This window comes from Plectropomus leopardus, chromosome 19 (genome assembly GCF_026936395.1).
Source record: "Plectropomus leopardus strain MGB_pleo_1.0 chromosome 19, ASM2693639v1, whole genome shotgun sequence".
Classification (NCBI taxonomy): Eukaryota; Metazoa; Chordata; class Actinopteri; order Perciformes; family Serranidae; genus Plectropomus; species Plectropomus leopardus.
Window position 1 is genome coordinate 22,641,450 of NC_142194.1, and position 121,896 is coordinate 22,763,345.

General features: G+C 39.7%; 5 protein-coding genes and 1 long non-coding RNA gene across 6 annotated transcripts; all 6 read left to right on the forward strand.

The window, feature by feature from the left end:
- Nucleotides 1-23,956: 23,956 nt before the first annotated feature.
- Nucleotides 23,957-29,493, forward strand: gdf10b (growth differentiation factor 10b). The gene is made up of 3 exons (XM_042508107.2): nucleotides 23,957-24,644; nucleotides 26,901-27,784; nucleotides 27,970-29,493. The coding sequence occupies exons 1-3, from the start codon at nucleotides 24,356-24,358 to the stop codon at nucleotides 28,159-28,161; spliced, it is 1,365 nt and encodes a 454-aa protein (XP_042364041.2). The 5' UTR covers nucleotides 23,957-24,355; the 3' UTR covers nucleotides 28,162-29,493.
- Nucleotides 29,494-33,126: 3,633 nt separating this feature from the next.
- gdf2 (growth differentiation factor 2) lies at nucleotides 33,127-37,823 on the forward strand. The gene is made up of 2 exons (XM_042508461.2): nucleotides 33,127-33,628; nucleotides 34,307-37,823. Exons 1-2 carry the CDS (start codon nucleotides 33,277-33,279, stop codon nucleotides 35,203-35,205), a joined length of 1,251 nt encoding a protein of 416 aa, XP_042364395.2. The 5' UTR covers nucleotides 33,127-33,276; the 3' UTR covers nucleotides 35,206-37,823.
- Nucleotides 37,824-39,252: 1,429 nt separating this feature from the next.
- On the forward strand, nucleotides 39,253-43,111 carry LOC148186361 (uncharacterized). Its single transcript, XR_015775074.1, has 3 exons — nucleotides 39,253-39,421; nucleotides 39,872-39,922; nucleotides 42,278-43,111. It is a non-coding gene; the product is annotated as an uncharacterized LOC148186361 (long non-coding RNA).
- A 941-nt stretch (nucleotides 43,112-44,052) lies between these two features.
- On the forward strand, nucleotides 44,053-48,814 carry irbpl (interphotoreceptor retinoid-binding protein like). Its single transcript, XM_042508289.2, has one exon. It carries the CDS (start codon nucleotides 44,085-44,087, stop codon nucleotides 46,866-46,868), a length of 2,784 nt encoding a protein of 927 aa, XP_042364223.2. The 5' UTR covers nucleotides 44,053-44,084; the 3' UTR covers nucleotides 46,869-48,814.
- Nucleotides 48,815-48,967: 153 nt separating this feature from the next.
- On the forward strand, nucleotides 48,968-53,831 carry rbp3 (retinol binding protein 3). The gene is made up of 4 exons (XM_042508566.2): nucleotides 48,968-50,250; nucleotides 50,707-50,897; nucleotides 51,169-51,311; nucleotides 52,917-53,831. Exons 1-4 carry the CDS (start codon nucleotides 49,057-49,059, stop codon nucleotides 53,240-53,242), a joined length of 1,854 nt encoding a protein of 617 aa, XP_042364500.2. The 5' UTR covers nucleotides 48,968-49,056; the 3' UTR covers nucleotides 53,243-53,831.
- A 3,309-nt stretch (nucleotides 53,832-57,140) lies between these two features.
- Nucleotides 57,141-108,284, forward strand: antxr1c (ANTXR cell adhesion molecule 1c). Its single transcript, XM_042507652.2, has 18 exons — nucleotides 57,141-57,771; nucleotides 73,416-73,487; nucleotides 76,519-76,590; nucleotides 78,193-78,274; nucleotides 78,398-78,428; nucleotides 78,522-78,595; nucleotides 78,693-78,761; nucleotides 79,742-79,822; nucleotides 80,391-80,451; nucleotides 81,978-82,076; nucleotides 82,420-82,489; nucleotides 88,692-88,770; nucleotides 92,798-92,893; nucleotides 93,081-93,119; nucleotides 93,261-93,362; nucleotides 93,459-93,626; nucleotides 96,283-96,363; nucleotides 104,649-108,284. The coding sequence occupies exons 1-18, from the start codon at nucleotides 57,614-57,616 to the stop codon at nucleotides 104,904-104,906; spliced, it is 1,692 nt and encodes a 563-aa protein (XP_042363586.2). The 5' UTR covers nucleotides 57,141-57,613; the 3' UTR covers nucleotides 104,907-108,284.
- The last annotated feature ends 13,612 nt before the right edge of the window (nucleotides 108,285-121,896 follow it).

Here is a 121,896-nt window from a genome sequence, read left to right on the forward strand (position 1 = left end):
TATACTACATGGTTACCAGCAGCATTTCAGCCTGTTTCAAGATCGTCCTGCTGCATTCAATGCGCATGTGAAGGGGCCTATTGGTATTGTGCACTTACGCCAAAAGCACTGACTAAGCGGTGCTATTTTACTTCATAATGAGAACGGGCTGCAGAGACAGCCGATAACCACCTTAGTGGTACCAGTTATCTCTGCCTGAGGCTTTAGGGTTTGTCAAGCCAGCTCAGGCAAACAGAGCCTGGCTCTGTTAAAGCTGCTTCATGGTACCTCAACTCGTCACATAGTGTCACTATGCAAGCAGCTGTTTGGGGTTAATGTTATACTTTCTGTATCTAGATATTGCTGTGTAACATCACAGAGTCAGCTTGTGGCCTTTCTTTTGATAATGTTACACCACCTTTTAGCATTTACCCTGATCCTATAATTTTTTACCTTAATACCCTCCTAAAAAGGTTGCTGAAACGGCTGCTGCTGCAACAGCATCAAAAAAGCTGACCAAAGATCTGTTGTTTCCTGCAAAAGAGAACAATTTTACAGTGTTAGCTCAGGTTTGTAACTTTATTGGCCCTGATTGGTTTGTGGTGAGGCACAAAGAACAACATGGAAAGCAAAGAGATAAACGCGTGTTTCTTGGTTCTGGCATGCACAGTTTTACAGTACATTCCACAAGTCCCGAGTCTCGTTTCTTTATTTCAAAGGCTTTTCTCCAGACATCGTTGACAATTTACAACCTTAAGGCTCGCTTCAAGTCCTGTATGTCCCATCTTACACATTCACACACACACGCACATACCTTTTTGGAGTACCTCTCCACTGAAGTATTTTGCCAGGGAACCTTAGATGCTTTCATGTGCTTGAGTCACGTCTATCACATTAACCTTAATTGACGTGTGCAAACGCAAGAAACAACAAACATGTCCTGGGTGCTGCAGAGACAGCTCAGGCCCGAGGGGGAAGCAAATATAAGTGTGACAGGAGGAGAAGAGAGCGGACGCTTCGGGACAGACGAAACCTGTCTCAGTTCTTCAGGTAATGTGTTGACGGTAAAACTTTGCAGAGCTGCTACTGTGTGGAGGGGGAGAGTCACACAGACAGTGAGTTGCATCAGGGATTAAAGGGGACATCATTTGTGTATGCATGTTTTCTTGCACAAATATTTTTTCTGGACTTCTTGGGCCACCATCTGCTGTCACCAGAAACTCTCAAAGATTTTGGAACCGCAGCATCCCTTTCCTGTTTTCTGATTATCGGAAAAAATCTGACACAGCGGACTGGAGAATGGAGGCTCCTCAACACTGACAAGCTTTCATCTAAATTTCCTTTAGTGTTTAGATTACAATGAATGTTTAATTATGTGCTAATGTTCAAACTTTGAAATAATAGCGTCACGTCACCACAGTGTATACCAAACGGTTAAACACCAATCAAGACCAACGATGGTGTTAAAAGGCTGCAAACAAACAAAAAAGAGACAAATGAGCAGGTTTTTTAACTGTTTTTTCTTTTCTGCTCTTGCAGTAAAAACAACTCTTCTTGTCCCTGGAGAAGGAACAGTAGCTTTTCACATCAGTGTTTTAGCTGATATTTTTTTGAAAATTTCCCTTGCTCCTGCTGTTTCATTGCAGAAAAAAAGAAGACAAAAAAACCCCTCTGGCTATGAACACTTTTTAGAAAAACTGCCATGAAACCAATCACCTCAGGCTGCAACAATTCCCAAAAAAGGCCCGCAAAATCCTTGGATTAGAAATTGAAAAAAAAGTGAGTGACGTTACCTTTTTTTTGTTTAAGTTAGTCAACATGACCCTGGCATGTGGACAGAGTAGAAGTCCCAATTGTTATTTGCTAAACTGCTTCACTTCAAAGCACAGAGTGAAAGTTTACACAGATTACACAAAATGGACTGGAGACAAGTTAGCTGAGTATATTTTTTTGGTTCTATCATGTACATCAGTTGCAGCATGCAGTCAGTATATGTGCAGGATTATGACAGGCAGCTTAATGTGTTTGTATAAGTCTTGGGAAATGACTGAAGCTCAGTGGAGCAGCTTAGTTAAGTGTTTGATTCACACCTTCAAACACCGCCACCATTCTATGCGCACGCATGCACACACACACACACGCACACACACACACACACACACACACACACACACACACACACACACACACCTTTCCCTCTCGCACCATTCCTGGCGTCAGTTGAAGCTCTACATGTGAGACACCCCTCATTAAGTTTGTGTATGTGTGTGTGAGTTTTGACTGGCCCCTCTCCGCGCTTATTAAACATTCAGAGGAGGGCGACAACTCTGATGTATAAGTTCCTTTAGGTTGTGTGTGTATGTGTGTGTGTTTTCTATGAGGCCTGCATCCTGTGGTGATCGCACAGGGAGAGCGTTTCGGTCTGCTAACAAAGAACCACTGTTCAACACGTTCATGCACCAAACTGAGGAGGGAAGCAGTTGTCTCTGCATCCTGCTGCAGAATATGCACGTATTATTCTGTATTTATTTTGCAGTACATATCACAGTTATTTACTGTGTTGAGTGTTTATCAGAATATCTGTAATGCAGTAATGCAGTAAAACCATTTGAGTAAAACGACTAAAACAATAAAAAAGTTACTGTCTTTGGAAGGTACATTGAACCTTTTTTTTCCTGAAGTTGAGCACCAATCTCCTTTTTTATGTAAATAATGTTGGTAAAGAAGTATAATTATATAACGTTATATACTATTAAGCACAACAAAAAACAGCAGCACAACACTTAGGGCTATTTTTCCCACAGCAAATAGATTTTGGGTTTTAATTTCACATTAAATGTTGATGCAGTCAGTGATCTATACCTTCATGATTATTTCCACATTCAATTTCTGTCTAACTTGTCAGTTAACTGGGTACTGCCATGTTATACCTCCACTCTTACAAAAGTAAAGAAAGAAATATGATGTCATGGTTTCCATGTCATGTTTCCTTTTACCTGTAGTGCTATTTAATTAGTATTTTATTTAGTCAATATTGTTTTGATGTGAGTTACTGAGTGCTGGAGATATTGGCTGTAGAGATGTCTGCCTTCTCCAATATAATCCAATATATATATCCAATATAATGGAACTAGGTGGCACTGGCTTGTGGTGCTCAAAATGCAAAAAAAAAAGATATATATACAAATGAATTAATAAAAGATTTAAAAACTCAACAGCTGTTACTCAAAATCCTTTTGTGAGAAGTTCCATGTTGGAACAATTTTCTTTCTGCCAAAGTATAGCCACCAACCGTATCACAGTGTTTCTCCTCAGCACCAGTTTGTGGAGTTTGAGTCATGGGGTGGATAACTGATCGGTCTATCTGATCACAGCTGATCAAATCAGATCAATGGATGAGAGGAGATGCTGCTGCAGAGGCGAGGGAATGCAAACTTTTAGAATTAATGCAATCAAGAGTTAAGTATCACTTTTGCTTGGTGTACTGCTCCGCCTGTGCCAATAGTACACTCTGCTCTTTGAGAGTGTGCTGCAAAGAATACCCAAAAGGTGTATATTTTCCAATAGTGTTCCTAATAAAAAAGAGAAAAAAGAAAGCAAGAAAATAGGTCCCACCTGAAACTGCTCACAATAAGCTCAGCTGTTTATCTCGAGTAACTGGTTCATGATTTCTGGAAAGAGACATTGCTTTTGAGTTTTTTATATGAGTAGTCTTAGCACTTCACACTGAGTGCCATCTAACTCAATTATATCGGAGAGAAGGCAGACTTTTCTACGGCTGATATCATCAACATTTGGTAACTCACACTGAAACTATTTAGATTGAAAAATAGCACTACAGGTAAGAGGAAAAATATGTATTCTTTAATTTGGGGTGAACTGTCCCATGAATACATAAACATGGAGCAGAGTGCTTGCAAATTCTAAATGGTATGCTAGAGTGACGCTGCAGTTTGCAGTGTGAATAAACAGAGTAATGGAACCTTTCATTTATAATTACATGCATAAGCATTGTGACCTCCAAAACCTCAGAAATACTGAGGACATGACCTCAGCGTCGAAGTCTTCACAAGGCCAAAGTTTTGAACCAGATCTAAAACAGACCATTTCAAAACCTACCTAAAACCAAACTCCAGAAATCTGATTTATAAAAAAAGAAAAAAGGCCCGATCGGAAAGGGACCCCAACACGGTCAGGCCAGATGTGAAAAGATCTTAGCATCATGAGACCTCATTTAAAAGCCAGTGGCTCCTGAACAGGCCAAAATAGAGGGAGGAGAGAAACATTATGTTTTATGCCGAGATAGTGCCACAAATAGCGGTTGTTTTTTTTATGGAGACAGTGATGTGTTTTCTGCCCAGAAACTGCCATGCAAATCAGTTGTTTTTTACAGAGATCATTGCATTTACTGCTGAGATAGTGCCACAAAAATGGTTAGTTTTTGCATCTCCTGCAGCAATATCATCACAACGTTCAGTGCTTGCCTTCTACCAAATTATCACTATATTTCCTGCCAGAATAGTCGCCAGACATAGATATAAATAGACTTTGCTGCGTTTTCCTGGAATAGTTGGAATAGTGCCACAAAACTTGCCTGATTTCTAACAAATTATCGCTGCATTTCTTGCCAGAATAGTGGCATGAAAAGCTGTTGTTTTTACAGAGACATCAGTGCTTTTGCTGCCAGGATAATCTCATTAGAGCGGGCATTTTAGGCCAAAACATTTCCTTTTCCTGAACATAGCCAAGTGGTTTTAGTGCCTAAACCTAACCACACATCAACCACAGCAGCGTAGAAACATAAAGTTGAACCAAATCACCTGCATAATAACATACAAATGTAATGTATCATTAGTTTGCAGAAATTTACAAACTAACATTTATTCTGGCCATTTAGTTGTATTGTTTGTCTTTATTCCTGCACTTTCACACCTCAGAAAACTTTTTTTGTTTCCAGCAATGATAATGACACACCATGCTGGTACTTAGTCTCTTGGGTATTACAAATATTGGCAGACAGACCTGAGACCTGCAGCAGTGCTACAGGGTCCTATCTGACAGAATTAGACTCAATTTAATTTGGAACTGGGCCATCAAGGGGCCCTAGTTGGGTCGCAGTTATACGAGCTGGGTGGACCTCCATTTGTTTGCATTGTTTTCTGAAATTTACACCAAAATAGTTCCTGGTTCTTTGCCTCCCTCTCTCTTTTGCCCATTCCTGCTGGCCTGCGAGACCAGCTAAAGACCTGTGAAGCAACTTAAAGAGGTGGGAAACTCTTAAAACTGTTGGCGCACATACCTGCCGCTTGTTTACTGTTTCACTTTGATTTATTCATCCAAATAACAAAAATGCTTCCAATCCAGAGAAAGAGCCTTTTCTTACATATTGTCAACCTCAGCAGTCGCCCTCCAGCCAACCTGTTGGGGAGGTTGGATCTTTTAAATCCTCTCTCGGGGGAGCTAATCTTCCATTCCATGCTTTATGCCAAAAAAACATTTTAGGCGATGTAATTATTCAGCTTTCACAATGCCTGCAGCCTCGCCTGCCTGCGTACCTGGCTGGCTCTCCGTGCAGGGTTATTTGCTCGGCTACCAATAGCTTGTAAAATAAAAAGTAAAAACAGCAGCTTCTGAAACAGAACAACTCATTACTTCTTGTAATCAAGTTCAGATTTGGTTTATTCACCAGCTGCAGTTTTTCTAAACGTTATGAAAACCAGGCTGTTTAATTTTCCACTAATTTAAATGCTGATGGTGCTGACTGTTTGAAATATTAAACAGACAGGACAAATTCATCAGCTTTTCTAATGAGAAACACTAAGATGTTGATGCATATTCAGGAATCTGAGATGCAAACATCCTATACATAAACTATGAAGGTCTAAACATACACAGACATCCGATTAATATCTACGCACCTGTGTATTTGGTTCCCTGTGAATTTGTAGGCAAACACACTGACTGGTTTCTCTGTGTAACATCTCTGATGCGGTTAAAGCGACACAGCCAATTATTTCATTACCGTGTCTACAAAGTTGTGTGTCAGTGTTTCTGTGAACTTGTAAAACAGAGCTGAGACCACAAACTGATGCACACTGGAGCTGACAGCATTCATTTCTAATCAAAACAGTGTTTTAATAGAATAATAATGTAGTTTCCTGGAGAAAAAAAATACAAGGCTGAAGGTTAAACTTTAATCATCTTTGAGTAAAAAACTGTGGTGTGATGATGGTGGTCAGATTCTTTTTTCACTTTATCTCAAATATATATGGTTCAGTTTAACTCTTTGAAACCTCAGCAAATTGGTTTAATTTCTTTCAAAACATGGGGAGAAGGCAATGAGCAACTTAACAACACATGGCTCAAAAATAGCATGAAATTTGTGAAAAGTTACAAAACAATAAGTTAAAAATAAGCACAAAAAAGTTTTTAAAAAATCCAACAACAAGCAAACAAGAAAATGACACAAAAAGGGCAGAAAATTAAAGATATATAGTATATTCTTTTGTGAAATATAACTTTCAATATAGAATTACAATAAATATAAATATATTTGTATGGACGTTATCCCTAGTTTTTTGTTAATTTTCTAATACATAATACAATACAATACACAAGAATGCAGCAATTCAGATGAAATGTCACAATTCACTAAAGCAAAGCCATTCAACATATGTTGAGAGTGAATTTAGTGCCATATAATGGTCATGAGTGGAATTAATGCAGAGGGGGCACCTTACAATATTTTACTCTATTATAAGAATACTGATGGGTGCAGCTCTTAGTTTTTGGCTCTTGAGATTTCTCATGAAGGTCAAATCAGTCTGGATGGCATATCAACACACATCTTTTTTGAATACCAAAATCTCCCAATGAAAACACCACATGACGGTCTGGAAAAGTTTTGAATTCTACCATTTAACCTAGAAACCCTGCTTTACTCTTTAATGTCCCCCCGGTCCCTCATCGCTGTCATTTTTCTCTCCCACACATACAGTTTTGTTATCAGTTCAAAGCACACAGAGAGGTCAGCGAGGGAGCATGTCAGTCACACAAGTTGTCACCTAAATGATGACAAATTGTCCGCCTCTCCGCTCGCCTCCCAATCAAGTCCAGACCTGGCTTTGGTGCTCGCGCAATTCCTTAAAAATGGAGATGGATGGCACCTAGGTGAAGCTCACAGTCAGCGCTCTGTCGCAGAGCTGCATCAAATCATTGAATTTATCTGGTTTTCAGTGGAGTTTTAGCGTCTTATGATGACTTAAATGTTATTGTGAATGTTTTTTTCACACAGAGCGCACAGTGAGCCCTTCTGCTTTTGACAGGAAAATTGTCCTGTTTGACCATATTGAACACAATTGCTGTTGGCATAAGGCGTCCTCTCACCTCACGCAGTAAAGAGACAGCATGACGAAGAGGGAGCGCCTTCACCTGTTTCTGATCTCGGCCTCTCCAGTGGGCTTGTTTCCAGGGAGACAAACATCGTGTAACCCAACACTGTAAGTCTTGCAATAACATTGTCTTTATCGTCGGCGATGGATGGAATTTTCTCATTTCGCGTGTTGAAGCTGTGAGAATATGCAGGAATGCTTTTCCTCCCGCTGAATGTAGAGCGGAACACATGTTTGCTTTCTTTCATGTAATTTTCTGAGCCTTTATTGTCTCTCTATCTTCTTTTTTATCTTCATTCATACACGCTATGTTTGGTTTGCTTCACATGGAGCTCGAGCTGCTTATGTTTCATTTTCAGAACATATTGATGCTCATTTCGGAACTTAGCAGTGAGTCTAGTCATATTTTTTGTGGAGATAAAAATGTGGGATCATTAAGCAAGTAACATATTAGCTCAAATATAAGATTCTTCATGCGGATATTACTAAAAGTGGGGGTCGTGTTATATTTGGCGACTAGACATTTATGTATGAATAACAGCAGGTGTTCTCTCTGAGTGAGGGAGTCCCACGCTCAGAGTGCTATGCCATTTTTTTCAATGAACCCAAATCTCGAAGCCACGTTAGTCCGAAAATTGTCCCACTGGACTGAGAGGTCATTTCTTTGATAGCCCATTATCCCCAAAAAAGAACCCATTGCTTCCAAGCCCTGTTTCTCCGAAAATCCACACTTTAGCCTTTGAAATCTGAACTTATTGGCTTGATTTCTTTCTAAATGTGAGACAAACAGCAAAAAGAAGTAAAAGAAAATTACCTGGAAATTTGTATAAATAAACAAATAAATCAATAATGGGGGGGGGCATAGTTTTCCCTAGCTTTTTAAAAAATATTTTCTACATCTAACAGTTTCTTGCAGTTTGTGAAATATGTCTTTCCAAGTTGCTAATTGCCTATTTTCCCATGTTTCTTTTTTTTGAGGAAATGGCACCAATTTATCAGATTAAAAGGTCTCAATACATACAAAGGCGTATCATACTGCCGCGTAAGCTGAAATTGGAGATGAAGAGAGGCATATAGAACATATCAGGGAAATGTACATCTTTTCATTTCATTTCATTACATTTCTCTTTGTCATTGTTGCTCGTGTGAAATCTTCAGGGATGCATAGAGTTTCATGTTCTGTCACTGCATAAATTTTACCTCTTGCTTTACATTTGTCCTTTTGCTCTGCTTTGATCAAAGGGATGAACTGAGAGATGCAGGAGTTTGGAGTTAAAACACACTGACTTAATTCTATTTTGTGGCATCACAGAACAAATTATTTCAAGGACAAAAGCAGGACAAAGGCTTCTACGAGGACTTCTGCTGTGATGTGGACAAATCCCAGGACAATGCTTTTGCTCTGTTCATTCCCATTTGGTCAGAGAGTCATTTTGGGGAGGGAGGGGTGCGGGTGTTAGGGGTGAAATCCAAACTTTAAGGCTAAACCACAAGGTTTGCATGAAAAAAAAACCCCAAATAACCTGACTCATTTTCTTTACCGCAAGCTTCCTCCAGGCGGGGGTCCGCCAAGTCGCAAATTAACGTTGATTTAGAAACAACAGAAGCCTTTTGTCTCAGAGGGCTTGGATTTTTTCTTTCGACCGTCGAGCCACTTGGCTCCACGTCTTGTTATTTTTCCACGCATAAAACTTTCATGATGAAATAAAGCAGAGGGTGTGCGGCTGCGAGGACGGCCCGCTCGCTAGGCCTTTGGCTGCTATCACTCATGAACCTGTCTGATAGATGAGATGAGGCCGAGTTGGCTGTCCCGCCTCTTCTGTCTCAGTCTGTCTTTTTTACTCTTTTCCCTTTGTTTCAGTTACTCTTTTTCTTTGTTTTCTGCCTCTTTTCTTCTTTCTTTGTCTTTTTTGTCTTTTAGTTGCACCCCCCCTTCTCTCTGTCTCTTTACCAATTCACTTAAACTCAATTACCAAACCTTTTTATTGGCCTACGAGCCTGAAAATTAATCTTGCTGACAAATCAGAAACACTCCTGTTGTCTGTATCATTTTCTTTCCAATCTTCCTCCACACACACACACACACACACACACACACACACACACACACACACACACACACACACAGGCTCAGGTTCTCTTACATGTCGGGTTTTGTGATTCATTCTGGACGTCTGATGAAGAAGTGCGTCTGGGTCATTTCCATGCGGATGTTGGTTTTGCCCGCAGAGCGTCGCTTTAACGCTGATATCTGATCTTGATATTCTGTCATCTCTGATGTTTTGCTAAGCCTCCTTCTACCTGTCCTCATAAATAAAGATAAGCTGTGGATTTAACAGTGCAGCAGCAGACACTGATGGCTAAAAACACATTTCTCTCACATATTGTGATTCAGTTTCATGTTTTATTGGCGGGGGGACTGAACCTGGGTCCCCTGGATTTAAAACATGCTTTTTTTAAAAAAAAAAACAGAGCCTCTCAAAGAGCCAGGAGCTGATTTATGCACCTCCACTGTGTGAAAATCGAGCACACCTGTCATGCAAACACACCCCCCAAAAAGTCTTTCTTAATCCTTAAAAAAATGGACCACCTAGGAGCAGAGGGAGGTCGATGTTGATTCTAATGATTCTTCTAAATCATTGTCGAGTATGAACCATAATAGCTAGAGTATTCATTCCTTTTTCAGCAAGAAAAAAAAGGCTTCTGTCTTCCCCATCATCAAGTCATCTCATATTATTAATTTACCTTACGTGCAGTGCAAAACTGGTATTTCAATGTTATGACCACAGGAGATTGGTTTTCGCATAATAAATGAATCTAACCAACTTAAAATTAAAAACATAAAAGTTAGATGGTTCATTCTGTTTTTTCTGTAGAGAGCTAAACCTTCTGTCTTCAATTTCATCACCTGGTATGCTCATAATGACATCATTTTGCACATTAACTGTGATGCAAAAATGCACTGTGGTGAAAGAGTAAAAGATGATGACTATCGCAACTTTTTTTGTACGCTCCGCTCATAAAACTCAAAAACTAAATAATGTACATTTTTTTAAACAACTTATGTAGTGTTAAGAAATATTTTGTTTGTCTCTACATTTAAAAAATCTTTTGGATTGATAAGTTTTTCTTTTAATTATTATTATTATTGTCAATTTTTTTTTCAAAATGACACAATTTCCATGCTTTTATTCATGCAATTATTTTGTTTTATTGAGTTACATAACCTTTTAGCTGGGATTGTACAGATGTTAGGAATATGAAGATATTTGAAGAAATGACATCACGATAAAAAAACATACTACTGTAGGCAGTATTCAAAAGATGAAACAGCCCAAAGTTGTCAGTGGTGTATAACTGAAATGAGAAGCATCTGCAAATGATGAATAAAGACTTTAGTTGAAATTGAGTGGTTCATTTTTTTATTTGAAAGTTTACAAGTTTACTGATTTTGTTTTTTCAGACAGAAGTTGTGGCTTTTCCCATTCACTTCAATATAGTTTGAGTTTATATTCAAGCTCCATCTAATGGCCATTAGAGGAACTGCACTTCAACCAACCAACCAACACAAAATGACCCGTCAAAATGTAGAAAAATCAGTTCTTTAAGTGGTAAGATGTTCTAATTTCTTACTTTGTCATGTTTTGGAACAGTTAGCAAGGCTGAACTATTGAGTTGTTTTTTTTAAACACCACATGGGATAATGTGTCATACATGTCTCCACTTTTGATAGTTGTATTTATCATATTTTACCTCTATAAACCAAACATTTCAGTCTTCATAATTTCTCTGAAACAGCTGACTTTCCTCTGAGCATGTGACAGGACTGACATTAAGGTTGATGGTGAAATGACACATAAAGTCCCTCTTGCCTCTCCCGCCGAACTATGAAGTAGCAGTATCAAATATCTCACTGAGAGGTGTTTGGCAGAAAGTAGCAGCCTGACTTCACTTCTAAACACACGGACTGACTGACAGCAAGCGTGAAAGAAAAGAAAGCGAGCTGTGAGCTGGGAGTTCCTCTGTATTATTTGATGAAGGGGGAAAACAGAAAGGAAACAGACACTGTGGTTTGATAAATGCTGCAGTAAAACCTTTACAATCACATCACACTACAAGTGGAGTATTTGATGTCAAAAGGTTCAGATCTGGGTCATGTGATCATTAACAGCAACCTGAGAGCCTGCAGCAGCGCGGTGTGTGGTGGAAGAGCACGATTACAGAAATAATTCAGTTGGAACCAGAAATTAGCTCGATTCAAGTCACTGCTGGCTCACTGACAGGTTTATGTGTGTGTGTGTGTGTGTACACGTCGTTTAGTCAGTTTCAGATGAAGCACGGGTTAATTAGTGTCAGTGAAAGTGGAGACTACACAATTATAACTTACAATCAAAAGATACTGCAGAGGCTGACATCACAGCACTACAGCAGTAATACGTCAGAGGCTGATACTGTCTGGGTTTTGTCAGATATGACTGCGGTGCAGTGGATACAAAAAACAGCTGCACACTATAATGTCGGTCAAAGTATCGCAGATGGTATTTTAGGAATAAAAATGTTTATAAAAGCACGTGTACTAAAATACTACAATTTATGGATCAATAGCTAGTTTGTAGAATTCAGAGTTTTCTTTCTGCTGACAGCAACACAGATATTGAGTCAGAATCCAGTTGGCCCACCACATTTGCACTGCTATCAAATATTGCCGCGCTGCAATGGTGCAAGAAGTATTAAGATCCTTTAGCTTAGTAAAAGTACTAATACCACCCTGTGAAAATACAAGTGAAGGTCCTGCACTGAAAATGGTACTTGAGTTAAAAATGTAAGTATAATCAGGAAAATATAATTAAAGTATGAAAATTAAAGTATTAAATGCACTAAAAATCATCTACATCAAAACTGGAAAAATACCAAAAAATATCAATATAATGAACAAAGAAAGAACACAAACTCAGAATTGTTTTGTTTTTTTTTTAAAAAAAGGAGAAGAAGTAGAAGAAAAGCATAAAAAATCAAAATGATGATGTCAGGACAACATTTAACCAACAATCAATGGACAAAGAGTTGGGATGCACAATATATATTTGTCAGATAAATGATCAGTCAGTAATGGGACATTTTTATCATTATTCATTAATCTGATAATTAAAATTTTAGCAGATAAATAGCACTGTTAAACTAGACTGCTTTCAATGACTTAACAAATGCAGTATCTACACACAGTGGTTGGGAAAAATATTAATCCCTATTGGAGTGGCATTGCAGGTTCACAGGAGCAACACATTTTGGTCATTTTGATTTTTTAAAAAAAAGCACGGTCAGACTGCTGTAAAAGTTAAATGCAAGAAAACATTTACTTGAAACATAAATGGTGAATACTCATGCGCATAATGAATGACTTAAATGATTTAAAACAATTTAACTGGTGATTGAAGCATGAGCAACTTTTTGCACTGACATGCTTTAAAGTGACTCTACAGTTCAATTCAAGGCTAACAGTGGTGCAGGAGATCACTGTGCCTTCATTTTGCTTCATAAAAACTGTCAGTCTGACTGTGTGCAGATGCCATCAGATTTTTTTGAGCTCACTGATTTTGTTTGCATTGCATTTTGTTTTCTGTGCTCTCCTCTTCTCTCCTGGCATCGACACACCTGCTCTGAATAAGCCTTGTTACTCCTACCCTGCTCCCCCTCAGCCTGTTCTCCTCCTAATCGCCTCATTCCCCTCACCTGAGCCTCTCTGCCCTTCTCTCCACCTGCACCTCATCCCCTCGTCAGGCCTGCTCCACTCTTCATGACAATTACACATTTAAAAAAAAGTCTGGAAAAAGCATAATTTTGCAAACATTTCTGAGTGCAGACATGATGTGACTGGTGGAGTTAAACGCCAGTGGGTCGAGGTGAAGACAGAAATGCTGAGTAACTTAATACAACCTCAGACTCTTGGAGAGCAAGAAACCTCAAAAACCGACCAAACTCAAAAAGCTGCTCAATTTACCATTAAACAACCTTAATACAACATCATTTTAGTCAAAGTTTGTATTGAGAGCTTCAGTTTCATGAGAACGGACGTTTTCAATTCGAGCACTCCCAGCAGGACTACGTTTCCCAGGAGAAAAGCTGCAGCTAACAGTGGTGGATGAAGTACCTGGAAGCCATACTTTAGTAAAAGAACAGATATCTCACCAGAAAATGACTTTTGTTGAAATTAACGTCACCTATTAGAATATTACTTAAAAGTCTTAATGTATCTGACATTTAACATATTTAAGTATCAAAAGCAGTTGTGTCATATTACATGTAATGAAGTATTGAATGTTTGGTGAACATTTCTTAGCAAGTTGTTCATTGCCTTTTACCCCATGTATTCAAAATAAATCTCACCATAGCTCAGGGTTTAAAGGATTAATCATTGTAAAAAGCAAAAGTGAAAGTTGAGAGAAATATAAAAACTCATGTAAAGTACAGATACTCCAAAAAGTTACTTATACAAAAGCATCTTTGGTCAAAATCACTGTCTGTACAGCAGCTACACACTACCTACTGCATACCTGCTGACATTGCGCATTTAAGTTGTAGCACTCTAGTTTTTGAATTTGGGAGAGAGTTGTTCGTGTTGTTTTTAATGGCGTTTATTGCATCTGCAGCTGCCATTTCAAGTCAAGTCAATTTTATTCATAAAGCACATTATTACAAAACACAGTTTGCCTCAGAGGGTATTACGACATACAACATCCCTCTGCCCTTAGACCCTCACATTGTCTAAGGAAAAACTCCTGTAACGGGAAAAAATGGTAGAAACCTCCAGAAGAGCGACTGAGGAAGGAACCTTCTTCCAGAATGGACAGACGTACAATAGATGTCATAAATAACAATTAAATTACAGTAATGACAAAGAGGAAAGAGATACTAAAGTGCAGAATGATGTCTTTTTAGTGTTAAACAGGTTTTTCCTTTGTTTTCTCCCATCACTCCACTGGTTTTGTTAGTTTTCTGGCTATCTGCTCTCTGCCGCCTCCCTCTCCGTCTCACTCATCAGCCCTCAGACACAGGAAGCAATTCACTAACTCCTCTCATCACCACTCCAGTTGTTCCCGTGTTTCAGCGGGCCACTTTGATAAATACCATGACAATTCATATCCAGCGAACCCAGCCATGGCATATTAGCCTCAATATGATAGAGTGTGTGAATGTGGAGCACAAATCTAGGGGCCCCTGACTGAGTATAGTGCAGTATCCTCTTAAATCCCTTCAAACAGCGAGCATTCCCTCATGGATTCATGAAAAGAGCCCATTTATAGACATGAAAAAAAGGCCGGTTTCAACAGACCTTAAGTGCGGCAGCCAAGGAAAACAATGTGCCTGGCCAGAAAAACTGAAGTCTGTAATGCACCGACTTAATTCCATTCTCTCGCATGAAAAGAGAATAAAAAGTTCACTGCTGGCTGGAAAACTCGCTGTGTCCGAATTGTGTGCGACTGACAGAGGCACTGACATACAAAGTATCACTCTGCACGAAAATCAACTCGAGACTAAATCACACCGCAGGCTGCCACAGCAGGGCCGGAGTACGTCACAGTGATATGACAAGTGATTTATAGACAGCCGGGCCAAAATGCTGAAAACGTGAGAGGGAAGTGAAAAGAGAGAGAGGGAGAGAAATAAGCAGACTGGGAAAGGGAGAGAAAGTATACAAAAAGTAATAAAATGAGGGGGAGATGGAGAGCGCTTGGTGCCAGTCGTCGGTCCATTTGGTCCATTAATGTGGAGAGTAACGGCCTCGCTGACTGAGGGATGATGGGAAAATGGCCCTTCTTGTAGGGTAGCTCTTGAAGTGATGTATAGTAGCGAGGACAGAGCGCAGCTCTCGATGGCCGTTTCCTCCTTTCGCAGCTCATCACAGGCATAAACAACAGGGGGCCTTACTGTAAAGAGAGGGCACTTTCACAACACACAGCCAAACCAAACAGCAGCGTGTGAACGCTGTTGTTTTCGTCAGATAACTTTAAATCTACTCACTTTCAACTTAAAATGTTGTTACTTCTTTTTTTTTCCAACTAAAATAAGAAAATGACACTGTGCTATTACACTAAGTTGAAAACTGTAAAATGCAAAAGTAAATTAAAATTGAAAAAAAAAACTGTTCACTATGCCATGGACACCCCAAAAATGTAGTTCATTCAACTATTGTAATCAGTGCTCTAATAACCATAGTTGTGGCACCAACAGGTTCTCATCCCAAGTCGTCACATGTTGCCACTTTGCAGTGAAATTTGGCCTCTATCTATTATGTTTTAGGTGTCCTTCTGCGTCTGATGTCAACAGACGCACATGGTGGGATGACACAGCCCGAGATTATGTTCCCACAACAAAAGCACATAGCAACCAATGCCAAAACGTGAATAAACGCACATGCTGTTTAAGTTATAGGAAAAAAAACGCCATCACATTTAGACGGAAGGCAAACACCAGACTGCTAAATGAAAGTCCATGGTTTGTTGGGCCCATCCGCCACCCCTCACTACCGCAGTATATAGGTGCCCTTGCATTCCTTACATTACGTCATTTCTGGCAGCGCCTCAACCTGACACCATTATGCCATATCATGCACATGCAACAGGTTAAGTATAGCCGTGCTCTCAAGTTCCACCGCCTTGCGCATATCAGGCTAACACAGCAGGTGCAGTCCGGCCAAAGGCCCACAGATATAGACCGGTTATGTCCGGCCTCATTCTCAATTGATGCCATCCAGTGGCGTTTCATGCAAAAGGTGCTTTTTGGCGTTGCACACTTACGGCAAAAGCACCGACAAAGCGATACTTTTTTACAAGTTTGGAATAAGAACTGGCTAGCTTGTGTTGACATCACAATAGCAGCATCCTAGAATGTTCAGAGCAGGCATAGACAGGATATGTAGACCGTAATCTGTAGATGCAGAAGTCCACTACAAAGTGGCAATATGTGATGACTTTGATCACTGCAACAAAATCTTGAAATTGTAAGGCACTCTTCTTATGATAAAAAGCTTTATTATTAAGGCTATTTTATGGTGAATCAGAAAAAAATAAGCCAACATATTTCAGCCACACACAGCCTTCATCGGGGCATGACAAAGAAAGAGGTGCAACATCACTATCTTCTTTCATCTATAACCACCTTCTCAACCTAGGTTTGATAGTGATGTTGCACCTCTTTCTTTGTCATGCCCCGATGAAGGCTGTGCATGGCCAAAACATGTTGGCCTAATTTCTTCTGTTCCACCACAAACGATGGTATTGTTGTACAAATGAACAGAATCTAAGGCTGTAGTTTATGCACATTATTTCAGAGTAGTGGTTTTAAGCTTGCCCGGTTCTCAATTTGGACAAAACAACAGCACAGTCTGGAGGTAGTTAACAAGGAGAGAGCTGACAAGGTGAAGCCAAGTACGAGCCCAGGTCTGCTGGCGGAGTGTGAAATCGACTGGAGCGCCTGGTGCTGCGAACCGTTCGTTCCTATTGGCAGAGAAAGACGTGCAATCATGGCTGGCTTTTTAAAAACGCAGCTGTTCCAGAAGCCTGAGATGTGAATAATAGGTGCAATTTGAGATCGTTGTCAATTTTTCAAATAACTGACAAACACGTCGCGGATGATTGTTCTCAGACGGGGGGCCTCTGAGGAGGAATTGCCAAAACAACTCGCTTAGAGAAAATTGCAGTCTTGAAAACAGTGGAGGAGAGTGATCACCATTTACTAATGAAAGCTCTTCTCATGGGAGACATTCATCCGTCACACAGTCACACACTGACGTTTGGTTTAAAGAGAGAGATTGTAGGGTTTGGGCCTCTGCTGTGGAGGCTCCCTGTGACATGTTTTCTTATGATTAGTGAGAGTCCCTCAAAGTTCTCAGTGGAAATCTGCTGCTGGATGGCACAGCGAAGTCGTTTTTCAAAAGCGGTCTGTCTGCAAGTTTTCAAGCCTCTTTGCGCCTGTCTGTCTTTGGTTTTTGAGTTCAGCACCTAGCTTAAGATCTGGTTTCTCACTTTCCTTTTGTGCAAAGGGATTTCCCCATCTCTTTATTCCTAACTATAATGAAACTAAATTTACTCTTTAAAGTCAATCCATCTTCTGGCCAACACTGGATCAGACGGTAAGACACAATGAGAACTTTAGCTTTGTTAAAGAAAAAAAAACAACCCACAAAAGTATTTTCCTAATTGGGCCACTTGAGGAAAAGCGTGTCAGGGCTGAAATCCATCACGCTGATTGCTGGCCTTGTCTGCGTGGAGCCACATGGGGGTGGTGCTGTGTGGGGTTTTGTTGGGGTTCTTGTGGTTTTGGATTCTGCACATGCTAGTTGGATCTCCGGAGGGAAGCCCTTTGCGCAGCCGAGAGCAGCTCATTACCTCGGTTAGTCATCAGCTCCACTGTCTGCAGTGGGATGATAAATGAGCAGGTCCTCATGTGTGGCTCTGACAGCCCTGTGGCACAGGGTCAGGCTGACATATATGTAGGGGGCGCAGACAGCATGGAGGCCGTGCGAGAAGGAACCACACTTCAGAGAATCTGGAGGGCTTTCTGGGAATTAAAACACAGCCTCTGGTGACTGTGGTGGGGGTCTTCTCTGGCAGCAGACAGTGTGTGAACAGTTGATATTGTTTCTAAAAGGACAACAGTCTATCCATCTCAGCACCAATTGCTCTGTCAGTGATGTTAGGGATGGCCAACGCACACTGCAATACTATAAAACTTCAGTCAACTTTGTTCAGAGAAATGAACTGTGTACATAATCTGTTAAATCTAAAAAGCATGCACCCGTAGTTGTCGGTGATGATGTGCTTCTATGACTAAAGCAGGGTGAGTATTTTTTTCACTACTGCTAGAGATAATGCTTGGCACAATGCAGCAGTGCAATCTGCTTTTTTTCCTTTTTTTTCTCACTTAACGTAAAAACACACACACCACCTTCTGTTTTCACAAAAAAAGAAGCTAGAATTGGCAATTAGTAATATGAAAAGAAAATGTTACCACTTGATCATTATATCCTTGTAGATATTTATTTTGTCATAATTAGAATATGAAATCTTGAGTTATGGACAAAAAATGATTTTGGGACCTCCAACCACCAAATTCTTATCAGTTCATCTTTGAGTCCAAGCTGAAGTTTGTGCCAAATTTAAAGGAATTTTCCAAAGTTGTGTAAGATATCTAATGAGATGGAGGCAAGGTCACAGTGGTCTTTGGCCACCAAAATCAAATTAGTTCATTGTTGAGTCCAAGTGGACGTTTGTGCCTGTTGTGGACATTGTGTCCTGTCGTGTGAGCATAAAACATGGCAAGATGGCATCAGGTTAAAACACAGACAGTTGCAACATATTATAAGGAGCAGTAGGTCGTCTATAGCAGGCGGGCAGGTGGAAGCCCAGCTAGCAGAAAACTTTTCCACAACAATGGCTTACATTATCTACAAGTTGCAATAACATTTTAAAGAAAACATTTTACTCTAATGTTTAAAGAACATTTTAAGGATGTTTCAAATAATAAATGATCATTTCTGTAAGGTTATGTGCTGCAATGACATCATGGTCGTGGCATCCTAGAGCCTAAAGGGCAGACGCAAGGATACCTAAAACATAATATTTAGACATGGCAGTCCACTGTCAAAGCTGCAATATGTGACAACTTGGGATGAGTGTTGCCTTTACTAGGAAGATTTGCAAAAATTGGTGAAATAGGAAATTCTTTAAATATTCCAGTGTCTGCTTGGGGATCTCTCATTCATCACCTGACACATACAAGCTCTCTGTCTCCATGTCACACATATCACAGCGATGCCTCCCCTGTCAGTGTGTTGCCCAGGTGATGCAGGAATTAATAAATGTGGTCTAATTCTCCTCACATGTTGTTCTTTTACTGTAAAGACTGGCTAATTGCGGTGATTTGCAGCCATAAATTTGTCATGCGCAAGTTTCCCCGGCATGCCTCTCTCATCTGGCACTGCTGCAGCTATTTGCAAAACTAATGCATGAGACAACCGGATGTCTCCTGGAGAGCGCGAGAGGGCTGTGTGTGTGCATGTGTGTGTGTGTGTGTGTGTGTGTGTGTGTGTGTGTGTGTGTGTGTGTGTGTGTGCGTGCAGACCTGTCACTCTAGGTTGAGTGATGCTGATATGAGCTCAAGACTGTGGTGCTCTATGAGGGAGGTATGGCACAGAATCCAGACTGGACCAAGAAGTGGTGAGTGTGTATGTGTGTGTGGATGGTTTGGCAGACATCAGACGAGGGGATGTCATGCCCCTCCGACTCTCTCACACACAAACACAAATATCCATATCCAACAGCAGCGAGCATGAATGGTCATTCAGCTCCAGCCAGCAGTATGAAAACAAGTCAAAGGGAGGAAGAGGAGGAGGAAAAAGGGGGAGGATGAAGGATGAGGTCCCGGGCCAAAAGAAACATGGTGGGCTCGTCTGTCCTCCTCCCTGTCCTGATGAGCACCCCAGGCAAATATTCTGTGAATGAGAGCATATTTTGGGGGGCTACACTTCCCATTTCACCCTGCGGAGGAGGAGGAGGAGGAGGTGAAGGAGGAGAGGTGACTCATCCATGATGTCATGCATAGATGAAAAATTTTAAATGAGTCTCAATGTGTAATAGAGGACGTGAATTTTGGCTAGCGTCTCGGTCTGGTACTTCTATTACTGTACAGCTTTGGTCCTCAACCTTTTTAGCGTCAGTGATCCCAAAAATATAGTAGTGACCTTTTAAATTGCCCACTCAACATTTCTTGCTTGTTTGTGTGGTCCAGAAAACACTCTCACAATGTGAAAAAAACATCTGTAATGAGGCATGAATGAACGGAGCACTTTAAAAAAATGCACTTTTTCATGCCTAGACACCAATTTCATGTCTGTACATGAAATATGAAGCCACAACCAGCAGCTGGTTAGCTTAGCTTAGCATTAAGACTGGAACAGGGGGCAACAGTTAGCCTGGCTTTGTCTGAAAAATGTCCCATTCAACTGAAAAACCTATTTGTACAAGAGTCCATTATCCTGAAAACAAATGTCACTTGCTACAAAGGGCCATTCCTCTAAAAGGACTCTTCCAAACTGAAAAGCATGGTCGATTATTATGCAGAATGATGTTATTTGACAATAGACCATATATAAAGCAGGACAACATGACGGTTCCCCCAAAGTGTAACTTTTCAACCTTGATTGTCTCCTGGTGTCTGTCTGCAGCATAGATCTTAAAGCCCACCCCTCCATGTTAGTTAATGGGACATGGGGCAAAAAAACTCAAAGTACACGCTGAATAAATCTTTCCCAAAGTAAAGATGTTTTGTTGTAAAGATCATTTCTGTCACCAAAGATAGTTCTCATCACACTGATGTTTGTTCAGGTGATCATTTTTATAAGTTTGTTTTTTATGAGTTATTCAGTTTTACAAAAAAGCAGATTTTCCACCATGATTGACAGCTTTGACAGCCAATCCATATGCTGACATTCAATAGGGCTGCTTGCGATTGGTTGAACAGGTGTTTTGGCAGGAACTCCCCCACTACAGATATCGCTACGGCACAGACTCCGGCTCTCCCGTGTCTGGGATATTTTAGCTTCACTTAAGCATAGCTGGGTAAGTAGGGACACATCGTCCATACCTATACACAGTCTATGTGCTTAGCTAACTGATTACTAGGATCAGCTCCTATTTAATGGACAAATATGAGAGTGGTATCAATGTTATATCAATGTTATAACTCTTGGCAATTAGCAAAAATGAGTATCTTCCAAATGTGTTGAACCTTTTCTTTAAATTTCCTGACTGGCCAAACACAAAACATGATGAGCTGAGATTTTTCCAGCACTGCTACAAAGAAGAAAAAAAAAACAACCTTTCTTCCACAATTTTATTCATAAAGCAAGTCAAAAACTGGTCATGGAACATAAAGGCTCAAGCTTGTTTTAATATTTGAGCTTTAACACCTAATAATGACTATTTTCTGCGTTCACTTTCTCTACACTCTCCACTTTGTTTAGCGGCTCTGTTGGTTACCAGGCTGACGTGTGTGGGACGCCAGAGCCTGAACACGTTCCTTTGATCTCTGGCTGCAAACTCACGATAATGAGGTGACTTTATGATCATTGAGAATTTATGCTCATTGGATATAACAGTTTTCAATTCAACAAATTATGAGCCTCGTCCGTCTGACATTTTCTCTCCAGTTGCAGGAAAGCCGTTAAGTGAGAGGTCTTATGAAGTTTTCTGTGGGTGTGACAAGGTCTCGTAAGGGTTTAAATTACCTTTGAAGTGGCGGCTAATCACTGTGGTGGAGCAGTAATGGGTCATTGGCTACAGCTGCTGAAATAGAGCAGTCGATATGGAGCAGTGGCCTTTTGGCTGACGTATTTCCACAAGTCAGGGTGGCACAAAGGAAATTCCTCCAATATTAACGTTAAAAGTCAAGTTTGTCCCTAAAACCAACGGATACAATGACTATCTTATGCACAAAGCTGGAACACAACACTTTATGACCTCAGTGATTCAATAAAGAGGATAAAACTCATTTCTGTATCCAAATGCCAGATGCTGAGTGTAGCTTTCTCTATTATTATTTTTATTTTACATGATGAATTCTTGGAAGGGCTAAGGAGGTGACAAATTTAATTCAGAGACACTTACGTCAAGGAATTGTTCAGTCACAGCAAATGGTTACAGTTAGATTTGGGTGGGAGAGACTTTGCTTTTAGAGGGAGCTCTAAAGGAATTTGAGTAGAAGCAAAGAGCTAATTCCTTCTTTAACCCTTTTAAACCTGAATTGTCATCGCTTTATTGAGCTGCATTCACACACCTTTCACAAGTTTTTAAACATCTGAACCCTGAGCCAATTGGTTTGATTTCTTTTAAGAAACGTGGGGGAAAAGGCAACAAGCAACTTGGAAAGAAATGTCAAGATATTTAGACTTATCATGATTAAATATTTAATTTATTTTATTATTTTACAGAATTTATATGATATTTTTAAGCACTTTTTCGGTGATTTCCTTGCTTTTTTGTTGTTTTTGTTTTTTTTGTGTTGTTTCGTTCTGTTTTGTTTAACTTTTCTGTGTTTTTTGTTTGTATGTTTGGGTTTTTTAGGTAATTTTCTTGTACTTCCTTATAATTTCTTGCTTATTTATGGGTCATTCTTTCTTAAGTTGCTCAATTCCTTCCACCCAGGTTTTTTAAGGAAATCAAGCCAATCAGCCTAGATTCTAAAAGGTTAATAAACACATAAATGGTAAGAAAACAGAAATGGTTCATAAATCCAAAATACCAAAAGCTTTGCTTTTAAAAGAGGAAGAGAGGAGGTTGGGGTTGTAGAGGGAGCATAACCTTAAACATAATGTGTAGATGCGAAAGTTCACTGCAATGCAACATGTGATGACTTGGAATGAGAACTTGTTGGATGAAACTATGGCTTGTTTGACTGATTGTAGTGGCAATCTATTATATAAAAAGTACTTTCAGTAGTTGTCACTGCAGAATGAAGTGCTTGACAATAAGTAGTTTGTCAATGCTGCCCAAAATGTGAGTATTTTCTGATTTGTCACCAGGTTAACTTTAGGCAACTAAAACTACTTGTCTGTGGGTAGGAAAAGAGTGAGCTCGTGGTTTAAAGAAACCAAAAATATAACAGTGCTCTTTAGCATCAAAGTGATGCCCTTTGAGCCCCTCAGCCATGTTCCCTGACCTCCCTCTTAAAAGATTTTTTGGCATTATAACATCAGGTTACTTTCAGGGCACCAGATCCCATGGGGAAGTCTTGTCACCTTTGCTTCTGAGAGAGGGAAGCCAGTATTTAACTGACCACAAGACGCTGCTTGTCACAAAAACATAAGCATTGGTCATTTTACTGATTAATATTGTTTTTACTCTTGAGGACAGCCTAAAATCAAAAGATGACAAGAGAAACATTAGTTTTTCCAACCCCATTAGAACCAATTAGCCCAGCCCACGCTGAGTGATAAGAGTTTGATCGCTCCTTGGGTGGAGACAGATGTTATCTGGCTGCACAAACTTTAAACACACTAGTGTTTTACTGAAGGGGATCCCAGTCCCAGCAGAGTCCTTTATCTGCGATGTAAGACACGGTGGTGTCAAAGAGTCCCTTGTGACCCCCCTCAGGACCAGTTAGAGGTATTTTAATAGCTGAATGACCCACGGGGGCTCCAGCCTCTCACAGGGAAACTATTGTGCTGCATCAGAAAGCAGAGAAACGCCCAAAGAGACATCTGACAGTTCTTCAAGCTGTTTGTCACTCATCTTGAGGAGTTATCAGCTGTCTGAGGCTGAGATAAACATCTTCAGTAAAGTCCCCACATACACCAAATTTACTATGGTTTTATCCTTTTTTTTTACCACTCAAAGATGAGTGCTTTGCAAAACTGCATTGGCCCACACATATCTTGAGCTTCAACTTCGACATGCAAATTTACTTTATGGACACTGTATCTAAATAGAGGTATTTCTGGTTTTACATTTTTAAAAGCAATATTTCAATACCATGAACACAACATATATATCTCCTTTAATCTATTTTGTATTGTGGTGAACATTAGCCTAGAGGTAAACTATAGCTTAAGTGGTGATTAATTATAACAATAATACTAATACTAATACTAATACTAATAATAATAACCTCGGTGGATGTTGCATATCTACAGTATAGTGAAAATGCCCGTGGAAAGCTGCTCTGTTCTTCACCTTGCTGCAAAACTTCAACTCTAGTAAAATGCTGCATGTCTCTCGTTGGCTGTGCGCGCCGAGGCGTCACCATCTGTCATCCAGCAGCAGAGCTTCATGCATGCGTCCTCCCCCGGTCTCCTCCCAGTGTAGAAACAGCTGTAGATCGTGAACCGTGGAGCGCGGGTCTGACACGGATTACCTGGATACTGGAAGTCTGGGTGGGCATCAGAAAGGCAGCGCTTCTCTTCATTTATTTATTAAGTTCTCTTCTTTTTAATGGAATCACTTCCCACAACATCCACTATGGCAAGCCGGCTTCTTTACACTCTGTATTTATTTCTGATCCTGGAGTTTTGCTGCTGTAAAATCGTATTTGAGGATTTTGGTGAAGCCGTGCGTCAAAGTGTAGATGTCCCGCCGGCTGTGGAGCCGCGCGTCTTTGCGCACGAAAGCGCAAACCGGGACATGGTCTCCATCAACATGTTCAAAGTGTACGAGAAGTACAGTAAAGAGCCGCAGAGCCAGAGGGATGGAAACACCGTGAGGAGCTTTAAAGCTGTCCCGAGTGAGTCACCTCAGCGTTTATTCGTTACCTTACAGGAGATAATGAAATAATAATCACTGTTGGTGCTTTGCATGTCAGTAAGGAAGTGTCATAATGGTTGCATTTTTGCATTTTTGATTTTGCATTAAAAATCAAGCAGGTTTTTGTAGGTTAATGACGTTATTACAAACTCAATAATATGGATTTTCCATTTTGTTAAAAAAATAAAGATTTTTGAAAATTTGTTAATTTATATTTTTAAGGCATGCTTTTGTGTCAGTCAAGTCATAATAACTGAGCTGAAACTCACTTGGCGGTCATTATAATACATCAAAGCTTCTAGAAAATAGACAAACTGCTTATTTCCCACAACAATTTGAAAATGAAAGGTGGATCAGCATTATAGCCCATTCTCATTTATCTCAAAAAATGAATTTTTAATTAAATATTCTCACAGTCAAGGTGTGTACGGTGAACACTGGGGTGGAAAGTGACAATATTCATGTTGAAATTTAAAAAAGATTTAAAGATTAAAAAAAAAAAAAAAACGAGTGGGATTCAATTAGTATTCACTTCCTCCTATTCCTTTTTTGATATGAGATATAGTGTTGTCAACTGATGTGTCTGCAGGGTATTCTGATGTTGTGTTCTTAACTTATATTTTTATTTAATTCAGCACATCGGAAACAAATCTAACCATTTTATGCTACTTATTGTTGAATGACAGCCAAGATTTGTAATCTACACTTTATTTTTATTTATTTTTGTTGCACATTTTGTTACATATTAAGCTTTTGCAGACTGGAAATACACAAAAAGGCTGAAAGTCTGCATTAAACTTGAAAGGTTCAATCTTGTGTACAAAACAGTACCTTGAAACTTCCCGCTCTTAGTTATTTAATCAGTGCAACATCCTAAATGCAGGTGTTTTGTCAATCCCCCAGCAGCTCTTGCTCCCCTTTGTACTTAACATCTTCACCTTTATGCTCCGTTTGCGTTTTGATTTAGTGATCTGCGGGACTTTAAGTCTCAAGCACCCGGTAGCTACAACAGCCTAGGTGTTAGACAAGAGCCTATTATCACACCCAGACACCGGCTGCACAGCGAAAAGCCTCAGAGGAGCTCTTTCTGCTATAAGCATTTCCATATGGCTGCGACAGAGAGACCTACTGGACCGATCCAATGTTTGTCTTTCAGGCTGCGGTGGAAGTGTGGGAGACGAGGTTGGACTTCAAGAGTATAGCCATCTAGGATGAGGCTGTTGGTGATGCGTGAGGCGGCCACTTAAGCGTGCCGTGCTTAATATTTTCCATGCTGCTGCTTATGTCAGTCAGATGTGCTGAGCGACATTTCGCAGAAGATGTAGTGAATGTTGTTGTTCGTGTCAGTCAAACGAGCCAGGATGAGATGATAAAAGAGGGGGGGACAAGGTTCAAGGCAGAAACTTGATCGCTTTAGTCATTTTTATTATTCATTTCAAAGAGAGCCTCCTTCATGGCTTTAGCACATGTTTGACAAAACATATGTACAGTTGAACCAGGACGCAAATCACTGTTTGAGTCCTTACGAAAGCTAATAGATAAATTGGACAAAGCATGAAAAAAAGGTTTTTAGGCTTTCACAGTGGCAATAGACGTGGCCAGAGGCATAATGTTTTTGGGTTGTCTGTTCATTTGTCTCTCCCATTCTTGTAAACGTGATATCTCTAGAATACGTTGAGAGATATTTTTCAAATTTGGCTCAAATGTCCACTTGGACTCAAGAGTGAACTTATTAGAATTTGGTCGTCAAATATCATGTCATTTATCTGGCATGCGTCTTATTCTGGTGAACACAACATCTCAAAAAGGCCTTGAGATAATTTCCTCATATTTGGCACCAGCGTCCACCTGGACTCAATGAATAGCTGTTTAGAATTTAGCAATTAAACTTCATAGGTCAAGGTCACTGTCACCTCATCTGTCCATTTTTGTGAACATGATATCTGAAGAAGGAATTTTTTCACATTTGGCACAAACATCCACCTGGACCCAAAAATAAACTGAAAAGATTTTGGTCGTCACTGTGACCTTATCTACCTCACTCTATCCCAAGAAGGGCTTGAGGGAGTTTCTTCAAATATGACACAAACATCCACTTGATCTGAAGAATGAGCTGTTATGACATGGATGTAAACTGTAAATGTAACTTGACTGGTCCGTGGAGGCACTGGTTTAACTCAAAGACTCTGTTTTTACTGTCAACCATCTCATTCGTTTTAAAATTTCTCTTCCTCAGGAGTCTTGCACGGCAAAGATGTGTTCCAGTTCAACCTGTCCTCCATCCAAGAATCAGAACTCATCCTCTCTGCCTCTTTTCATTTCCTCCACAAGCGTCCCCGCCAGCACCAGCGACCATGGCGTTTTCGAAGGCCTCGCCACTCTTCTGGTGTCCACCAGCATCCTTATCCTCCCTCCCCGCTGCTCCTCTTCCACGGCTCATCCTCAAACTCTTTTCCAACACCACTGGGGAACATAACTCTTGCTCCTTTCAAGAAAGGTTCCTGGCAAACAAGGGATATAACAGCGGTGGTGAAACACACCAGGGATGTCAAAGAGCTTGTGGTTACAGTTGAGTTTGATATGGGATCCGGGGTGGCTCGGGGGCACAGCCAAGACCGCCTTTCCCCAGCCAACCTGCCGTACATCTTGGTCTACGCTGATGATCGAGCCATAGATGAGCCAAACAGCGTGGCAATGTCACTCCAGCGGTACGGGCCCTTCCCTGTAGCAGAGGACCCTTCAGCTTCAGCCTCAAGGATCCGGAGGGAGCTTCATCTCCAGATTCAAACCAACGACATCCCAGAGGTCCAGTACAACACCCTGAAGAACCATGAACTGTGGCAGAACACGTATTTTCCAGCAAAGGCCAAAGCAGTAGTGAAACCGGGAAGGAAGCAGGGTCAGGAGAGCAGTGAGGGCTTAGGGAAGCCTCAGGTACTGAGCTTCGATGAGAGGACGATGAAAAAGGCACGGAGGAGACAGTGGAGCGAGCCCAGGGTTTGTTCCAGGCGCTACCTCAAGGTTGACTTCGCTGATATCGGTTGGAGTGAGTGGGTTCTGGCGCCTAAGTCTTTTGATGCATACTACTGCGCCGGGGCCTGTGGATTCCCCATCCCTAAAGTGAGCCAAAAAAACTTTAACTTAATGGGTTCATTTGCATTTTGACTAAGATAACAGAATTGCAAAAATCATGTAATCTAAATCCAGCATCAGTTGTCTAATGTAAGGACATTGGCGTTCATTGTTATAAATATAAAGTAAGTTCTATAGGCATTAATCTCCTGTGTTCCCACTCATTGCTTTAGGTGGTGCATCCGTCCAATCATGCCACCATCCAGAGCATCGTCAGAGCGGTGGGAATTGTGCCCGGTGTCCCCGAGCCATGCTGCGTCCCAGAGAAGATGAGTCCCCTCAGCGTTCTTTTCCTGGATACAAACAGGAATATGGTGCTGAAGGTTTACCCCGGCATGTCTGTGGATACATGTGCATGTCGGTAGGGCCGGAGCAGCTGGACATGCGATCAATGAAGATCATGAGGGGACATAGATGTAGACCAAGAATTTCCACTTGGAGGAGGACAGCAGTGATGAGGACGGCTGAGGATATGACAGGCAGGCTCTTGAGTCTTGAGTCTCAGTTTGAGAACTCTTTTTCTAAATGTCATGGTCAGACGTTCACGCAATTTTTTCCTCGAATCTAACAATTTCCATAGATAAGTCTTAATTATTTTTCTCTTCGAAAGCAGTTTTAAGAAGTGCACTTAATAAAAGCCTGTGTGTGTAATGTATTGACCTGATGGATGCTGCAGTCAAGACAAAACTCCTGCAGGTAGATATTCATCTCTGTTGATCCTTCTGAAACCTTTATAGTACTTTTTCACTTTTATAAAGTGATCTTGCCTGTTTTGATATTAGACAAGTGTTGATTTTCTCTGGACTTGTTTTGGAATCTTTTCAAACTTGACAAAGTCTCCAAAACCTTCTGACATCAGTGTCTTCTGCTGCCTGGCGATCCTTGGGATTCAATGAACTGCACACAGACTCTGGAGTGTCTGAGGGACACAGCATGGCAGAACATTTACCTCCTACCAAATTAATCAACCCTTGTCATGTAAATACTGTAGTAACTAATGCAAACTACTTATTCTTAAGTGATGTGTCTCACAGAGTGACACATTGTTGCCACTGAACACCTCCCATATATTAGCAAGCAGTGTTTATCATGCATGAGAGTTCATATCTTACTATTTAAGTCAGCGTTTAACAAACCTCTCCTCGAATGCCACTTGTGTTGCATGTTTTGGATCTCTGTTGCTTCAAACACAGCTGAATCAAATGACCAACTCGTTATGAACTCCCGAAGCTGCTTGATAACAAGCTGATCATGTAATTCAGCTGTGTTGCGGCAGGGAGACATCTAAAACATGCAGGATATGTGATACTTGAGGAGAGGCTTGGGAAACACTAGTTTAAGCTATACTTTAATAGTTGTTTGTTTATATCTTGTATATAACAAGTGTATTTTGACACCTACTGAGGAGCATTGTGTAGATTCTATTATGTTACAGCACAGAGGAAAAACAGTGCGTTGCTGCCACCTGCTGTGCATTTTGGGGAAGTTGAGAGGACTAAAACGGTTCTGTTAATCAAAGATACAATATGTACAGTGTGTAATAGCAGTAGATTTCCATGGTACGTGAACGGGATAAATGTATCCAACCTTATAACTGTATGGATAAAAGTGTATTTGAATAGTCATGTAAAATGTGCTTTAACAAGTCATAAACATAATGTACGCCCGGTAAGGAAATAAACTGAATTGTACATACAGTCAGAGATACTTTTTTGACTTTCTTAGGTTTTACAAAAATATATATAAATAATAGACCTTGCGTAAATTTTACATATACATAGCATTACATTATAATACAATTTATATTTTAATATAAAGTTAAGCTGATATCTATCTTTAACCCTTTGAATCCTGGACCAACATTAGTTTTATTGTGCTGCATTCAGGGGTCCTCCACAAGCATTTAAATGTTTCAAACAGGGGGAAATTTTTGTATTGCTTATTGCCTTCTTCTCATGTTTTTGAAAGAAATCAAGAATTTGCTCAGGTTTCAAAGGGTTAATAAAGTATCATCTAACATAATGTCCAAAATAACAAGTATTGGCCAATGTATTATGTCAAATGTATTCCGTTGCACAATGGTGCTTCTCCCTTTTCCAAACAAAACTACATTAAGGAGCACGTAAAAGCAGCAGTGAAATGATTAAGTTAAAACTCCTTCATGTTCTAATTGGTTTAGTCCTTCATATAACAGCAATAATGTCATGTCCATTTTCTCTTATTGAATTATTGATGACGGTGAGTTCACCTTAAAGTTGCGCTAATCCGTATTTTTCACACTGATAAATGGATCAGACATCTCTCAGCGCATTCTCATTCCCAGAATGTCAAATACTGCTGCTTTGTAACACCCCCTGCATGTGATATCAACACTGAAGGCAATCTCCAGCATTTTTATGAGAAACCCATCAGTGACAATACTTGACGCTGAGAGGAAAAGACGTGGTTTAACCCATTCAGATCCTTCATCCACTTACATGGGTATAACCTTTCTAGGATGTCCAGATCTATGATTACTGTCTCCTGACTCCACTCAAATGCACAGACCTATTTGATGGGATGTCTGTAAGCCAGTCACAGTCTTCCATGTCATCTAAAGTGAATCGCAGTAGAGTCACACCCCTTTTTTAAAGAAGCGAACCAACAGTGAGGAAATGAGATAGCGCACAGCATGTTTTAATCTATTAATCACATTGTTAAAGGGCATTTTGTCCATCTGACCAATAAGTCCAATATTCTGTTGTGTCAAAGGTGCTTACAGGCAGTGAGCAAATGCCACAACAGCTACTCTCAATTAACGTCAATGTTCTGTATTTGTTCCACAGGATGAAAATGCTCCTACCAGCCTGCACTTCACCACTACGCTAACATCAGCTAACATGCTCACAATGATAATGCTGTGTTTAGCAGGAGTTAAGTTTAAGGTCAAAGGTGCATCTCTCTTAGTGTCAGCTCATGCATGGTGGCAATCACTAACAACCCTGTTCTTCTGTTTATATTAAGCACTTCCTCTGCACTTCAGGATTCTTTAAAGCAACAAACAACCAAACTTCAAGAACAACACACAGAAAACTGTTAAGAAACCTATATAGCTCTATAGTGGGAATCTATAAAATTGATAGGCATGAGAGCATATATTATTTGAACACATGAGGATCGTGGCCTCATATCCCAAATGGATGATGGGATCTGCTCCTTGTTCCTGTGGGGGGTTTGAGCCCGAACCCCAAGCCAATGTGTCCGGGGACGTTGGCCTGAGTCCGGCCTATCTTGGAATTTCTGTCTTTCACCCATGCAGTCACTCAGTGCTTGGTTCATGCCGGGTTTCATAAAAATGCTTTCATTGTGGCCCTTTCAAGCTCTTAAGAGTCCCTTTCTATGGAGTCAATCAGTGATGAAAGGCAGTGATAAAATCTACTGCCACTGACACAGCAAATAATGTCAGCATACAGGAGGGAAACAAACGCAGCAGGGGAAGTGGACTGAGAAAGATCACATTACTTTAGGTCAAATTACTGGGTTGAAAAATATGTCATAAAAAATCCCATTTAAGTAAATTAGTTTCTCAATAGATTTTTTTTTCATGGTTAATATTGAGGCATGTATTGGTCAGTGTTTGGTCCAAAGGTGTACTGTTTTCAACTCAGAATTCGTGTCTTATCAGGATTGAAACAATATTTAGACCATCATGTAACATTTAAATGCTTCAATTAACATTTTTTTTGTTCACAGATCTTTAAAGCAGCAATTTTTAGCTACTTTACTCATAGATACAACCAAGTCGAACCCGAAGCCTTTGCAAATGGGAGAATGATTGATCCATTTTACTGAGGTGTCTGCAGTAGGCCTTGGGTCAAAATAAACAAGAAATATATTTATTATTTTAAAAGATCCTTAATAAAAGACCATAAACAAATGCCCAAACAAAATGAGGGAGAGTACCAAGGCACACTGCTTTGCAGGAGTTAAAATGCCTTAAATAAATGAGCTTAACACCTACACATTCTGACACACAAACTTTACCAGGGCATATAAAAACAAGTGGCAGCTCACAGATATACTAAGGCTGATGTGAGGTGCCGGGCAATCAGAGGAGCATTGGATAATTGTCACAGGTGCAATCAGTAAAGTGAGTTTGCACACACTCAGGTCAAACCCAGCAAAGCACCAATGTTTTCAAGACTGGCAAATTCATCACAAACAATCAATAACATCTGAAGTTCATATTATTTCATACAAACACATATTAAGTAAATATATGCATGAATAATTCATGGTACAGTGTACATTAATTCTCAATATAAGCATAGGAACCTGTACATTTATTAGAGGCTTTTTAACCTTTGCAATGCAGTATAGTATTTTTGGGTTATGACTTATTGACAAAGCAAATTAAAAGTCTGACCTCTCCCTCCTTTTATGGTCCCATATATCCTTGGATTCAAAGAACACCTGTATTTGATACCTAAATATGTGAAATAGCGCTCCTCATCCAATCTACTTTATAGATCATTCTATTTAAAAGGTTGCGAAAAACCAAAAGCATACAAACTTCTAAGGGCAAAGAAGAAGGGCTGTTTACATGAAGACCGTTATAAAAACATCTAACTTGATACTTGATGAGATTTTGGATCTTCTGTCAGTAAGGGCTTATGTCGAAATTGTCAGACAACTTAAAGGAACAGCAAGAGACTCTGTTGTTTATGATCAAATTACGAACTGCCTACAGGACCATGGAGTAATCTGCACACTCTACCCAGGTGCCACCTCGCCTACAGCATACAGAGTATTTCCAGTATGTCTGGCATGGACAGTCTCTTGTTGTGTGCCACATGTCTGAAAGGGCAACTCCGAACCATGTCGAGACCGGATTCTTTGGACACTGTCTTGAGTGATATGAGAAAACAGCTTACAGCAGTTAGCTTCCTTATCAGTACCTTTGAAATGATCAGTCATCAAAGTTTGATCACATTTTGGTATCTAGAACATGAGCGTGATCTGGAATTTGGGCTACAGTGGTTGGAAACAAATTAAGCAACACTAATTCGTAAGAAAAAATGTAGCAATGATGGCGGTAAAGAATGCAATGTGCTGTTGTGTTTCTTTTAAGTGTTTTGTTTTCACTGGCCACAACACTTTAGCCCTTGAGCTGGGAAAATGGAAATGTCTGCTTTTCAGTAACCTCATAGTTTCCAGTGCCTCCCTCATTATCGCTGTCAAGTGTTTACAGTGTCTTCATTAGCAGCCAGCCCTCTAAAGATAACAAAGCTTAAAAGAAGGCATCAATGGCAGTGATAAGCTTGGACAAGCTACTATTTTGGTGACACAAGTCCCCCTGTTTACTCTGGGAGCATGAGAGCGGACATCACCACTGTGGTCCTTGCATTGGGGATCTCCATTTTCAAACCTTGTCGTCGCAAAGCCGGGAAGAAGGTAAAGTTTGTGCCAGCTCTGTGTCTTGCAAAGGATCTAATTTCAAAATGCGGAGCTCCAGATCATTCCTGTTCCAGGTGTGTTTGTGTCTGGTGGTTTCTGTTGGCTCCTGCACCTGTAAACCTCTTAATAATGACATCCAGAGTGAGGACCCTGAGGGACTCTACTCTCAGCTGTCAGAGGAGGACCTTCTGGAGGAGGAAGACACCGACTCTAGGATGGAGAACCTCCTGGGAACCATGAAGGAGGGCTTTCTGAGGAAACTTAACCTGTCAGATGTTCCTCAGGAGAGTGGCAAAATCTACCCTCCTCAGTTCATGATGGAACTCTACAACAAGTACGCCTCAGACAGCTCAGCAAACCCTCAGTCTGATGTCATACGAAGCTTCACTGTCCAAGGTACAGGGACATAAAGTTTATTTTAATTAATTTTACATTATATAAAGCTCTAAACCAGTGGTTACCAAACTCTTTTGCATCTGACTCCACTTGTGATCACTCATGCCATGATAAAAAGTTATCTTTTTCTTTCTTTTTTTTGAATAGGCCAATTACAGCTTAAATTGTAATTCAAAAATAGTTGCTCTGAACATCTAATAATGATGCATAATGCGTTTACATTGGAGTTGGTTGAAAGCCCAGTGTGTCTTTTATAGCTGCTGAAAGGTACCATTATAATTATGCCAGAAGGAACTACTCAAACAGCGTATTTTATTGCCCTTGGAGTGAGACCAGGCTGCGTTAACTAACATGCAGAGTCCAAACAAAATCAAGTGGCAACATATAGATTGCTCAAACCACAGATGGGGCAAACAGCACAAAACAACAGGTAACTGTTGGAACTATAGTGATAAACATTGTCTTTCTGAACCAAAAAGTTGCAGCTAGTGGAGAATAAAGGGGCACTATCAGAATAAAAATAATTAATTTTATTATTAATTTTATTTTATAATTACATTTTTACCAAATAGGTCAACACAAACGCTGATTCTTTAAGTCAGACAGCACTAATCTCAGCTGCTGTTTAATACGCTCAGAGAGTTTATTTGACTTCTGACTTCTTCTTATCTCCAACAGATATCCCTCTCTCTGTGACGAATGGCACAAAGACAAAGAACAGGCTGCAGTTCAACATCAGCATCCCCACCCACGAAAAGATCACTTCTGCTGAACTACAGCTCTTCTTCTTCCCAGATCTCAGGTCAGGGGTCACCTCCCACAGCTTCAAGACCACCGTAAAAGTCTATGAAGTGGATTACAACGATTTCACATCCACCACCCAACTGCTGGTTGGCAAAGAGGTGACCAGCTTGGAAAGCATGTGGGAGACTTTTGAAGTGACCACGGCAATTCAGAACTGGATCGAGTTAGGCCATGGAGCAACGGTTTTTGATGTTGTGGTGGATAGGAAGGACTGTGGAGAAGAAGGAACAGGCTGTTTGAATATGAGTGTGTCTGTTGGCGATAACACTTCTGTGGCTTTAATAGTCTTCTCAGATGACCTGGGTAGCAGGAGGAGGGAGAAAAAGAAAGAACTAAGAGAGATGATCCTCCACGAAGAAGAAACCATCTTACACTCGGGTGCCGATTGGAACAGAGGAGATCAGCTTCCAAACGAGATCCCTAATGCTCCACGGAGAACGAAAAGAAAGGCAGAGAGGGAATATTGCCAGCGGACGTCTCTCAAGGTCAACTTTAGAGACATTGGCTGGGACAGCTGGATCGTGGCACCTCCGGAATATGACGCCTTCGAATGTCGAGGACTGTGTTACCACCCATTGACGGATGAAATGACTCCATCAAAGCATGCCCTTATCCAGACGCTGATCAACATCAGGAACCCCAAGAAGGCCAACATGGCGTGCTGCGTCCCCATCAAACTGGACCCCATCACAGTCATGTATCAGGAGAATGGACGGCTAACTATTAGATACCTGTACGAGGAGATGAAGGTGGCAGAGTGTGGCTGCAGGTAGTCAGAGGTTTACTTTGGTGGTAGCACAGGTGATTATAATGGCATTCAAGACAGTCTGATGTTAATGCCCTCCATCAGTCCAGAAGAAATAGTACAGCACCGCAGGTCCTAGAAAAAGATAAGATAGAACTTAATTTATTTCAAGGGAAATTGTTGTGGAACATTTGCAGTACAAAGTAGGTGCAAGAAACATGGATGCCGCCTATTACCCATATACACTGAACAAACATTTTAATGCAACACTTTTATTAGAGTTTTTTTATGCATTCAATAGATATATTTCTGTTAACCTTTGGTCACATATTTGTTAAATTCCATGTTAGTGAGCACTCCTCCTTTCCAAGATAATCCATCCACCTGACAGGTGTGGCCAATTAAACAGAATCATTACTACACAGGTGTGCCTTGGGATGGTCACAAAAAGGTCACTCTAAAATGTGATGTTTGATCAAACAACACAATGCCACTGACTGCAGGAATGTATGCAGAGCGCCTTCTATGTTGCTTACCTGAATTTGACAGTACATCCAACCATAAAAGTTGGTTACAATGACAGCTGTCAAGTCAAGACCCTGTTGAGGACAATGAGCAATCTGACAAGCTTACCTGAGACGGTTTGCACCATAATTCTTTCGTTGTGAAAATCAGTTATGGCATCAGGTGTTCAGGTGGGTGCTCTCAGACAGTCTTGCAGGTAAAGACACTGGATGTGGAGGTGATGGGCTGATCAGGTTATAGTTGACCTGTGGTTGGGAGGCTGGTTGGATGTACTGCCAAATTAACAGAAACAACATACGAGGCGGTTTATAGTTGTGAAATAAACATTAAGTTCACAAGCAACAGTTCTGTTGGACATGTTTTTGGTAAATATATATTTTTTAATAGGTAGGTAGTAGATTAAAAATTCCAAATATTCATCCCTGCAGCAACAGCTGTTAGCCTACTGAACTCACTAACTAACTGCTAACATACCCATGTTTCCCAGGTATGATACTTATTCAGTTCATGATGTTATTTTAGCCTGTCATTTGTGATAATGTTGTATTTGCCAGTAACTTAACATAAATCAAAGGGTTGGACAAAATTACTTGATGACTGGGCTAGATGAAAAGTAAAGGGATCACTTAAGTCAGTGTGAATTAGTTTCTGGGATAAAAAAATTAAACATTTTGTCTATTGTTGAGATGTTTTTTTTTTTATCTGGACCAGTCTTAAAATCAACATAACACCTTGTTGCTTGTGCTGCTATTATTTTGAGTGGAGTCTGTGGCTAGAGATTATGCTTTTTAGCATTTCACATGTTAACATCAACAATCAGAAAAAGAAGGGAGGCAGATATCTTTGTATTGTGTATTTAATACTGGTTATATGTACATAAAAAAGCTTACCCACACACTGTCTTGTCTAATGTTTTATAACAAATAATAAAATTGTGGTTTGTAGTAAATAATGTAAAACTGAACAAAAAGTATGTAAAAAGTAATATAGAAATTAAGTGTAAAAATATTGTTGGTTAAAAGAAATCTTTGCAAAATGATCTCACAGAAATAAAAAATGACCACGACCTCTTACATGGCACCATATTACATGGTGGTTGCAAATTATGTGTTAAATTATGTCTTGGTTATACAGTTGGGTTTAGGCACCAACTACTTTGTTCGGTTGAGAGAAAGATTGTTTTATCAGTTAGAATAACTTCGCTATTCTAATTTTAAAAAACAACAACTTAAGTATGTTGTTAAGTGACGTAAGTATGTCAGGTAACTTGGTGTAACTTGGTGTAACTTGGTTAAGGATGTAAGTATACAAGGCAAAATTGAAAGAAGAAAATGTTGACTTTTTGTTTGACAAACACCTGGGTGAAAGTCCTGTGTTTGTTTGACCCATACACTACCTTACACTGACTTTCTTACTCTTTATACTAACTATGGATTCATAATATTAACCAATACCCATTATGTGACATTATTAAAACAATAACATAATTGGTCCTGCACAACAAAGGATCCCACTTGACTTTCCATCTGCATTTTTTCTGTGGTGCTGGCACGTGACTTTAATATATGATGTGCCACCACTACATAATGCGGTGTTTAGAGGTCATGCTTAATTCATGTATCTCCATGAGACCAGGCTGCATCTTTGATTACTACTACAACTATGACAAAGCAACATATTTTTAAGATAAAATCTTCACCCGTTGATATTAGTAGGGTGACACTTATTCACAGCTGTTCATCTGTTTATTATGTGCTTAGTGTAAATCTGTACATTATTACTGTAAGTGTAATTTGTTTATATTATTATATATATGCAGCAGTAGTCTGTTTACAGACTTGTACAGGGTGTATATACAGTACATGCATGCTACATAATGTTACATTTACCATAACAAAGAATAATAAATTCAATGCAAAACAGCTGCAAGAAACTCCTGAATCCATGAATCTGCCAAATCTTCTTTCTGTGTGGGGGAGCTGCTCATCCTAAAACAGAATACATACTGTGTAGCTTCCAGTGGTCAGTTTTTATTATATTGTTTTTCTCATGATGTCTACAATTTGTTTTTGAAACGTTTCTACGCTGAAATGAATAAAAAAATCTTGTCATAAATTAAAATGTAATTGTAGTTAATCATCTCCGACATTCAGCTCAAGGGCAAAGAATTTCATTTATCTGCAGCTTTAAACTTATAACAATCAGCATTGCTTTTCACAAACTTATCTTCCAAAAAATGTTCAACATAACTGGTTGTTTACTTTTATTCTGATTTGAATATGAATAAATGTGGTCATTAAGCAAATGGATCTAACAAAAAAAGAAAGTCTTTCTAAAATGTATTATAACTTTTTATACAACCATGCGTGTCACTTGTGACCCTGCATGGTCATGCAAAAACACATTTTTTGTTTTGAAATATTTAAATATTTAAATTAGATTCTGACAAAAAAAATTGCTCATGTTCTCGTTCTTAAACGATATTTTATAAATAGATGCCAAATTAACACGTTTTACATTATTTTTTCTTGTTAAACTTCTTAACTTCTCTTTTAAACTTTCTTGTTATTTCTTTCTTTTTATTTTGCGAAACCAGTGTAGTTAAGCAGATATGCTAAAACTTAATGTAGTTGAATCTGTGCTATTTAAAATATATAATGATTGATGAAGTAAATAATACACAATAAAAAATAGAGTAATAGTATGTTTTGAAGTGGGTGGAAATTATTACTGGCAAAGATTAGTCACATACACACACACACACACACACACACAAGCTTAAAAGGTTGTAAATTGGGAACACAGAAGGTGCAAAATAACCACACAAATGCAATAATGTTGCAGTGATTTGCAGATGAGGGCACTCACTCAAACACAGAAAACCCTGACAAATACTGTTTGCCATATCAAATTAAAAAGGAAAGATTTAAAATTTAAAATAACATACAACAAGTGAATGCTACACTAAAGCTCAACCAAAATGCACACAAAACTAAATAAATCATAAATGGCAAAGAGTGTTGAAGCTCCACAATGCAACTAGGAGGAGAAAAGAAAAAAGAACATATGACAAAGAAATGAATTGGAAACATATGCTATATATTGTTACAGCCCGAGCTCGGGGAAGGCAACATGCAGTAAGAAAGAAAGTTGGTTGAACCAAGATTTAAATTTAAAAGAAAAGAAAGTGTTAACAGAGTGGGGTGGAGAGTGGGGGAGGTGGAGGAAGCCTTCTGTAGGTGGTTCAGATGCTTCTGATTAGAAAGGATGAGTTAGTTGATTGGGAGCTCTCTGAACAAAAGCCTGGCGCACATGGAACACCACATATGGTGTTATTCTCAGATATATTTATTAATTTAGTGTTATTCTCAGATATATTTATTAATTTATAATAGCACAACATTTCAAACACAAACTCCTCTGAGATGTTTTCACCTAAATAAAAGCAGCAGCAGCAGCAGCAGCAGCACCTGCAGTGAGTTAGAGCTCGTCAGATGAGAGTGACAGCAGCTGCGTGTCACTGTGTTCCTGCAGCGCTGACAGGGCTTTGTCCAAAAAGAGTCAAATGACATTCTGTTTCATTTCATTCTGTATCATTACATTTATATACTTCATTAGTTCATGTTTCTTACTTTGGGCGGACGATGAGACAAAGGCACAAATATGCAAAGGGCCCCACCACATTTCCTACACAGGACTCATTTGTGTCTCACTTTGAGGTAATGTGTTAAATTATGTGTTGCATGTCTCTTCAAGGTAATTTTGTGTCTTTTTGGTCATTTTGTGTCTCTTGGGCAACTCTGTGTCTTGTTTTGTCATTTTGTGGTTTGTTACGTGTCTCTCTTGGGTAATATTCTGTCTTTTTGTCTCTCATGGTAGCTGTTATGTGTCTCTCTTGGGTAACTTTGTTTCTATTTTTGTCATTTTGTGTCTCTTGGTGGTTGTTACATGTCTCTCTTGCGTAACTGTGTCTCTGTGTCTTTTTTTGCCATGTTGTGTCTCTTGGTGTTTTTTATGTATAAATTTAAAGTATTTTTCTGTCTCCTGGTGGCTGTTATGTGTCTCTTTGAGGTAATTTGTGTCTTTTTTTGTCAGCATGTGTCTCTTTGTGATCATTTTCAGTCTCCTCCTTGTCAATCTGTGTTAACTTGACATTTTGACATTGACAGCTGAAGGCCACGGGGCCCTTCTGGCACTTTGGACTCCCTGACCTTTGTCTGGTAGGCCTATTTTCTACTTCACCAATGGCAGTACCTAAGTATTTTAAGAGGATTATGTTGCTACTTTCACTTTTTACACCGTATGATGTTGGTGTTTTGTATGGTGTGAAAGGTGATGAATATTATCTGAATGTATGTTTGTGACACCATCCAAGATACAAGAAAGATTCTGTGTACCTTTAATTCTGCTCTTATATAAATGCATTCACATGACAGGAACATGCTATACTGTAATTGTTATTTTTGTTAGAATACGGTCAAATCACTGTTAGACCACTCAGAGGTCAGGACTTGTAATACATGATGGATAATCATGTACATTTTAGTCGAACAAACTAATTCCACTCTATCCAAATCATTTTATGAACCAAAAGAAATAAACAAAAACAGGTGCACTACAAAACAGAAACAATAAAGGCAATAGCAACTGTAATTCCAATATTAAATGTACATTTTAATATAGACATTACTGCATAATGGCATGCAATTAATGTAAGAGTACAACAGGGTATGATTCAGACTGCATACATTTCCAAAAAGATAGAAAAAAACAAAATACATGGTAACTCGCAGTATATGATATGAACAACTACTACAAAAAGGTGGAAAAAAAATAGAACCAGGTCCATTTAAAAAAAAAAAACACAAGTAAAATGTGAATATTATAATTTTAAAAAGAAAGAGTAAATATAAAATATGTCTGTCTTAATAAAATTTGGGACTGAACAGGGTTGTGTCAGAAGGAGTTTTGGTGCATTCATTTTACCTTGGTCATAACAATATAGGTTAATCATACAAAGTTAGAGTTACAAAAATGGACTCAAGTCTAATGCCTCATATTGTGTAAATATATATAAATATTTGAAGTCAGTGACACATCCTTATCAGTGCTGAAACCTCTGCAACAAGAACAACAAGGGGTCAAGTTCAGGCATGTCCTTCCTTGGAAGCTCAAAATTGCTCTGGAGTAGGACTTTGTTAGGCAATTTTTTCCTCGCTTTGATTCAATGCCAGTACAGCAGACCCTACCTCCAAACATATCATCTCTCGGTGATCTCTTGGTTTTCTGTCCTGTTTTCTTTGGTAGTCCTCTATTAACACTAGACTTCAGCTCATTCAGTTTAAAGTCATTCACCAGCTACACTTCTACATGACCAACTTTGCTACCCTAGCTCGCACAGGGCCTGCCGTCATCCCCTTTTGTACCGGTCTCTTGGACTTCACTTCTGACTCCCAATGTTATGAATTGTTGCTCTGGGTTATTGCGTCAACAATTTGACATATGTACATGTACGTTTTATTTTCCTTGGTTTGTCTTAGTGCTGGCAGCTTGTCTATTTTTTTAAAGTTTTTATTTTATTTTATTTTTTGTTTTGTTTGTTTGCTGCTCCTCTCTTTGTTGTATTTACGTGTTGAAAGTTTGTTTTATTGAAAATAGTCTAAATAAAATTTTTATATATATATATATATATATATATATATATATATATATATATATATATATATATATATATATATATATATATATATATATAAAAAGAATTGCTCTGGTGTTAAAATAGCGTCAATAACAAAAAGCAATCCAAATTTAGTGTCTTTGGAGAGCCAGGAAAATAAGTTACAAGATGTTCCTCCAGTTTTTAACAGCATGAAACAAAACAGACACTTTAGAATGTCTGAATTAGCAGTATTAAATCTTGAGCCTGCAACAATTTACTTCGATCATCCACCTGGGGGCAGCACAACAAGCTGTAAACACAAAACTTACAAATTATGACCTTTCAGAGTTGCTAAAGTGTTAGCAAACAAATGTTCATTTGTTTAAATTATTACTGGCAAATTCACTCACTGAGCAGACAGGCAGCAGTATTAATATTAATAGTTCTTTTCATCTTACCAATGTAAGTCCATCACTCTCTTTTCTCTGGTTTGCTAAATATCTGACTCTTTACTAGCTAAATGCTAAGCTATATTTACAAGCCAGTTACTAACTTTATCCATTAAGCCTGATTTAGGCTTGGGTGCACAATACTTTTGAAGAATGCGATCTGACACAATTGATGTATTTAAGACAAAAAGAAAAAAAAAAAGAGGTTGCACTTCTTTCATGTCACGCACCTGGACAATTTTGCTAAGTCACGGACATTGTCATATTTTGTCTCACTGTGTGACTGAGTATTCACATTCTGGCAGACTTGTCCTCATGGAGATGTCTCACTAAACAGTTTAGTACAAAACAGTTAAGTTAATTAACTCAGGTTAATTAACTCAAGTTAATTAACAGTTATTTGTGTTGTCCTGGTTTTATTAGATTAAATGAGAAAGTATCTCCATCTGTATGATTCTTTCATGTAGGAATAAAGATATGCAGATAGCACTACGTTCATTGGGTGAGATTGCCACAAGCCTTCAATCGAGTGAACTGGACTGCAAACAGTGGAAAAATCTATGCCAGGTAGGCCTATAATTTCTTGCCCTGCTTTCTTTATTAACATGTATTCTTACAAAGCATAAGTTGAAAACGTCACTCTTAAAATTTTGTTAGGCAGCACTCTTCACAAGTGTTGTGAGCCCAAGCATAAATCAGCCTTTAGCTGTTTCTTGCTGGGCACGTAGAGTATGGGCTTTTGGAACTTCTGCACTAAAAATAGCTGCCTATTATATCTGCATGTCTGGTCTTATGATATTGGAACTGCAGCAAGATAATTAGCTTACAGAGATAACTAGCCTACTGTGTAACTGTTCTTTGACTCTGCCTACTGACATGTAAATTATCCAATGAGATTATTTCTGCCAACAGAGCACTCTTGCCTTCAGAGAATATTTCTACATCTTAAATCCCACCCTCTGTAATTTGATTTTAGGTGGCACATGAGGGCAAAGTAGGCTATGACACAATACAGTGCTCAAAAGTCTTGATTGTTGTCCAGGAGAATGGCAAAGGGGATTGAATTATGCAAGACGTGAGGTGGTATTTAAAGTTAAGACACAAAGATTAGCTGGCCACAGTCTTGGAAGGAGATGAGGGCTGGCTACATAATTCTGAGCTGCAGCATTGACTGGGTCTCACAAGGTCCTTATTTATGTCAGGTTCAAGCTCAACATACGGATTTACACTTCAGCCTATACAGTTTGAATATAAACGGAGGAAAACTTGCCAATTAGGGATTTGCAGTGATCCATAGACACTTTCTTTGTTTCACCATCCACCAAGTGATAAGATATCATTTTAACTTAAAGCAAGAAATACTAAAAAAGAAACGCTGTAAAACAATACGGTCAAAAAATACCAAAGCAGAGCAAAGGAGAATAATCAAATATTTCAGCATTCAGTCCAGATTAAGACTTTCTAACCCAATCATCCTTCTGTCCCTGTATCCTGTGTGTGTGTGTGTGTGTGTGTGTGTGTGTGTGTGTGTGTGTGTGTGTGTGTGTGTGTGTGTGTGTGTGTGTTTCTACCCAATTCTGATCCTGCATGCATTTTAAGAAGGCTTTGCCACGTGTTTTCAAACTGTGTAATCATGTCACCAGTGGAGCGACCCAGACATGACCCCTAAAGCTACTAACAGCACAAAAATACACAACTATAAGCTTTCATAATAGACAAGAGAGTGAGAGTGAATTACCGTGACAATTTCTGATCAGGCTTTTGCATCAATCACTTTGACCCAAAAACATGTTTACCTGCCTCTTAAACCAGTTTTGTATCTAAAAGGAAAGTTGAGGCACTACTTACCACTTTTATATGGTAACATATAGCAGATTTAAGAATGATGCAGACTGTAATTCAAGCCTAAATAAGACTACAGAGTAAGTGTAAGTAATAGTGAAATGTGTATAATACATTAAGCCCCTTGTACATAGATGAAGCAGCTGCAAGGGGTCCAATAAAAGTAAGAACCCTACCATGCATTGGATTTGTGAGAGAAGAGATAAGACACCATTTTTCTTTTTCTCTTTTCTTTTTTTACCAATTTTTATCCTATCTGTTATTGTGTGCTGGCTGAAGCACCATAATGCGATTAAAGGTTTATTGAGGACAAAAGCCTCTTATGTGGATGCTGTTGTCCAAAAAAACATGACAGTTACAGTGTTCCCTCCTACAAAAACTATTATCCCTTGACAAGGACAAAGAGAAGACAGAGTTTTCTTTTTATCAGTGATGATGAAGACATTGGCAATGGCGCAACACACACCACTGCTGTTCATGCTTCTGATATGTACTCTATCTGTCAGCACATCGTTCCAACCCGCACTGGTGTTAGAAATGGCCACAATTCTTTTGGAAAACTACTGCTTCCCTGAGAACCTTGTTGGGATGCAGGAAGCCATTGAACAAGCCATCAACAGCGGAGAGATCCTGCAGATTTCCGACCGGAAGACCTTGGCATCTGTGCTCACAGTTGGAGTACAAGGGGCACTGAATGATCCACGGTTGACTGTGTCATACGAGCCCAATTTTGTCCCTGTGATGCCACCAGCGCTGCCATCTCTCCCGATAGAGCAGCTGATCTGGCTGGTGAGAAACTCTGTAAAGCTGGACATACTGGAAAACAACGTTGGATATTTACGGATAGATCGGGTCATTGGGCAGGAGACAACAGCAAAGCTCGGCTCTCTGCTGAGGGACAACATCTGGGACAAAGTTGCTCAGACATCCTCATTAATCTTGGACCTGAGGTATAGCACAGCTGGAGAATTGTCTGGAGTTCCCTTTATAATTTCCTTTTTCTCTGACCCTGAGCCTGTCATTCATATTGATACTGTGTATGACAGGCCCTCGAATTCAACCACGGAGCTGTGGACCATGCCATCGATAATGGGGGAAAGGTATGGCAAGAAGAAAGATGTGATTATTTTGACCAGCAAGCGTACCGTGGGGGCTGCTGAGGCAGTAGCATACACATTAAAAAACCTAAAGAGGGCCATTACAGTTGGGGAAAGGACTGCGGGTGGGTCTTTAAATGTCCAAAAGATTAGGATCCCTCAGTCTGAGTTCTACATAACCGTTCCTGTGGCAAGATCGGTTAGTCCAATCACAGGCCATAGCTGGGAAGTGAGTGGTGTTTCCCCAACAGTCAACACCAACACCAAGGATGCTGTCACAAAAGCCAAGTCCCTTCTGGCTATCAGGAGCGCCATTCCAAAAGTTATGCAGAAGATCTCAGACATAATCAGGAGGTACTATGCTTTCACTGACAGAGTACCCGTTCTTATTCAACATCTGCAATCTACAGATATATTCTCTGTCGTATCTGAGGAGGACCTGGCAGTCAGACTCAACCAGGACCTCCAGACTGTATCAGAAGATCCAAGGCTGGTCATCAGATACATGAAAGACAATGCTGCCATTGTAGAAGAAGACCCTGCACTTGATGATGTTCCAGATGATTTGGAATACTTGAAAGTATTGGTAGATGAAATGATCAAAGTGGAAATTCTTCAACACAATACTGGTTATCTCCGTTTTGACAAATTTGTCAAGTTGTCTGCAGGGTCTAAACTGGAAGAGCTCATGGCTAAAAAGGTATGGGAGCCACTCAAAGACACTAATAACCTGATTATTGATCTACGCTATAATGCTGGTGGATCCTCTACCTCTCTAGCTCTTATACTGTCCTATCTGCAAGACACTTCCCAGAAACGTAACTTTTTCACAATATATGACAAAATTCAGAATACAACAAAAGAATATGACTCCCTGCCCCAAATTATAGGACCATCCTATGGCTCCAAACGTGGGGTTTATGTGTTGACCAGCTACGACACAGCAAGTGCCGGCGAAGAGTTTGCTTACCTGATACAGTCACTCCATCGTGGCACAGTCATTGGGGAAATTACATCTGGTACTTTGATGCACTCAAAGACATTTCAAATAGAGGGGACAGATATTGCAATCACAGTCCCTTTCATAAACTTTTTAGACAACAATGGCGAGTGCTGGCTAGGAGGTGGTGTGGTTCCTGATGCAATTGTACTTGCTGAGGAAGCTGTAGAGCACGTTCATGAGATTGCAGCTTTTCACCAAGGGCTCGAGGTTCTCATAGAGGAAACTGGGGAACTGGTAGAAAAACACTACGCAATCCATGAAGTTGCACTGAAGGTCAGAAAGGTGCTCTCGAGCAAGCGGGCTGAGGGATTGTACTGGCCAGTGGTTGACTTTGAATCTTTGGCATCCCAGTTGTCGGCAGACCTCCAAGAGAGTTCAGGCGATCACCGCCTGCATGTCTTCCACTGTGACGTTGAGCCAGAGTCACTTCATGACGTCCCAAAGATCCCTACTGCTGAAGAAGTGGGATACATAGTTGATGCATTGTTTAAAATTGAGCTTCTCTCAGGTAACATTGGCTATCTAAGGTTTGACATGATGGCAGATATAGAGGTAGTAAAAGCCATTGGGCCTCAGCTGATAAAATTAGTGTGGAGCAAGATAATAAACACAGATGCCCTCATTATTGACATGAGGTACAACACCGGTGGATATTCAACTGCAATTCCCCTCTTGTGCACTTATTTCTTTGATGCTAAACCTTTGCGCCATCTTTACACCGTCTTCGACCGCACCACAAACAATATGACAGAGGTCATGACATTGCCTCAAATCAGAGGTCAACGGTATGGGCCCTCCAAGGATGTCTACATCCTCACCAGCCACATGACGGGGTCAGCCGCGGAAGTTTTTACTCGTTCCATGAAGGACCTGAACAGGGCCACAATCATTGGAGAGCCAACGATTGGAGGGTCTCTATCAAGTGGAACCTATCAGATTGGGGACAGCGTCCTGTACGCTTCCATACCAAACCAAGTTGTGTTAAGTGCAATCACTGGCAAAGTGTGGAGCATTTCAGGGGTTGAGCCTCATGTTATAGCCCAGGCAAGTGATGCTCTTCCTGTGGCACAGAGAATCATAGCGGCAAGGCTGTTACAGAAAGAGCAAGGAAAATAGCTCTCTTCCAAAGAGCAAGGAAAATAGTTCCTCTTGTTGTATTCTCACTTTTAGTTAAAGGTAAACTGTGCTGGACTTTACTAAAAAAAAATCTTTTAAAAACAGCATATAGACTCATACAGAAGTAAACTGTCTTAATCATCATGTGTGACCCACTAGAAGTGAGCGACGACCTGGATTTTAGTGCTTTTTTCTTTAGCCCCTTGATTTTTGGTTAGATGTCTGAAATTATATCCATGGTTTACGCAAGCTAAAGAGACTTTCACATTTTGTTCTGCAACATAAAATATGTTCGTAAATACCCCACGTGTGAACTTTTGAAGCTTGTATGTGTCTTAAGAAAGGCCATTGTAAAGTTGTTTTTTGGCCAAACCTAAGGTTTTTAATTCTAGTGATTTCATTTAGCCTTCAAAAATCATAGAAGTACTGTTCATTTGTGAAAATCATCTTGCTGAACAAAGAAGTATCATAAACATTTGTTTGCCACAGAGCTTGTTTTCTGCAATAGTCCAAAATCCAAAGGAAAAATCCTATATGCCTTTTGTCAAGGGAACCAAGCTGACACTAACTTCCTTGTCAGCATACAGAAAAACATCACCCCTGAGGCACTTTATGTATCATATAGCTTTTCCCAAAATTTAACTGGAGAAGAAGTCACCTTGTGTTAAAAAGCTGTCATCCCATGAATTACTTTTTTTTTTTGTTTTGCTTGAGTGTTTTGATTCAAATATTTTTTTGTACAGTTTCAGAGGCCTTTTCAAATGAAGAAAGGAAATAATCTTTGTAAATGTTACACTAACAAAGGTAGCTTTAAAACAAAATGTTTGTCCACCACAACTTGTATTTGCTTGATATTTACATGATACCTCCCAGAATCCTAGAATCCCTGACCAGTGAGTTGTTTACCAAAACAATTTTTTTTTAATTTATTTATTTTTTTAAGGATTTTGGCTGATGCCTTCATCCAGAGAGATTTGCATTGAGTGTGGGTTCAATGTATATCTCATTAAGAGGGACCTAATTTGCTTTGGTTAGGATTAAACCCCAAATCTACTTATCTGTCCTGGTATTAAAAATTGCAAAGAGGATATCATGTCTGATAATCCATAGACATTACAAAAGCCTCATCTCAGTTTAGCCCTTCTATTGTGAATATAACAACTTCTAAATAGTACTTTCTTTTACTAAACTACATTGGACTCTTTTTTTATCTATCAGTACTTTACAATTCTCCACCTGCATATTTTCATTAATATAATGTAAAGTTGCCTTTTTCTCTTCTGTTTTGCTATTTTGTTACCTTTGATTATATTTTAAACGCCATGTGTTTTTTAGGTATATATTTTGTTGACCCATATTTAATGAATTAAATTATTTAATAAGTGTGTAAATGTATGTTGCTGTATTTCAATATGTTATTTCTTTGATAAATTTTTTGGATTGTTTCATTTCTTTGCACTGGGATTTTTTTCTGATACTATTTTAGTTTTTTTGTTCTTAGCTACAAAAAGTACCAGCAGAGGGCAGAAGCACCAAACAAACCTAAAATGAATCTTGCTGTTCACTTAACCAACACATCACTAAGGAGACAACCCCCAACAATTTAACTACTGCTATTGAATGTGTACCATTTTTAAGACAATGAAAGAATTCAGTGGTAAATAGTGGCATTGTTTGACTTGATTTCCAGACATTACCAGGAACATTCCTCTGAAAAACTTTCTGTTAAATTATATGGCAATCGTGAGTTCTCACATGCATATTTTAATATTTTCTTGTGTTTTCATCTGGCACAAAAGACAAATATCAGTAGCTTCTACTTATAAACACAGACATCATTGTGCTTAATAAGCAAACCCACCAACCTTAATCCCTTTCCCGACATTTGTTGGGTACAAAGCTTGCCTTATTTGACACAGGTAGCTTTAAATAGGTGTTTAAAATACCTTGTTGAAATTAAGACGATTATCTTTGGCAACACCTCCTTGTTACTACACCTACATGGCTGTTATTGCCTTACAGAAGCACTAATGCGGTTAAAGGTTTATTGTGGGGCAAATCCTCTTATGAGTGTGTTAACAGAAACCTTGCAGCCAAAACAGTGCCATTTGACAAAGAACCTCCTCGGAGACGGAGGCTTGGCTAAGCAACCTCCTCTTCTCACTTTTTGTCTGACTAAACTGAAAAAATGGCAAAGGTTGTCTTCTTGTTGGCATCTCTACTGGTTTTGGGGAATGTCCTCTTTATCCATGCCTCGTTTGACCCCAACCTCATCATAGATATGGCAAAAATTGTCATGGATAATTACTGCTCACCAGAGAAGCTTAAGGGGATGCAGGAGGCAATTGAAGCAGCCAGCAGCAATACAGAAGTTCTCAATATCCCGGACGCAGAAACGTTGGCAAACGTCCTCAGTGCTGGAGTCCAGACTACAGTCAGTGACCCACGCTTGATGGTTACCTACGAGCCTAACTACGTCCCTGTGGTTCCCCCAAAGATGCCTCCGTTGCCCCCCGAGCAACTCGTTGCTGTCCTCCAGACCTCGATCAAGCTTGACATCCTGGAGGGCAACATTGGCTACCTAAGGATCGATCACATCCTTGGGGAGGAGGTTGCTGACAAGGTTGGCCCTTTGCTCCTAGACCTGGTCTGGAACAAAATCTTGCCAACCTCAGCTCTCATCTTTGACTTGCGCTACACCGGAAGTGGGGACATCACAGGAATCTCTTACATTGTGTCTTACTTCACTCAAGCCGAGCCTCCCATTCACATTGATAGCATATACGACCGTCCCTCAGACACCACCACAGAGATGTTTTCTATGCCCGCACTGCTGGGGGAGAGATATGGCACTACCAAACCCCTCATTATCCTCACCAGCAAAAACACCAAAGGCATTGCTGAGGATGTTGCCTACTGCCTCCAGAACCTGAAGAGGGCCACAATTGTGGGCGAGAAGACCGCCGGAGGCTCTGTTAAACTCGATAAAATCAAGGTAGGCAACACTGACTTCTACGTTACTGTGCCAACTGCAAAGTCCATAAACCCTATCACTGGCACCACCTGGGAGGTTACAGGTGTGACCCCTGATGTGGAGGTCAATGCAGAGGATGCCCTTGCTACCGCCATTAAAATTGTCACCCTCCGCACCCAAGTCCCAGCCATCATTGAGGGATCAGCAACCCTGATTGCTGACAACTATGCCTTTGAAGATATTGGGGCTGCTGTTGCAGAGAAGTTGAAGGGGCTCCTGGCAAATGGCGATTACAACATGGTTGTCTCCAAGGAAAGTCTGGAAGTGAAGCTCTCCACTGACCTGAAGACCCTGTCAGGGGACAAGAGCCTGAAGACGACCAGCAACACCCCAGCCCTGCCACCCATGGTGAGACTCTTTTTCATAAGATTTGGGGGGTTTGGTTGTGAAAGTGTCTTAAAATAGAGCTTTTACTTACTGACAAAGGTTTCAGTTAATGAGTTCTTTACTTGTAGAGACAGAAATGCTCTAGTGTGCAAAACTTTGCTAAAAGTACTGGTGACATTGTTGTGTTGATGTGGGGCAGTTAATCTGTGGAACTGTCAAAATTTATTTTTTCACTTTAAAAGTCCTGTTAACAGAATTTTGCAGTGCACTAGAGCAACATGTTTTGTCGAGAGAGGTTATGATATTATTCTTCTACTTTTTCTACACTAATATACAGCAATTTTAATATATGAATTATGTGAAATATGTATGAAAATCTGCTGAAAACATGGCTTTTTCATTATTTATTTGTTTTAACTGAGACATATTGGCCATGCCTTTATTAAAAATGTTGAGTTCTCGCTTCTTTTCCCACAGAATTATTCTCCAGAGATGTACATTGAGCTGATCAAAGTCTCCTTCCACACTGATATATTTGAGAACAACATTGGCTACTTGCGCTTTGATATGTTCGGAGACTTCGAGGAGGTCAAGGCCATCGCCCAGATTATTGTTGAGCATGTCTGGAACAAAGTTGTCAACACTGACGCCATGATCGTTGATCTCAGGTGAGTAATCCTGCTCAAGGGGCAAGTCAGAGTTTCTGCTCAAAATGCAGTATGTCCATTTTGGGAAACAAAGCACCTGCTTAAGCTGCAAATGCTCATGAGTTCATGACTAAATATAGAATAGTTAGTTTGCAAAAGTTAGTATTGTTTTTGAGAACTTATCTATTTACCTACTGAAGATACATAATTTTAAAAATGGATCATGAACAGATTATTTCAAGTTCACAAAGGATCATTCCTTTCTATATTTACACTGCAACTGTTTTTGCAGGAACAACATTGGTGGTCCAACAACAGCCATCGCAGGCTTCTGCTCTTACTTCTTTGATGCCGACAAGGAGGTTTTGCTGGACAAGCTGTATGACAGACCATCTGGCACCACCACAGAGCTACGGACTCTGCCGGAACTCACTGGTAATCAGAATTTTAAAAAAATCCAGTAATTACATTTTAATCTGTGTGTATAGCGCCATAGATACCTGTTAAGGCCCAGACACATCCAACAGACATCACTCCCTACCAACAGATGTCGGTAGTCTGTATTCATCATTAAAAAAAGGACTAAAAGAAACTAAAAGACCAAGAGGGTGGGTTCAAGATGTTAGTAACCCAGTTAGCGTAATAACAAGTCAACCTGTCAATTACAGGGATTACAGGGATTTCATTCACCAACAGGCTCTGCTGTCTCTGACATTAATTCAACATGCTGAATCTGCCAAAAAAATACTGCCCCAAAGACTAACTAGTGTTCACACCCTGAGACACACCACAGAAACAACTGGTAACTAACGCTCACACATGGCATGACATTGACCAACAGCCGACTATAGGCTAGATGTGTCAAGGCCCTTAGTTAGTGGCTAGCTAGTACATATATTGTCAAGAGTTGCTGTAGACAAAAAACAGAGCTTAAAGTAATTTACCATTGGACTTACATTTGCAACAAACACAACTCTGAACGAATGCAAACATTGCTCCATATTTACCAGGTGTGTAAAATTAGCAAGTGTTTACTAATGAGTTGGGAGTATACAGTAATTATAAAAGGTGATCAGTGTTATGTTTACATTACATATGCTGCCCCAGACCAGAAATAATTTTCTGCGCTTTTAAACTGTTTGTGCACTTTTCACAATAAGCTGTAAAGCTCTCGGGATGAAATACATTATTGGTGTTCGAACAAGTAATAGGTCTAAGGTATGGGTGTATTAAGAGACCTGGATGCAGTGTTGGCGGCAAGACCCTGTTGATTGAAAAGTTAGTCCCTATTGTGCTTGCTCCATGGGCCCAAATAGAGCAAGCACACTGAAGATTTCTGCTGGCTCAGCTGGTTACTTGTGGTTCAGCACTTTACTAACTTTTGGATCGAATGGATTATATCCTGACAGTTAAGGGATATGAAGCTCAAAAAATGTATCCACTGATTTACAGATGTTATTATTAGAAATTTATTTGAACATGGGGCATCAAATAAAAACAAAAAATCAAGAAAACAAAAAACAACAAACAGCAACAAAGGATGAGAAAAGTTTAACCAAAATAGTCCATACCCAAATTGAGATGTCTCTGTCCTTTTGTAAGTCTATGAAGGAAAGTATTTTTGGGCTCCATGGCATCACATGATGGTACACAGGAGTTTTAATTCCACTTAGGCCACTATGAAAATTGACTTCAAGGCCTTGCACTGTATCTGGGGGCCTGGTCTAAAGATGTCCTGATTGACCACTTTATTATTCATGGAAGGTTTGGTTAGGAAGAAGGCTTTATTACTCCAGTGCTTATCTGTTTTCTACATTGAAAGAAGATGTGATTTCTACAAAATTGCTTTTAGTGGTGGAATGAACAATGAACAAACGAACAAAATTGCTTATCACCCTTCACCTTTTTCATACCATCACAAATGCCACTTCCTTCCTTCAATTCAACATTGACCCTTTTCACCCCCTACCCATCGTTTCTATACTTTTTCTGCCTCACATTGTTAACGTTGTCCTGTTTTCATCATATCCTATTTCTCAGGCACAAGGTATGGCTCCAAGAAGAGCCTGATCATCCTGACCAGCGGAGCAACTGCCGGCGCTGCAGAGGAGTTCGTTTACATCATGAAGAAGCTCGGCCGCGCTATGGTTGTTGGAGAGGCCACAGCCGGGGCTTCCCACCCACCCCAGACCTTCAGAGTTGGTGAGACTGATGTCTTCCTCAGCATCCCCACTGTTCACTCCGACACCGCCGCCGGGGCAGCCTGGGAGCGAGCTGGCATCGCACCTCACATTCCCGTCTCAGCTGACGCCGCCCTCGAGATCGCCAAGGGCATCTTCAACAAACACTTCGCTGGCCAGAAGTAAACTACATCCTGAACAAAGCCAGGGGAGGTTGCAACAGTCACTTTTGCTTTGGCAGCCAAATAGTTTCAAGATTTAGAATCTAGACTTGTTTAAGAAGTAAAGAATGTAGATTAAGTACAAAGTTTAATCTGTACTTCATTATGTCAAAACCTAAGCCTTGTTAGCCTGTTGGTAATGTAGAGCAAAGGTTCGACAGCAGGATTTACTTCTAGTTCTTATTTCTGTTGAGCTTTACTCTGGCTGCTGAAGGTTTTGTGAATGAATGGTGCTGAGAAGCTGATTCTTTTATGAAGTGAAAAATTCAGTGTCAAAGATCAGTTGTAAAATTAAAACAACTTTAAAAATTTACATTTTTGACAATTAATGCTTCCCAGCTATGTTTGCGATTCATACATCCTGTTGAAGGTTTTGGTTTTGACACCTCTGTGAAGTAATCCCTGTTTTGTTCTGCTCAGCAAACCATCACACGAAGTCCTCATTGTGTGATGGGAAATAATACTGTATGTCCATTATGCACACATGGGCCTGTACTTGGGTTGCATCAATTCCAGTGGTGAGACACAATAAAAAAGACAACTGAAATACAAAAGTGTGTGTTGGTCATGTTTTACATGGACAGAGAAAATATGTTTTACAACATTACAACATTACAACATTACAAAAGTCCTTTATTAATGTATCGTGTATCAAATCTGCAGTGAAGTGCATATAGTTCCCTTTTTAATGTGATACAGAAACAAATTATACTGAACAAAATCTTAAATGCAACACTTTTGTTGCATTTATATATGTCTCTCAAATTCTGTGTCAGTGAGCACTTCTCCTTTTCGATATATTCCATCCCCCTGACAGATGTGTCAGACTACACAGCATCATTAGTACAAAGGTGCGTCTTGGGATGGTCACGATTAAAGGACACTCTAAAATGTCATGATGGATCACACAGCACAGTGACACATGTCCACCTGAGCTGTTGCCCGTAAACTGAATGTTCATTTCGCGTCCATAATGGATCTCCAATGTTGTTTCTGTCAATTTGCCAGTACATCCAAGCAGCCTCAACTGTGTCAGTGACAGTTTAATAGTGACAATTACTCTGAGTCTAAGGGTAATAATATCAAGGACATGTTTGCTGGATGAGTTTTGGAGGTTTTAGTGGTTTAGGTCCTGAGTTATAGAATGATTCTGACCACTTATTTTAAGAACTAGCCATGTGCTCTTAAAATACTTGAAAATGAAAATGAAACAGATACAAGACAAAACCTGTGTTTATATTTGTGCAAGCAGGATGCCAAAAAGAAACTAAACATGTAGTAAACAAAGTGTCTTAATCTTAATCTGAACCAATCAATTCCCAGGTCTTCCAGTATAGTTTTATCAAAATAATGTTGAAATAGAAATATTTTTGTGCCAAATACATACCTCCACTCATCTAAATGTGTCTCTCAATTATTTCTACAATAATTAACATAAATTAAATAAAATAATCTCATTATTTTTGTAGTGCATCTCTTATCATGTACCCAGATAGGGTACATAGTTTGAGTACATACATATAAGAGAATATAGCTCTATACAACATGTTGTATTTATGTTATGAATTGTATTACAAAAACAATTTGCATTCAGCATTTGGCAATGTTGTGATTTTGGTTGGAAGTGGATGTTAAGATTTATTTTCTCATTTGTAAACTACAGGGATCAGTTGAGGGGTAGTCAGCAACATGTGCTGAGACTTTAAGCAGGGGCCAAAGGGTTAAAGGGGTATATGTGTGGAAGGGGGTGGGTGGCCTAAAGCTTAAAGCTCTGCAACTGGATTAACGTGTGAAGAAGTCAGGCTTTGACTTTTTAGGACTCTGTTTGTCTGCCTGGTTTGTGTGAAAGTGACAGGACAACAAATTAAAGGTCAGTTATACAAATATTTCCAAGAAAAAGAGTGGCTCTGGAGAAGGAACATTAGCAGGCGCAGCTAAGGAACTATTATTTTTGTTGACACTTCTTTGTATAAGTATTATTACAGGCCTACTAAATTTCAATGGAAAAAAAGTAAATAGGAAAAAATGTAAGAGACTCCTGCGTGTGAAAGGATTTTGAATCCTCAGCCGGAATGGCGGACCCCGCCACGAACAATAAATTGCTATCAGCTGTTGTTGCTTGTTTGTAAAAGTATTATAAGCCTTTACCACATTTCAGTGAAAAAGGGCAAAAACAAATAATGCAAAAAGCCTCCTGCATCAGAAGGCAATTTGAACTGTCAGCAGCAATGGCGGACCCAACCACAAACAATAAATGATTATTGCTTGTTGTTGCTTATTTTTGTAAGTATTACTACAGGTTACAGATTTCAGTGGGGGTTTTTTTTGGGTTTTTTTTAAAAGGCAAGGCAAAAGATATATAACGCAAATAGCCTCCATGCGAATGAAGGCAATTTGAATCCTCAGTGGGAATGACGGACCCCGCAACTAACAATAACTGGCTAATGCCGAGAAAACACTGATCATAAGGGTTTGATTTCACAAATATCTTAAGGATTATAACTTGATACAGCTACATGGTATACATAATAATTTAAGATTTCTATCTATCCCCCCATCTTCCAAACTTTACCCCCACCCCATTCTCACTCTGAAGTCGTCAAACTGCCGCTAGCTAGACAGACATGTAACATTTGGTGGCACTATGATATGCTAGCAAATGTGTCAGTTTATAATGCAGCCGGATGGAATCTGTCATGGCAGTATGATACGCTGCTGGATGAAGTCAGTTTGAAACACTGCCAGTAACAATGTAATATAAGGAGCTGAAAAGTCCCTATTGGGTGGATGGGAGTTGAGGTGGATGGGCCCAACAAATCCCAGACTTTCCCCCAAGAGCCTGCTTTTCACTTCCTAATGTCAAACCAAATCATAATTTTTCTCTGTTTTTTTTTATAAACCTAACCATGTGCTTTTGTTGCCTAAACCTAATCATGTGTTATTTCACAAGTAAATAAACATAAATAGTGGTGGTTTTACCAACATTGTAAGTTTATTTTGAAAAATACTGCAGACATGTAAGGAGCAAAAACTGTTCATTTCCTGTTAAAACAGAAGTGTATTTTAAAAAGATATGTAACATATGTATGTAACAGACATAAATTGACATGGCGTCCCTGAACGTCAACAACAGATGCAGGAGGATACCCAGCACGTCATATGTGGATGTGAAAGTCTACTGACCAAATGGTTAGATTTGATGAGTTGGGATAAGACTGTGTTATCGATCACCAGAAAATAACCATATTTCACAGTTTCTGGCTGTGTTAAATAGTGTGTTTTTGGAGATGTTTAAAAACATGCATTTCAAACCTACTTTTGAGGTTCTGTGGGGTTTTGAAGTAGCTACAAAATACAATCATTTAGAGTTGAATGTCCCTCCCTTAAGCCAAATCAAAAAACATAACTCCCCTTCCCCTCTCACAAATAACAAACAGTCCCTAAAACTTCACAGTTTATCAACAGCATGCAACTCACCAATGAACAAAAAAGAAAACAAATTTTGTGTTTGTTGTACCCTGTAAATATATTTTCCACACACTCATTACAGCTTCTGGTTTATGGTGGCATAATTACAGAGGATGTTGCTGTTGCTGTAATTAACTGGCAGCAGCAGCACAGAGAAAGCAAACAAACTTGCAGCGATTAATGAGGACAAAATGCTGCAAAACTACATACATGCACACACTGGTTTTAGGTAGCTATACTGATGAATGAAAATAGGCTTCAGCCTTTAACAGAGACAGTTCTCAGAATTATCACTGCATCCAAAATGCGCCGGTCTGTGAGGGAGGCGCAAAATAGGATCTTGACCCATTTTCACTCTTTCTCTCTCCTCCTCAGTTTGAAATATGAAACCTGGTCCATTTGAGCCAAGTCTGTCCCCCGGGCTCCCAGTTCCTCCAGCGCCAACACTGCTCTGCAGCTTCATTTAGCGTTTTCTACTCGTTTAGACATTTAGACAGGAAACTTTTATCCATATTTTTTCTAAGGACCACCCATTCCATCATTTTGTCTCGTCTTGGTTTGGATTTCTGCAGATTGTTTTTAAAACTTTTTGTGGATTCTGTCACATCCAAAACTTTGAATCATCCCCATTAAGAGAAAGCATCTCTCCGGTTGGCTTTTTGACCGGGATGCGGGTGGCCATGATTGTTTATTGATCTCAAAGTAAAACGAGACGCGGACGCATCGCCTGCATCCTTTCTTTTGTCTCGGGCGCACCGCTGCCTCTTTAATCACAAACTGTCTGTGGGATGTAAGAAGACGCTCAAACTTTTGGGTTGTTTTTTCATTTTATCAACAAAGGAATTAACTTTTTTTGTAAACCCCGAGGATGGCGAGACTTTTGTTGAACATGCGTCTTGTTCTGGTTTTATTCGGATTATTTTTGCTCTCTTCTCCATCAAGACCTGAGCCGGAGCAGCCGGACGAGGAGGAGGAGGAGGAGAGTTCCTGTCAGGGCGCGTTTGACCTCTATTTTGTGCTTGATAAGTAAGTGGAAACAGCTTGAAATAGTTTTATATCCATAACGACACGAGTACATCACTGAAATACTAGCCTGCAGCAGTTTTCCGTGTGGAGAAGCCTGTAAAACACCAAAAATAAGCCAACATCTGCATCTACTTTTCGTGTTTCTGTTCATTTTATATTGTTTTAGCCAAAGCTGAGCCAAGCTGTAATTGATGGCAAAAAAAGACAATTTATCTCTAAATATAAAGTCAAATATACAAAAGTTTAAGTTTCTAGCATGATTGTTCAAAAAAAGAAGAAAAGTTTAGCTGATAAGCACAGCCGCATCTGTGCGTGCGCGCGTGTGCGTAATGACGCTGGAAAGGAGGCTGACTTGCGGAGTACAGTTTGCTGAATAAGCGAAAAGAGGGGTGACGAATTGGATGCAACACGAGTGATATCGCTCCCTTTTTCTGCAAGTTAAACCCCACGGCCCCTTTCTCCACATCATTTTTTTTTTCATTGTACTGAAAAAGCAAAAAAAATCTCACCAAGTCAAAGAGGCTGTTTTTTTTATTCCCAACCTCATACTAAAGGGATTTTTTTTTTGCTCTTTACTCAGTGACTGCTCACCGTTCACTCTTTCATTTCCACTCTCTGTACGCCCACATAGGAAAAATGTTGTGGTTGTGTGACATCTTAGCGCTGGACTTCAACAGGGGAGAAAATAAAATGTCAGGGGAAAGCAGGGAAAAAACTGTCCTTGAGTGCCTGCTTTTCTTTTAATGGCTTTACTTTGCAGTTTAGTCTATATACTTGCAGTAACTTGTGTTTTCAGGCGTAATTTAATAAAGGAATCAAAAATATCTTTTAAAACTCACAAATTAAAGATGCTGTACCTGTTGAATTTTCTAAACTATACCTTGTTGTTGTATTAATTTAAAAGACTGTAATCAATCAAGCAATCACTCTAAGCCCAGGGGAAAAATTGTGAGCAATAAGGGACCGATCTTTATTTATCAGAGGAGGGGTGGCTGGGATGTGATTTTGTTTTTATTTCTTTTTGAATAGAAAAACTTCAAGAAAAAAAGGAAGAAATGCCAAAGCATTCTTTAAAAAAGAAAACATTACTGGCAAACCTTTTCTTCTGCTGAAAAGTTGTTGTTTTTAAAAAAAAAAAAATGGCCAAAATGTATTATAAAAGAATAGTTATACATTTTCAAAATATTAAAAAAAAAAAAAAAAAAAAAAAACTTTCCAAAAACTTTAAAGAAAACATTTTCTTTAAAAGTAGCTGGCAAATTAATTACAAAATAAAACCATTTAAATTTGTGCTTTAAAAACTATTTGGCATACAGCCCTAACAGTCCATAAGAAACTTTATTGCTGCTCTACTACTATACATTTAGTTTACCTAACCTGGATTTAAAGCAAATTGCTATGTCAGCTTTCTTCCTTGCATTAATGGGACATTGCCAGGAATGGGGAGGGGAACAGGAAGGGACAGGAAGCAACAACATTTATGGAAAATGTGGTTTTAATTTGGAGAACAAAATGTTGCACGCAGCACCTTTAAAGGCCTGATTTCGTGTGTGTGTTTGGGGGGTGGGAAGCAGTGGATACAGATTAGCATCACTTGTGACTGTATATAATCTCATATGCCACTAACGGCTTCATCTCAAGGGCTCACGTTTTTTACACTGATGACCTTAAGTGAGAATCAGAGCTAGGTGACAGTTTACTTGCCACTGAAATTAATAGCTTTTTTGACTTAATTCCTTTTGATTCTTGAGTAGAGGTGGACACAAAACATGGGACTGCTCCCCAGATGTGGAGGGCTGTGTTTGGCTCGCGCTGTGCGGTAAACACTGACACATGCTGCAAATAAAGCAACGGCTTTTTTTTTTCTTTTCAGTGTCAGATGCTATTGTTAGCTGGTCTGCGTGCTTTGGTGCCCACTCTGGGGCTCACTAACAAGGTTGAGACATTGGTGGTGGACTTCAAATAGGAGGAAGCTCATTAGAGAGCTGCTCCAGCCTCCTCTTGACTTCATCCCTCAGGCCTGAGTGGGTTTTATGAGACTGAACTCTCTGCCCTGGTTGATTTATATGGAAGACATAAAGTGTGTGTGGAGTTGGCTTGAGTATGCAGAAGAGGATACAGAGCACTGATTTGTCCTTCCTTCAACAATGTGAAACACAAATAACTACTTTTCTGTCACTTTGGTTTTTACATTGGCACTTTTGGTTTTTGCATAGTAAAACCTAGGTCACATTGATTTCCATTACCACTTTAAATGCACAGAGTCGTGCCAGAGATAGACCATTGCCAGAGTCTGATTAAAGACCGCCTGACCGCCTGACCGCCTCCTAGCAGGTTGCTGTAACATCATATGTCCTTCGTCATTACTCAGGAACCATTTAGGGTCAATATTCAGTGCAGTATCTTCTTATTAACTGCTGTACGCTTGGCTGCCAACACATGACCAATGCGCAGATGGGAGTTAAAGGGAGTGGTCCTGAGCAGCTTTGTAAAGAGGTGGGTTGGGTTGGTGGATTGGTGGATTGGTGGATTACGTGATTTGTAGGGCGCTAATTTGTAGGATATCATATGAACTATTCTATGTGAATATGTTGTTCAGTGATATGCTTATATATATCTATATGATAGCAATATGCGTCATCCCATTTCCATTTTTCAAGCAATAAGATGCCAAGATAAACCTCAATAACAGTGTGAAAATCCATGATGATAAGTAGCTGGTAATCAACAACCATTGCATGGTGCAGTAGTAATCAGCAGGGTGTTGCTTTTAAACTTTAATTTAATCAAGACAGGGAAGTCATCAGTTATTGGTGTCATTAAACTTTTCCCCCTTTTTTAATTCTTGTGTGTCACTTTGTTATTATTCTATGCCCAGTCATTAATTTTGGTAGTTTCTGCAGGTCTGGGAACACAGTAGAGGTGAAACTTGTCTGATAGGATTGGTAGTGTTAAACTGGACAGAAATTGTACACATGGTAAAGCTGATGGAATTGGAATAGGTCTGTTTGATAAAGAATGAGAAACACACTTTGGGCACTGTGTTGCAGCACCGTATGCTTCACAGTAATGAGGAAAGATAACCGCTGCGTTGGCTCATAAAGTCGACTCCAAAGGCATTTATTGCAGACTTGGGAAGATGATGTCACAGCACGGCCCAAACATGTAGGACAGTGCTGTCTGAGATGGGTGGCTGCAGTCTGAAGGGTAGAGGAGGTGGCTAATGCCTGACTGGTTGCCAGTTTGAATCTGGGACAAATGGAAAATTTGGGTTTTAGTGAGGCACACTATCCTCATTTGCTAAGTGTCCTGCAAAGCTCTATATGAAACCCTAAAGGAAAGTAGAGGTGTGACAATACCCACTTGGTGTCAAAGGGGCAGGGGCAGTTCTCTCTTCTTCTGGAACAAATCTATGTTCCCAGGATCTTTTGTTCCCCAGCTCTGTATTCTCTTTATAAGACACATTAAGGGAACCTGTCAAAGGGTTTTATGTTCTCAGCAATCTCTTTGCCCAAGGCCAAATGTTCACGGTTTCCCTGGGTCAATATGTTAGTCACCCACATACAGCTAATAGCCCTCAGATGTTAAACTCCCTGAAACCTACACCCTCAAATTTATGGTCAAGTTTTCTTGATTTAGACATGGATGTCTCCACATTGGCAGAATGGATTTTTACCATTCAACCTGCATTTGTAACATCCACGTCCCTTCGGGTTTTATTCGCTATTTGAACTGTTAGATAGCCAATACTATACTTGCACAATGTTGTTTTTTAAATAAAGAGACATGCTCAAAACTCTATGAAGGGCTAGACAAGGCCCTGTAGGTACATAGGGATGACCCTGCCATGGTCACACCCTGCCATCCTCAGTTAACAATGTCACATTTACATGCCTGTGTTGTGGTGTGTGGTATATGAGACATATACAGCACCAATTAACTGGTTTATCCACTACTGTAGCCTAAAAAAGTCACACAGAAACTGGAATAAAAGTCTACAGCCATTCTAGTGGCTCTGTGAGGCTACACTCACTCAATACACAATGGTGCAGTTGAGCCCTTCTTAGTGAAAATCCCATTTTTTTTTATTTTTAAACCTACCATTGAACCTTATATTGTCCTTTACTGTATACTTGTGCTCACATGTTAGCAAAATTTAATCCATCTCACTTTAATAATCACATTCCTACTGTTGCACAGGACCACATATATTCTAATCTTTATACACACTTAATGTTTGAATTTTTAAAAAGTCCATTTGGTAAAAATGTCTTGAAAACATTACATGTCAATGTCTGATACCCTGGAAAAGCTAACCATGACACGCTAACATGCTCACAATGACTATGCTAACATGCTGATGTTTTGCAGGTATAATGTTTACCACTGCAACCATTTTTATTTAGTCTGTTAGCATGCTAACACATGCTAATTAGCACCCAAACAAAGTGAGCTCATGTCATAAGTTTTGTAGGTAGGCTATGTGATCATAAAGCATTGCATTGGACAAATTACATTTTGACCTGATGATGATGCTAGAAAGAGAAGTCAGAGGATCACCAAAGTTATTATAATTTATTGTTTGGTGACCATGAAAGTTGATGCAAATTGTAATGGCAGTTAATTTAATGGTTGTCTAGATATTTGTTCAGTATGGACCAACCAACCATCTGACCTGGAAATCAACATTGCAGTCCCACAAGCCACACACTACCTTGGCATAAAGTGTGCATGCAAGTGGCTGATGATAGTTTTCCCACCAGAACTCCAAAGACATGACGCTCATAGTTAAGGACTTTTGGAAATACAAGTTTTAATGACAGATGGTTGTGTGTCCATTAAGCTGTCAACTTCTGAAACCAAAAAGCCTTAAAGAAGCCACTGTGATCATTTCGTATATACCCGTAAGCCCCGCACTTAAATTTATGTACCAACAAGGATGTATATTTGCTAATTCAGAGCAGCGGGCCCCAGCTTGCTGTTTTATATGGAACACAGAGCCAGAGGAATGGCTTTGGGTGTATTCAGATGGGAGATAAAGGAATTCACCTCTTGATGAAGACTGAATTTAACCATCTTGTTTGTATTGATTGGGCACAAATGAGAAGTGCACAGTTTTGCTGTTAGTGTTGAATCTATGGATGGATTACAAATGTAAGTAAAGAAATTAGCCTTGTAGTATTTCATTAATACAAATATCACTGAGAGGTCAACAAGCATGCAAACAGACACATGAAGTATTACAAGCAGTCTTTTACCATTTTTCCTTTTGTGTCAATGTTGGTCTGCTTTTTCGTCATTCTTTTCCACAGGCTCTTTCCATTTATCTTGTTTCCACAAGACTTCCATTACCGCTCCAATCCATGCTCTTCATTGCCCTACTTGGTGTTCCTGCAGTATCATTGTCCAAAGATTTAGAGATACTCTTTCGACAACACTTTAGTGCTGCTGCTATTGATAATAATCTTTCTCTGGTAGGCCCAAGCCAAAACACAGTCATTACTGTCTTGTGTTTATTTTCAGAACACTAATCGTGGCTTCAAACTGTTGTTGTTGTTATTGATGGAGTCACAAGTTGGCGCACTGGTTGGTTTTTCCGCTGACTTGCCAGGATTCAGGCAGCATGACCCAACGCCCAAACTGCAGCTGCAGTCCATAAATATTTTGTGTCTTGCAGTAGAATACGTTCTAGCTGTGGAATGACACTCAGTCTGTGTTTTGTCACTTTTGCACCGTGCTGTTTTGGTGTTTTCAGCAGGAAGAAATGTCTTGTAAAAGGATCTCGTGCTGTGTGAAGTCCTCCAGGGCCAAAAACAAAACAATAGGTTTAAAAGAAAATGAATGACACTTTAACTCCTATCCATAACCCCCTGGTAAACTCTGAATCAGTCTACAGAGGAAAAAAGTATATCACAAAGTAAGAAAAAAGAAAAATCTGTATCTTCTGACACACATTTCACATGCCTTTCTGCCACTGAGTTATCCAACAGTTTTTTCCGAACAATTCCTCTCGGTTTTGGAATAGAAGAGCAGCATTAGCTCAGCAATCACGCAGTAAAGACTTTGACTTCTGCAATGGCTGTAAAAGTAGGTTAGTGGTTTTAAACAAACAAATCCTTGTGCCCAGTCAGTTAAATTGGAGCACCATCATTGGCTGCAGGCTGGGGTGGTGTGGGTAGGCCCAGCTGGAATGGCTGACAGCCTCCTTAGTGGAGTTTTTTTCCCCAGTTTTTTCTTCTCCAACACTTTGAACCGTGAGAATGAAGCTGAGAGCTGCTAAGGCTTCTGACCGATGGAGCTTTTTCCCACATGCTGTCATCCCACTACCCTCTGGGAGAGACATGTCTGCTTGGTAGTTAGAAGTGGACTTGGTTGAGAAATTAAAGAAACTTGATATCAAACAGGCTTCAGCTGTGATATCCTTTCTTGGAGTTAAAGGATTGCAGGCATGTTTTCAAGATGGCGGTTTTTACTGTTAAAGACCAATTAATTAATGGCCACGTGGGAGCAGCAGAAGAACACAGTTTTGCCTTAAGTTTATATGAGATGTTTTCACCAAACAGTTGCCCATTGCAGCCAACCACATTCACATGCATAGCTAAGTCAAGCTACGGTTATAGCTCTGTTAGGCCACTGGAGCAAAAGTTCTCATGTTACAGCTTAACAGTACACTAAAATATGTTCCTGAAAACATCTGAGGAAGGAAATAATCCAGACAATAGCAGGACCTTGATTCATATTTGATCAGTGCTGCCTAGTTTGACGGTCAGACTAAAGTTCACAAGCAATGACTGACATAATTGACAGCTGCATTAGAGACTCCTCAGCTCTGATTGGTTGTTTTTGTAATTCTTGCAAATGCCCTTAAAAGCATTATGAGAGGGCAGAGGAGCATGATTTCTTTTTTTTTTTATACAGATTATCTACCTCATGTACTACTGTCAGGACATGATGACATATCTTAAAAAAATGTATTTGGTCATATTATCAAAAAAATTACCAACTGTACCTTATTACCATGCAACAGTAATGTAACACTTGGCAGTCACTGTGATGGAACATCACACCAGATGTGATGCACAGCTCAAGAATGCGTCACGATTCAGCCAATTGATTTACATACTCTATGAAAATAAATAGAAACCAGAGGGCTGCTGGAATATTAGAATAACATACAAAACTGTACATGCTTTAAAATCACCAGCATAAATGTAAAGTACACATCAACTTACTAGTTTGGTCTTTCTGTTAAACTCCGTACCCTCCTCCAAATGAAATTTACACGCTCCTCAACACACACACTTTCTCTCTCTCTTTCTCTTTGTGTAGTACATACACTTTCTATACATCCAGCATTTGCAAAAGCAGCCAGTCAGCAGAAAAAGGCATTACTTAAATGACTGAAGATGTTTTTTGGTCCTCAGGTCTTCCTGGACCCTTGGGGGACATCTAGCAAAATTCCTGTCTCCTCTTGACACGGTCTGTTTAGCACCGCTGAACAGTAATGATGCGTATTACCTCCCTTTGTGCCCAAAACTATTTGGGAACACCCAATCACTGCCCTGAATGTTAGATGCAGCAGCAGAGGGAATTAAGTATTTTAGATTTAGTGGCCAGTATAACTTCAAACTGAAGAAAAAGTAGAATCTATGATGAAACTTGGATTTTGGTTCACTTCAAGATTGTTTTTATTAGTTGGTGCCTGGGTGGAGTTGAAGCTGATTGAGCCAGCTGTGAACATCACAGCTGAACGGCTGTCAATTAAGCAAGGCCAAACCTCAAATACATTCCTATGGAAGCCTTAATGTCTTATTAATGAAGTAATTTGGACCACAGAGAGTGGATAGTGGATTAAGATAAATCTGCTCAGACAAGAGCAACATTTTTGTAGGCTGCTTTTGCATTGTTGTAAGGGGCATTTAGTGTTCAATTGACAGACAACAGTGAGTGAGGTGGAGAGAGACGCAACAATGTTCTCCAGTCGTACTTGAACTGCCAGCACTGTGGTTCGTGATTGGTGCCATTTGAACCTCAGGGTCACATGGGCACCCCAGCTTTTTGGATCTATGGTCCCTGTAAAAATAACTTAAGTCAAATAAAATTACATTAACCACACATTGACTTATGCCACTGTTACACTTTTAGTTCGATTTATTTGGTTAAGACCAAGGCAGGAAAAAATGATGACATGACATTGTTGCAGTGTATGTGAACAGTTTACAAGAACTTTTTAATGTACGTAATGGACTTACAAAGTAGACTAAGTTGCATACAAGCACAGCAATTTTAACAGCTTTTCAATCAGTTAAATATCCCCCTTGCTCATGCATAGAAAACCTGCATAGAAACCTGGAAATCAGTTAATATTTCCCTCAACACAAAATCAATGGATTTTTGAAAAAAAAAAAAAATTCGGTAAAAGGCTGAAAAAGGGTCTGTTGTTGACACAAGCTTAAGAGACTTTCACATTTGGTTCTATGACATAAAATACGTCAGTAAATACCCTACTGTGAATTCTGAAGCTTTTATGTGTCTTAAAAAGGTGGTCGCTGGCAAAATGAGACTACAGAATGACATCATGCCAAACTGCGCTGAGTACGCCCTTGTTGCGTTGGCGACGTTGTCGTAATATAGTTTGTTCATAGTCTAACATTAGTGTTTGACTTCTGGCGATTGCATTGAGGTTTCAATCCTGAAAGTGATGTTCATTTGTGGACATTATCTTGCTGAAGAAAACATGTAAGTATCATAACTATATGTTTACCACAGAGCCAATTTTCGCAGACAGATTTCACAACCAGCAGATGGATTTATTATGCTGTCCAGCTGCATTCCATTTGGATGCAGAAGGTGGCTTTTGGCATCACACTTGTACGCCGAAAGCACTGACAGAGTGACAGTATTTGACAAGTTTGGCGTGAAAACGGGCTTAAATCACATATCTGCTGTCATAAAAAACTGTGTGTGATATTTTTGCTTTTTATAGTCCAATTGACAGCAGACCAAGACCCATCTTGGTTTGGTTATTTGATCTGCACCTGGGTTCAACTGACAGCTTTCACACCAGCCCAAACAAAGCGTACTAATCTGGCAAACAGACCTAAATCTGTTTTAACCAGACCAAAAGGATTTGGTGTGAAAACAGTCTTAATCGGTTGTTTACACCTTCCTTTGTGTTTGATGGTTTTGGAGCTTCAGGCTGTTTTGTATGCCAGCTGTGTTGGCTGTAGCAGTTGAAGTTTTTATCAGATCATCGGCATGTTTCCTCTGGCAGAGAATGTTTGCGACCGAGCCAACAGATTTTTCCCATTATCTGAAATCAGCTGAATGTACTGTAATCTCACCGATAAGGCTCTTTATCTTTCCCTTGCTCTTCCCTTCCTTTTCTTCTATTTTGTTTTTTTTCCTCTCAGCCCTCAGATGGCTTATGGCCATACATATGCTCCTCATCTTGCTCTGTGAATCTGTCAAATCAAGAAAACACTGTCACTCGGCTTTGACAATTTGCTATGACATAACATCAAACTGCTGTTAGGGCTTGATCACTTTGTCGGCAAATCGTGACGCCCTTACCCCTAGGAAACTTTTATTTTCTGTGTCCAAAACCCCAAACCGCTAAACACGAGAGCTGAACTCAGACCATTAAAATTAGATCAAAGGATTTAGGGGGGAAAAAGTCGCCGCATAAAATTGTTTCATCAAGAATCATAGAACAAAATGGCCCACTTCCTTTCCCAACGCTGTTTGGACAGGTGAGTGAAACTGCAAGCTAGGCCTCGGTCCCACGACTGCAGCCACCTCAGACAATCAAACCGTTCCAAGGCAAACAAGAGCTATTGTGGTTCAGAAATAAAGATAAAGCAGCTGAAAACCAAAGGTGGGAGTCCTCACATTCACCCTGGTGTTAAATAAATACTCAAAAATTATCCCCACACCTCGACATAACTATTAGCTGCAGGGAAGTTTCACCAGACTTTTTTCCCTCCTTCTCTGTTGCTGTAATGGAACAATTTGCAAAAGAAACTGGCTACTGCTGTTCCTTCAGGTCAGAGGCTGTCTGTGTGTGTGTGACTGTTTCTGTTTGCGTTGCACATTTTGTTGAACATCCAAGCTAAACATCTCTCCTCCTCCACCTCAAGCTTTTTATATTTTGGGAGGATTTTGTTGAGCTTGTAAGGTCTTGTCCTCTTTCTGTTCTCAGTCAGCCTTGATGTGGGGGAACGAGCCATGTCATTAGATCAACAATAACACTGAGAAAATGCTTAGTGAGGAGGATTACTTGACCAGCATTTGTATCTGTTCGGACTAGATTAATTATTGTTGATGCTGTTATTGTATTTGCAATAAGGGTCTAGATATTTCATACATGGGTGGCCTCAGGGAACCTAAATCTGAACCTTTAGGTTTGGCAGAAGTGTGATGCCTCAGAAAGGTATTTCTTTTAAGTAGCTCACTGCCTTTTGAGCAATCAGTGTGTTTGCTTTTCTTGGATTTCAAGTTGAAGTGTGAGCTGGCTTTGTTTCAGCTACTGTTTCTCGTGTTGATTCTCAGTGAAATGCTTATAGTTCTGGAGTGATTGTTACGAGTTTTAAATGCCAAAACAGTTCAGTTTCTCCAAAAATAATGGCCAATAGACAATTTTATCTACCTCTTGCAGATATTATATGAGCTATGCAACAGTTAAAAGTATTTTTGTACCCTTTTAAAGAAAGTGCTCAACCCCAAATCCAAAATATAGATTTTCCTCAAACCTTTATTGCTATTTATCAATCTAGAATGTTTTGGTTGTTTGTTGTTGTTTTGGTGTGAGCTGCTGAGTGTTGGGGAAATCAGCTAGAGAGATGTCTGCCCTCTCTCCAAGGTAATGTAACTAGATCGCACTTGACTTGTGGTGCTTAAAGCACCAAAAATATATTTGAGAAACTCAACAGCAGAAATTGTAACCTAGTTTTCTTACTGTCGACTGAATGCCAACTGAAATCATGCAAGCAGAAGGAAGCGTGCATCTATTGCGAGCTCACTTGGCACCACTGAGTTAGCTAATATTACAGTAGAGCTACCATTAATGATGCACACTTCCTTCTGGATGGTGCTATGTTTGCTAGGTGTAGGTTGGTAGACAGAAAATAGATCCTCCATGAAACTGCTCACAGCAAGGTCTGTGCATTATCTTGAGCTCCAAAAGAAAGAACAATGAGGAGGCCAATAATGTTTATATCCTATGCTTTCATGAGCCTCTCTACCATGAGTAGATGCACAATTCCTGCTGCACAGTGATACAGTTGGTGGTTGTTGTTCAGTAGAAAGCAAATAATTCCTACTTAACACTGCTCATAAAAAGGTCTGTGGATTATCTTGAGCTCCAAAAAAAGGAGGATGAGGAGGGTGACATTAATGTTTACATTCTGCACTGTTACGAGCCTCTCATCCATGAGTTGATGCAAACTTCTTTGCATGGTGATTCTGATGCCAGGTGTAGCTCTGTAGAGAGAAAATAGTTCCTACAAGTAACTGCTCACACCAAATTCAGTGGATTATCCTTAGCTTGAAAATAAGAAGAAAGAGGAAGATGGCATTAATGTTTAAATCTCGTACTGTCACGAGTTTCTTGTTCCTGAGTAGATGCACTTTTTGCACAGCGATATGGTTGGCAGGTGGAGTTCAGTAGAAAGAAAATAGTTCCTACATGAAACTACTCACAATAAGGTCTGTGTATTATCTTGAGCAACCAGGTCATGATCTCTGAAAAGAGACATTGCTGTTGAGTGTTTTAAAAGTATTGTTGGTGCTTTGAATACGAGTGCCCTCTAGTTCCATTTTATTAGAGAGAAGGCAGAAATCTCTACAGCCCACATATCCAAAACTCTGCAACTCATACCAAAACAAATTAGATTAATAAGCAGCACTACAGGTAAGAGGAAAAATATGTATTTTTGATTTGGGGGTGACCAGTCAAAACTGGGGAGTAGAAGAATACAAACACCTAGTATTCTTCTTGTCATTAGAGACCTATTTGGCAGGATAAAGATACATGAGAGACTGAGGCATGATGGGAAAGTCCCTGGCTGTGTCTAACCCCTTAAGCCTAGCCAAATAGTGACCCCTCCGCTGCCAAACAATAATACAAAAAGACCATAGGGTATAACCCCTGAGACACTTAATTGCAAGGCAAATAGCATTAGTCACAATTCATTACCATTTCAAGTTTGGCCATGAAGCAGGTGCTGTTTTCCAAAGCAACTTGTTAAGATTCTGTCGGTTTCTGTATCTTCAAATATTCCAAATAATTGAACAGAAAATAAACCTTGTTGGTAGTAATCTCATTTACTGAACAAATGTTTTCTCATCATGAAAAGCCCATAAGCCAGAAGTACTTCATTATGTTTATTATGTCTGGCATGCTGGGAAATGATAAAACTCCAAGGTAAGCTAGGATAACAGGGACTGTGTTTAGTCTGGATCCCATAAACTCTCATACATTTCAAACGTGATTTCTTGCAGTCAACAATGAAGGTAATAAGAAGCCAGTTCTATATGTTTGGTTTTAATAATAAAGACTCTTTAGTGGAGTGCATGTAATGGAAATTCACCAATACATTGAAGTACAACTAAGGGACTGATCTTTATTTATCAGAGCGGGGGGGCTGGGGGATGATTTATTTTTTTCTTTCTTTCTTTTGTTTATATCCTCCCCAAAGCTACAAATATTTTTTTTCCTTGAGCTTGACTGGTGGAAAATGCATGACACTCCCTCAACCATATATTAGTTGTTAGACATTAAACTTCTGGTGATGAAAGTTGGTTAGTTCATGCAAACAAAGTTTTTTTTATTTATTTTTTTTTTTTGGCAAATTTTAAATGAGACATAGAATAAAAAAAATAGATGAAAGGTCAACATTTTACACTCAGATTTGTTAAGGTTTTTTATTCTGATGTAAGGGGTCATCCAACATAATGTATGCCAGGACTGTTGAAAAATGGATTTGGATTTAAAAATCCAATGATTAGTTCTGTTTTCACAGTTTCCGGTTAAGATAAAAAATTTAATTTTTTAAAGTTTTTAAAAAAGTATGCCTTCCAGACATGTGGCCCACAGGTTTGGAGGGCATATATTCTTCAAAAATAATCAAAAAAAATTGGCAATTTATTTAAAAAAAAAAAAAAGTCAAAAATCTTTACAGAGAATCTTTCCCCAAAATCCTTAAAGGAAATAAATGTACAGAAAAATTCAAAGAAAAAAAAAGAAGATTAAAAAGAAACTGCCAACATAAGTACAAAATACAACCATTGAAATATGTATGCCCCTCCCTGATGGTAAAGTAAAAAACACATCAGTCATCACTGCCTACAAAAGTATTTGTTATGTCTTCCCCTTTTAATTCATCCATCCCCCCCTCATAAATCAAAAAAAGTGGACTGCATGTCAATTGGAAACTATCCAATAAATTGAAATCCAGTTAATCCTTGTGGATAAAAATGGTGTTGACCTCCTGTTCCACACTGAGAAATAGCAACACATCAGTGCTGGCTCATCCCAGTGTGTCTAATGCCATTACATCAGTTCAGCAGCACCTAGAATAACATCCAGTCACTTTATTTTCAGTAAGCCTTTAAACAGGCCTCTTGTTTGACCACAGTCAATTAGCTCATTTCCCATGTGTCATCTCTCTGGCTCTCTCGTTAGCTAACAGATGACCTGCTGACTGGTCACATCATGCCAGAAGCCCTCTTCCTTAATGAAACGGCTACAAACACACATGCAGACACAGTCCACCCAGAGGAAATGAAGGCAGCTCCATAGGGACTCTTTTCTTTTATAATAGTTCAGTTTTATGGCAGTTTCCCTGGGGAGACCAGGACCTATTTCCTCAGCCTCCAGGGCCTCATTCAGGATACAGCAGGGTCAAACATTACACACCAGACCACGCCAACAGCCTCTTTTATCTCAACAAGCTCCTGATGTATAGTGCAGGCTAATTGATTTAACGGGATGCTTCATGCTCTTCATGACATTTTGGTTTAATTTCCTTCCCTCTGTTGTTTACTAAAGGAGCAAGTTATCTATTACAAGCTAGACAGAGGAATACAATTCTAACTTTTGATAGTAACTATGGAATAAAAGTAATATTCTTTTCCTTTTCTTTTTACAAATAATATTAGGTGACCAGAAGTCATCAATGACAACCAGCAACATTTCCAGTTTGGTGGTAAATTTTCATTAAATATTCAATGTCATCATCTAATAAATTGAACAAGGAGGACAGTTTTGGTATAATTTGACTATGGTTAGTTTTTAATATTTTTATCACAATAAACTATGGTGCAGGCCAACTGATAAAGTTTGGTATGATACAATACATACTATATTTATGTTTTATTTATTTCTATAGGGAAGTTCTACTTTTATATTGTTTTCCCCATGTTTTTTGAAATATAATGTAAAATTATTAAAATGTACAATAATTAAGAATTATATTTTGAGTAAAATATATTTATTTCTATATTTATAAATATGTAAATAATAAATAATATATATATATATATATATATATATATATATATATATATATATATATATATATATATATATATATATATATATATGATATATATATTCGTTTCTGAAGGTATATGCAACTTAAATAAAAATTAGTCATTTATTGGAACATTTTATATCTTTTTATACTTTTTTTCTGTATATGTAGCATGGAGGAGGCTACAACTACATACAGGAAGAGACTTAAATTGCTACAGAGAGATGCAAATTAACGCAAAGAAACATAAAATAACTACAAAAATGAGCAAAACAACCCCATATGATAAAAAAAAACATGAAATTATCTTTTTTTAAAAATAAAATAAAAAATAAATAACTACACAATTACCACAAAGAGACCAAAAAAAGAAAAAAGATAGCCAACATGATAATTGTAAAGACACACAAAACAAGATTTTTCTTTTCTTTTTTTTTTTTATGGAGGTGGTGGGGTCTTTTTTATTTGTGTGCCCAGGGGCCCATTGTCTCGTAATCCACCCATGGATTTGTTGCGCAAGAGCGTGTGAAGCATGTAAAGTGCGCAAGTCTAACAGTCAGTTTAGAGTTAGCAGCCCTGCAGTTAAAAATGGGGACATTTCCAGGGACAGCTCCAGCCAGGGACAGGCCACCAAAAACAGGGACGTCTGTCCATTCTAAAATAATGGTTACGGATAGTAAAGTTACTGTAACAAGGCTTTTTTTTTTTTTGCCCAGAGGACATTACAGCTTGTTCTTGTTGTGGAGCTAATGATTCTACCCCCTGTCATTTTTGGCTAACAAAGCTGTAATTATCTTCTTTGACTGCTCTACCATATGGAGGTTAGTGTGTCTGATAGAAAGCTTAAGGCCTGATATTTTGATTGACTTTAGCTTAAGAAATCATATGTAACTCACAGATATGTGGAAATTAGGTTTTTACAATTGCTACCATGACTAAGCTAGCTGCTAGTTTGGATTAAGGAAAAATGTGCTTCACAGCTTTTATGTTAGTTGTATTTTCATTACCACTAAGCTACTTTTGGGATTTTTTTCGCTTACTATAGTTCATATTTTGTTCATACTGAACACAGCTCACATTTTTTATTTTATTTTATTTTTTTCGTCCTAGGTCTGGCAGTGTGAAGAATCACTGGGAAGAAATCTACTACTTTGTGGAGAATTTAGCGGAGAAATTCAAAAGGTAAGACACTTTTTCAGGGTTGTCCTTGGATCCTTGAAAAGCATTGATTTAATTTATCTAAATATAATGCCTTAATTGGTATTAAAGTGTCAAATTAATTTTTCAAAAGTCTTAAAAATGCTGAGACGTGGGAGGACATCTAACCCATTTTTATTCTTTATTTTAATTCATTTTATTTATTTATTTATTTATTTTACAATTTACTTACTGATATTGTTGTGTTTGCTGTTCTTTTCCATTATTATTATTAATTTGGTATTGTAAAATTGGTCTTATATTTCATTCTGTGGCATTAAAAACGTATCAAAGAAGTCCTAAATTTAACATGCCTTAAGTTGTAGAAACCCTGTTTATGAACACATATGTAGACATACATGTCAAAACACAAAAAACTCATCAAATATGCAGGAAAAAAGTTGAATTGCTTAGGTGGACATCTGCAAGTCTCCAGACACTTAACAGCCTTGTTGCCAATGTACTCGACTTCCTGGAGCCCTGAGATGTAGATCCCTTAAGAGAAAAAAAACACACAACAGTCACCTCAGCAAAGTATAATAAAATGTGTACCTTCAGCGACAGTTCGCCATATGTTTAGTCACTTAGTGCGCAGGCTGACGTTTCACTGTCTCTCTAGTAGCTGAACTGATGTATGCAGTCAGCTTGGGTTTTACAGCCTCTGCAGACTTAGGGTTGAAACATGGTCCATTCAAATGACAACGTCTGGCCGAGGTGACACAAACGTGCAACCCTGGTGAATATACTCCACATGTGCTCGAACGTACAGGTGGAGGTAGCAAACATCAGTCCGGAAGGTGCGTTATAGAGCTAAATGGAGCTTTTTCATGACCACAGTAGTAAACAGACATGGTGTCTATGGAGGAACGTGTACTGCTGTAGTTACTGCACAGAAAGAAGACAAAAAAAAAACCAAATGATAGGATGTTTGTCTGAAAAGGTGACAAAGTGTCATAAATGTACGGACGCATATGGAAATGTTCAGCTATAGCTTCATCAAATTGGTCAGCTGTGGTTGTTCTGAGGAGTGGTGAACCAAAACAGAAGGTGTCAGCTGTCTCTTGTTGTTTTATGCTATAGCGCCCCTAGCAGCAATGCTTAGAAGCGGCTTTTTTGCATTATATTTTTCGATTTTGAGGTGACATACTCCTGAACACGACAACCCCTGAAATCAGGGGGATGGATGTTTTCAATAGCATGAGTGATAAAAAATTTCATTTAAAAAACCCAGATAATGAAAAAAATGGCTGCTACAGTTACATGTTCATGATTACAAGTTCAAGTGATAATGCATCCATGCGGGCTAAAGCCAAGGCAGGAGGCATTTATTGTCTGTCCGTTTGTCCTATTCTCATGAACATAATATCTCAAGAACACCTTTAGGGAATTTGTATAAATTTGGCACAAACATCCACTTGGACTCAAAGATGTACTGATTAGAATTTGGCGGTCAAAGGTCAAGGTCACTATGATTTTAAGTACGGCTTATTTTCATTAATGAGATATCTCAAGGAGATCTTAAAATTTCCAAACATTTAGCATCCACATGAACTTAAGAATGAACTGATTAGAATTTGGTGGTTGAAGGTCAAAGGTCAAGGTCACTGTGACCTCACATACATGTTTTTGGTCATAAATCTATATTTTGCTTGAGGGCTGTACCCGAATCAGAATTATGCGAGTGAAATTGGATTTGGCTGTTCAATACACATATTGAACAGAAAGTTTTGTTTCTCGTACACAGATTTATTTGCTTTACGGTGCGGTCGCTGCCACTGCCTGCATGTCCGCAACTGATTGTACTGAGAGTAGCGTGAAAGTAAAGCGCCTTCAATCCGCAGCAAAATCTGGGGACCAAAATTTTGCCAGAAGTACACTTAACAGAAAAAAAATGACTGACTTGAAACAATCTCAGTTGGTTGAGGGTCTCTGACTGATGATTCAAGTCTCCGACTTTCAAGGGGCAATCCTAATTTGCATCCTTTTTAGTTTTTGTAGTACTAGCTACACTGATTCTACATTTTTCAAATATGCAAATTAATCTTCTGCAGTGAACATGAACATATACCTAAACTACCATGTTTTAATCAATTATCTGCTTGTACTTACCTATTCTGTAAATATTACAGCAATTGCAAATACACAAACTGCAAGACTTACATCCTATCATGGCTTAAATTTGAACCATATTTCAATAGAAATAGAGTACAGCGTAAAATGCTAAATTTCAACAGATGGCTTTCAGCTTGTGGGTGGTTTTGTTTTTTCTGTTCTGCTCAAAGGCCACAACAACACCTGGAGCTTTACGTTTCAGCCACAGCAAAGAACCAACCCTGCCCAAAGTTTCTGTGACAAACAAACTTGTTTCAATCAAGCGCAGATCTGCCTTCACTTACTTTCTCTCAAAACATTTTTTTTTTACTTCAGATAGATGTGTATGTTTACATGTATGTAATTGCTTTCCAAATATAAAAATGTCACCACTAAACAAAAACGAAAACCTTTACCCACATCTGAGGGATCAGTGATGCAGTAAAGTACCAACATTTGAGTCATTGTCACGCACAGAGGGTTCAAATCCTGCACACCGGCATAAATCCATGCTTGGTGTCACTTGGTGTCTTAGTATGTTGCATTCATGAGTTTCGTACACAGCCTGTTGGAGCGACCTCAAAGAGTGAAGTCGTTTGTCCACAATGAGATATTTATTGTCTAAATGAAAGGACTTTGTCTGGCATAAAAGTACAGCACATGATTTTTTTCGACAAGTTATTTCATGTTTCTGAGGAAAACAATATGTTGCTCTTGCAGATTTACTGTATTTGTCACAATGTTTCTGATTAATCCCAGATGTTTGTGGAACTTACATTTTGTGCAAGGTGGGAAATCACCAACCAGCTGCCAAATTCTGTTGAATTGTTGTTTTATCTCTGGCGTGTATCAGTAATAAATTAATCCGGGGATTTTCTACTGCACTGCCAGGTGTGACAATGCTTTTGTTTTATTTCTGTTCCAGTCCCATGCTGAGGATGTCATTCATAACATTCTCCTCCAGAGCATCCACCATCATGAAACTGACGGAAAACAGGTAAATGAAGTTATGACTGATTAACGTAAGCTCTTTATATAATTGATTAACCCCAACGAACCAACCCAAGCTGAATTTGTTATGAATGAATGTTATTCTAGAATGGAATGCTGCTACACAAGAGGAACAATCAGCCGTAAAATAAACTTGCACCAGAGTGAAAGCAGATGCTCTCTGAACTGACAAGAAGTTGAAAAATTGGCCCGTGTGACTGGTGCTTCATAAAACTCAGTGTTATTTTCTGTGATCATGGAAAATGTGTCCCCACTTCCAACACAGGTGTCTCCGGTTTGCATTAGTGCACCACTGAATACAATAAAAAGAATCGGGTGAAAACTTTTATGAAGCATAGAGACATTAAAATCAATATCCTTGACTGTAACAATAATGCTAATTGTGGGGGGAGTTTCCACAATGACAGAGATGGCACATAAGGCTGAGACACACAAAACCAGTATCAAAAGGCCATGACAAATCAAGCCAAAGGTCGGCTGTCAGTGAGCATCCGTTGTCCTAGTCTTTAAGGCGTCTCTTTTCAGCTTTTTTTGCGGCACATTCAGCACATTAAATCTGCAGTAAAGAAGTCGACACCCGTTGGTGAATGAAATTACTCTCATTTTCTGTTCAGCTCAACACACCAGAAGAGAAACAGAAGTAAGGAAAGAGCTTAATTCCAGAGGGGAATGAAGTGGAAACAAATTAGTTCTGTCTCTTTAGCAGAAGAGTTTCCTAATGTTTTGTGCTGGTAAATACGCTGTGTTCTTTCAACATTGGATTGTGTTGTTAATGTGATAACTAGCAATATGATGTTCTTGCTCATTCCCATTTTGAATGAGGAGTACAGACGACCACTGGCTGCTGATATGGAGTTATTTCCTTGCACACAGGCAAAGAACAAACCTGCTGATTGGCTGTCAGCTGTAGTTTTGTATGGGGGGTTTATGTGCAACTTTTTGGCCAAGACAAAGGCGACATGAGGCGAACTTTGGTGGCTGCTAGTGGGGGGGGGGTGAAGACCAGCTTTTCTGAAAATAATAAATGTGCTAAAACGACTAAAAAGACTATAGCCAATGGCCAGTTAGCACATACACTGCATAAGAGGAAATAATTCTCCAAACCAGCAGATTGGAGGTAGTCTGTAATTTCCATCCAAAAATGGAAACCAGAAGACCGTCATGATGCTAGTTAGCCAGGTAGCACATCAGCACCACAGTCAAGGTACAAGAGTTGAAAGAACAAAGCATATTTACCAACAACACAAACCATCAGGAAACATCTCTGCTAAAGAGCTCAATGGCCTTATAGAACAAGTTTGTATTGCTCCTACTTCCACTTTAAGTCGTTTTTTTTGTTTTTGTCATTTTCGTGTCTCTTGTCTCTTGTGCACTGGGCTGAACTGTCAATCACAGTGATTTCATCATTGACGGGCACCAATTTTGAATCTGCTAAGAAAACGTCAACAAATGGTGATAAGGGCCATGGTGCGGGACAAACCGCAGCAACTGAGGCGATACTGACCAACAGCTGAACGTCAGCTTGGTGTGTCAGGGCCCATAGGCGAAAAGTTGCAGTTTGACCAACTCTGCTCTTTATTCTGTGCAGAGTGGAAATCAGAAAGGGGCTGAACTCTCTGAAAAGAGAGATTCCTGGTGGAGATACATTCATGCACCTTGGGTTGCAGAGGGTGAGCATTTGTTGCAAAGCCTTTTTGTGTTATTTTAGAGAATCAAACTTTTTGTACCTTCTTTATCTATTGATTACAATGTAAAACTTTGGTATTTCCTGACCTTGAAATGTCTTCTTAAAGGCAAACGAGCAGATACACCAGGAGAATTTTGGTAAGCATCAAATAATTCATTTGTATAAAAACCTATTTCAGGCTAAGTTATGAATTATATTGAGGTCATAGCATTACTGTATGTTTCTCCCAGGCACGGCAAGTGTGATCATTGCGCTGACAGATGGAGAGCTGCAGGAACATCAGCTCATCACTGCACAACAAGAGGTAGCAACTCCAACATTCAGTGACTGAAATTGCATACTATTGCTTGCATGCCAGTTTTCTGGAACTTTCTGGGTTTATTGCTTGTGTATTCTTATAGGCAGAGAGAGCCAGGTCTCTTGGAGCTATTGTGTACTGCGTTGGGGTCAAAGACTTCAATGAGACACAGGTAATGTAATAAATCTGTGCCGTCTCTTGCAAATAGACTTACATCCCTTAAGTGTTATATACCTGGTTTGAAATAAAGACAGTACCATACATGAACTGCACCACATGTGCTCAGGAATCCAGACTTGTGGAAATGCTTTTATGTCCATGTTGCATAGTGTGTATTCAGTGGCCCCTATGCAATTTGGCTAACCCATAATTTAAAATTTCCTGAAAACCAAGCCAAGGGACTTTTAACCCCAAGCTCCCTCTTAGGATGCCAACACTAAAAGCTGGACTGGAGAAAGGTCTGTCACTTGAATAATACTCAATATTTAGCTTCAACATGATGATTAGGAGGAAGATTTAGGATCCTGTTTTTAATGTGGAGGATATATGAGAGCATATGGTTGACCTTCAGTAACCACACGGTATCTCCATCAAATTTAGTACGAGCTGCATTTGATTGGTTGTAAATGGGCCATTACCTAATTGTGGAATATGTGATTATTACTGTGAATTGGATTACCTGGTTTTAAACTGTGTGCTTGCAATTCTTCATGGAGACTCACTGTACAGATCTCCCTGTGTACAATTTCCTAAATGATATCACCAGTACGTTTAACGTCAAATTCAGTTTTTATGCCTCTGCAACAGCAATAGCCGTGGCCGCAGGGATTATGTTTTCAGAATGTCTGTCCCATTCTTATGGATGCAATATCTCAAAAACTGTTTGAGGGTAGATAAAGGTCACTGTGACCTTGTCTGATTCATTATTACGAATGTGATATCTCAAAAACAACTTGAAGGAATTTCTTAAAATTTGGCACAAACATGCACTTGGACCCAAGAAAAAAATAATTACACTTTGGTGGTCAAAGGTCACAGTGACAACATCTTTTCGCCATAATAAAATTTCCAACAAATAGAATTGAATAGTATAATAGTTGCCTAACTCTTCTCCTCTTTCTCCTCCATCCACACCTCGATCTCCCTCTATAGCTGGCCACCATTGCAGACACCATCGAGCACGTGTTTCCTGTGCTGGGCGGCTTCCACGCCCTCCGGGGAGTCATTGATTCGGTAAATAAACACCCTCTCTGTGCAGGGGAGCATTCCTGTAGCTGAAGCTCACAAACAGCGGACATCCAAATTCGTGTATTTATCTTGAGTCTGTCCCGCATTAGTACAATTACCTTTTATTACTCCCTTGGGTGTCAGGACTGGCTTTAGAAAGTATGAATGAACAGAATGCCTTGTTCCTCATGAGCGACATAGGCACTGCACTGGTTTGCAAAATGCAGGAGTTCAAAAGTAGATATAAAGCAAACTGTTGCAGTCGAAGATCTAACTCAAACAGCCATAAACACTACTTTTCATATGCGCCAGGTAGAACTGTAAGTCTCTGTGTGCACTGGCCTTATGAAACACATTCACATATTCACAGAGTACCGTACAGGCAGAGTGAGCACACATCAACTTGTGTTTCTCATAAGAGTAGCTAATATTTTCATCAGTTTCCCTGTTATGTTTGCATTTGCAGGGTGTAGTATTCCTTTAAATTTGACAAATGTGCCTGCTTAAAACAGAACATCCGCATATATGAAAGAATAGAATAAATACTTGTCTTTTCTCTTTGTTTCCCCCTCAGATCATCAAGAAGTCCTGCATTGAAATATTGGCAGCTGAGCCCTCCAGTGTGTGTGCAGGAGGTGGGGGCTAAAAACACACACTGCAGTGTGTCTCTCCAGATTCCCTTTCATGTCTTAATTTGTGTTGATTTCATTACTAGGAGCCCCGTCTCTCACTTCAGTAATGACAATCCCAGACTGAAAAATGGCCATACATGGGCATTCAGGTCACTTACAGGGAAACTACTGGGACAGGTCCCGCAGTGAGGATAATATTACGGGCTGTCATTAAAAGGCTTGACTGTGAGAGAACGTCAGTGGTGATATTGGCAGCAGCTAGAATGTAAAGTAGACAACATCCTTTTGTGTCCTGCCAAGAAAAAGAGTATGACAGTAAAAGAAAGATTAACTGGATATTAAAAGCCATAAATGAACAGATAAAAGTTGATTAAACACTTTTGGCACAAGCAGAAAGACTTTTACTGCTTCTCACATCTGTGTATCTGTCTATCTATATTTCACTTGAAACATAGTTGTAGTTGCTGACAAATTACAGTTTATAGATTAAAGTCACGTGACTTAGTAATTCATCATTTAATTGGAAGAAGTTTTCACTCTACCAGATTAAATTTTTTGGTCAAATCATAGCTTTTCTTCTTTACTGTACCTCACTCAGCATAATGGACCAACTGTATCTTTGTGTCTCTTGGTCATTTTTATGCCTCCACGCCAGTGACTGCCAGAGGCATTATGTTTTTGGGCTGTTCATCCTTTCATCCCATTCTAACAAATATGATATCTCAAGAATGCCTTAAAATAACCTCTTCAAATTTGGCACAAACGTTAATTTGGATTTAGAGATGAACACATTATCTTTGGGTGGTTAAAGGTCAAACTTACTAGGACCTCGTCTGTCTCACTCCTGTGAACACAATATGTCAAGAACAACTTGAGGGGATTTTTTTTCACATTTGGCACAAACGTTCCATGGGACTCAACAATGAACTGATAGAATTTGGTGGTCAAAGGTCAAGGTCATTGCATTTGTCTCATTCTTGTGAACACAATATCTGAAAAAGACCTTTTAGACAAAAAAGTATTAAAAACATGTTTGGCTTCCACTGCACATCAACTTATAAATGAAAACTTAAATGCTGAATTCAGTGGCCTCCATGTTTATGTCTGTATGGCAGCGTTCTGCATGATGCCTTTGTTATTGCTCTTTTGCGCATGCAATGAGTTTAGTTTAGGACCATGACCACTTTACAGTGGAATCTTAACCACTTTTAAAGCGTAATAGGAACAGCCAAACAAAAGAAATCTGATGTGACCAGTAAATCCAAATTGAAAACTAAGGCTTGCAGTGTGAACAAAACAGATTGAAGGACTGGGGCCCATATTTCCAGATATCTAATTTGGTTACACAGTTCAACTGTTACTGTCCTCACACAGACAAAATAAATGCATTAATTGAAGCCATTCAGAATTTAGATACTGCCCTTTTAACTGTGCAGTCATTAAAATTAGCATTACGTTAAATACATTCAGTATAAAATGTCATTTTGCTTGCCAGAGTGTAAAAATGTCAATGTGTGTTGTGTAACCAGAGTCTTTCCAAGTGGTGGTGAGAGGAAATGGGTTTCTCCACGCTAGAAACATCAACCAGGTGCTCTGCAGCTTCAAAATCAACGACACGGTTACAGTCAGTGAGTACACATGCACTTGTTTTTTTAGTGTAAAGCCAACAGGATAATAAGGTTAACATCAGTCTCTGTTTGTGTATGTTTCAGTCTTTTTCTCTGTGCATAAACCGGTTTTCCCCTTTGAAAAATGTTGACAGTAATTCAAATGTGCGATATATTGGCACAAAGTATCAGCTTTTGCCAAAAACAATACAGAAATATCTGTATAGTATTAGTCTGCTAAAGCATATACAGATCAAATTTTAACTCTTTCACCTTGACAAGTACCTAATAAGTGTCTCTAATTAACAGAAATACACAGACTGAGGAGTATATGCCTTTATTAAAAGGATGGTTTTCCTCCTAGATGAAAAGCCGGCCGGAGTGGAAGACACGTTCTTACTGTGTCCAGCCCCTGTCATCGATGAAGTTGGGAAGTAGGTGCCTCTTTTTTATGCTTCCACGTGCATCTTTGATCACATTCTGCCTCAAACACACATGTATGCATATATGTGTGTACAACCACAGACCATGAGAAGCCTGCCATACATTAGCTCTTTTTACGATCCCCATCCGTGGCCGCATTCCTCTTTTCTACATCCCAGAGCAGCTTAGCAAAATATAAGGGCTCTGTAGCTGTGCCAGCACATGCAGCGGTAATGCATTTGTCCTGCTTCTGTCCCAAATTAGAACAGAGCAGTGAAAACAACTGGAGATGAATGGTCCTGACCATTACTTAGACACAAAGTAAGTCAAGACAAGAAACTTGCAAATATAAAATGACTGACTTAATGATTTGTTTTGAATTCTGATGGCAACAAAAGAGAGCTGATGTTCTGTCTGGTTTGTTTGTTTTTCATTGAGTCCTTCGTCCAATGTTGGCCAGCAGTTCAGCATGAGTTTATTCATGAAGTTGATGTCCCTTGTTGTGTCTTGTGTTCTAAGAATTATCAGGCAGCTCTGCAGTTTCACTCAGCTCTACAAAGCATTTTAGCATCATTCAGCTCAACAGCAGATGCTGTCTGCTAACATGTCCACCATGAAGCCCTTTTGGACCAAAGATTTGCAACAATACAAGTTGAAACTCGCAACTACTTGCAATGCAACAGCCTTTTATCTTCTGAAACTTGTCAGTTTACAACAACTCGACTAGACAAAAGTGGATCATCTGCATAGAAAACAAGACTCTGATTTCTTGTCTTTTTTACTACAAGAAACAAATGAAAGACTACTTTTTTAAATCTCTGGCCTGATCTGGACCTACCAACTTTTTAAGACTAATATAATAATTGTACTTACGGTCTGTAAGATTTACCGGGATTTGGTGGCTTGCAACCAGCTGAAACTTCTCCTGGTTTCTACAGTGTTTATTGTTCAGGAGGTTTTTACCGGGAGCTACATTATTCACAGAGGTCTGCTCTTCTTCAAAAACAAACAGACCTGGGGTTTAATTTATGAAAATGTGCCTAGGATCAAAAGCCAAAAATGGTGTGCACCATGTAAATATTCTGATTTAGAATGAGTCTTCTCACATTTCATTTCTTCAATTCACCACGCACATTCTCCCATCAAGTTAGATTTTATAGATCTCAACTTTAGCATGGGAAGTGGCATATACCTCTTTCAGGGCTCTTTTTGTGCAAATGTAACAATTGATTAGACCCCAGGTGATTAAAACCAGTAAAAACACTGAATAAAGCAGCTTTACGATACCGATCAAGTCTCTCAAATGCTGTTTGGCATGCCGGATACGCACCACTGGTCCAGCACCTGCTAATCTGTGCTCAACATTTTTCTCTGATAATTTAAGATTCGGACGTTGATGAGGTTTTAACTGGGAGCTGAATTATCCACAGGGGTCGACTCCTCTTCCAAACAAACAAAGTCATTCAAAATCGTAAAAACACTGAATAAAGCAGTTTCACACGTGGGCTGCTAACTATGGTGGCTGACGCAAAAATATGAATGTCCCTCTAGAGACAGTGTTTGGTTTGTCCGTTCTGGGCTACTGTAGAAACATGGCGGTGCAACATGGTGATCTCCATAGACAAGGACCCGCTCCCCATGTAGATATAAACAGCTTATTCTAAGGTTACAAAGAACAGAGATTGAAGAAAAAGAGACTGATTGCATTATATTCCATTTCTGCCAATAAATCCACCTAAATCCTACACAGTGGACCTCATTCAAGTAAAGCAGTTTCAAAGATTTTCAAACCACTGTTAAATACAATACAATGTTAAAATGCATGCTTTGCATGATTCTGGGGAGTCCTTGTGAATCTAGGAGCCTGATTTCAGGTCTCAAATCAGATCTTTTTATGAAACTGTATGATAATTTGTGTTCTAGTCTAAACCCAATGGAGAGCTTCTTTGTTTGCCTGTGAGAAAACACTCAATCTGACCTAAGTCGTAGCACACTGCTGGCTTCAAACTGCGATAAGATGAAGTAAATTTGATTGAAGTAGGTTTTATTTGTTAGTTCAGGATCACTGCAATGCTCTCTGGCTCAGTAAAAGAGAGAGGTGGCGGGGTGGGAAAACTAAGTCAACTGAGGTTGTTTTACTCAAACGTTCACCGCACGACAGTCACACAATTTTCAACCCAAGCAGCGGCCAGAGTCGCTTTTCATCAGCTGGTTGTGCTCTCTTTTTAGAGCTCAACCATGTTCCAACATAAACAATCCACAAACCTCTCTGACCCAAGTCTTTATGGGAAGAAAAGTACAACAGGCCACAGAGGAGAAGGTTCAGTGGACGCTGGTTAAAGACTTTAAACTGCATGGAGAGACAAAGAGGGGAGGAGAGGGCCTTTCAGCCATTATTAGACCATCTTTTTAAAAATGTTCTTGACCTGTCATGGTCATAGCATACTTTTATAATCATGATACAAATTCCTTCCTCTCATTCTCCCATAGAAGTTATAATTTACAGTTATTATTTGCACTGTTAGTGGTGTGGAAAGGAAGAATTTAACTGCTGTGAAGAGAGATTTAAGCAACCTGGACTGATGACTGAAGCTTTAATCGATACCTCGGCAGAAAGGTCGTAAAACTGAGGGTACATCATGTGCTGTTAGCTCCCTTAAATGTCTCTTTAAGCCAGTATAGTTCTTGTATATCTTTTCTAATCTTGCCTTAAACTTTCCGTTCCCTTCCCCCTCTCTTTTCTCTCCACTTCTTGTCTTTACTTTTGCTGCCACGGTGGCTCTTTTGCCCACCCACCTCCTTTTTCTGCCTGTCTGTATCTGCCTTTTATTTATCTCTTGTCAGACAGAAACTCTCTTTCATCCCCTGTCAGTCTTTTGCTCTCTTTCGCTTTCTTTCAACAATCTCCTTGTCCAGTTCTTGCTGATCAAAGCCATGTAGCAGCTAGCTCCGTCTTTCATGTGTGTGGCCATGTGTTTGTGTGCAGCTTGATTCTCGGCAGGGTGGAAAAACCTTCAGAGAGAGGGTCCAATGCCCAGACTACTGAAGTCAGTTTTTGACCAATTTGCAGCCACTATATCATGAAAATTTGACAATTAAGTTGTCACTTTACTCAAAGCTCCATCACTTATCATTGCTGGTCTTCTGGTTCTGGTCTATTTAGTCAGACAGTTTGGGTAAAGAATTTGGTCCCTCTGCCTCTCTAGATGTGGCATCATGGTGTCTAAAGCCATTTTTACGCAGAGATGGCACTAAAGAGTCGCCATGAAGTCCCTTCTTTTTGCCTCCTAGACAGAGTGCTGGCATCGCAAAGGCAAAGGAGGTATGACGTTATAACATAAGCGTCAGGGGACAATAACCATCATTTACTGTCTCTGTTATATGACAGCTGATCTCGTCCTCTGCTCTGAGGGTAAGGAGCTCCTAGACCTCATTGTTTTCTCAATTTGTGTATTTACGGCTGCTTTTTTTCTCTTTGAGTTAGCCACAGCTGCTACTAGCTGCTTTTAAATCTCCCATAGTGTGTTGCATGCAAAACTTTACTGCAGACTTAATACAGATGTCAATTCAGCAATGTTACCTCCACTGCCAGCTCAAATGCGAGAGAACTCTGCCCCCCATTCTGCGATTGTAGCTTTTTTACAAAACAGAGAGGCAGCATAATGGGGCAATATTCCTGCCTTGAACAGGCAGTGTAAAAGGGGCTTATGTGAGGCCAGTTACACAAAAGAAGAAGAAAAGTAATAGTTTTGCTTTCAAAGTATTTTAATGTAGATTTGTCTGTTAAACTGGGGAGATCCACACCATCTAATGAGTGTCAGACAAACTCCGGTGTTGTGTCTGCTCTGTCCCTTTCAAGTGTGTGTGTGTGTGTGTTTGTGTGTGTGTGTGTGTACGTGTGTTGTGTGTGTCCATGCTTGGACTGCCTGCCCTGTCTGTTTTACTTCCTCATCTAACAGCTGTCAGACAGGGTGCTGTACAACATACATTTCCTCCACATCCTCAAATTCACACTGGTCAGTTTTTTCTGGCTCCTTCCTTGTTTCTGTTCCACGTTTCTGGGCTCTTTTTTTGACAATATTTTAGTTTCATTAGAACCAAAACCAGCGAGTATTTCCTGTGTAGTCAAATATCTTATTATCATAGTGTTCCATTTTTTGTCCAAAATCTAATGAAGCACATGCCTCCATTACAAAAAATACTTTATTTATATATATTACAGTTTATTTTGCCATAAATTCTCACTAGAGATCCAAATCTGTATTAATCCGCCCCTGAAAATAGTTCCCATGCTGGTCCACAACATGCTAATGTTCGTTTGCCCTTTTTCTCTTGATGAGTTAATGTGTGCTCACCTTTTCTGATTCAGAAGTTCAGAAAGATTTTCAGGAGTCAAAATAATCCCCAGGGTCTCTTGTCAAAACTCTGAATAATGCAGTTTCACATTACAAATCATGCTTATTTCTGCCCTGTTTGGCATCTCACGGCAGGCGGCTCGTCTAACACATGCTAATGTGTGGTCATCTTTTCCTCTGATATGGAAGATCCAGACATTCAGGAGGTTTTTACTGGGATTTGAATTATCTTCTGAGGTCTCTTCCTCGCCAAAACAAAGAGACACAGAGATTGAAACTGGAAAAAACACTGAATAAATCAGATTCACTGTACAAATTAACTCTGGCGTTGGTCATTGTAGTTGAGCCTATTACTATGTTGGCCTACATGAAAAGTTGAAAATGTGAAAACACGGACGGCCATATTTCCAGCCAGTTTTTGATTTGTCCATTTTGTGCTACTGTAGAAACATGACGGTCTCGATGTAGATATAACCAGTGCACTCTAAGGTAACACAAACACAACAATTCTTATTTTTAGGTGATTATATAAAAAAGAACTTATTACATTATAATTAATTTTGCCGATATATCCCCCTAAATCCTACACAAATTTGAGTTGTGTTCTTTATCCAGGTACATACGACCATACTGTGCTGGTCTCATGTTGTACCTCCTCATACTTTACCACACAAAGATGCATCAGAAACATGAACGCAAACCGCCCCTTCTTTAGTTTCAGTCCCTCAGTGCCTAGCTGTTTATTGTCAGTAAGGTCCGTCTGCTGTTCATCATGAACTTCACCCATGACCCAAGCTCTTCTCTCTCTCCACCCTCCTTTTTTTAACCCAGACAGACAGCTCTCTGAGTCAGAGTAAAGACAGGTTTATCGGTCAAATGGCCTGCTTTCCATTTGCCAGATCTCATTCACATCCACCTGGTCCTCAAAGGAATAAAAACAGGGGAATGCGTGCCTTTTATCCACATGTTTTGAAGATTTGAACGAGAACAGGCTCCAAAGAGGCTACTGGAGGTCACATGAAATTCTCAGAATTGTTTTTCCGCACTCAGGGAAGGAGGAAGGGATTCTTTAGACCATCAAGAAAGACTCAGGCAGTTCCAAAAATCTTCGAAGGCTAGGGGAGGAGTTCGCATAAGGTCTGGACTGGAGGATGGGCAAAAGACATGTTTTGACAAAGAGTTTATCCGTTATAGAAGAGAGGACAAGAGGCATCGTTCACATTTCTGAGAGTGAAATTAGCATGGTGTCATGTCTTGGAAAATTACACAACCTGCCCAGAACCATAAAAACAAAATCAGAATGAGCAGGTTGTGTTTTGTTTTTCCATTTCGTTGATGTCTCACCTTGGCTTTTGTGCCTGCTGGGTCTCTGTGGGTCACACAATCACACCTACAGTTTGTTTATTCTGCTTTGGATTTTAGCCACAGTGGAAAACTCAATTACAAGTGAAACAGGGCTTGTAAACAAAAGCCACTCTACTCACCAAGTAGCTAATTTATTGGCCACAGTTTCGTAACATGTTCTCCTGCCAGGTTGGAGATGTTGGCAGCTGAGAGTCAAAACCAATCTGAGTCCAGTAACCTTTGAAGAACTAAATGAACTGGATTATTAGTCTAGACATCTCTTTGTTCTCCTGTGGTTGTTTTCTGTTGGTTCAGACTACATTTTCACTTCTAACAAACGACCTCACAGTTTGCAGTGACGTTACTTGGTGTGAACCCGAGTTCAAGTGACATCATTGTGGTCAAACAAACTGAGCTTACAAAGGAAATTCTCCAGACTAAATAGACTGCTGCTTGTTGTAATGTTAAATCCCAACATGATGATATAGTACTGACTTGTCCTGTTTTGTTTCAGGGTGATTTATCTGCAAGTGAGCATGAACGATGGTCTGTCCTTCATCAGCAGCAACGTGCACATCACCACCACAGAGTGTGTAAGTAGCGACTTCTTGACCCCTGTTAATACATTTAAAGAAGACCTATTTTTAAGTTCATACTTATTTTGAGTTTCTATTAAAACATGTCTACATGCTTTATAGGTAAAAAAAGACTTTATTTTCTTCATACTGTCTGAGACACTCTGTTTGAGCACCTGTTTCAAGGGTCCAACACACCAAACCGCCATCAAAGAACTAGTGACAACGAAGGCCGACTGTTGCATCGCCTGTGTCCTAGCCAAGAAGTTATACTTGAACAAGCAATAAAGACTACAGCCAACAGCCAACTGGCACATGTATTCTACACCTGCATAAGAGAAAATAACTCTCCATACCAACAGGCAGCAGTTGTCGGTCGTCGTTCAAAAATGCAAAGCAGAAGACTGGCATGATGTAAGCCAGTAAGCCCATTTTGAAAGAACAAAATATATTAGAAACAACACATACCATCAGGAAACATTTCTGCTAAAGAGCTCAATGGCTAAAAAAAATATTTTACCTTATATTACAAGTTTGTTTCCACCTTAGTCCCTCTTGACATCAGCTCTTTGTTCACTTTCCTCACTTCCGTTTCTCTTCTTGTTCACTGAGCTGAGCTAACAATCAGTGATTTATTCACCTACAGCTTCGCTAACACAGATTCAACCTGCTGAATCAACCGAAAAGCTGCCAGCAAGGGCTGACTAGTGCCAATGATATGGGACACACTGCAAAAAAATAGGACGACAGACATTCACCGACGTCTGATGGTCAGCCTAGTGTGTCAGGGCCATAAGCCACAGCACGAGGCCTTATCATCTTTGGACCGATGGGCCAATGGATTCAAAGACTGATATTTCCCTGATATTAGCATGTTGCTACATGTAGCAGTGTATATAATGGAAACACCTACAGCAACACCTGACGTAAGCTTTGAAGTTTCTTCACAACTGGACATGTCCCAGCAGGAATATAGTAAGAAACGTTGGAGAAATTAACAAAATCTACATCAAAGTATACATGTTTCTCTGGCATTAGCATGTAGCTACATGTAGCAGTGTATGAAACATAAACTCCTCCAGTAATGTGCTTGGAGCAGATGACCATATATAGAGAAGGTTGTCATGGAAACACAGTATTCAGAGTGATGTGAAACCTTAAGTTTTTGCTCACAGGGATTAGTTTTAAATACGTTTACTCCATTATCTAAAACTTTGGCCACGTTTAGTATGAACATCTGACACACAACATGACCCATGACAGAAAAGAGGGAACAGCATAATAGACCCCCTCTGACCTGCATTTGTACTGCAGATTATTCATCATTCAAAGTGTGGTTCAGTCAAATTATACAAGTATGAATTAAAACTCTTGGAATTTTCACAAATATTCTCAACAATGTCTGATGCTTAAAACAGATGGAAGTTGTTTTTCACTGCAGTTTCTCTTGGAAAGAGGATATGTATGAATACTGTTTTAATTTGTAGTTAAATAACTTCAAAATCACAATTATAGATTTACTTTTGAGATTTTGTATGTTTTGTAATATGACAAGAGGTTTTCTATTTCTCCTTGTATTGAATGTGGTTTCCACTCTTCTTCCTTCTCCTGTCCTCTCCAACCTCGTCTCTTTTCCTTGAAGCATGTTGTTTTTTATTCTCTGCAGTGAGTTTCCTTCCCCCCTTTATCTCTTTCATCTTCCCTTTCTCAATTTTGTTATTTTCTCCTCTTTTTTTGCGGGAGCCAAACCACAGGGGTTTGTAGTAGCGATCCACCCCAAAAAAACCAGTGAAGCCCCCGTTGTAGGAAACAAAAGGTTAGAGAAGCAGGTTCGTGGCCGTGAGGCGGTTCAAGTCTCAGGGTTTTGGTTATGGAAGTGAAAGAGAAGAATCCTGTCCTGAAGCGCCCCTGTGCAAAGCATTTACCTCGCAGTCCTCCCAGGTGTGTGAATGTATACTGCTGAGTCAGCATGAGGCAGGGTGGAGCGTAATTCCCTAAAAACCAAGATTAAACAAGATGCAATTTAAGACAATTCAAAGCAATTTAACAAAATAAAAGTCGTATGTTGGAACATATGGAACAGAGCCACAGTAGATTCCCACCCATCCAAAAAGCAACACGCTCTTTGAAGCTGTTCAGCCTCAGTCCGTGTGACATCATATCCATGAAAACTGTGGATTTAAACAGTTGTGTTGTGGTTCTTGATACACAGAGCTCAATTAGACATACCATTTCAATTAGCTGCTTCTTGCCGCTAAACTAAACCATATAGGCTTAAGTCACCCTAGGATTTAAGGAGGCACGACAAGTTGCTAACTTGTGATGGGTAGGCCCGGAGCAATAAATAACATGCACGCTGAAGTCCATGGATAAATCGGGAATGAAAACAACCCCCTCCCCAAATCCTCCCACAGTTGCACTTTGAGCATTTTAAGCCTTTGTAGTCCACAAAATGAGCCCATATAGCATGAGAAAATACACATTGTATGCGCAAGGGTGACAAGACGCAGATGTGGTCAGTCTTTGCGGTTTGCTAAACCATTCACAAATTGTGTCCGTCAGCTGTTGAAAGTTAAAGAAAACTTGCTGATTAGGAAACTTCTGAGATCAATAATAATTAGGTTCCGGTGACGATGGACCCCACTGCTGAGATGCGATAAATCCCCCATGTCTTTGCCACGAGATAGATAGGGGAAAGTGTAGCCACATGTGATCCTCATCTGTGGTCTGTAATGGGAAACACATTTGGCTCATGGACGCCTGCATGCTTTAAGTGACTGATGGATTTATTCGGGGATCACGAGGCTTACACTAACCACTATCATCGAGAAAAACAAAAACATTAATATTCAGAGTGACAGAACTAACGAAGAAAGTACAACTGGGTGTACAACATCCTCTGTTTCTAATACTGCTGCTTTTTTTTTCAGTTCCAGTACTACTACCCCCCAGCTTATTCCCAGGACTACTTGCACTACTTCTGGTGCTCATCCTGAAGTTATCATAACTTTTACTTTTTAAAATTTCATTTCCCTCTACTTTGCCAAAGAGCTACAATGATTTAACAATTAGTTGTCAACACATTAATTTATTTGCCGTGTAGTGGTTTTTATGACTCTGTGCCAGAATTAGCCCTGGGAAGAAGGCAATATGTTTTTGAGTTGTACGTCCGTCTTTCCTATTCTCATGAACGGAATATCTCAAGAACGCCCAGAGGGAATTTCTTCAAATTTGGCACATTTGGCATGTGAACGTGCCCGCTGCCATTCAGCTGTCCGCCAGCATATGATAACAACGTCACTGGTTCTGTTGGACCGCATTATCATCTGACACATCCGTGTGCGTTGCACGTGGACGTGGATGGTGGCTTTTGGCGTCACACTTGTATGCTAAAAGCACTAACAGAGTGGAGCTATTTGGTGAGTGCGGAATGAGAATAGGTTGAGCACACTTTTGGCACAGACGGAGCAGCATAACCTCAGGCACAGTGAAAGTGAAAGTTCATTCTGCGTAGTCTACAAGTTTGCTTTCATTCACCTCTGCAGCAGCTGCTCCTCTTATCCATCGATCTTATCTGATCAACTTTTCAAACTGCTAATGCGTAATAAAGGAAATCATGATGAGTTCTGCCTGTGCTGTGTTCACAGGCCAAGAAAAAAAATTGGAGAGGAGACATAGAATGAAAAAAAGGCTTAAGGGATTTTTACAAGGAATAAAAGTACAAATTTTCTGATTCCAGCTTTGTAAATGTCTTTACTCCTCAATGTCAGTAAACTGAATATCTTTGGGTTATGGACAAAACAAGACTTTTGACGACTTAATCTTGGGCTTTTGGAAACACTGATGGACATTTTCAAGATTTTCTGACATTTTGTAGAAGATACCAATATTCAGTTATTCAAAAAAAATCAACAGCTTAATAAAAAATTGAAAATCAATTAGTTGCAGCACTACTACATAGGGGACAGCAGTGTAGGGGTTGTAATATTACTGATGTGTGTGTGTGTGTGTGTGTGTGTGTGTGTGTGTGTGTGTTTCTCTCCAGTTTGATGGCACCATTCTCCTGATCACCCTGCTGGTGTTGTTCCTCCTGCTAGCCCTGCTCTTTATGTGGTGGTTCTGGCCTTTGTGCTGCACGGTGGTAAGAATCGCAAACTGCATCCAGGAAGGCGTTGATATTTAAAAGTGCCAATTAAATAACACTTATCCACAGCTTCAAAGGGGTTTGTCTGAACTCCAAGGGGCAAATAAGCACTTTAGGGGTCCCAACATAAAGATTCTCAGAGGAGGTCCTCTGAGATGTGATTAATGTCTCTCATGTTTCACAGGTGATTAAAGAACCACCTCCTCCACCTCCTCCTGAGCCTGTGAGTCAAACACCCACACACATATTTACCCACCAACTCTGCAGGAGAATGTGTGTCTACATAGTACAGTTGATATGTGTATTGGAAAGTATATCAGAAAGGAAAAAATAGTCAGCTTTGGTGTAATTATTTGTGTTTTAGGAGAGTTCAGATGATGAGGACGGTATGCCCAAGAAGAAGTGGCCCACCGTGGATGCCTCATATTACGGAGGAAGAGGAATCGGAGGGATCAAGAGGATGGAGGTGATCATTATTTAATCTACAGTGTCCCCAAAACAGGAAAGTTCTACCTCTGCTTCCATTTCTGTTAAATATTCATGTACTGTCCGCTTTCTGCAGGTGCGCTGGGGAGGAAAGGGCTCGACAGAGGAGGGGGCCAAGCTAGAGAAGCCGAAGAACGCTGTGGTGAAAATGCCAGAGCAGGAGTACGAGCCCTTTGAGCCGAAACCTAAGAAACCTCACAACAAGAAGGCGCCTCAGAGCCGGAAGTGGTACACACCCATTCGGGTAAACACAAGCTCTTTTTACACAGAAATCGCACTACAGAGCCCTTACAAAGTCCCCTCTTTGTGCCGCCCATTCATTATTACATAGAACCAAACAACGCCAGCGCATCATTGGCACTTTTTAAACAATAACATTTCAACAACAACCATTCACTGTCCTTGTTATGTGGTGGCTGATCTCTACCACTGTCTGGAGGGTAAGGAGATCCTGGACCTCGTTGTTTTCCCAAGTTGCAGACATTTTCGGCTGCTGTTCCTCTTTTAGTTAGCCTCTTACTGCTAACAGCTGCTTTTTAAATCTCCTGCAGTGGGTCACACACATAACCCACTGTCAAAATGTCACACCCATCCATTCCATGATCCCGTCATACCAGCTGTCCCTTTTAAACAGATGCTGAATTGGTGCTGTTGCTACCTCCCTTGACAACTTAAGCCTTTGAAAGTTTGTTTGACATCAGTTTTCTTGTGGTGCATTTAGACGCCTTTTGCAAGCATTTAAAACTTTAAAACTTTACAAACTGGTTTAATTTTTTTCTGACTTAATAGTGTGAGAACATGGGAAGAAAAGGCTATGAGCAACTTGACAATAAATATCCCGCGAATTGCAAGGAATTGTGAATGGGGAAGAAGAAAATGCGCTTTCACATGCAAGTCTTCTTTGTTAAGTCGAGATACGTTTGGTTTGCAGTGCATTTGTGAAAGTGGCTTCTGTTTCCTTCAGGACCAACAGACAATAAATGTCCCATTTATGAAGAGAAACTAAAGAGGAATGCATCCCAGTGCATCCTTGCAGCCTTGTGACAAAATGTCTGCTTTTCAGGAACTCAAAAATCCGCCTTGTTTACAGTTTGACCACTGTGCGTTTTTGAACTTTTGCCCAGCGAGTTTCAAATAACTGCGGGTGGCAGAATATTCTCAACCCACAGACGAGCCTGAACTCCCTCAACTGAAGTTAAAACATGAAAAGCACCACGAGAGGAGCTGCAGAGTTTTCACAAGACAGCAGGGAGGAATAAAGCCTGTTCTTGACATATTTATTTATAATTAGCTGCCTAAGCACAAAATCCACCAGCTATCAGTGTGCACACATAAGCCAAAGTAATGTGACAGATTCTCCAGACAGAGAGACATTGTTAGAGTTGGCGTCGGGGCTGTTTGTGCTTTAGCTGTACTCTACATTAGAGCTCTGTTGAGCAACACTAATCTCTCATACAGAAGCACCACTGACTGTTATGTGAACACACTGCTACCTTATAACTTTAAAGGCTGTATTTGGATTATTACACAGACTACACATGGCACTGCACTGATTTGTAGGGAAAGAGAAAGAGAAGAAAAAGAAGACTATAAACTGACTAGTCCCATTCTTCCTCTCAAGTACGTGTCACTGAGGCTCAAGGGGTGGTTGCACAAAACAACTTAAGTTCAGATTTTCATTAAAGTTTGAGTTAAAGTTCCCTCACAATAAAATTTATAGCACAAACCCAACTTTAGTGTTTTCTTCAAGGTTTTCTAAAATGTACAAGTACTTTTTAAAGTTTTTTCTTATCTCAGTCGAATCCCTTAACTGTTGCGCAATAGACCGTAGCAACCAATGTACTTACTTTATGTTAACCGCATCATGACTGAGTTTTTGTTAGGAAAAGAAGAAAATGAAAACAAAAATAGTGTTCTGCAAGTGGAATATTGCAATGAATACGCTCTTTATTTTACATTATAGATTTGACCACCAACACCACCACCGCTACATACACACACACACACACACACACACACACACACACACACATTTGTTTTTCTCTGTTTGCAGTTATATGTGGATCAAATTTACTTTTTGTCATGTGCTTTCTTTAACAGCATTCCTTCAGAAGTTTAACCCCCCCCCCCATTCGGTTTTTCCTTGTTTTCTTATCTTTAGTGGGGTTTTTTTACTATTTGTAGGCCAACTTTGTGCAAGTGCAAGCAGACAAAGAGTCTTCATGGAAATTATAGAATTAGGAGCAGTTTGTGGAGTTTGAGTTGTGGATGGATAATTGATCAGTTGATTTAATCACAGCTGATCTGATAAGACCAATAAATAAGAGGATCATCTGCTACAAAGGCGAGGAATGGAGATTTTTAGACTAGTGCAACTAACCATTAAGTTTTACTTTCACTGCATCTGAAATTCTACACTCAGGTCTTCCTAGAGTATAGTGCAATGAATAAAATAAATAAAAAAGAGATGACAGAAAATTAAAATGTGGCGGCACATGTTTAAATCGTGGTGTACGGGTAACCCTGTATGTTTGCTGAACTGTTTTTCCCTGGCAGATTGTTATTTATGAAAAGGAACCTGCTATATATGTGGCAGCAGAGATTCAGGGGGAATTAAGGTTCATGTGCCTTACGTTAAGGAAACATGGACCATCATTTTGCCAAGTGACTAATCTGCACTGCTCCAACCAGAGAGGAAAGAACTAATCTGAAGAATCAGCTGCTGCAGTATTTGTTTGGGATTAAAACCTGCAGAGTCTTGTCTTTGAAGGACCACAGACTAAATGTTCGCTGATACAGTAGAAACAGTATTAATAGGATTTGATTGAGTTACGGACTGCGGTGTTAGAGTGTTTGGCTTCCAGCTGTTAAACCTCTCCCATCTCCTCTGTCACGCACAGGGTAAACTGGATGCTATCTGGGCACTGTTTCGCCGCGGTTATGACCAGGTCTCCCTGATGAGACCCCAGCCCGGGGATCATGTGAGTACCTCAGCAGTATTTCATTTCATCAAATGCTTTTATCCACACCCACTCACATTCACTTCCCCTGCTCCACATTTTTTTTGCTTTAACTTCTTTCCTCCTGCAGTGTTTTATACCTGTGTTGACCCACAGCTGTATCGCCCTCTCATCTCTCTGTCTCCTTCCTTTCCACCTAGAATTAATTTGTTTCTGTCGTATTCAATGTATATGGCTATGAGTTTTTTTTAATTTCACTGGATAACTTAGATTACAAATACACTGATTATTTTTGTCCCCCATGCTTTGCTAAGCCGACCAACACATGCAGTTTACAATGAAAACAGTGGCAGATTTAACACTGACAACTCTAAGTAATTTTTTTTGCCTTTACAACAGGGATAGCCATGGCCAGAGGATTTATGTTTTCCAGTTGTCGACCATTCGCTTTGAATGTGACATCTCAAGAACACCTTAAGGGAATTTCTTCAAATTTCGCACAAACGTCTCCTTGGTTTAAACAAGGAACCAAGGCAGAATTTAGCTTTTGGTGGTGAAAGATCAAGGTCACTGTGACCTCATCTTTCTTGTTCTTGTGAGCGTCATATCTCAAGAACACCTTGAAGGAAGTCTTTCAAATTTGGCGCAAACGCCAACTTAGACTCAATACTCACTACTCTGAGTGACAGTTTGTCGCCACCTCTCGTACTCCGTAGCTCTGACCTCAAACCCCAATGTGGTCACTTCTGGTTCCAAAAACTCAAGATGGTAAGTTTCAAACTTGAGGCTTCAAAATAGGAGTCCACAAACCAATGGATGATGTCACGGTAGCTACATCTATTATTTTTACAGTCCATGGTAATGACTTCTCAAACACACCCTAAAGCATACCCTTTTTTTCATCTATTTATCTGTTTTTCTGTTTTTCTTTTATGTATTACCGTCGACATTGGACCATAATTTACAAAATTAACATCATGCTGTATTGAATAACAGCTGAAAAAAGCGGTTGAGACCATGAACTCATTAGGAAAATGTCTGTTTCACATAAATTGGACTTCTTTTTGCAACCAATGGAGTCAACCCCAGTTGGCCATTAAAAAGAATGCAAGTTAAAGTATACGAGTTTATGCTACAAAAAATATGTAATAAAATGTGTCCAAGACCACCTCAACAAGTTGTTTGAGTGACTTGTAGACTTGTATTTAGTGCAGTCCCCTTGTGACTCGGTCACCCAAGACACATTTTACAACCAAGTGTAAACATCATGATGTTCAAAATTTGCTCCATTTAAAAGTCTTTTAGTGCGACCATAGTCTAAAAATGCTTCGGTCATCTGTACCCATTACTCATCCCGTCCTCCCTTCCTCCATCTGTCTCCCCGTCTCATTCACTGCTGGCGTTCCTGTGCTGGCTAACACCTCGGCTGGCCCGTCTCCATCCCGTCAAGCCAGCTCACACCTGCTTCATATTAGACGCCATAAATCGGATAAAAAGCAGAACCACAGCTCGCACCCAGACACATCCTTGTAGCTCGATAGGAGTGTTTCCTGATGTGTTCGTGTGTGTAAGATGGTAAAAATTCTCTCCTCTTCTTATATCAGGCACATGGTTCAGTTTTAATGAGGGGCACTTTTGTATTAAAAAGCTCCGGATATGAGTTTGGTTAGATTGTGGTGAGGAGATGAGAAAGTTGAGCACAGAAAGCTCTCTGAGGATGTTTCAAATCTCTGAAACTTTCAGCAAAGTCAGTGTAAATGTTTAATGTGTTCGAGGGAATCTTTATCAGTTCCATCTTCTTTAATGTTGATGGGCAGTTTAGTGGGACGTGATTAACCCTTTGAAACCATGAGTGACATCACTTTTCTTGTGCTGATTTCAGACACCTTGTACAAGTATTGAAACCTTTAAACCCTGAGCAAATTAGTGCAATTTTTTTAAAGACAATGTAAGTAAAAAGACAATGAGTAACTTGTTTAGAAATATTCCACAAATTACAATAAATTAGTAGATTTAGAAAATATTTTTTTTAAAAAACATCTAGGACAAAATAAAAAAGCTAGGGAAAAATTACTACTACTGCTACTACAGAATTATTATTATTATTTAAACACTTTTCCAAGTCATTTACTTGTTTGTTTTTTGTTTTACTTTAATATTTTTTGTTTTGTTTTTTTAAATAATTTTCTTTTTACTTTTTACTAATTTCTTGTTAATTTTTTAAAGATTATTTGTTAGGCTTTTTGCCTTTTTTTTTAAGATAGGACAGCTTTAAGCGTGAAAGGGGGGATGACATGCAACCAACTGAGCTACTGGGCACCCCTATTTTTTTGTTAATGTTAGGGTAATTTCTTTCTTTTTTTGTTGTTGTTGCTAATTGCCTTCTTCCAATGTGTTTGACAGAAATCCAGCCAAATTGTTCAAGTTTCAAAGGGTTAATGAGGAATATAAAATCTGTAGTTCTCTGTAGGCTGCTTTGTTAGTCATTCTGGCAATTTGTTTAATTAGCACTAACACTAAAATAATATGGTGAACATGGTCGACATTATACCTGTTAAACATTAGCATGTTAGCATTGTCATTGAAAACAAGTTAGCATGATGAATGTGGAAAATTACACTGACACTTTTTCAAGCTCTCAACAGATACATTTCTCTCGAATTTTGGTCACATAACTTGTTAAAAATCCATGTTAGTGAGCACTCCTCCTTTTCCAAGATAATCCACCCACCTGACAGGTGTGGCTGATTAAGCAGCATCATTAGTACACAGGTGTGCCTTGGTATGGTCACAATAAAAGGCCACTTTAACATGTGCAGTTTGATCACACAACACATTGACCCGGATGCTGACTGCAGGAATGTCCACCAGAGGTGTTGCACTTAAAATGAATGTTTATTTCACTACAACGTCTTTTCCCTAAATTTGGCAAAACACCTGTGTAGTAAGTACACAGTACAGCCTTGCAAGGCTGCTAGCATGGCTGAAGACTCTTAGTCCATTTCTTGACTTCTTCATCCACTCTTTTTCTCTTTCTGCTTTTTCATTCTTCACTGCCCTCCCTCAATCTTTTCTATCCCGACTCTCCTGCTGATCACGCCCCGTCCCAGGCTCTAGTTAAAATCATGCCTTATTAGCAAAAAATTTCCAATGATCTTTTTTAACGGGAATTCCACATTTAAGAGTGTTTTCTTGGCACCCCTAACAGGAACAGAGAGATTTGCTCTCAGCTTTCCCAGAGAGAGAAAAAAAAGCAGTCAGCATCAGCTTACGATTACATCTTCACCAAAGCAAACTGGCAGTCAGATAAAAAAAAAAAAGATTTGGGATTTGATTTCCATAGTCAACTAATTTCTCTTACCCAGAGAGGCTTTTAGCAAAGGCTGCATGCGTAATATCTGCATGACGCAATGCTGACTTTCTTAAAGAAATCATGCCTCTCTTTCCACTCAAATAATGTCGTCTCCTCAAGCCATTTGCGGTTTATAACGAAGCGACAGAAACATCTCCTAAGCCAGCAGGCCGGCTCATTTCCAGGTAATGTTTAATTTCATAGAGTGGAAACAAGCGCAGGACACCTCTTGCCTCTCTTTAAGTGTTACCTGCAAAGCTATATGATGTTAAATTTCCTGCCACAGTCCCACCAGTAACAGGGCAAAGGCTCATAATCCAAAACTGGCATACTTTCAGATTAATAGGAACATTCACTCTTTACATGAGGCTGAGTTCAGTCTGGATTCTTCATTGGTCATTCTATTACCATGGTGCGTTTTTCATGGCCATGCCGAGTGCCACAGCAACAGCTGAATGTCACCCTTGAGACTCGGGGCTGGCAACAGCATGAGCCTACAGCATTACTACACCCACAAAATGACCATTTGTATATCAGTTACCAGGCTATTCTTATGCACTCTTTGTACATTTTCCTTTGAAAAGTTATGCGCCAAAATTCGTTCATATCCCAAGTTATGATGAGCCAGTAATTTGTGCATAATCCATGTATTTTGGAAGGCTGTGATCACATGACCAATGCCCTAAAGCACTGATACTCAACTTACAGCCAGTAGGTCAAATCTGGCTCCCGAAATCTGGCCAAGTGGCCTCCCAACCATCTTCATTTAATTCATAAAAAAAAATAAAGTGATTCATACTGGGAACTATTTTTGTACTTTTAGTTAAAATAAGGTGCCAGACTGCATAAAACAGAGGTAAATAGAGCTAGTTTATTTTTAAAAAAAAGTTAGCGTAGGATCCCCCGCGCCCCTCTGACAGAGGTCGCAGCTAATGTCCTAAAATCAGAAAAACGTAGTAATGTTTTAGTAAATAGGCATTTGTTTGGGAAGTTCTGCGCCTACAACAGGATAAAAAAGACTTGAATTATACTGCTCAAGTTGTGTGAGTTTGTAAATACTTTTGATATAGTGTTGTTATTCTTAAACGTGGATGCCTTTTACTCCAATTCATTACTAATTTTTGGATTCTTCATTCACTGCGAAGGCATTCAAAAAAACCCAATATTTTCTTCACAAATTTAACATAAAATTGTATGAGTAACTGATATAAAAATCATTATTTTCTGGATGAAATATTTCTCAATGTTGTAATGTAGATAGTTTTTACTAAACCAAAAAAACTGGATCTCCCCCTGTACAGTATACTGCTCTGGCTGACACACTTTTTATTTTTTCCAGCAATGAACTCAACAACCCTCCTCTTGTTTGCTTAGTGTAGGCTCTGTACAGAGCGATACAGAGCAGAGCGCGTGTGCGTGTGTGTGTGTGTGTGTGTGTGTGTGTGTGTAGTAGTGTAGTGAGTATCATTATAAAGCTAAGTCTCATGGTTTGGCTTACATTCAGACTCTCAACTTTGTGTTCAGCAGTGATAGATCAGAGTTAAGATCACAAGGATGTTATCTACATTCAAGACAGGAGTAAGGCATTATGAGTGTGTGTGTCACCAAACCACATCCATTTAGCTGACGTCAGAGTGTCCGGAATGAGGTAGAGCTAGCCTCTCTCTCTCTCTCATGCACATTAACACAAACATTTAACTGGCTAAAGGACATGAGGTAATACCAGGGCTGTCTCCACCAACCGACCATGTCTCACAAACATTTTGCCCAGGCTGAGGCAATTTTATGACCTTGGTAAGACTGTAGACAGTGGAGGAGGTCAGTGAGAAAGAACGGGAGAGTGTGCCTTTCTTTAATCCAGGAAAATGTTCATGGATTCAAACTGGGCACTAACAGAACAATGTACATGAAGTGAAACTGGGTTTAAAAAAGCTGCTCTTCACACGCGGTTCAACATTTCTCAATTCATTGGTCAATTTTTTCTCTCGGAATCACCTGAATGAGAGAATACAAACGTAAAAACGGCTTTAAAAAAAAAAAAAAAAGAACAGTTTTACCACTGCAAAGGTGGTCTTTTCATAAAACTAGATGACCTCTGCAGTAGAAAAACTCAAATATTGAAATTGGTGCTAAAAGACCATAAAACAGATCAGAGAAAACATTACATATCACAGCTGAACAGTAAGCTAAAGCATGTTACTGAAAACATTTGAAGTGAGAAATAGGCAACTCAGTAACATAATCTTGGTTTATATTTAATCATCCTTGCTTAGTTTTATTGTTTGATTAAAATTTTTTGCTTTCATTTTAAGCAAGTGGGAGTTCAGCTCATTCCCATTTTCAGCCTATCAAATACTATCACTTGGTCAGTGAATTCAGCATCAGACCCTACACAAAGGCACATTTTACAGTAGTATATGTTACAGTAGATATGCTGTGGGTCGGCGACAGCTTGACGCATAATAAGCCCCTTGAGGGAAGGTGGATAGGTCCAACAAACCCTGAACTTTCACCCAGTTTACTTCGGTTATGAATGTTAAGCCAAATCATGATGGTTTTTTTTCCAAAACCTACATATGCATTTGTTGCACAAGATAGTAAACGTAAGGTGTTTTAGCGGCGCAAGTTTATTTTAAAAAGGACTATGCATCTAACAAGCAGAAACTATACATTTTGTGTGAAGAAGGAAGTGTATTTTGGAAGGACACAATGCATTTAACAGGTATAATTTGGCGTCCTGGAACAACAACAACAACAGATTTAGGGGGATTCTTGGCACGTCACAAGCGGTAACAGATGGCGAGTTGGGATGAGAATGTTTTGCAAAGTTTGGGTCTAGTTTAAGAAAGAGAGTAGCAGGTCTGTCTCTTGATCAACACTTAACACTCTTTGTGTCCACAGTGGTAGCATGGTTGGTGGGCACTACGAAAATGGCGAAGTACAACCTGTAATTTTGGAAAACAGCATAAGAGCCAGCGAAACTCCCCTGGATGGTGCAAACGCATCATCTGACAGTAAATCTGATAGCGTTTTGCTAGACGATAAGAAGAGAAATCTTGCATTGGTTATATGGGGGGAAGTTCACCACAGTTCATCTACACATACTACAAATATTGTTTTGATACAAAACTTGTAAAAAAAACTGGTAGTATCTCATAACTTTGAAAAGCCAAAGGCAACACAGGAGAGTTACTTTCTTACATAATTAAAGGAAAGGTCAACACAATGTACATGTAGCCATCAGCAGCAGCCAGTTAGCTTAGCTTAGTTCAGCACCAGTCACCCAGACCAGCTAATAAAGAAAAAGACTAATTATTCATTAGTTTCTTTATAAATCCTCTGGGATGGAGCCAAAGTGCAGCTCTGGTTTAAAGAATTTCACATTGCCCAAAGAATGTAGTCTCTGCACTTCTCCTCTGTGTGGTTATATCCATGAGGCATGAAAACAGTTTAAAGAATTTGAAAAGATCCTCACCCTGGCTTTTTTTATCGATGTCTAGGAATGCCAGACTGGATAAGTGGTGACAGACCAGAAAGTGGTGGTCGCTGCTGGATTTGTGTCCTTTCGAGTCAACTTTTAGTTATCGCTCACAGCAGCTAATTTATAGTCGGTATGAATGGAATGTGTCCTCTGTGACTGTTTTAAATGAGGAGAGGAGTGTGTGGTGGATGTAGAGCTGTTCAGCGAAATGATAGAGGACAGAAGTGGTTGGCTTGAGTAGAGGGCAAAAGTTTAGAGCAATAGTGAAGAATTGCCTCATTTACATTTGGTTTATCATCATTTTTCAGATTTCTGGTATCGATTTCTCTAGACATTCCAGTGCAAAAAAAGCTTCTTTTTTTTTTTTTTTTTTTTGCTAAAACACAAGGTACAACACTTTCCCTCATTTTCCACTCCGTAAAGCCACAGCCCTGTGGCTCCAATCACTGGTTATTAGCAGATTAACATGACTTCACTCTGCTCCGGCTGCCAACCACATGCAGCAACGGAGCAGGTCAAGTTACCATGGTAACATCGACCTCTGTGAACCCTGGTAAAGCTCGTGGTTAGTGTAATATTTAACAAGCAGCTCAGGAGTGAAATGTGATTTCTGTGGGAACAAATTCATTTGTTTTACAGTCTGATAAGTCGACCTCACGTTGTTAAAATTTTACATCTCCGCTGCTACCTTTTACCCACACACACACACACACACAAAGCCTCTAACCCAAATCCTTCCCTATCTTTTTTGCTCTCCATATGGTCCATAATATAAGGGTTTCTTTGGTAAGCGACAGTTCTCGGGACAGAACATTGGATCATTTGTGTGGGGGCGACAAAGCGGGGATTTGACTGTAATCTAGAACACCAGCTGGCCATGCACACACACACACACACACACACACACACACAGACACACACACACAGACACACACACACACACATACAGAGAGCAGTGACTATACTGTGACCATGTGGTCGACTGATGTCACCACCTTCTTAGCCCAGATGTGCTTCAGATAAGACACCTGGGTGTGTTTGTACCTGAAAGTGTGTGTACATTTTTACTCAAGGTTTCAATTATTTTTCACAATCCAACCTACTTTTTTGTCATACATATACAGTATATACCTATATACCTTACTCACTCAGACAGTTATCGTATTATTATTCAAACACCATCACTTTTTAACAAGACTGAGAGTTTGCAGGTTTGTCTGTGAGGCCAAGCTTAGACACAGTGCTGCTAAATACTAATGTCATTTCATGATGAACTGCTCACAGTTACAATAATAATGTACTGAGAACCAAGCAAGCCTGTAGCGTGCTATTGTTTGATAATAGGCATTAAACACAAAGTTGGTGGGCTAACTGACAGATTGATTCATAGAGCCACTAAAAACTTTTAAAACTTAATTGCATATTTGAACTGAAACCTTTTGTGATCACCCATGTCTCTTTCCTTCCCTTCAGGGTCGATGCATCAACTTCCAAAGAGTGAAAGAAGAGTCAGCAGCAGCCAAAGCCCCACCTCGCACCCCGATCCACACACCCTTGCCCCCGCCACCGGACTACCGCCCTGTGACCACCTCTCCGTCTCCCACCGCTGCCAGCCCTCCTGCCAGATCACCCCCATCAGGCCAGGTACCCCTAGGACCGCCACCATCCCGCACACCCCCCGGGCTTCCCTGTGCACCTCCATCGCGCCCCCCACCCACCCTCCGACCCTGAATCACACAGACCCCACCCAATGCACCCCAGCTTTGATATCACAGACTTACCGCTCTGTTGACCAGTTCTTTCAGTTTGAAGGTTGTGGTCCTTGCTGCCAAAGATACTCCTGCTATAATCCAAAGATCAGCAGTAATATCAATCCCAGTTGTTCTGCGTTTCTCTTCTTGTGTGGGACAGAGTGTCAAGTCAAACTGTAAGTTGGCATGCTAAACTTAGGAGGAAAAAGGTTGTTTGTGTGCAGATGAAGAGACGACCCCCCCAACGATGGAAAAAGCAGTTTGACTTGACATTGTGTCCCACACAGGGGGTGAATGTGGTGATGGGGGATAATATTTACTTAGTGTTTGTGAGATCAGGGAGGATTGTTGCTGGACAGCAAAGCATGTAGGGACAGGAAGTCCACAGAAGAATTACGCAATGGATGAAATATCTTTGTTGTCTTTATCCACTACTGAGTTAGGCCATTGTTGTCAAGAGTTAAGGCTAAAAGTAGGTTGTTCATGAAAATCTGAGGTTAAACCTCGGGCAGAACGGATTGGCTTTTTTCTCCATTTCTGTGGTGGTGAATCAGAGAAATTGGGAATTAGATTTCAAAGAAATTTAAATGTTGTCACATTGAGTAAATAAGGTTAAATATATCTGATTGCTTTCAAAAAGTAAATTTCAGACATTGTTAATTGTTCTCAGTGCCAAAGTGATTTTTTCTTAACCTTTTTGTGATTTTTCTTTTATCCAACAACATGCTAACAAATGTCAGCCGTTAAGAAGGACAGTTCAGCCCAAAAACAAAAATACATATTTTTCCTTTTACCTGTAGTGAAGTTCCAAAAAAGAAAGACAGTATTAATGTTTACATACAGTGTTGTCACAAGCTTCTTGTTCATGAGTAGAAGCACGCCTCCTTCTGCGTGGTGATATGGTTGGCGGGTATAGTTTGGTAGCAAGAAAATAGATCGTACATGAAACTGCTTAAACAAGGTCTGTGGATTATCTTAAACTCCAGAAAAGACCAGGAGGGCAGCATTAATGTTTAAATCCTGCGCTGGTCTCTTGTCCAATTGTACAGTTGGCTGGTATGGTTTGGCACGAAGAGAATAGTTCTGGCATAAAACTGCTTGCAAAAAGGATTATCTTGAGCTCCAAAAAAATGGAGAATAAGGAGGACAGCATTAATTATACATCCTGTGCTGTCATAAGCCTCTTGTTCATGAGTAGATGCACAATTCCTTCTGCACAGTGATACGGCTGGCAGGTGTAGTCTGGCAGAAAGAAAAGAGTTCCTACATAAAACTGCTTGCAGGTAAGAGGAGAGTCTCTATTTTTGATTTTGGGGATGAACTGTCCCATTAATACAGAAATGATACAGGTACATGATTTTGTGGTCCAGTTCTTGTACCATTCAGTGACAGGGAAGTGTACAGATGTTTTATGGAGGGTATGTTTTTACAATATGTGTTTGAGATGAGTTTTTGAATGTTGGTTGATATCTTTGAGGCTTTGGATTTTGTCCTTAACCACCTTTTCATGTTTCATTGAATTTAGAATACAACAATATATATATTTTTATGTTATTTTTTGGTATCTGCGCACATATACTGCTGGACAACTACAGTACGTATTCATTTTTGTTAGCATTTGGACATTGAAATTGAATAACTAGAAATCAGGTTAACGTCTCTCCTCACCTCGACTTTGATACAAATATGTGTGTTTTATGTCTACAGTTTTATCATCACCAGTCACATTGCAACTGCAGGGCAGTTCAAAGAGCATCTAATTTATTTTACTCCCCGAGAGAAATAGAGGAGAGTACTTGAATATCGACAAGGTGTCCAACCACCAAGACGGACACTGTGCGCAGAATTTAGAAACACAACAGCTAGCCAGTTCAGAGTCATATAAGGTATACTAGCGTTTTACAACAACTCAGCTGCACTGAGAAACTTTTAAAACTGTGATCCCGTCACAGTTTTATATTTTAAGAAAAATCTGGGTGATTTGAATCTGGGTGTTGTTTATGTGCTTCATAGCTTCTTGATAGCAAATCAGAAGGCGCCACTAGCAATGTGTACATGTTAGCATTGACTACATGCTAAATTGAGGGGAGAAATAGCCTCGAAAAATGCACAAAAAACAGAACTATAAGATTAAGACTTCAGGGTGTAGAAAAGAGGTTGAAAAATGCTGGTATTCCTTCTATATCCAGTGCCTTCTGGAATTTTCTTCTTTTTTATACTTTTATTTTGATGTACGTCATTCAATTACGTTGTGTACCGTTGTGTTAACACTTGCATTCAGTATCACTCTTAGTGCCTCAAAGTTGAGTATGATGACCTATTGGGTAAAGCTGTTTTCATGCACTTTTCCTACATTTTCCTATGAAAAGTAATGCACTAAAATTCATACATATCCCACATATTGATGAGCCACTAATTTGTGTATAAACCACATATTTCAAAGGGCTGCGATCATATGATCAATGTGTTTTCAGGAGTAAAGGAGGAAGCAGTTCAGCCCAGTAGTTTGACAAACTGCTGGACATCATCAGTTTGAAACGCTGCTGATAACAGCACAATAGAAGGAGCTGGAAAGTCCCTATAGGGTGGGTTTGCGGGTTAACAGATGGGTCCAACAAACACCGGACTTTCACCTAGGAGCCTGCTGTTTGCCTCCCATTTGAATGTTGAGCCAAATCATAATGTTTGTTTGTGCATTTTTGTAGGATATAGTAAGAGAAGTATGAGAATATGTTGCTTTACTGTATTGTGGCCTTGACAACCAGAAAAAGACACAAGACACTTGTGATATCGCAATATCCCAAGATCTAAAAGGACATCTAGTCACATATCACAATGTCAATATAATATCAATACATTGACCAGTCCTATTGCAATCATCAAACTTGAGCAGCATTGGTATGATTACCATAAACAAATTAGACCTGGGTAAGACAAAATGGGATAAAAAAAAAGCAAAATATTATTTCTTTGGATTCAGCAGAGTGCATTTCCTTATTTTATCTCTGCTCTGATCAGAACATACAGATATGGCTGCCACTCATTACTGCACAAAATTGCTGAACTTTCAAAGAATTACTGTTAGAGAGACTCAAGAGGCTTTGTTTTTTACAATGTGCTAATCCCCCGCTGTAACACCCAGAAAAGAACATCGGTATAACTGTAGCATTGATTCAGGATCAGTGTTTAGAGGCTGTCAGAGCTCAGTGTCATTCCTAATCAAGATGAGATATGTTAATCAGTGTTTTTTATAAACAGCAGTACTGAAGCAAATATGAAAGACGTATATGATTTTCTATTGTTGGTTGACATGACTTTTTTTAAACAGTATCAATAAAGGTTGACTTCCAAGCTTCTACCAGAGAGTCTGTGTGTGATTTGTGCTTGGACTTGTGTAATACAGGATTCAGTGTCCTGCTGGTCTAATTTCCCTTTCGCAGCTCCACCCCTGTAAGTTTGTACAGTGGATAACTGTACCATTCACAGTTAGCCCTGTATACTACCCACAGACGCATTTTGGCCACCCTCATAAATGCAGAATTATAGTTAAGTCCTATTCAGTGAAGCTTATTCATATGAAACTGTAGCTGCAAGGAGTCTCCTGACTGCCAAAAATAGGCCCTTTTCACAGCAGACATTTTAACTTATGATAGCAAGCGCAGGTGTAATTAATGACATTAATGACTGAGTCTGTTTAATTAGATTCCACTGACCCTGTAAAATGAGGTATTACTACAATCAAAAACACACTGGAAAACCATTGTCAGTAAATACATTTTGTTGCAGCATCTACAAATTCAGGTTCAGACTCTACCATGCAAAACAAAAGCAATATGTCAACAACATCCAGAAGCACTATCAACTGGACTCAAGCTCATCTGACACAGACTGACACAATGTGTGCTGTGGTCTGACGAGTCTACATTTCACATTGCTGTTGGAAATCATGGATGTTGTGTCCTCCTGGCTAAAGAGGAAAAGGACCATCCAGACTGTTACCAGCTCAAAGTTCAAAGCCAGCATCTGTGATAGCATGAGGGTGTGTTAGTGCCCGTGGCATCATGGGTAACTTCCCATCTGTGGAGGCACCATGAAAACCTGTGTGCTAAACAGTACACAGGTTTTGGAGCAACATATGCTGCCATCCAGATGACATCTTTTGAGGAATGTCTTTATTTATACCAGTAAGACAGTGAGACACATTCTGCTCGTTTTTTAACAGCTTAGCTTCATAGTAAGAGTGCAGACACTAAACTGGCCTGTCTGCAGTTCAGACCCGTCTCCCATTGAACATGTATGGAGTGTTTTAGAACACAAAATGTGACAACAGAGACCCCGAATGTTTTTGTTTGTAGGGTAAGGGTTTTTTGTTGTTGTTGTTGAAAAAATCTCTAGTAACTCCCCTGTGCACAACCTGCCCAAAAACAAAACACCAGTCAGACAAAATTAGCGACTAGCTGATCAACAGAGAAGACTTGGCAGCTAAAGAGTCAGATATTCTCTCAGGAGTTGGTAGAGACCCAAACAGAGCTAAAAGGGGAGTGAATATTGGACTAAACATTCCTTAACATAACTCCAAATCAATGCTAACATTGCTTCATATCTGCCTAATGTGTAATTAAGCTACACTTTGCTGGCACAACTTTTTTCCAACACCCCCAAGTGGCCAAAAAGAATTAAGGCATTATCGCATTTGATAAATTGTACATAAAGTAATCCAAAAACATGTACATTTTGTGACAAAGCAAAAAACAAAATTCTTTGACATGTTAAGGTTAGCCAGTGGTAGAAATTTCCCGCAGTTGTAATGAGTTCCAGTCACTTAACTCCCAGCTCGCCTGTTATGGAAGAGAGAAGCAGAAAAGTGGTCTCGCTTTGGTGGATTTTTCCTCATCCTTTAATCCTGCTGAGGCTTATTTCCTGATGGATGGAATGGTGCTTTCCAGTGAATTTCCCTGAATTCTTCTTTCCTTTTGCTGTGCTGGGTTCGCCATTGGATACCTTCCGGTCACCAGCTTAAGACTGACCTTTCCACCTCTACCTCCCAAATCGACAAGAGGAACAAAATAGACGGTAGGAAATAATGGAACTGTTGGGTCTGAATTCAAGTGTGCTGAAGTGTATCTGAGAAATGACCAATGAATGAACAATCAAGGTGTCAAATTATAACGTAATGTGGATAAAAACAGATTCTCCACTGAGGGAGTATTCAGAATCTGTTTCTCTGGTCTGTAATGAGTTTAATACAGCCCAAGTAGCCATGAGCAGTTCCAGCTGGATAATTACTGTGGAGTCTGCGTTTTTCCCCTCTGCATGCAGAGGAGAGAAGGATGTGGGATGTTGAAAGGGGTGAGCTGAATCAGAAAAATGGAGTAAAGAATGGAGAAAATGAGACAGACGGGCAGTCAGTCCTCCAAACGGAGCTGAACAAACAAAAAGCAAGAATAACAGCAGCTGGGACTCTCCCTCGCAGTCGCATCTTAAGTCAATTGTCCACTTCTCAAAGCCGTCCGTCTCCTTTTCATTCATTATACCCCATTTTTCTGTATGTTAGTCCCACTGTCTTACATGGCTAGCTTTTGCTGCAGTGTTCCAAGCTATCCCACAACTGGGACGTAGCACCAAATTCTGGGGCCTTATGAGTAAGCAGTCTCTGTGGGCCCCTCCACCAATGTCTCTTTCAAGCAATTCTTTAATTTTTATTTTGCAAAGTCAATCTGCTTTCTTGCCCTTACCTTTCTTCGTTGATTTTCATCGTAGATGAATAGATCATTTTTAGTCAGTTAGGCCTACAGTCCCTGCAAAATGACTCATCTTACATTTGGGATATGATTTATTTGGTTGCATACCATTTCAAAGGTCTAGAAGAGCTGCAGGGCTGCATCATTTTTATCCTAATTCAAGTTAGCAGAGTCCTAAACCAGTACTTAGCCATTCGGCCAGAAGAGGCAATCCACTTAGCCTAGGGATGTTAGACACTCGGCCATTGGAAGTAAAGACACTTGGCCAGGGGGAGTTGGCCACTTGGCCAGGAGCAGTTAGCCACTTGACTGGGGAAGTTAGCCACTCAGCCAGGGGAAGATAGTCACTCTGTTGTTGGAAGTTAGATGCTGTATCCAGATCTCTTTATATATCCATGGCTAACACTAGCTCATGTTAGTGAGTTAGCTGGTGCTTCTCAGGCTGTAACTCAGTGTCCTAAAGAGTGAATATTAAGCACAAACATTTGGTATAAAATGTTAGGGATGTGTATATGTAGAAACAATCCAATCTTTTAATAGGCTACAAGCTAAACTTTGAAAACTGAAAGTAGCACATGTTGTTTACAGGTCCTTTTAGCAAACTAAATGGGCACTCTAAACTTTTTTAAACTTGTTTGCTGCCTAATTTATTTGAACAAACAAAAAGTCTAGGTCCACATGATTCTAAGTGGATTATTAAATGGTTCTGCAGCCACATCACAAACAAGCCAGCTCTCTGTTTCTAGTCTGGATCGCAGATATTCAGACAATATTTGTGGGGTGTGAATTCTTCTGTCAACCAACATTGTGGAGCAGGCGAGGCTGAAGTTAGATTTGTGTCGAGCATATCATTATAGAAAACCTCAAAACAATCTACAGACTCATACACGCTGTTCTAATGAGAGGTGGAGGAGTTACTGCTGTGTGATTATGATTGTTACTGCATCATTTATAGTAGCTGACATGTTTACTGCTGCCTGGATTTCTCTCTCTGTAATATTCCTTTCTTTCTGACATTCGCCTTATTTTCTTTTGTGCTCCATCTTTCTTTTTTCCCTCTTGCTCTGTCTTTTCTCTCTCTGTCTCTCTCTCTCTCTCTCTCTCTCTCTCTCTCTCTCTCCGAGCTGAAGAAAACCGAGGCCCATAGGAATGTGCTGATGGCTGAGTGTTTCATCTTGGTCTCACATTACCGCCCAGACTGAACCTCACTGACCCCCCCTCGCACACACACACACACACACACACACACACACACACACACACACACACACACACACACACAGATGCTGGTATTTGTCATTGTGCCTGTATTTTGATGCCCCTGGTTTCCACGGTAACTGGTGTGAGTGCAAACAGCCGGCTGGAAAGATGGAAAGCTGTCCTGTAAGCACAGTGGTGGGGTTTTTTTCTTAGTTTTTTTCTTTTTTACCATATTAACTGTTTCTGATCCTGTATACACTGTTACATGGGGAAAACTTGTAAAGCTTTTTGGACTCTGCTCATTCAGCTGGCTCTGTGTCTCTTTAATCCAATAAAGACCGGTGACAAGGTCGTGTAACAGTGTTTATAGTAGGGCCTCTTGCATCCTATGAAACCATGTAAATTGTCCAATTACTGTGTGATGCTATGCTTTTGGTGAAAACATATTGTACTGATTATATTAAGCCTAATTTGGAGGACAATGTTCCAAAACTGTCCTAATGAGGTTGTTTTTTTGGGGGTTTTTTTTTTTAAATAAATTATGCCTTGCTTAACCAGTTAATGTTTGGATGTTTACAGCATTTAATCTAAGACATCTTGCAATTTTAGGGATGCCAAACATATTGGATATTTGCCTTGGTGCCATCAGCTCATCAGCAAATAATACCTTTTGTCCACCAAAATTAACAAATGTATGCAGGTTTTAAAATACAAGCGATAGACTCCTTTCCCATTGCCAGTAGACCACAGCTGTACCCCCCAACTTTACTTTTGTTATTACTAGATAGGTCAGCACAACACAGAAGACACCACAATAAATAGCAAGATAAAAATAACATTAAAAACACAAAATAAACATCACAACATAAAAAATCACTTCTCTCTCTCTCTCTCGCTCTGTGTGTGTGTGTGTGTGTGTGTGTGTGTGTGTGTGTGTCACTGCTGATCCACCCACTCCTTCCTGCCCTGCAGTAACCCCTTCCCTAATTTCCTTCACCTGGCCATCTCCAGCCACTTGCTCACCTGCTCCTCATTTCCCTGATTGCAGTATATATACAGCTCCACCTCCACTCTGATTTTGCCTGATTCTCTATTGTCCGTCCACTTTGCTGCTACCCATGTTCTGATTATTCTCTCTGTTTGATTTGTTGGACTGGTCTGTCTGCCTGGTTTTGCCTGCATTTTACAACTAACACTTGTGTGATTTGTCCTTTTAGGTTCAAGCCATTTTCTGAGCTGGTAAAGTTTTGATTCAGCAACAGCTGAGACAAAGTAGATGTGATTTTATCCAATCTCCCCCCAACACTCAACATTGGCTAAGTTTACATGCACAAAATATTCTAGTTTTTGCCCTTATTCTGAAAAAGACTACTCTTTTAAGCTGCTTTAATGGTTACTATAATGTATATTCCATTAATATTCCTGTCTACATGCAGCCATGCATACTCTGATTAATGTGCCCTGAAATGTCAATTCTCACGTCAAAATGTAGACAAGTGGACGTGCTGGTGCCACTTGCACTGTTTTGCTCCTCTGCATTCTGAGAGAAGGTTTTTCAATCTGTTGCAGACTTGCAAACACAGCCTCCTTTCATTCCTTCAGTCACCTTCTTGTAAAGGAGTGCAATATTTGCACATTATAAAAAACTGTTCTTATTAAAGTTTTATTAAATATTATTATAAATATTAAAGTTTTTCTTAAAGTTTAAAGTAGCTGGGTTTATACCTTCAGACCAGAATGTGGGCTTTTCTTTTGGGCATGCAAATTAATGATGTTTAAAAACTCATTTATTCCAGGTTTTAAAACAAACCCCGGACTTTCATGCAGGGGTCTGATGTTTGCTTCTTGTCTAAATGCAATAGAATTTTTCGACATCATACCATGTGCCACCTTCTCCTAATCCCAACCATCCGTGACACAATGTGCGTTTGTTGACGTCCCAGTGTCATCGCACCATGTGCATTTGTTGACCAAAGCAAAGGCGTCCCGGAATGTAAAGAGTGGACACAGAAGGATAATTAAAAATGTAATTTGTAGACGCACAAGTCCACTGCAATGCAGCACCATGTGACGACTTGGGATGAGAACGTGTTGGCTGTATACATGTCCAATAATGCTCCTAAAACCCAAATTAGACATTTATAAATTCAGAAAAGGCCCTAATTAAAAATACCTAAACACAATATGCTTCTTAAATTTAGAATATTGTCATATTCAGAACAAGTAAATACCATACCAAACCATACCTTAACTGCCAAAAGCATTTAAGCACTCCTATAAGTTGACTTTGGAACAGACGTGTATCCTAATGAAATGTCCTTTTGGGATTATAAAGTGATACTTTTGCTGTGTTAAGTTTTGCTGTTGATTTTCCAACATGGCTCCCTAAAGTGTTGAAATAGTAACCTTGAAGCACACTTTCTAGCTGTTCTGAATGATATACTGCTTTAATGAGGCAGTTAATTTAGCTCTCAGGCTCCATGGACTGACTGTCAGAAAGTTGGAGAAATGAAAAATAATATAATCATGCTGACGTGGGGAAACAAATTTAGTTATTGAATATGCACATAATGTCACGTGATTTGTGATTATGGTCAGAGTTTGAGAATTTACACCACCTGGCTGTTAACTCTCAACCAAAACATTTGCTGCTCTTCAGTTATTTTCCAACACTGATGATGTTGTGGACTTTGGAAAACCCCAACGAATTTCACAACTGAAGACTATTACTGACTCACACTGATGCAACAGTGTGTGTGTGTGTGTGTGTGTGTGTGTGCGTGTGTGTGCATGTGTGTGGTGGATTTATGCAGGGGTTGTTTTGATTTACAACAGTTCACATGAGTTTCTCATTTGTTTTATTTTGAAAATTTTATTTTACTTTCTATATTAGTTTTTATTTTCAAAAATGTTGAGTTTGGTAACAGTTCATCTGTGAGTCTCTGTGGAGTGCCTGACTGTTGTTTGTTTTTGTTTTTTGGATGTATCATTGTACATATTTCAAATGACTAAATTTAAGGTTTATATTCAGTTACATCACTCTTTTTGCATGCAAATGCTCCTCTGAACAGCACAATTTGCAAGTAAGACAGTCGAAAACAAAGATGAAAAAAGAGGAGCATTCCTGCCAGCGACAACACGCAATTATAGACATGTTGTCTGCCGTTTCTGCACGGGTCCAATTAGACTCGATGCCATGCAGTGTGCTCATCTAATGAGAATGCACCAACAGTGTCATTACCAGGCAGAGATATAGACAACAGTTTGGTGGTTGGGTTGTGTGTATGTGCACATGTGCTCAGTGGTGCCAGCAAACATGTTCTGTGTCAACATCAGGGGTTTTTGGCAAACTGAGCAACTTTCTTAGGAATTAATGACATGAATGCTGTATCCAGGTCTCTTGATACCGTCATGGCAGGTCCTATTTCATGGAGTCTGTCATGTTGTTTCTACCAACACATTCATCCCATGTCATCGCATATTGCAGCTTTGTTAGTGGACTTCCGTGTCTAAAAATTACGTTGTAGGTGTCCTTTTGTGTCTGCTCTTTATGTTCCAGGATGGTGCTAACTTGATCTAAACAAATGCACATGGTGCGATGACGCTGTGGTTATGTTTCGACAACGCAAGCACATGGCAACCAACGCCAGTACGTCAAAAACGCACATAGTGGTATGGATGGTTAGGATTAGGGGAAAGAGGTGCATAGTAAGGTGAAGGAAAAAAGTATCACATTCAGATGGGACACAAACACAGGAGTACCACATCAGAGTCCAGGGTTTGTTGGACCCATCCACCTCCCCACCTGCCCTATATGTCCTTATATTACATCATTATCAGCAGCATTTCAACCTGAAGCTGTCCTAACACCTGTCACATGGACACGGCTTGTGCCATCTGGCCTATAATAACATCGCCAACGGTTATGTCTGGCCGGGTTCTAACCTTGACGCTGTCTGATGGTGGTCCAAAGGCCAGCGAAAGGTGGCTTTTGCGTCACAATCTTACACGAAAGGGCTGTCAAAGCAGCAGCATTTTATAAGTTTGGAATGAGAACAGCCTGGGCAAGAATAATGCTATTGACAAGAAATTGTCAAGAAATTGCCAAGCAGTTGTCAACTGATGCTAGAACCAGGGAGCAGTGATTACAACAATGAGGAGCACTTTAAACAAGAAAGACTATCGAGGCTGCTCTAAAACAACATATCACTCAATATCACCCAACATCATAGTCTACTTTGCTCTGCTCCAATCTGAAAACCACAGCAAAACCAGTATGTTGGCATGGATATTCACATCAGTGTGGACATAAAATGACATACAGTTCAGGTGGAGGTGTTGGTCTCTTGTGATTGGTTAAGGCAAATCAAGTCCTCCTCCTCCAGGGGAACCAATTATAGTGGATGCAATGTCTGAGTGAAGATGGAAACGGAGTGTAACAAATCAATACTAAGACCCAAACAAAGGAACATGTACCCATTGTAAATCTAAGAAAACAAATAATTACAACCCCCGCACTCATAATCATGTCAGTCTGTGGGTGTCAGCAGAGCAGCAAGCGGTCAAAAAAGGGTTAAAAAAAAAAAGAAAAGAAGTGAGCAGCCACAGTGCCAGCTCTGCTTCGCTCAGCACTGAAAGGAATTACAGTTCTGTGATGTAAACGTGGCACCAGGAGGAGCCCCCCACACCCCCCACCCCACCTACACACACACAAACACACACACACACACATCCCCCTCCTCTCTGCTTCCTCCATCTTCCTGCCAAAGCCAACGCGACCACTCAGGCCCCAGGGGCAACTTGTGTGGCACAAAAACCCCTCCCCACATCCACATCCACCTCCACTTCTTCATTCCTTCCCTCACATGCACTCAGTTAAGCAAAGTCTCACGTATTCAGCTTTCTCCTTACTTACTTATATCTTATCACCAGCTCATGTCATGATCTTTATAGTAACAAGTCTGTAAAAAACTACTTAACTCTCTAAACTGGTTCTCCACAGCACCAAACTGGGAAGACAACACAGTTCTCGTGTTTCAGATGATTAATAACTGAACTCTTTAGTGAAGAAACAGTGACGGTCAGCCAGTTTGACCCAGGCCGGCTGACCGTCACTTAAGTTTGACCCAGACTGTCTCCAGTAGGCATTGCTGTACCTTTTATTACCGTGCAACCCCGAGACCAGGAAGTGGGAAGAACAAGAAAGATAAACAGAAAGCCCAGCTTGTTCCAGCACTCCCACACACATTCACACACACACACACATATGGAGCTGCTTCGCAGGGATCAAGAGAAACAAGGATGGACTGATTAAAAGGGAGGTTTTCTAGGGGATTTTAGAAAACAAGCAAGATATGATGATAAAGCGAATGTACATTCAAACCCAAAAAGTTGTTTCTTCAAGGTGTTTCACCTTGCTTCATCCTTACATTGAAAAGGAAGCAACAGTGATGGGTGTTTATTAACAGGTAAAATGAGCCTATACAGACAGTAAACACCAGCAAGATTTGGGCTTGTTTTAGCCTTCTAGTGTGGATTAAGATATTTTGTAAAATTAAGGCTGTGTGGATAGCATTATTTCTTAGTACGGAGGAAAAAAATATCATTTTTTTCCCACAAAATATCTATAGGCAGGGCTACAACCCCATAATTTTTCTGTCCCCATCTTGAATTAAAATAACAAATTGGTTTAGTTTTATGTAACGATGACCCTCTCGTGTTAAGGCTGAAATAATAATGGGTGAGTTCAGGTAAGTTGGAATGGATAAGAAGTCTTATGAAACATATACAAATGTGTCCCACTTTACCTGAGGTCATCTGATAAATCTGGGTTAAGAAAAATTTAAAAGACACAGCAATAAATAAATACATAACCTTCACCCTTTTCTGACCTCATTCACCCTTAATAATTTGTGTACAGTCCCTTAAGGACTTCTGCAGTTGTACTATACACACCCAAAGAACAGTATCCAGTTTTTAGGGTTTTGGAAAGACCTGCAGACGCCTCTAAGAATAAAGACCCAGGAGACACGAACAGAGACAGAGAGGGCATGACGTGACCAAACTCAGGGACCGGATACAAGTCTCACATTTACATGGTGGGCACATTATCCGACAGAGCAGCCAGGACACCCACAGCGTGAGGGGTTTTAGCTTCACTGGGATCTGATCCAACTAATGTCCCGCTTTCTCTTCCAAATGTGTATATTGCAGGCCTGGTTTGAATTAATCCCCATATCCCATTATCACACTTATTTATTTCTCATAGAGAGTAAATGGAGTAGAACTTTTTGCCTCATGTAATTTCATCTTGCATTTAACCACTGCAATCCAGCATGGATGTAATGAGGAGCTCAAAGTTTATATGATTGTTTCAACCATATTTAAAACACTGTATTTTGGTTGCAACCGTCTCATATGTGTACACAACATTATCCAAAATTATATGCTTTAACAACTTTTTTTGTTTGTGACTAATTCTTAGTAGGAAACAAGCAGTGTTGCCACTGGTTTCAGTGGAACCAATTTCAGTAGTCACCATAAGCAGAGAGAGACAAACAGAAAGGAACAGATCGATTTGGGTTTGAGTAATATTTGTTTGATATTTGTAGTCTGTGGGAATAAAACCACAGACCAAAGACAAAGTGTAGGTGCGGCATGAATGCATGGAAAATACAGTGAGGCTTACACAGGGAAAATGATATAAAATTACACTTCAGCCTTTACACAGTGAAAATAATGCTATCATCAGGACTGTCATCTCTCAAATACAACAACCCCATAGGTTGTCTGTATTAACATCTTGTTTTGACCCATATTTATGGTTATTGTTAGGCAGCAACCTCTGGTTACGGTAGCAATTATGATGGGAGCAAAGGACGACGTCAGGTAACATAGTCTAAAGACTAAAGAAGGAGGTCGGGGTGCATGGATGGTCAAATACACACAGGACTTTGACCCAGGAGACCGCTCACCATGTCCAGTGTGAGACCACAGTTCAATGTTGAGTTATTCTGTAAGTAATATCTTGGAAAAAATGGATACGGTCTATACATTTTTAAAAAATTATCAAGGCCAATGGGATCTTTGTAACAAATTTGTTGAGTCCATTAAAGTTTGGGTCCACTACTGTGGCCCTGCAAAACCCCTAGGGTTAGGGAGTAGGGGTTAGGGTTAGAACCTCTTTGAGCAATAGCCAGTTAGCCATAGCTTCACATAAAGACTGGAAACAGTGGAAAACAGCTAGCCAGGCTCTATCTAAAAGTAAAAAAATCCAACTTCCAGCACTTCTTAAAGGTCACTAATTCATGTTATATCTTGTCTATTTAGTCCATGCAAAAAAACAAAGTTTTGAATGTTTGACACGTTTGTTTTTTGGGGGGGGGGCTATGTGTTAGACAGTGACTTCCTGGAGTCCTGTCATCGACAAGACCCTGCTGGTAAGACCCTAAAAACCCACTCATCTGCTGGCTGTAGCTTCATAGACATGACAGTGATATCGATCTCCTCATCAACTCCTGAAAAGAAAGCGAAAAAAATGTATTCCCCAAAATGTCAAACTAAAATAACTAAGCCTTCTGGTGCAACTATCACAACACTGTGTGTCTGACAAACACAAGCTGCTTCGAACTCCATGAGCATGAGTTCTCCCTCAGAGCTGCAGATCACAAACCACAAAAAGAAAAACAGCAGTGCAACCTGATAGGACCAAATCTAGTGACATGAATTGTAATTTTTCCACTATCCTGCCATGTCATGCGGTTTGGATCGAGCATTATGTAGGCCAAGAGCAATTATGCTATATAAACACGTGTGTGTGTGTGTGTGTGTGTGTGTGTGTGTCAATCATAATGTAACTGCCTCTCTTCTGATTTATTTGGTGTACTGTGAGGTCTGGTTCACTGACAGGGAGGCCGGGTTGATTTGAGGAACACTTTATCCATGTCATTACACCACAATAATAAACTTTATTTATGTGCCACAATTACAAAGTGCCTCATTATGATAATAAAAGGGCACAGGACAAAATGTTGAAGGAAAAAGTAAACAGATTAATCAATGTTTTTGCTGATTTACTGGAAGGATGTTAATGGTCTTTCTGACTTCACTATTAACACAGCTCTTTGTGTTTATAAAGATGTGAACACCTATTTAGATCACATTTTGGTCCACAATTTAGGACACGTGACTTCAAAGGAGCACAAAACCAATTTGAACCAAACAATTTAGTAAATTCATGGTTTTAGCCGTGGAAGGATTACTGAACAGGCATATCAGGCACAGGCTCAGGGGCCCAAAATAACAGGACTCTCTCTGGTCTTTACCTGAAACATTTTGCTTTAAAAGGGACCACAAAGACAAGGTCTGATAATCTGCCCATATAGCTTTGTACGCAAACTCCGACACCCAACCAAAAGCAAAATTTTTGGTAAATTCTTACATTAAGAAGCTTGCTGTTTGGCAGCCCTCTTTGCACTATATTATTGAAGATAGATATTTCTGTGTAAATGAATGTCAGTTCACCGACTTTATGACTGTTCTGGTTCGCTCATCAAAAAGCCTTATAAAGCCATTAAGAGTTGCAATCCATTCTTTGTGAATTCACACCTAGCTTAGTAGAGAGGAGCCTGTTTGACTTCCTCTTCCTGTCAACCATTTCTTTGACCTCCAGGCGACCGCTGCCTCACTTTTTTTTCCCCTTATGGGAAAATCTGCCTTTGATAAAGCTCATATCAGCGTCTAATACCCTGCAGAACATAGTAAGATTCTCCTAAGCTACTGTCTGGTCCAGTAAAAGCCCCCAGACTGTCTGCTGATTAGAATGACGCTCCTAAGAAGCCTCCTGATTGGCTGCAGGACAGGGATTGGAAATAAGGAGATGTTTACTTTGGCTCTGGGGGATTTGATCAGTGCGTCTCACCTGCAAGTGTGTGTTCATGTGTGTGTGTGTGTGTTTGGCTGGCACACTTGGCCAGCTCTGCAGGGGGTTCATGAAGGTCTCAGATGTGGAGCTGGTGTCTTGGCTCTGGCAGATGAAGAGGCTGTCTGGTCAGTGTGTTGATCCTGAACACAGAGTGCAGTTATTTGGGTTTCTGTCTGTGTACATTCAGCACTAGCTCCATCTGCTGCTGTCCAGCATTAGCCATGTAGAACTTGATGTGTGTCAGTGGAGAAATGTCTTCCTGTCACCTTTTATGCCTCTTTAAAATAATATCAAAATTGTTAAAGGTGAAGCATGTAAAGTAAAAGTAAAGTAAAAACCCATATTACAACAAAGTTTCAACTTATTTATAGCTAATGTAACAACTCGTTCTAATCCCAAGTCATCAGATATTGCCACTTTGCAGTGGACCTCCACCTCTACATGTTACGTGCTTAGGTATCTTTTTTGCGTCTGCTGAAGGATACCTCGAGCTTTTTTCTGGAACTGTGCTCTGCATTCAGTTGCTTTTCACAAGTATTGAAACCTTTGAACAAAGAGCAAATTGGTGCAATTTCTTGTTCAGTAATGTCACACAAATTGCAAGAAACTAGCAGATTTTTAAAAAACGTTTTAAAAAAGCTAGGGAAATATGTCAAGGGAAAAAGAAAAAAGCTAGGGGAAAACTATATAATTATTATAATTAAATTTCTAAACTTCTAAACTTTTTCTAAGGTCATTTCTATGTAATCTAATTTTCTGGTATTTTTTTGCAGATTTTCTGATAATTTCTTCTTTTGTCGCTCATTGCCTCCCATGTTTTTGAAAGAAACCAAGCCAATTTGCTCAAGTTTCAAAGAAACACACTTGTGTGATTGTTGACAAACACCTTTAACATGTCACACATGTAACACTCACGCCCCCATACACAGATTCCCGCCATGCTAAGCCTTGGAAGTCTGCCTCGTCTTGTAACATCTTCCATTGGCTCTGCTCCCACTGGGCGCTGTGACGCGGTCTGTCACGCCATAAGGTGACCAGGTTCACAGTTGTAGTTTAGAGTAGAAGGTATTACATGACACACACACACACTATAGTATTATGTGAGG

Bases quoted from the DNA above. Each gene is read 5' to 3' on its own strand.
- gdf10b (XM_042508107.2), top strand. From the start codon at position 24,356: ATGGAATCACTTCCCACAACATCCACTATGGCAAGCCGGCTTCTTTAC. The intron at 24,645-26,900 runs GTGAGTCACCTC...TCTCTTCCTCAG, and splicing joins GAGCTTTAAAGCTGTCCCGA to GAGTCTTGCACGGCAAAGAT. The intron at 27,785-27,969 runs GTGAGCCAAAAA...TCATTGCTTTAG, and splicing joins GTGGATTCCCCATCCCTAAA to GTGGTGCATCCGTCCAATCA.
- gdf2 (XM_042508461.2), top strand. From the start codon at position 33,277: ATGCGGAGCTCCAGATCATTCCTGTTCCAGGTGTGTTTGTGTCTGGTG. The intron at 33,629-34,306 runs GTACAGGGACAT...TATCTCCAACAG, and splicing joins ACGAAGCTTCACTGTCCAAG to ATATCCCTCTCTCTGTGACG.
- irbpl (XM_042508289.2), top strand. From the start codon at position 44,085: ATGATGAAGACATTGGCAATGGCGCAACACACACCACTGCTGTTCATG.
- rbp3 (XM_042508566.2), top strand. From the start codon at position 49,057: ATGGCAAAGGTTGTCTTCTTGTTGGCATCTCTACTGGTTTTGGGGAAT. The intron at 50,898-51,168 runs GTGAGTAATCCT...CTGTTTTTGCAG, and splicing joins GCCATGATCGTTGATCTCAG to GAACAACATTGGTGGTCCAA. The intron at 51,312-52,916 runs GTAATCAGAATT...CCTATTTCTCAG, and splicing joins GACTCTGCCGGAACTCACTG to GCACAAGGTATGGCTCCAAG.
- antxr1c (XM_042507652.2), top strand. From the start codon at position 57,614: ATGGCGAGACTTTTGTTGAACATGCGTCTTGTTCTGGTTTTATTCGGA. The intron at 76,591-78,192 runs GTAAATGAAGTT...TATTCTGTGCAG, and splicing joins ATGAAACTGACGGAAAACAG to AGTGGAAATCAGAAAGGGGC. The intron at 93,363-93,458 runs GTGATCATTATT...CGCTTTCTGCAG, and splicing joins GAGGGATCAAGAGGATGGAG to GTGCGCTGGGGAGGAAAGGG.